Source organism: Apis florea, unplaced genomic scaffold (genome assembly GCF_048593485.1).
Source record: "Apis florea isolate Af1SG1 unplaced genomic scaffold, ASM4859348v1 contig_3696_pilon, whole genome shotgun sequence".
Lineage (NCBI taxonomy): Eukaryota > Metazoa > Arthropoda > Insecta > Hymenoptera > Apidae > Apis > Apis florea.
Window position 1 is genome coordinate 988,775 of NW_028256809.1, and position 106,861 is coordinate 1,095,635.

A 106,861-nucleotide genomic window follows, 5' to 3' on the forward strand; every position below is an offset into this window, starting at 1 on the left:
GATAAGATTTATCGAAATAAAAATAAAAAATGAATTTAAAATTTCGTTTCTTTAATTAATTTTGTTTGCGAGTAAACAAAATGTAAATTGTAATATGTTATAGTTCTCTGTCTATTGAAAATAATTTATAAGATTTTCAATTATTTCCTATTATATCTTTTCACGAATAGAATTTTTCAAATTTGCAAATTTTCTTGAAATGAATTATTATATAAATAGCAGCATATATAGAACCATTATATTATATTGTATATGTATCATTATATTATAATATATTTCATTTTATATTTGCTCCATCTATTTTTGATACGTATGTCATAGTAAGTATAAACAATATACTGCAACAAAAAATTTCTCTTTTAAAAATATTGTAAATATATTAATATACTTGCTTCTTGATGAAGCGATAAATTTTAAAGTAGAAATTTTAAATTATATATTTTTACATAATCTAAAAACTTGATGAATGAATTCTAAAAATCACAATTTTAATTTTAGTAATGTATAAGATCTAAAATATATATTGATACTTACTCACATGTATACAAATTTTAGTTTTCTTTTGAACTATTCAAAATTTCTAATACAAATCTTGTAAAACTTAATAAGGCTTTCAAGAATTCTAAAATAAAGAGTTTACAATAATAAACTAATTTATTTTTTTTAATCAAAAATTAATGAATGAATATTTATACTTATGATTCTTCTAATTTCATAACAAAATATTTTCTAATAATGTTTTTGTATAAATTTATTTGTATATATTAAAAATTATTATTATATATATAATATGTATTATATATATATATATAACAATTTATTATATATATATAAATAACCATTGAATAATTTCAAATTCAATTTTGTTATATTAGTATAAGATATTAAAAAAAGTAATTAATCGATTAATTGATTTCGGATTTGCATGTTCTGAAATACCAAGAAATAGAAATAACAAATTTCCTATATGGTTGTTTACAACAAATCTTTTTAATATTTCAAAAAAATATAATTTTAGAAATATAATGACAAAATTTTTGTCATTCATCATTCATGATCAAATAGCAGTAAATATTCAATTATATACTTCATAAATATTGTAAACGAATTACTATATCTTACAATATTATATTGATACGAGATTATTATTGTGTGTAATATAATTCTATAGTACATATTTTGAACTCAGATATTCTATGTGTACATACATGTATGTCATTGAATTGTAAATATTAGAAATATAAACAATGATGACTATACTAAAATATAAATATATCTTATCTAAATTTCTTAACACATTTCTTAATAAATCATGTGGAAAATATTTTGTTGTTTTGAGTATGATTAGAAAATTGCTACGTCAGATATATTTATAGAGAAATATTTTTTAAAATAAACTCTTTAATTAGGATAATTTTTCAAAAAGTATCAGCATCTCAAACAAGCAATTTTTAAAAATGGATTTAATGACTTCAATTGTTTTTAAAAGTTAGAGAAATTAATTTATTAAATTATGTGTAAAAGAAAAATAAAAAAATTTATTAGTCGGAATTACGAAGATTATTATAATAAAAATAATAAATTTCAACTTTTTTATCTGAGTTTTTTATAAAAATATATTTTATAAATTTATATCAATTATATATATATGCAAAATTTCAGTGAAACGTTAATATTACTATTAACTGTAAACGATTAAAAATAATAAAAACTGCAATTTTTTTATAATTTTCGGTATAAAATCTAAATATTTTTACATCTTTCGATATTTGTCGCTTATTTTTGCATGAACAAAGTGATATACTATATTATATAAATTATATAACTAACTATAAATTTTTCTAAATTTTTATTATAGATCTAGATAAAAAAATTATAAAAAATAACTTTTATTATTCTTAATGATTTTAACAAATTGCAAATTCTTTACACTTCATGTGATGAACTGATTCTTCTAATTTCTTCTAATTCAATTCAATTTCTCAATAATTCAATTTAAATCTAATTTCAAATAAGATTTTAAAATTATAAATTATAAAATATATGTATTAATATTTTTTGAAATTATTATATATTTTTTAAATTTATTGAAATTGACATTTAATTCATTGACTTAAACATAATGATATATTGTAATTAGAGAAAGAATTATTTATATCTTTTATCACGGTTACGTGATAAAGTGTGCTTGCTATCAATGTATATATATATATATATATATATGCTTTCTCACATTATCGTAATATTTAAAAATTTAATTTTAATGATAACAAACTTTTAACTTCTTATCACAACTATTTAATACATAAACTTCGTTTGAAGATTAATACAATGCAGTATACGTATTTGATTTAAACGAGACATGTCTCTGAATAGAAAACAATATCTTTAACTTGTTTTTCAACGGATAGAATTTTTACGGTAATTATAAAATGAAAAAGTTTTGCATTTGTAATTTAAAAATTTTTTAAAATTATAAAAAATAATGCAAACTATATTCTATTTCTTAAAAAAGTTATATTTAATCATATAAAATATTATTTTAAATTCTTATATATATATTATAATAGTAATTTGAATGATATAAAATAAAATATAAAATAAAATTGTTATTATAAAATTATAAAATTAATTTAACTAATTTTTAATTAAACATTATTTATAATTTTTGATAGGTATCAAATTAATTCTTTATATTATATGATATATAAAAAAAAAATGTATATTAGTTTGGAAATTCTTTGTGGAATAATAGTAGCACTTATTATGTTCTACTATTATTTAACAATTAATAACAATTTTTGGAAAAATCGTGAAATATCTGGACCTCAACCTGTGATCGGTTTTGGCAATATGTTGAAAGTAATTTTAGGAAAGGAATCAATTTCACAATTTCTCACAAGAATATACAATGAATATAAAAACGAGCCCATGATTGGAATATTTTCAAAAAATAATCCTGCTTTAGTTATTAAAAATCCTGATCTTATAAAAACTGTTTTAATTAAAGATTTTCACAAATTCGCAAATCGAGGATTATTTCCAATTAATTCAGTAAGTATAAACATAATAATTGGATTCATGATTTTAAGATAACAATAAATAAATAAAATAATATTGTTTGTTTAATTTCATATCATATTTGACAAATAGATAAAATGTTTTGTTCTAATTTTTTATCTTAGTTTAAATAAATACTTTTTTAAACTCATTATTTATTTATTATTATGATTCATTTGATTTTTTACTTTTATAAATTTATTTTATATTTCTTTAAATAAATTCTTTATATAATTCTTTATATAATTTTTACAAATTCTATAATGTAAATGAATGAATATTCATTATCCAATATATTTTTAGTTTTAACTACGTTTCAAGTATTAAAGTAAATGAAAATGAATTAAAATATGAAATACATAATAGACGATAAAAAAATTATATGCTTCGAATAAATAACATTAATAATAATTATTTAATATATGCAATAATTATAGAGAGAACCATTGTCCCAGAATCTTTTCTCTATTGAGGCAGAAAGATGGCGGCCATTAAGAATAAATTTTACACCAATATTTACCACCAGCAAACTTAGAGGAATTTGTTCTTTAATCCTCGAATGTTCTGAACAACTCGAAAAATACATGGATACTTTAATAAGAAAAGGAGAACCTCTCGATGTTCGAGAAATTACTGCCAGATTTACCACTGATGTTATTGGAAGTTGTGCCTTTGGAATAGAAATGAATTCGTTATCGGAAAAGGAGAGTGAATTTCGTCGTCTTGGAAAAGGAGTTTTTACTCCAACTTTCCGAAGAATAGTGAAAACTAGGATAAGAAATTTGACGCCATGGTTATACAATTTCTTTCTTCGTATATTACCATGGGATGAAATCACGAAAAAGATTGTGAAATTAACGAGTGAAACAATAGAATATAGAGAGAAGAACAATATCGTTAGATCTGATTTTATCAATGTACTTTTAGATCTCAAAAGACATCCTGAAAAGATTGCTGAGATTGGTTAGTATAGTTTAATTGCACGAACAATTGGTACTAACATTGAAATTTAAAATTTACAATATTTCTTTTTTCTCACTTGCTTGTTAAAGAATTTGTTGCATACTAAAAATTTTTTCACATTGTTCAATTTTAATCCGATTTTCATAATCTAATTCAAAATGAATGTCGGCGATTGGTATAATATTCATTTTCTCGGTTATTATCGTATTATGTGTAACATAGTAAAAAAAAAAAATAATAATAATAATAAATAAATTATCGCATAATATAAAACGAAAATCAAAGATATGAAAAAATTTTTACAAATTATTCTTTTGATTCCATGTATAAAAAAAGAAAATGAAGTTATTTTAATTTTTTTTTCGAGTAAACAATTATCAATATTTTATTCAAATCTTTAAATTGTTAAAAACTAATGACATATGTTAATCTTTTCAACACAATATCTCGTATTTCTTATAAATCAAGTGATTATTACAAAATTTCTATTTTTGATGATTATTAAGATGCAAGAAAGAATTATATTGTGTAAATGTTTTTTTCTTTTTTGTCACAATTATAATAACATATATGCTAGTAATATTTTACAATAAGTCATTTTTATTCTAACGATATTTTATAAACAAACAAATAAAATACGTTTGTATTGAATAATAATATTATATATCGTTTCATTTATAAATGATATGGCATAAAACACATCTTACATAGAACAATATTACAGATGTATATCATTGATGTAACATAACCTGATGATGTAACAAACTTTTTTTTTTTAGAATTAACAGACGATTTATTAAGTGCACAAACTTTTGTTTTCTTTGGGGCTGGCTTTGAGACTTCTTCGACGAGCATTAGCAATGCTCTTTACGAGTTAGCTTTGAATCATGATATTCAGCATAAGTTGCGAGAAGAAATTAAAGAATTTGAAAAGAAAAATGATGGAAAATGGACATATGAAAGCATAAAAGAAATGCAATACTTAGAAAAAATTTTTCAAGGTAAGTATTATATTGTAATACCTAATATATTTCAGTTTCTAATTCTTAAATGAAAGTTTGAATTTTTAAATTATTAAATTTAATATGCAGAATTATTGAAAGTTTCATTTACATTTCAGTTTTATTAATGTTTCATTCAGTTTCATTCATTCTTCATATAATGATCTATTTTGATTACTAATTTTCTTTTTTGCATAATTGTTGAAAGTTTCACTTTCATTTCATTATCTTTATTTAATGATTTATTTTGATGCTAATTTTAATTTTGATCCTATTTACAGAAACTTTAAGAAAATATCCAGTTGTGCCATTTTTGAACAGAGAGCTAATAGATGATTATACCTTTGAAAATAGTAAAATAACAATTCCCAAAGGTTTAAAAATTTGGATACCCGTTTATGGCATTCATCACGATCCAAATATTTACCCAAATCCAGAAAAGTTTGATCCTGAAAGATTTTCAGAGGATAAAATAAAAGAAAGACATCCTATGCATTATTTACCATTTGGACATGGACCAAGAAATTGCATTGGTATGTATGTAATAAAAATTTGAAATAGATAATTGAAAAATAATATGAAATGAATAATGAAATTAATAATAATACAATTAGAATTTTGTATTTTTAATGTTAATAATTTGTTAAGAATTAATGTTAAGAATTTTGTTCCAGGTGCACGATTTGGAACATACCAAACAAAGATTGGATTAGTAAAAATTATTCGTAAGTATAAAGTCGATATTTGCGATAAAACATTAATTCCTTATAAATTTCATAAATTTGCAAATTTTTTGATGCCTTTAACGGGTATATATTTGATGATAACTGAGTTGGAAAATTAACATTTTTTTTTTAATTTAGATTTTATTATTTAATGTATTAATGTTTAATATAAAATGTATTATTTATTGTATTATTGTTTATTGTATTAATTTATATTAGTAATAACAAAAAATATATATTTAATGATAGTAATAATATATTTAATAATAATAAAAATAAAGCAGATATTATATAAAGTTACATACATTATATATAGTATGTATTAATAGTATATATTATAGTATTAATATATATTTATAATATTAGTATTAAGTAATGTATTTAGATTTATGATTTATTAACAATTTATTGTTAAAAATATTATATATTTTTATTTCTTTTTTCTAAAAATTTTCTTTTTTTATTGTTTTTTTCAAAACTTGTAAAATCTATGTAAAATCTATTATTACTTCATAAGAATATACACTATAATGATGGAATTGTATATAATTTAATATGTCAATTACAAATTATTTCATTATTATTGATAAAATATAATGTAACATAAAACATAAACATAATTTCTGTATGTATAATTCAAAAAATGTTCAATAAACGATTTAATTATAAGGCAATAAATAAATGTTTATAAAATTATTAAACTATTTTCATCTTTATTATCGAATATTAAAAAAATATACATTTCCGATTAACATAAAATTTAAAGAAAGGAAAGAGAAAAATCTAAATATAGAATTTCAGATTTTTTTTTTTTTTACAGTACAGTACATTGAATTCTATCTATAGAAAAGTAATAAATACAATTATTTTTGAAATAGTTACAATCGTCAAATATGATTGTTGTAATAATTTATTTAACATAATGTGATACATCGAAATTCTCACAAGTTTCATATATTATTAAATTATTTGAATATTTTTTGCACATATATTATTTACAATTATTACAATATTGCTTTGGATAAGTTATATTTTATTTTTTTATCCATTTTTAATATATATTTATGATAATATCTTTTTTCTATTATTTTTTAATTTTTTCACTATTATTTATTATGTAATATAATTTATTATATTTATATTGCTTTTGCAATCTGTTAGGTTTGAACTTCTATTATCTAATTTGCTTTTGAATTTATTGAATCATTCTTCTAAGAAAATCCTTCATTTATTCATTCACTATTCTAATTTTGATTTATTATTATAAATAATTATAAATTATTATAAATAATCAATTTTTTCGTTGTATTTTATAAGATACAATATTCTTTTTTATTTACTTTTTATCAATATATATATATATATATATATGATTTTTTGCCGATTTTTTCAGGAATTTGATTGAATTGAAATTGAAAGTGAAAATAAATAATTTTTTGAAAAACTTTTTGAAATGAAATTAATTTTTGGAATGAATTTTCTAAACAAGAAAATTCGAGAATCCCTTCTTTTTCAAGTCTTTGTAAAGTTAAAATCAATATTTTTCTATCTCTATATGACAATATGATAATCCTGCATAGCAAGCAAGTTTACATTAAAATTCAATTTTTTATGATCATTGAAATTAAAACAAATGAAAAAAAATTATTTAAAATAATAATTATTATTGGCAATTATATAAAAATCTATTTTAATCAATTCAATATCATTATCCATAATTTAATAATTAAAATATAATTTTAATATAATTTAAAATAAAATGATCACATTGGAGAAATATATTCCTTGATCAAATGAAGTTAACGATTTTATTTGAAAACACTATGCATATTAGAGCTATTATTATTGTATTACATTATTGATTATTTGATTCATAGTATGTCTATATAAACAGCATTCAATTTATTAGTTATCTTTATAGAGAAAATTCAATTATATTATAATTGAAATTTTTTTATTATTTTGTTAATAAATATTACTAAATATTGGCGTCAATTAAAAAATAAATTTTGTAGAAATTGAAAATTAATACATACAAATTGATTACAAAACTATAGAAAATTTCTGTAGCATTTAAGTTAGCTTTTTAAATATTTTTAATTTAAAAATAATTTAGAAATAAATGGAATTACACAATATTAGTATTATTAATTTTTTATTACAATATACATATATAATATATTTGTAATTCTTAATTTGGCATAAATATAGCAAGTTTTATGTTAGTTTTCTTACTTCATGCTGTTTTTATTCCTCGAAATCTTTTATTAGCTATTTTATTCAGTACACACTGTTTATTTGCAGTCCAAATGATATCTTGTTTTACTTTGCCATGAGGTGATGCACTATTAACATAAAAAATAAAATCAGACAAAATATTTTAGTAATAATAAAATATACAATAATAGTAATATACATTAATTATAAAAAAGAGAAAAATTTGCATATATCATAAATATGAAGTAAGAGAATAATCATTATAATGCATTTTGAACTTAGAAATGTTTAATAAAAAAATTAAATATACATCTTTCTAATATAATCTTTGACAGCCACAATGTGAAACATTATGACCAACGCGATAGGAGATCATCGGTTATTATTGAAATTAAATATATTGTTCTCTCGAGATTATTGTATTCTAATAACGAATAAACGAAATATCATTGTATAAATAATCTTAAATTAATATTAATTAATGTGTTCAAAAACATTTCAAGAAAGAAGAAAATACGAATTTGGTGAAGTCAAAAAAAAGCAGATAATTCGGATAATTAATATTTTATTCAGGATTATTGACGTAATTTTTCTTTGAAATGAAACATGAATATTGAGGTGTTTTATCTGAAGAAGATCAAGTATATTTATAAATCTCTTTTTCAGATAAAAGTATTCAATAAAATACAACGAATTTTGAAGACAAGATGTTCGATTTTTTTTTAGAGAAAAATAATAATGTTACGATAACCATAGTATGAAACATCATGATTAACATAAATCGATAGAAAATGACAAAATTGGTTATTATTGATATTCAAAATATCAAATATATCGATGAGTTGTTTTTCGAATGGAATAAAAGTAAATGATGTTATTCTCTGCTCTTCACAAGAACATTATATTATTAATAACTATGACAATAATTGTATTTGTTTGAAAGCAAAAAAAAAAAAAAATTGATGAATTTTAATAATACATATCTTATATTTTTTTTTCACTGTATAGTAACAACTGTAATATATAATGCATTTGATGTCATTTTCATTTTTATATTATAACGTATGTTCTTCAGAAAACGGTTTTCTAATATCTATTATGAATCATTTTTAAAGACATAAGAAATATAATATTGCAATGTAGCAAATACTTGAAATACAAAAGATATGTAGAAAAATTTGATATGTTTACATTTTATAGTAATTTTATACAAACTTTGATATATTTTATTGATCAAATAAAATCGATTTATTATTTCGAAATTATTTTAACACTGAAGGATAGTACAAACATAAGGGATATGGTGAATATAATGTGACAGAAAAAATTTAACAAAATATTTTGACAATATAAAAATTTACAAAATTCCAAATATTTATCGAGAAAAAAAATTCGTATATCAGCATCTAGTGATTTGAGTAATTTAAATAATTGTATAGACAGCATTTTATTGGAAAAACAAAAAAAATTGTAAAAAAAATACGGTTTTATGCTAAAACGTAGTTAACTTTGACAAATTAAAAAAATTATGATCTATAATTCATAAATATACATAATGTTGATAAATAAGCCGCAAAAAAATTTATGCATAATTTCTACAAATAATAAAAAATAATGAAATTAATAATGATATTGATCGATGGATAAAATAATTTATTTTAAAAAATGAATGAATAAAGAAAGAAAGAAATTTTTAAATAAAAATAAAATAAATGAAAAAAGAAAAAACATGAATGAATAAAGAAAAAAATCATTATAGAAAATATATTAATACAATTTTGTAAATATTAAATAAATTTAATGGTCATAAATTATTAGAAAAATAAATGGATGGAAATTTTAAAATAATATTTTTAACACTTTTTTTTTATAGATATAATTCTGATATAAATGGATCAGATATATATTGAAAATGCATTAACAAAAAAAAAATTGTACAAAAATAACTTGTAAAATTTTTGTTTTTATTTTTAAACTTGAAGAATGAACATTATTATATTATTTGAATATTATTCTGATTTTGATCAAAATATTTTGAAAATATTAATGAAAGAAAATCTTTGCTCGTTAATGCATAAGTTAGAAAAATTATTACATCTGATTATATATAAATAGAGAAAGGAAAAATTAGTTTATGAGTTTAAATATTTATTGATTAAAAACACGACTGATCATAATAACTAGTCATTTCATTCGTCAAAAATATGAGTTATTTTTAAAAAATATTATTGTAAAATGAAAAATAGATATGAAAATGAAGACATGTCCATATAGGATAATGTTAGTAGATTTATCAAAATCAACAACTATAACTAGATTCAAAATCTTAACAATAGAAAAATTCGCAGGAAAAAAGTATATGAGTTTACCCATCTAACTTCAATATGTCTTCTATGGTTGACAAGGAGCGCGTATTTATGCATCTAGCGATGATTCTTTGTTTAGTCTAGCTAAGAGCACGTGGTAAGAAGAATTCTTTTCGGAAAGTATTAAGGTGAGAATATATTTGATAAAAGGAGATATAATTTTGTTATTTCTATATTTAAAAATATATTTGTTCAAAAATTGAATCGTTTATTTTCCATCAAGAAATCCATCAGAAGAAAATGTTATTTATTTGATAAAATTATAAAAAAAATTATCTATTATGAAATATTAAAACGGAATGAAATTATTCAGAGCTGTGAAAAGCAAGAGAAATATTATCTCAGTTTTTTCAATCAAAAGAAATGATGTGTGATAATCATACAAAATCATATGTTGCAGTGCAGATAATTATAAAAATCACACAAAAAGAATTTTATAACTGAAATAATCAGATTTGCATTATTTCCTATATTTTCTGGATCTAGTATCATTTGATTATTATTTATTTCGATCGTTATAGAATAATTACAGAAAATTTTAGAATACATTACAGAAAAAAGAATTTAATAATGTTGAAGTTAAAACTTTCATATAAAACTTTTTTCAATCAAAAAAAAAAAAAAAAAAAAAAAAAAAATGAAAACTTTTATTAAAAACACAATTACTTTTAAAATAGAATGCTGTTATAAATAGCAATGAAAAATATATATGTTTATATAATCGATTGATTACAATTTTATATTTTGTTAGGAAATAAAAAAAAATGTTGGTTTTAATTGAATTTATTTATGTTACAACTCAATACATGCATTATTTATATAAAATGTACAAACAATAAAAACTATTTTTAAAATATGTAATAATAATTATTGAAAATTTCAAAATATTATTTTTCTAATAAAACTAATAATAAAATTTCTTAGTTATTTTTAATTTTTGATTTATCCTTATACTTAATATTTTAATACAATATGCATAGGTATTTAAGTAATGAATCACTTTAAAATCAATATTTTCAAAATGACAACTATATTGATATTGTTGAAGATCCTGCTATATCATTGATAGTGTGTTATCTAGTTATGAGAATATGTGGGAAAGCCAGCAAAAAACGTATGGAAAAAAGTATGTTAAAAATGTGAGAATTCAAAAAATTTTCCAATAAAACGAAAGTCAGCAATTTCAATTTGTTTTAATTTACTTTATTTTATTTTATTTTTGTTTCTTTTCATTCATCTTTAATAGTTATATCAGTTATATAATCCAATAAAATACGTATTCTATACACATAACCTGTAACAGATACAATACATATATCAGTCTTATAGTTTTAAATAATGGTTAAAGAATCTGAATGTTAAAGAATTAATTGAAAGTAAAAGAAGTAGCATTAAAATGAATCGGAAAAATTTTAGAAATTTAGAAAATTTGTTGTTAGAGATTGTTTTATTCTATTGTTGATTGAAAGATGGCAGTGTTGAGCATGAAATCTCAATTGTGATCGATGTTTTTTTGTTTGAATCTTTCTACGAAATATGAAGTATAATATAAAAAAATCACATCACTCGTGTCTCGATATTATATCTTGAATATAATTATATTAAAATATTAAAATTAAAATATAAAAATTATATTAAAAAATAATTAGAATTAAAATAAAATATTTTCATGAATCTTAGTTCACCATGTATAAAACCAAAATACAATTGAAACGAGAATTCATCTAACTGTAAATTATATGCAAAATAGATATATAATAAAGTTAATTAAAATTAAATTTTAAACAATAGAGTTAATATGAATAAAGCATCTTAAAAAAAAAATACTCTTCATATAATAATGAAAATGGTTTATCATAAATAGTGCTTAATTGCACATAAGTGCAATTATAAGATCAAATTTTAATTTCTTAATTTATATTATATTGTTTATTTGCATAATACTTTTTTTACATTTTTTTATTATACATGATCAAGATAATTAATTTTCAAGTTTTTTTAAAAAGATGATTTTAAAAAGATAAAAGTTGAAAATTAAGTTTTGAAAATTTAAATAATTTAATATTTAATATTAATATTTAATTAAATATTTAAAAAAATAAAATTGAAGAAAACAAATGTAATGATAAAAGGAATAAATCAGGAAGAGAGAAGGAATGAAATAGAAGAAATTAAAAAAAAAAAAAAAAAGAAACAAAAGTAGATATAATAAAAATGAGAAAAATTAAAGGGAAAATAAAAGGGATATAAGTATAGTAATAATATTTTACAAACGTTGACGATTATATTGAAAATTTAATAATTGTTTTTGGAATATAAAACAGAATATGGCTTTATCTATTATTTTATAAAGACTATATTGTAAAATATGACAATAAAGCAAATAAAAATGTGTTGCATAGAAATAAAAATAAATATTAGATGGCACAAATAGAACGAAAAATAGAGGAAATGGTAAAAGATAACTGGAAAGAAGAGATTTAATAAATAAATAAAAATAAAGAACAGAAGTAAAATAAAAACATGTGAAAAATATTTAAAATATTTGAAATATATTTAAATAAAGGTAAAATATATGAAAATTATATTTAGAAAAATTTGAATTGATAGTTTAACAGAGATGATGAATCTAGAACAATATACATATATATATAAGAGAGGAAAATTATAAGAGAGAAACGAAGAGAAAGATTATAACAGCAATGAGAAAGAAAAAACAGAGTAATGCAAATAAAATGAAAAGAAGATACAATGTAAGTAATACATAACCAAAGAAGGAAAGAAGAAAGGGAGCAGAGAGAGAGAGAGAGAGAGAGAGAGAGAGAGAGAGAGAGAGAGAGAGAGAGAGAGATTCAATATGAAAAAAAGTAAGAATGAGTAAAGATTAATATTGTTATGAGCTGTAATAATCATAGTATGCAATATCATAGTCAATAAAATAAACCGCAGCATAGAAAATATCGGCATCAATTGTTATTGATATCCAAAATATGAAATGAATTTAAATCGTATTCTGGACACAAAATAAGCAAAACAAACATATTACACTTTATTCCTTACAAAAACATTATATTGTTTAATAAAGTTTACTTACTAATATGTGAAAGTATATAAAATATACTTTCTTTTCTATATAGAATATAGAAAATTATAAATTACTTAATTAATTATTGTAAGTATTATAAAAATTGTAAATAAAAACATTATAGAAAAAGTACCAGTTTGATACAACGATATGATCAAACAATATGAAAAGCAGGTATCAAGTATCGAAAATGTCTTCTCAGTTTCTGGAGAAAAACTACGTAATTATTAATCGACGAAGTTTTCTATTAAAAATACAAACTTTCAAGAGTGAATCAGATTTCTTGTTGATATAAATGAAGATTGCTTCTTATATACTAATTTTCTTGAATAATTATTTTTAAAAAAGAAAAAAAAAACATTTCAAGAAAGAAGAAAAAAAAAGAGGACAAAGAAAAAGGAAAAATTTCTAATCATTTACAGGAACTTTATAAGTATTATACAAAACAATTGAACGATAAAAGATTGAATTGAAATTACGAGTTCCAAGATGTATTCGCAAAGAAATCAAAACATGTTAGAAAATTTGAAATCAATATCATATAAAATTAACACTAGAAAACATAATTTTATTAAACAAATACTGCACAATGATCGAATATTAATTGGACAAAATTATTTTATTAAGCTTATATTTAGAAAATTTAATTTTTAAAGAATAATATTGCTTTTTATAATAGTATTTATTATTTCATTAAAAATATATATAATAAAAATATGATTAAATATATAAAAAATATACAAATATATAAATATATAGAAAAATAAAAGATATAATTTAAAATAAAATAAAAAAAAATTAATAAATATTTAATAAATGTCTTGCTTTTTCCGATATTTGACCAATTGAAAGTATGAAAAATTAAACAATTTTTGCATGATAAAATAATTTATGTAAATTTACTGTCATGTTATTATTATGAACATAAATTTAAATATAAATTTCTTGTAAATTGTATAAATTTTTCTATATTAATATTATGGCCAGATAACAAAGCAATAAAATTCCTAAATTCCTTATTAATGTCAATTACCGTAATATTAAAGTTTCTTTTTGGAAATTTGAAAAATTATTTCCGTCATTACTTGAACCAAAAACTGATTCTGGCTTATCGACATTTAACTCCATTTTTTTTAAAATTGTTTTTGTATAATATATTTTCTTCGTTTTAAATCTGCTTTTTCTTTATCATTTTTTTATATTTTTTAATATTTATAAAGAAATTAATATGTAGTATAAGCAATCAAATTTTTTAATCCTTAAATGTAGTGTTGATAAACCAAAAGATAATGTTCAATATTTATATTTTTTTGTGTTAATTTATATATTATATAATATTATAATATATTATTATAATTCATTATTGATAAATTTTAGACTTTCTTCGAAAATAACATTTCATTATTGAATTTATTGTTGTAAGTATATTGCAAACTTTGTTAAGAAGAATTTATAATTTATTATGATTTCCTCATCATCAATAAATAATTTCATGGGTTTTATATTATCGATTTAATTTTATATTTTACTTTTCGATTTTAATAAGATCATTAGTTTCTTTGTAAAATATAAATTTTATAGATCGACAGAGTCGATCTAATGGAACATGCAGCTGGATTGTACCAATTTATATTAGATTTATTGTATTTATTTTATTGGTACGAAAGAAAAATTCATTATCATTTTCAATAGATTTAAATTTTTGTTTATATATACTATTATAATAATATAATAGTTAATATATGCAATATAATATATTGCTCTGAACTTCTATTACAACCCATTTGCAAATGAATTTTAATTCATTTTGATCTATAAATATATTATTATTTGAACTTATTATCTAATGATCTATCGTTGTTTACAAAGTAAGTTCTGCATTTGACTCAGTTATTTTAATAACATTATAAGAAGCAAGCATATTTAGCTTTTAATAAAATTATAATGTGATTAGTATTCTAAAGAAAGAGATGTTAAGAAAAAAAAGTATTAACAACAGAAAGTATTAACAAAAGAAATTATAGTTATGTGATGTTCTCAATCCTATTCTGTCCGATATTAAATTATCCGATAAGATTAGTGATTATTTAACAAAATAACAATAAAAACACTGAAAATTATAAAATGAAAAAAACACTATAAAAAGATATAGTGCATAGTGACCGCTCAAAGATTGAAAGGAATAAAAAAATTGTCGAAATTAAAAATATTATTTCTCTAAAATACAATAAATAAATAATAATAGAAATGCATATATTATGATATAAAATAGTTTAAAATAATCCATAAATAGGTTAAAGACTATATTAAAAAATCTGCTAAATGATGAACTGAGTTCAGTTGTATATGTCATGAATAGCCGTAAAAATTAAGATCAATTAAGAAAATTAAGATATAAAATTAAGATTTTAATATAATTTTGCAAAATTTTGCAAATCAAATATGGCAGTAAAAAAAGTTTTTACTTTTCATATATTCATTCTTGCTATATGGAATAATGTGAAACATAATTGTTTGTCATTTGTCAATATCATTGACAAATCATTATATTATAGAAATTTCTAATATATAAAGTAATTATTTAACTTACATTTATTAAAGTAATTACTTAAATTGACAAAAAAAATAAAAAACTTATTGATAATTTATAATGATTTAAATTAAATTAAATATTTTGAGATGTTATATCCATTATAAAATTAAAATTTAAATGCTTCTTAATAAATTTCAGAATATTTCTCAATTATTAAAATGCAATCGATCAGTTATCGATTAGTTGTCTGTCTATATATATATATTTATTTTACTTAATTTGTAAATATTTAAAAAGAAAATATTAAAAATTTTAATTTACAAGAGTTTTAATGTATAGTTACTATAGATTACATTAAAACAATTTTTTTTATGTATAATATTTTTTATTCATTTGAAAATGAATTTTGTCTAGTTAATATATGTTAGTATACTTGAATCATTGTGTAGCGACGATTAATTGTGAAGAAATAGATGAATTATTATTGAAAAAAATATTTAACATGAATAATAACAAAGTGATAGAAAAATCGAACAGTCTCTGAGTTTTTTATGGTATAGAAGATTTTGGATGATTGAATGAAATTATTAAAAAGGATTCTTACTCATTGTCAAGAAAAAACTCTTGCCTTATCTAGTTTCAGTTGGTTTTCACAGTAATTATTGACAAATCTTAATGAAAAAAATAAAAAGAAAATTGGTTTCTGTGTGAGAATTGGATTATGGCAGTTTAAAATAATTTTGAACTTTGCAATGTTTCTGTCACCTTTAATGGACCTCGTTTTGGCAGATCTCATTTGAAAAATTTGCTTATATTGAGATATGATAATCTTTGAAAAAATATTTGAAAAAAAAAAAATAATAAACTTAAAGAAAATATTCTTCTGTCAAATGAATTTATTCACGAGTCTAAAGAAATACAAATTTTTTTTTTAATATTGTCATAGAAATTGAAATGAAGATAAACCTGGATAAAATTAAAGCTATTCAAAAATAATTAATTCCAAAAAATATCTCTGAACTTTTTGAAAATTTTTCTGGGATTTTGTATTTATTATAGAAAATTTGTCAAGAATTTTTCATTTATTGTAAAATTTTTTCATCATTTAATTAAAAATAAAAGACAATACAATTAGTGCAATGAATGTCAAAAAACAACACTTAAAGCTAAATTTAAAAATAAAATTGCAATCTTCTGTACCGCGTCTTCACAAGAAGAGGAATCAAATTTACTTTATAAGGATATGTCAATTTTTGCAATTGGATTAATATTATTGAAAAACAGGAAATCGTCGATTATTTCTTGAAAACAGTTAAAACAGAAAAACAGAAATTAATTATGTCATTCGTAAATAATTGCTAATAGCGGTGGATAGAACATTTTCATTGCTATTTTTACAGACAGAAATTCCTACTGAGGACAGATTACGTAGCATTATAATAGTTAATATCCTTCATCGATAGATTAAACAGTTTGATTGATAAAAATATAACTTCAAAATTCAGCATCGAAAAGAAAAAATATATGTTAATGCTGTATCAAGAAGACTTTAATCGAAATAAATTGTAAAAACGTCAAAAAGAAAAAAAAATGTATTTTTTTTGTCTTGCGAATGATTTTGAATGAAACTTCGAATTTATAAGATTAAAAAATAATTCAATAAAAAAAAATTGGATTCATCTTTAAAGAGATAAATAAGAAACCAAAACTAAAATTTTTGTTTGTCATAAAATATTAATGTAAAACTTTCTCAAAATACAAAAAGGATTATTAAATGGGAATCGAAAAATGACGAAAAATTGGTTGTTACATCTCAAAAAAAGATTCTAAAAATATTAAAAAGGTGCTACGATTTGCTAGCAGCTATTTTGAAATAAACAATACACTGTCGAAATATGTCAGCAATTTTATTGGGTTTCTTATAAAATATAAAAGATTGATATTAATCTCGATATTATAATATCAATAACAAAAAAGGGATTTTATAAAAAGAGAGTTAGAATTTTAAAAATTTATAATGTTAGGACATACCAAATCGATGCTAAATCAACAAAGAAATTATAATCGTTAAAATTCTTCTTAAACACGTAATAAGTCATCATAGCCTTTAGAAAAATTCATTTCGATCAAAGACGAAATTTCGAAATTAGAATTTTTTTTTAAATTAATGAGATTGCTTAGAGTCAAAAAAACGAAAACGATCTATTACATCATGAAATAGATTAATAAACAATTGATCAAAATATTGTTCCTATATGTTTATTGCAGAAAACTATAATTAGGATAAATGAGTTCTTCAAAGTATATAGTCACACAAATGTCACTAACGATGATTAAAAGTTGCCCATCCAATTGTGGAGAAGATTATTTTTATTATTTTTTATTATTAAGAAAAAAGGATATGGAACATGCATATGAAAGAAATAAAGATTAGAAAAGATTTATCAATTCGTATCAAAAAGAAAATAGAAAATTTTTAACAAAAATGAAAACATGATATGATAGTGTACATCAATGAATTTAATGCATAAAACAAAATCTAAAATTCTACACATAAATCGATTGAAAATATAAAGACCACAAATCAAATATAAAGAAATAAAAGATTCTCGTCCAATAAAAGGGCAATCAAATTTCATTGCAAAACCGTGATATAAATTAAAATAAATTCTCGACTACGGAGGAAATAATTTCGATGAGGAATTTTTTCAAAGATATTCTCTTGAATCGATATTTGCAATAAGATATATACATATATATTGATCTATAATATTATACATGTATATTCGTAATTATATATTGGCAATGAATTATAAAATTTCTGAATATCTACCTAAGAAATTTAAATGAAACTGGATAATACCGTCATATTCTGAAAATAATTATTGAAGCAGAAATTAAAAAAGTTCAACAAATTAATTAGAATTTAGTACATATTAGTACTATATTATATCATTCTGTTAACAACGCATTTTATTTTTAAAGACCATTTTGATGGACTAATCGAAATATTAGAGTTTGCAAATCCATCTATTCATTGAAGATTTTTTTTTAAAAGCTTTACAACATTTTATAAAAAATATAAAAAATTAACATTTAATAAATTTGAAATATAGATATTTGATATTACTTGATAATCATTAAACACATATTACAATACACATTGGCTATTTATAAAGGAGAATAATATTACGATTACATTTTTGTTTTTGTTTTTCCATTGCTCTTTTTAAAAAAAATATAGAGAGATGAATGATTGATGATATGTAATCTAAAAAAATCACAATTTATAACGTATCTTAATTTGCATTATAGCATTACCTTATAGCATTATCCTCTGAATAGAAATATATATATATATATCAAAGTTTTTGAGAAAATAAAAAGAAACTTTTTTTTTTTTATAAAAAAAAAAAAAGAAAATAGTTATTGCTAAACCACCAATATGAATTTAAACAAAACTGCAATAAATTTAACAACTGAAACTGAATCACAACTCTCAAAATTCTTTCCAATAAATAAAAATGTAAATCTAATTAGAAACTAGAAAACTAGAAAAGAATAGATTGCTTGAAAATATAATAAAATTTATTTAAAAAAAACAAAAATTAATAAAATTACTAAGAAAAAAAATTTGGCAGATAAAAGAGAAGATAGAAGATCAAAGAAAATTTTTGAAAAAAATATTGCTTATGAAACATATAAATAAAAATAAAATTTATTTGAATAAGAAAAAACGAATAAATTAAAGAAATATAAAAATAATAAAGTCTTTTTAAAATTTGATAAAGAAATAAATAAGTATAGACCTATGTGATAATAGAAAGTGAATTTTCAACAAGTAATAAGCTAATAAAAAATGTTAGAAGATGGTTAGAAGAAGGTTAAAAGATTGACAGAATATAATGTTTAAAGAGGATGAAGATAATAGCATAGTAAAGAATAGTAGAGAAAAATTTAAAAGAAGAAGTAACGAAGAAGTGATCGAAAAGATTAAGAAAGACATCAAAAAGAAAGCGAGGATAGATTAGTGAGAAAGAGTGGAAAAAGATAGACAAGAAAAAGAAAAAATAAGGAAAGGGAAAGATAAGAATATTTCTCAAAGAAAGTGAAATCTTACATTAATATAGTTAAATATATAATTATAATTTGTTAAAGTTAAAAAAAAGTAAAAAAAAAAAGTAAAAAGAATGTATGATTAAAATAATAATTGCAATAAAGCAATTCGATGTAAAATAATATAAAACTAGTATTGAAAAATTTTAATATTATAATTTTGTCAACATTAGAAATACCTATTTCTATGAAAAAACAAATTAAGAGAGTTAATAAAGTTTTTTTTCATAAACAAAAAATAAAAACTAATACTAGTATAAAAATAAAAAACTATATCACCATTAAAATATGGAAACAAAACGCAGCTATCTTAATGAATAACATATATTTTATATTATATATTATATAAAATCATATAACTCGAATACAAAAACTTCCATATAATAAATTTATGTCATCTTAAAAAATAGCAAATTCGCTCAAAAAACCTAATAGAAAGTGACATCCAATTCGACTCGATAATATAATAAATCGATAATAATTAAAAATTTAAATATAAAAATATAGAACCAGGAGAAAAATGAGATTTTTGAAATAAGAAATTGAAAAAAATGAAAAAAAAAAATGGAAAATTTGACATCAGAATAAAGAGGCAATACACTTATTCGCTTTATTTGCGAGATTTATAAACATTCTATTCGGAGAAATTTTTTATATAAAAAAACTTTTTTTGTTCTTACCGCGCGCAGATATCTATTAAGCCTAAACAAAGGATGATATCTGAGAACATTGTTTTTGAGAATTTAGCTGACATTTATAATTTCTAACATACTTCAGATCAGTTGAACCGATTCTAACGGTGACATATTCCAAATACGATTGATTCAAAGACAAACAATATTGTTTTAGTTCGAGGAATCTATAAGAGAGATGTATTTATATCTGTTTATCATGAGATCTTTGTATACAGATCACCACTCAAGCAAGAAATTTCCTCGAATTTGGGGGATTATTGGTTATTGGCGTGCCCCACCGGGAAACTATGACTCTCTCAATTGAACTAGGAAAGGATTTTTCTGAAAGCTTCATTTACGAGTTTTATTAGTTTTATTCTAACATCATATCATGTTCTTCGACAAGATTATATTGCGACATTGTGACAGACCTTGCTCTCTAGTAGACACAATGTGCTTCGCACATGTAACTACTTAACATTGCATTAACATTAACTTGCTATGACATCTGTCGAAGAATATTCGACAAGCATCCAACTATTAGCTTACATCCATCAAAACCAATACAATACTATTATTGCAAGCGCGAACAATATCAAAGAAATTGAGAAACTCCAAACGTTATATCAAAGGAAAAAATTAAAAATAAAAAAAGAATTTTTGTATACTATATATGCTCTAAAACTGCTATGTTGACGTCTCAATATAAGAAAGAATAATGATTGTCTTTCGAAGAAAACATCAAAAGGAATTTAAAAACTGAATATACAAAAAAAGAAAAAAATACTTTTTTGTGCAATATTTCAGATTTGGAGCACTTTGAGTTATTAAAATCCGAGATAATTATTGCAATAATGGGATTACTTAAATAAAACTATATTAATCAAGTTATTTTTTATCTGTTTCGAATAGAAAAAGAATTATTTAACATAATAATGCGAAATCCTATGAATCAAGAACCATTCAACAAAAAATCAAAGATTTAGAATAAGAAGCTCTTGTTTATTTCATAAATATTGTATCGTTATTACTTGCTTAGATTGCTTCAGTGCTTCTTAAGGAAAACAAAGAGAAAGTAAAAAAGCTAATTGAAATATAGTAAAAAATTATTGAAAATGACGGCAATTATATCATCGATTAGATAAACTGATTTTTTTTATTATTTTAATGCATTAATAATAAAATTATAATAAAAATGAAAAAATTTTGCGATATCCATAATAATAATGAGTAAATAAAGTAAAAATGTGCAGTGTAAAAGTATTAACTTATTTACGTCGAAAAATCTTTTGTTTAAAAGATATTATTATTTAAAGTTCAAAAACTTTACGATATGAAAAGCAAGAAATATGTGAAGCGATATTACTTATGCTATACTTTTTTTATCTCTTATGGTATTTATAATTTCAAATTACAATATTTTATAAATTAAAGATATAAATAATTTATTTTTTGAAGTAAATAACGAATTAACCAATACAATAAAAATTATATAGCTCTTAAAAATAAGCTTAAAAAATTAAAAATTAATTTTTACATGTTTCTATAAAAAGATTATTAATATTGCATAATACACTTATTATATTAAATTTTTATTTAAAAAATTTTTCGTATGATTTATATTTTTCAAGTACAATTCTTTAAAAAAATATCAAATAATCTAAAAAATTATTATAAATATAAAATGAAGAAACTTATAATCGTAATAATAAGATAGAAAAACTAAATTGTAAGATGAGAAAAATGTTATAAATAATAATTGCATACGAAAAATCAAAAACGATATAGATTATTAAGTATATCAAAAGCAAAAGAAAAAATTTAAAATTAAGTTTTAATCTTAGATAAAACGAAAATTCAATTTTCGTGATCAAAGAAAAATTTATCATTTATAATACATGCCAGGCAAAATTCAGGTATGAAAACATATCTAAATATGTAATCTATATTTTTCGAATCTTCTTCTCAGAAGAATTCAAATCAAAAAATGAATAATTATTACGAATATGTAAAAGAACAAATGTGTATAGCACATAAAATGCATTTTTTAAAATTAGAAGAACTTTTTTCTGTGCGAATTTTTAAGCCTCATAATATTAATTCCAATCTTATAATTTTTTTGAAAAGGAAAATGTTTTTATAACAATTTATTTTTTTCAAAAAAAGCAAAAGAAACTAGAATATATTATGGATTTAAGATAGAATAATTCTAAGATTTTAGTGTTCTTTCTTTTAAATAAAATTGCTATAAGATTTTTTTTTATTTATTAGATTTATCGATGTCCATCAAATTACCTAACATCCATCATGTTACGTAATAAAATATTAGAAACAAGGTCGAGGATTGATTTATGAAGTGATCAAAATAACTCGAATTTCATTTTCTTAATATTCTCAATAAAAACCCATTTTATTAATTTTAATATTACATGAATCTTTTGTCATTTATGATATTATGATCTATATAATTTTTAAAGATTATATATTATCCATTAAGTTTTCTAGCATACTTAAAAAGTATATTATTTTTGTTGCAATGCTTTCCAAAAATTTTTTTTTTTTATACTACTCAAAAGAATTTTCGTTCAACATTGTCCATAGATTATTAATTGAATTGAATTTATTGATTAAGGTGAATAATAAATTTTCTCTATATCAAATTTTTATTCGTTATTTTCATTAAAAATTTGGTTGCTAGTTTCGAAACGTTATCCTATTTAAAGAATCCTAGTTAAAGATCCCAAGTACATTGTTTTTGCCGACTGTAATAAATTATTGTAATAATTATTAGTCGTCAATTTTTATTAATTTCTCAACATTATTTTTCAATAAGCAAAACTTTATATTATTGAATCACTGTTATACCAATGGTTGTTATGTTTTTTAAAACAGTGTAACGGTTTATTCTTTTCTCTTTTTTTCGTATTCAATGCTGCAAATTTCGTCCCATCTAATCATATAATCCTTTCCGAAAATTATGAAGTTTTATTGATATATTATTTAACAAAACGCAGATATTTTTTTTATTCTTTATATCAACAAAAAGATTTCTTTTAAATCATTTTTTTTCCGATTTCTATTGAAATTTAAATTCTTTTCACAATTCAAACTAAGAAATCTTTTTCTATTTCCCGAACCATTATTTCTAAACTATCATCTCTTATACAATATTTTTCTGGATTTACCAAATTTATTTAAATTATTTATCGTTCTTTTATATTTATCACAAATATTTTCTATTCCTATTCTTTCTTTTTCTATCTCTTCTGAAATTTCGTTACCATTCCATAAATTTCTGAAAATTTTTTAAATGTTTTTTAAACTTTCTATTATTTTTATTCATCTATATAATTCAAGATAATTAATAATAATTTTAAAAATGAAAGGTAACTTACATATAATAAAAATGCAAAATAAAGGATTTCCTCTAACAAGATATAATCTATTATTGTTAAATATTATATAAATATTAATTTATAATTTGGAAACAATATTATGAAATAATAATAATATTGTTTCCAAATTCACTCAATAATATCATTAAGCATATATTCAATAGATAGGAAGAGAAAAGGAAAATAAATTAGGATTTTGTTAATTGATTGATTTCAGTCATAAAAATACAAAAATTAAAAAAAAATTCACTTACATGTCCCTAAAAAAAAATCAAAACGAAATTTAAAAATATTTTGACTTATTAAATATCACTTTCAGAGAAAGAGATTTATTTATTAACAAATCATCAAATATATTTAATAATTAGACGAATTTCTAACTAAAATCGAGAACTTTAGTTTGATAAAAAAAGTTTTTTTTTTTAAAGCAGTTTGCATGCTTACTTCAGCTGAAAATAAAAAAACAATTCGCATAATATAATACTGAGAGTACTCAAAAACAAGAAATCTGAATATGAAAGTGAGTTGCCTCTTAACTCTTTTTTTTCAATTATATCTCAAAAATCTGTTTATATTAATTCAAATATATATTCATAAAATTATATAATATATTTATAGTTATAAGATCATTTTTTAAATTTGCTATGCTAGTAATTTAAATCATTGATAGATCACATTAATACATCACATTGTTTTATCGAAATATTCAAAATTGTTGAGACGGGTGTTATTCTATTGTATCTACTATATTAGCCATTATTTGCAATCGTTAGAGCTATATTTAAATCAAATTGTACTTTTATGTCGCTGATAACTTTAGCAAATTTGTATGAAAGAAAGATTATATCAATTCAGTTCAATGGACTAATATTAATCAATTTTCATGAAAGAAAGATTGCACAAATTCAATTTATATTCTGTTCTGAAAATCAGCTATTCTCAAAATAACTGTTTCAGATTTTTATTTCAATTCAACAACTAGAATACGCATTCAATTATATTCAATTATAAATTAAAGCGAAAAATATATCAGAGTATAATGACATAAATAATGGATAATAGAAATATACAGAAAAATTTGAAAATCAAAAATTGATGCTACAACATTTATATCTATATAAATAAATCGCTGCATATCCATTGGCGAAAAACTGATAAAATAACTGATCTTGCACGAAATTTATTCTCTAATAAATTAGTATTTCGAATAATTATTACTCACATGATAGTGCGACAAATTCGAGATAAAAGTTTATTACCCCCTCTATCATTAAAAATGACTTATTTCCTTTGTCACGTAAGATAAAATAGCACTTGGCTTTGGTAAAAGTTTAATTATTGAAAGTACTTTTGTTTAATTTAGCAATGATAGTGAGAATAATATCATATCATATTATTCTCAAATTTGTCGAAGAAGAATTTTTAATGATAGAGGGGATAGCAATTTTTTCGGCAATTTTTACTTATCTTTTTTTAAAAAATTGTTTGCATTATTTCAATGGAATGACTACATTAATCGACGAAATTTTTGCATTAAATATCAATTATAACATGTATTTTGGAAAGTATTATTAATTAACATAAAAGTAATTAATAATTATTAATTATAATTATAATTATAATATAATTATTAATTATCAACATTTTTAATAGACTGTTAAATATCGTGAATCCATATGATTGAATGATTTGATCAAGAATAACTTAGCATTAATATATGGAGAATTATTATAGCAGTAAAATATTGAAATTAATTTTATTTTTTTGCTCATAGTGATAAAAAAAATACAATATATTTATGAATTTTTAGGCTCACGACTTCTAAGAAAATTATATGAAATTATATCATTCAATTATACTATATCATTCAATTATTTTATGTATAATGGTATATTATTTCACTATTTTCGATTAAAATGATAATTTTTAAACGAAATATTTGAAGATCTGTTCCTTATGTGTAATTTACTTCTTATTCATCAGATTTAATACCATTGTATTTTTTTGAGATAAAAAATTGTTTATAATTCAGGATTAATAATTTACATTCCTCGAACAATTAAAAAAACGAATTGAATACACTTTGGATTCATCGATTTTGTGAAATCGATTATCAAAGTTGGTAAAATGTGAATATTTAATGTAATATAATTAGTTATCAAATTTCTATACTTATTCGCCATACTTCATCAATGAATCAATAGCAGTGAAACATATTCTATATTTCTGACCAAAATATTGTTATAATACTGTTAAGCATGACAACTATAATATAGAATATCATGGTCAATATGAATCAAAAGCAGGAAATGATAATATCGGTTATTAAAATTATATCTTTGTTAAAATTAAAAATCGATTTAATAATCTGATATCGATCACATTGGTTTGCTTTTTGCTTTCTAGAAGATATTATATTTTATGATAAATTAATTATCATTATATAAATAATCATAAATTAATAAGAATATTAAATTATAATTGTGAAAATATGTAAATAAAGATTATTATTGAAAAACGAATATTAGACGAACAATAATATTAAAAAGTTTATTAAAAAATATATTTAAGTCCAATAATGAGTTAATTATGATAATTATCCTGTATATGCTCACATTTTAATGATAAATATTAAATAAAATGTTTTTTAATTATTGATTAGGATATGATAGTGATATTGCTTGATGATTAGCTTATTAACCAAATTTACTTCTTTTGGAGAGAGTATAAAAAATGAAATATATCGTTAAGTAATGGTCAAAACATAGTACAGCACATTATTACAGAAACTACAGAAACATTGAGGAAAGTTTATAAACTGAATTAATTGCATTTAATTGATTTTAATTGAAAATAAGAAGAAGAAGAAAATTTGTTTTGATATTTTAATTTTAAATCCTATTTTATATAATATTTTTTCATATAGAATAATGCGAATTTGAGAATACATGATGTATTCTTCATGAATAGTTATTTTCACTGTATCAAGTGCCGTTTATTTTTACCTATTGTCCGTTATTATCTACTCAATTTAAAGCCTTAAAATCATTAGAACTTTTGCTAATATGAAGAAAGAATACTTTATTTTTATATTTTAATAAAGGAATAATTAATCACAATAATAATAGAAAGTTAAACGAGTTCCAAATCTAGCTCTATCTGAAGATATAAAAATAGCACATAGCAGAATAGCATTTTTGGGACAATATCTCCATCAAGAAAATACATTTCTTAGCATTTCGAAATTTAAAAAAACTGTTGATGATAATTTTAATATTCATTCGATTTGAGCATGAACTAGAATCTTCAAAATTTAAACTACTATTTACTATTTTTTTATTCATACATCTTAGAATTTTTGGAACGAATAAAATATCGATTATTTAAAATAACATTCGAAAGAGCAATTGAAATTATTGAATCGAATTTTGTATTTTTTTTTATAATATTTATATTCATAAATCAACTGCATTTACATCACATGAATTACAAATAATTGTTTTACAAAGAATTCTAATATAAAACTTATGATTATAATATGAAACTCACAAAAATTGAAATTTGAGATATATGATCACATATATCTCTAGCAGAAGTAATCAATCACAACAATTAATTATTTTAAATGTTTTGAAAATAATTCAAGAAATATATAGCAAAAATTGGTGAAGAAAGTGAAAAAATGGATTTTTGTTTATATGATAGTATCTTGCCGAAAAGGAAATAAAGTACAAATTTTAAATAAAAATCCACAGTGCTTGCTTGTGATTGTTTCATAAGGACACATTCAATAGCATTACTGGGCTGTTAGAAAGTATTCACGTAGAATTTAATTTAGTTATTTGGAAAATTATCGCTATTGTTATCTTTGAAAAATAAAATTTTTTAAAATTTTAAAATATTTGGAATACACATAACACATCAGACGACAAATCAATAAATAGAGTAAACAAAGAGGTTAAAAAAAAAAAAGAAAATACATCATTTATAGATTATCTTTTATTTCTGCTATTTAAACTACATTTTAATGATATTTGAAACACAATAGCCAAATTGGAAAAAGCAAAATAATTGCATGACACTTTGGTCCAATAACTATATTGAAATTACGAGTCAGGAAAACAATCCGATTTCCATTTTCTATAATCAGAGACTTAGTAAATAAACGAAAAAAAAAAAATTATTATAGACTATAATAAAATGATGGATAATATTGATCTGAATGATCAACTGCAAAGTTGAAAAAATTATACGATTAATAATATATAATATTATCGATAATTTCATAAATAAATTAGTAATGAAAAATCAATTTGTGGTCAATCTTGTTATATTGGTGTCAAAAGAATATCATGAAAACTCTTCTTTTATGAGAATATCCACAAACATGAGATTATTTAGCCTATATCGACTATTTATTATCTGAAATTATTGAGATAATGGAGTAATATTTTTTCTTTTCGATAAAAATATTATAAAAAGATATAATTACGAGCGTTGACACAAAGTAGAACATCATGCAATTGATACAAAAAATATTGATTTAATGAAATCTCATACCGGAACGAATATATTGTTCTCTGTTTTTATCAAAAATATTATATTGTTTAATAAATTAAGTAACATAAAATAATCATTAATTGATAAATTATTATTATATATTATTATATATTACGTTATATATTATTAAATTAATAAATATTCTATATACGTATCATAAATTAATTAAATACATCGTAATTGTAAAAAGTAATAGATATAAAAGGTATAAATAAAAATATATTATAGAAAAATGACCAACAAATAGATGTAACATTTAATATCAGAAATTACCAATATTGACAGTCACAGTGTGCAATATCATATATGTTTTGATGGAACAATCTCCACTTTGAATTTGTTTATATCGAGGCAGTTTACATCGTCGAGAAATATAAACTATATAAATCTTCGAGATTTAAAAATAATGATATAATCCATGATGGAATTTGTTAATTGTGATTACCCTTTTTGAACTAAAGAGCATAGAGAAGCTGGCAATTTAATACGAATGAAAATTCTATAATTCACAATTTAAATAAAACAATTCTTTAACTGGAAGACTTAATCAAAAAATTTTCAGTAATAAAAAACTTAAACTCTTTGATTATTATATCATTATAATAATCATATATAATATGGGCACGATATATTTAACGCGTACAGAAAGAAAATCAAGAATGATGATTTCAGTACTAATATCAATAATTATTGATATTGTGAAGTGTTCTGGATATCGAATCTGCCATCTTTCATTAATTCGTTCTAAACAGAATTAATTGAACCTTGCCAATAAATTAGCATGATATAATGGATAATTTGATTGAATTGCTCAATCAAAAGACAAATGGATGGCCTTTTTTGCTCACGTTGTCATGATGAACTGAAATCAAAAAAAGGAAGGTTGAACGAAGAAGTGATTCCAGCAATGCAACGAATAATGAAAATTATTCAAAAAATTATTCGTGATATTCGAAGAGAATACTTTATTCTCTGAAATAATATTAACGATTTCGAAAATAGATAATAATAAAATAGTAATAAAGGAATAAAAAGGAATTTTTTATTGGATATGCCTTATAACATTTGTAAACATGACAAATCGTATAATTTTTATTGATATAAGCTAACATTTAGGAAAAGGACATAATATTTAGATATCTTGCAAAGGATATAATATTAAATCTAATTAAAGTTAGATAAATCTATTATTAACTAAAGAAAAATTAATAAATAATCGGAATTATATGAAAATTTATAAAAAGAATAAGAATAAGAAAATAATGGTTTTGAAATCAACTTTAAAAATAAAAATAAACAATAATTAACGGCAAAGAAATAATAGCGATAATAGATTGTGCTAGAAGTATACAAGAAGTATATAAACTGTAAAGAATTAAGGAGTTTCATGATAGCATAATAATAAACAACAATTTTTGTACATGGTAGGTACATAGTAGTAATTAAGATACACAGATCCAGCTGCAATAAAGAAAATATAAAGAAAATATATTAAAGAATTTATAAAATTCTTAAAAAGAAGAATTATAATTGAAAGGAAATATGCGAAGTATTCAAAGGAAGGAAAACATTCGAATAAAAAAAAAATATTTGAGATTGTATACACAATCGAGTCTATTATGCATTTTTTAGATGAGAATGACTAATAAAGATAAAAGATATAACAAAAATATAACTCATTAATCAAATGATAAGATAATTCTATTTTTCAGAAAAATGATAAATATAACTATATATAAGATCCAAAGAAATATAAATAAGACAATATACTTTCAGTAAAATATAAACACAAGCATTTTTTTTATTCATCTTTGCAGAATAAGTCATAAACTTTGAATAATAAATTATAATAAATTATAATAACTTAATAATAAATTATTAATTATATAGTATTAAACATATATTTTTACAAGAAAGCGAATTATTTTAAATTAAATTAAACTCTATCATAATGTCATAAATCCTCGTGATAAAAGATATAATACAAAAAATAAGCAATTACGTTAATAATTAACTTGCTTGCCTTTTTTAATCTATTTGCTCTATTATATATTATTTAATAATCTAATATATATATAATAATTGTATATTGTCTTTTTTGTTTTTTTTTTATACTTTAATATATTATTTTATATTTTAATAATACTTTTAATAAAATAAAAATTATTATAAAAATGTATTTTATAAAAATTTCAATTTAATAAACCGTGATTCAACAAATATCACAATTCTTATTAATAATGAAAATGATTATTTATAATTTTATAAATCGTTATATATCGTTATTTATAATTTTATAATTAAATTGAAAATTGACAAAATTATTATTAAAGAATATATATATATATGTTATTGATATTATTCAAAAAATAATTTTCACACTTTCGATTTATATTCTAAAAAGATACTGTATTTAATATAAAAAATAAGTATAAAAAAGTGTATCGGAATATGATTCTATAATTCTGGATTGATAAAGCAGAGTAAATAAAAATGCAAAAATAACTTTCAAGGTAAAATTTGTTTTATTGCATATAAAATACTCATCGTAGACAAAAATATCATCATAGACAAAAAAAATTCCACAAAAGTTATGGATCGGAATTTAATTTTTGGAAAAAGAAAAAATTTTATTATAATTCAATTCAATTCAAATTTTTCTCGAACAATACGTGTTCAGATACTGAACAGATGCTGTTCAAACATTGAACAGATGATAGGATGATGCTGCTAGGACAATGCTGTTTTGAGAGAATAATTTGAACGACTTTTATATTTAGAAACAATTCGGTGTGGCTGAAGTATCAATGTGGTTCTGGGACGTCCTGAAGACAATATTTTCTTAACCTGTTAACCGAGCGGGACGTCTAAATACGTCAAACGTAAACAATAGCGTGTACGGGTAGGACATATGAATACGTCCCATCATCCTACATGAGCTGATTAAAACAGCAGACTTTGTGAGTGGCGTAGCCTTTCAGACTAATTCTGGAATTTTTTTTAGATTGGTGATGTCGCTCAATAAAGGCGATTCTTATTGTCGTTTGTAATGAATCACGAAATGAACATTGAGGAGGTTTTAGAGGGTACCAGCGTTTTGGAAGAACCGTCCGAATTCTTAGAACTTTCAGAACATTAAAACCATCCGAACTTTCAGAACCTTTAAAAGTCTTAAAACCTTTGAATCTTTTGAACCTTTAGAATCCTCTAATTTACTAAGAATCTTCTGAACTCAAAACTCTATTTATTAAACTTAAACATATTTATTAACATATAGATTTTGCTTTTGATCATTTTACAATTGAACAATGAACTTTGTAATTAGTTTTATTATTATGTATCATAGATTCAGAAACGAGTTAGAGCTACGTTACGTATTATGCCGTTACGTATTACCTTTAGAGATTTACTTCGATCAAGAATGTAATTTCGAATTAAGAATTTTTTAGGAATTAATGAAGTTGAAATCAGAAAGATGAGAACGACTCCACTCTCAATCAGATCGACTAGTAGAACGTTTAATTAGAATTTTACTTAAATATTTAGCGATATTTAAAAAAAAATAGAACGAATCTCATTATTTCTCTTAGCTTATCGTGCCCTATGGCATGAGTCGACATAAATGTCACCAATATGATTTTGTATAGTCAGAAGATTATGTCTGGGCATACAATTATGAAGTTGAATTCCTCTCACTATAGAAGAAATAAAGAAATGAAAAAGATCCATCGATGAAACGATTGGAAATTTTTCAATTGCAATGAAAAGATAGAAAATTTCTTCGGCAAAAATAAAAAAAGTGGTATGATAATCATGTGTACGCCAAATTTAATCCAGAAGAAAAAATATATGATTATATCAATCATGAACAAAAGGAAAATGGTCCAATTACAATTATCATGTTACAGTCGGATTGGGAAGATTATAATAAACAAGATTATAAACAAGATAAATGATATAATTCGTCACATCCGACGTTCGCCAAAATCGGAATATAAAGTTGTTCATATAAACCGATTGACGAAATTTAAAATTGAAATGAGATGAGATGAGATGAGAAAAAAATTGAAACACTTTTTGTTCAAGAAAAAGATACAGAATGCTAGAGTTATATTATATTGAATCATATTATAACTATATTATATTATATTATATCATATTAAATTTTTTATTATAGTTTCTTCTCGACCGTGAAGGAAATAATTTCAATATGAAAGTCTTTTGCAGGTGTACCTTCTTAAACCCGAGGAAAAGTTACATTTTCGCAACAAGATCTAATAGCCGATTAAAAAACGATGGGTGCTATTCCATAATAAAGAGATGTGAACTCGATTCATTTTAAGAGGAAATAATAAAATTCCTTTGATATAAAAGGAAGGATCCTTCTGGTGGATCGGAGATGCATCTTGGAAAAAAAATTTAATTGCTGAGATTTGAAAAAAAGAAGAACTGAAGGCAGAAAATTTAGGAGAACGAGAATACGGATTTGGTAAACCTAAGGAAAGAATTTGTATTTGTATATTAACACTTTCCTCAGCATTTTGGTCATTCTTGAGACGAAGGACGAATATCAAAATATTCGCTATTTGAAGAAAGATATGTTTATAAATATACTCTTTTTCAGATAGAAATATCTAGTAATATAGTAGGGGATAGAACGAAGTTATCACGGATGAAATGTCTTTTTTTTAGAAAGAGATAACAATGACAATCGCAATATGAAAGGTTATGAATTACACATGAAATAATGGCAACATTGGTTGTCATTGATATCCAAAATACCGATTTAATGAAACCGTTTTCCAAACACAGATATATCTAAAAACGGATATATTGCTCTTTTCTTATTGCAAGAACATTATATTGTTTAATAAATTAATTAGTTTTATGTAGATAGTTATAAATTGATTAATTATTGTGACTGTTGTGAAAATTGTAAATAAAAATATTATAAAAGAACAAATTTTAACTGGATGTAATAATATTTAATATTAAATACTACTAGTTTTCATTTTATTTATAATTTGCTTTTATTCTATACCATGTATATATTGTACATTATATATTAGATAAATGAATGATATATATATATATATATATATATATATATATATATATATATATAATATATATACAGGATGTTTATAAAAATGTAGAACACCTTTGGCAGATGGATTCTAGACGATAAAAAAGTTCATACACATATATTCAATAAAGCTTAATTAATGAATCATAAGCATTTTAAATTTTTTTTTAGCAAGATAATGAAAGAGTAAGAACACTCAGCAATGTTGCTTGCATTCTGTTGATGAAATCAAATATACTGACATTGTTTTTACATACAATTGATTATTATTCAAATTTCAATATAAGATAATATTCAATATACATATAAATATCGTGTAATGTAACTATGCAACATTTTTATCACTTAAAAAAAATTTTAAATATGCAAATTGAAATCTATGTAATTAGTTTAATTTAACAAAAACTTACCTCAGATAAATTACAGCAAATTCCACAATATTTGGAATTATATGATAATTATACAATATTTCATTTAAAATCATAGATTAATCCTCGTATTTCGTTTATGGAAATCCATAGAAGCAAATCAAAACACTTTTATAAGAATTAGAAAAATGAATGTGTTTTTATATGCACAATTGCTTTTTTAATTATTTTCACATGTACAAGAGAATCCAAAATACTAATGACACTTGAATCAATTTAAATTTCAGATTATTAAATTACCCAATCAAATCATTGACAAATACTTATCTTTATTTCACTTGCACTAAATATTTTTCATTTTGCAGAGAGGAATAATAGTCAATCTGGATATCACTTATTAATAATATGAATCAATATTACATATCCATTACATATCCACAAAAAATGCATACATATCGTTTTTTTTATGTATGCTTGAATGAATATTACAAATTTATTAATTTTTACACTTTTATCTCTAATATATGAACGTTACGAACGAACTGAGTCCAGAATAAAACGCTATCTTAGCAACGAATGATTATTGATTTAGGTTTTCATATTTTTATACTTAAAAAACACAAACATAACATTCAATTTCGAATATTACTATCTCATTTTTTCTTTCTATCAAGTCTCTTTTTCTAACGCCCAGCATTCAATTATAACAACGCTATTTCAATAACATATTGTCGCGTCGCGGAATCAGTTCAGAATTTAATATAATACAGAATAATATAATAATTTAAAATAATACATATTTGAATATTTGTTTAAAATAAAATTTTAATTAAATAAATTTTAAAAAATTAAATTGTCTAATATAAATAATAATCGAAATAATTTTATTCGAAGAAATTAATGTGAATAGTGAATAAAAAAATCTAATTTGCAATGGTAATGTGAAGAAGAAATCTTTAGTAATCTCATATTGTAATAAAAAATATTGAATTTAAATGAAATAAAGATAAAGTTAAGATAAGTTTTTCAATTGATACTTCAATTGGTCTATGAATTTCAAATTGATTTAAATATCGTTAGTGATTTTCTTGTACATCTAAAGAATGTTATGTATAAAAAATACATTCAATGTTTCTAATCTGAAATCTTATGGGAGTATGTTTTACTATGCTCCTGGATTTCGATAAGTAGATAGATTGAATGTCATACAACAATTCAACTATGGATTTAAATAATATGTTTGTACCATAAAATAATTTATCTATAGATTTATATAAAGTGGTGCATATGTTAATATTGGGGAATTTATCTCGAAAAGTTATTTGAAATAAATTTTTGTTAAATAAAGAATTAAAAAATACGTACATTATATTACATTACATTGAAATTCATTTGAAATAATCAATTGTATATAAAAAAGTATTAGTATATTTTATTTTCATCGAAGCACCGCTACGCAAGCGACATTGCAATACGATACTGCCGCACATCCAGCTGAACATTATCGCTCTTTGGCTCTATCTAATATAAACTTAAAATGCTTAATTAACTTTCTTAATTAAGCCTTATCGAACATATATGTATATGAACTTTTTTTTATCATTTTGATATCTAGAATCCTCCCTCCAAGTGTCGCACATTTTTATAAACATCCTGTATACATATATATATATATATATATATATATATATATATATATCATATCCTTTTTTTTTCTCTTTTCTTTTTCTTCCTCATTATTTAAACAACATCAAATTTGCATTTCTAAAAATTGTTATATATTTAAACATATTTTGATATACATATTAACTCAACTGATAGATTTAAATTAATCGTAACAAATAATAATAAAATTGAAAGTGATAGAATGATGTTTCAGCAGTTTCAGCAAAATTTTATTATATTTTTATATTATTTGCAAGCTTGAGCATTATTATGTTCGAAATTTTGCAATATTGCATAAAAATATTTATTGAAAAGCTGTATATCATATATGATATGATATATTTATTAGTAATGATTCTAATTTATATGGTAACTAATAAATATTGTTATATTTACTGCTATATTATACTTTCAAAATAATGGATCTTTACTAATTTTATATTTTAAGTAGAAAATTTTCTAACATATTCCAAATTATTAATTTAGAATGATTTCACTTATAATGACTGTCCAATATACGAAATGAAATATTTTCTGATTGTTGATCGAAATTATGGTGCGAGAATTTGTTAGCCAGTCCAATCGTCAGATCTAATGCCATTTGATTTTTTCTTATAGAACATAAAAAAAAAAAAATAAAGAAAAATAATATAGATACTTAAAAAATAAAATTTATAACGAAACCTCTATTATATCAAGAAACACGAAGAAAAAAATATTATTATATTAGTATTATCCGATATTCTTAATTCTATAATTATGATCGAATATAACAAAGTTATAATTCATGTATCGTATACAAAAATATTTGAAAATGAGAAAGATTATATGTAAAATAATAAAAAATTTTAGTAAAAATAATCAATTTCTTAATTTCCTTCAAACTATATTTATATTATATTATATTATATTATTATATTATTATATTAATTTAATTTCAGTCATTTCAAGGTCACTAAATTTATATATTTGAAATCTATTTATCATAATGATATAATGATAAAAATATGGATTAAATTAAATTTTGTAAAGTTAAAATTAAGTAAAATTAAAATAGTGTATTATTACTTTTATATAATATATTTTATAGCATTCTTGAAATAAATTATAATCGAGAAATAATAATGTTTATAAAAATGTGAGACATCTTTGAAGGATGGATTCTAGATATCAAAACGATAAAAAAAGTTTATATATACATATGTTCGATAAGGCTTAATTAAGGAGTTATAATATTTTATTTTAAGTTTAGATAGAGCGAGACAGCGAAACGCTCAACTGGCTGTCTCCTTACCGAAATTTATAGGAGCAAATCAAAACTCATTCCCATAAGATTTCAGATTAGAAAGATTGAATATATTTTTTATACATAAACTTGCTTATCCTCATATGTAAGAAAGTCACTAATGATACTTGATGAATCAATTTGAAATTCGTAGACGAATTGTAGCATCAATTGAAATTTTTCTTTGTTTCTATTTCACTTAAATTCAATATTTATATTTTAATATGATACTAATGCCACTATCTTATATCTACTAAAAAAATCATACAAACATTGCATTTTTCTTTTTCACATTATTATTGCATATTAGATTTTTTTTATTACTTTCAAAGTTTTTGAATTTTGTAAGTATGATAATGATATTAATTCAAGTAAAGACGAGTTTTATTTTTCGTTATTGAATGATGAAATTACTTTTATTCATAAATATGCACAAATGCTTTTTTAATTATTTTCACATGTACAAGAAAATCCAAAATACTAATGATACTTGAATCAATTTGAATTTCAGATTATTTAATCAGTAATTTGTAAGTGATTTCATTTAAATTCAATATTTATATTTTAATATAATACTAATGCCGCTATATTATATCCACTAAAAAAATCATACAAGCATTACATTTTTCTTTTTCACATTACTATTGCATATTGGATTTTTTTTTATTCATTATTCGTATTAATTTTTTTGAACAAAATTATTTCGATTATTATTTATTATTGTACAATTTAATTTTATATGAGAATTATTTAATTAAAATTTTATTTTACACAAATATTCAAATATGTATTATATCATAAAATTCTGACTTCGCGACGCGACAATATTACTGAAATAATGTTACTAACAATTAAAAAAAGAGATTTGATAGAAAGAAAAAATGAAATAATAATATTCGAAATCAAATATTATGTTCGTGTTTTTTAAGTATAAGAATAGCTAGGTTAACAATCTTTCCAAATAGCTAAGTGTTGCTTTGTTCTGAACCCAATTCTTTCGTAACATTCATGTATATTAGAAATAAAAGTAGAAATAAAAGAAAATTACTAAATTTGAAATATTCATTCACATAAAAAAATCAATTGCAATATATATGCATTTTTTATGGATATATGATATTAATGTATAATATTGATTCATATTATTAATAAATGATATCCAGATCGATTATTATTTCTCTCTGCGTAAGAATAAGAATAAGAAAAATATTCAGTCCAAGTGAAATAAAGATAATTATTTGCCAGTGATTTGATTGAATAATTTACTAATCTGAAATTCAAATTGCTTCAAGTATCATTGCGAATTTTCTTATACACGTGAAAATAATTAAAAAAGCAATTGTGTATATTAAAATCGTGAACGATTTTGGATATTGCACAAATGTGATACAATTCCTAAACTGATAGTACTGATGGCTTGAAAGACCAGCTACTGTAGGAATTGTAATATAATCGTTTATATTATGAACTCTGAGTGAATAGTGGTACTTTAACTCTGCGGCTAACGATGTTCTAATTGTATTTTGATGTAAACTGTATCTTCGCTGAAATCTATCTCTTTTGTCTTCTATTTCTATTCTAACTCAAGACTGGTCGGGAGCCTTAGTTTTTCCAGTCTTTGCTTTTCGAAAATGCGTACTGAGAGGGGGTTGGAGGAATCAATCGTCGTATTGGAGGTCAATTTCGAAAGATAGTTGCATCGCAGCGTATGGGAATCAGGACCTTCGTGCTCGTTTCCACGATTCCATCGCATGGCGTGCAAGTGTGACTTATAAAGTGGCCATTGCTTGATATCTTTGTTTAAATTAACCCTTTGCGCTCCAACAGTGACTCTCAGGCACCATTCGATGTAATGTGATAACTTCAGAGATGACTCTCCGGCATCACTTGGATTGATGCAGCAATTCGAACGGCGACAAGATTTATTTATGTTTGATTTTTTTGAATAGATTCCTAAGCTCTTTAAATATAATATAAAATATAGAATAATATACTATCAAATGGTTAGATTTTTTTACCTAATTAGATCGTGATTACGGATCGAACTATATACCCGAGTTTGACAATCGTGGCGATAGAAGTATTATTTTCAAAGTTTTTGAGTTTTGTAAGCACGGAATTCTGTAATGAAATTAGTTCAAGTGGAGATGAGTTTGATTTTTCGTTATTAAATAACGAAATGATTTCTATTCATTAAAAAATTGACGATAGAGAAAAGGAAAATAATGATAAAAATTGAGATGCAGTAAGAGAAGGTGAAAAATAAGAATAATAGACAGTGAATGTGAGAACAAGTTATTGGGATATTAATTCAAGTTTGAGTTTTTCGTTATTAGGTAATGAAATTATTTCTATTCATTAAGAAATTGACAAGAGAAAGAAGTAAAATAGTGATAAAAATAGAAATATAATATGAAAAATAAGAATAATAGACAATAAATGAGAGTATGTTATTGGGATTATAAAGTTTATAATTGTAAAGTTTGATATTTTATTGTGATATTTGCCTTTACAAACCGAGGATGCTTCTCAATAATTTTATTATTAAAATATTATTAAAATATATAACATAGATTTTTAATATTCAATAAATTATCTTTCTTTATATGTAAAGATAGATAAAATATTAAAATATAAAAGTTTTTTTGTGTGTGAAATCATTTTAATTTTAGCTAAGAAATTCATCAAACGGGTACGGAAAATCGTCTGGAGTTGTTGGTTCGCCCGAGCGAAAAAGATCTCGAAAGCGTTATGAAAACTATGCCTGCTCATAAATTATTGTTAGACTATTAGAGGTACTCGAACTGTTGAAAATAAAGGCCAGACCCAACCGCTTCACAAGTCCTAATACTTAACAGTGCATATAAAAACACATTCACCTTTCTAATTCGAAATCTTATAGAAGTGTGTTTGATTTATTTCTATGAATTTCGATAAGTATGGCAAGTTGAATGAAATACAACGATTTATCTATGATTTTAAATGAAATATTGTACAATCATCACATATCTCAAAAATTGTGGAATTTGCTATAATTTGTCTGTTAAATAATCAATTACATAAATTTCAATTTGCATAATTAAAATTTTTTTTAAATGATACAAAAATGTTGCATAGTTACATTACACAATATTTATGTACATTGTATATTATTTTATATTGAAATTCATTCGAAATACTCAATTATATATAAAAAATATCAATATATTTACTTTCATCGAGGAATTCCACTACGCAAACGACATTATGGTATTGCAGGGGACTCAATTGAGCGTTCTCGCTGTTTCGCCGTCTCACTCTAACAAATTTAAAATGCTTATAATTCCTTAATTAATTAAGCCTTATCGAACATATCTATATACATGAATTTTTTTTATCTAGAATCTTTGATATCTAGAATTCATCCTCTAAAGATGTTCCATATTTTTATAAACATCCTGTATAATATAATGATAAATATAAATTTTTTTTATTTGTATATAAAATTAATGATTTTAATGATTTCTCTTTTAATAGTTTTTAACGAATAGTATCCAAAATCATTAATTTTAAATTTAGCAATCTATTGATTCAAATTATTCATATTTGAAATAAATTGATAGAAACCAGCATGATGTCCTTTCCAAATAAAATCATTATTTTTAGAGATATTAGAAATAGAGCAGTATATTAAATGTAAAAAAATCATTTGTGGAAAATATATAAAAAAATTAAATATGTATATGTTAACATGTATTTATTTTATATTTTGTAATAAAGATAGACTCAAGAATATATATTTCCTAGTAATAAAATTTTGATCATCGAAAGTAATTCTTAATATATGATAATACAAATATCACATTCAGAAAATTTTGATGTTGTCGAATTTGCCTTCTCTTTATTTATTTTTTATAGAGCATCTGCTTTTCAAAAGATTGTGCATTAAAGCAAAATTTCTTTTACCATTTGTAAAAAATTTTTGCTAGAAAGTTTTTGGTCTTCAATACCAAAGAAATGAAATTACACGTTATAAATCGAGTAAACTTTTTGAACTTAATCTATTTTCTTTTTTCGACATTGAACGTGTATAAGATTTTCTATTAAAATCGATTGATTAAATGAATCAAATACTAATATGTAAAAAATACATTGTTATTATATTATATACAATATTACATAACTAATTAGTTATATAATGTCTTTATAAATAAGTTAAAGTATATAGTATATAGTTAAGTTTTAAATTAAATAAGTCAGTTTTTTGAAGAAAATGTGAAATTTCGTTTCAATTTAAGAAGTATTCATAGAAATAGATATTAACATTTTTTTTATTTAACAAAGCCATAGAAATCTCTAATTCTTTTATATCAAACATAAGTTTAAAAACTAAAAAAAACTAAAAAAAAAAAAAAAAAAAACCATTTCTGATTTAGAATTAACGATATCTATATAATATATAGAAAAGAAAATTGATAATGCGAAAGATTGAAGAAGATCACGAAGATAATAAAAAGATATTATTAGTATTTAAATATTTAAGTAATTTAAAATTAAATATAGATGAATTATATTTTATTAATAATATTAATAATAAATATTAATTATATTTTGTTGATAATCAATAGAATAGAATGCTATGCCAGCACATGAAATGATAAGATTAATATCGAAAATATAAATTCAATAACAATCGTTTTCAGAACACACAACCAAACGGATTCTGTTTTCTGTATAATTAAATATTAAATATAATTATTAAATTATGAAATATTCCTTATTTATAATAAACAATTGCAAAATAAAATAAATTATAGAGAACCAGTTTTTATATTTATAACATTTTTTATATTTTTCAATATTCTATTCGATTAAGTTATGAAATTATTCCAAATAATTATTTGAATTTAAAAATTCAAGATATGTATTATATCACAAAAACGCAAATATTTTTTTTATCTCATTTAAAAAATATATTTTTCTTTTTTTCATGAATCATTGAAGTGAACTAAATCAAATAAAAATTTTTCGAATATCTATTCCGTATATTTCCGAAAAACTGACATCTATTTTTCTGAATTAATTATTTAATCACATGATAGTTCATAATCTATTAATATATATAATTCATCTATCTGACATTTCTTGATTTCTTCTTATAAAAAATATTGTAGCATAAGTTATATAAACAATCATCAATAATAACAGAGAATATGAAAAAATTAATGTTATTAATGCTAATAATCAATATTATATAAAAAAATTATATAATTAAATTTTAATTTAAATTTTAAAAAGTAAAAATAATAAAAATATAATATGATTGTCTTTTAATGACTTTGATGATTAGTTTTATAATGATTATTTGAACGACTTGAGCATTAATAAATATAAAAATATAGAAAACAAATGATATAAAATTAATTAAAACAAAATTAAAATTGAAATATCTTTTAAATTAATAATTTTTCGTCATACGTCATTATGCGTTAATATTTTTTAAAGAGAATATCAAGCTGCATCAGTTAATATAATATAAAAAAATATATATATAATTTTAAAAAATGGAGATATCTTTAAACTCTCCGAAACCATTCGATCTGTAAAAAAAAATTTTTATTGCTTTATTTATATTGAATAACTTTTGCTAATAAATTTTTTTTATATTTTTAAAAACAATGGATTCAGATTTCATTTTTAAAGACAATATTCAAATGCTAAATTTGATTGGATCAAGTTGTATAATAATAATATTTTTATTAATTTCAGAAGAATGACGCCTGTTGTATAAAAAATTAAGCTAATTGGGTAAGCTCATTTAAACTTATCATTCTTTCAAATTTGTCAAAAAAAAATTGCGTTGATATGATAAACAATAAATAAAAAGAAAGACAACTTTATTTTTACATTTCAGGTAGATAAAGAATATTGTATGGAACAAATTTTGTGCAGATTGAATAAAAAATAAGTAATTAAGAATAACATTATTAATCATAATGATATGTAAAATTTCAGATCAGATAGTTTTTCTTTGTCTTTTATAAAAAAATTTTTTCTCAATAATTTTCTCAATATAGAATCATATTGTGAAACAATATTAAAAATGGATATTAAATTGAACTACCAAACTGGCACGTGTAAAATGTTTTTGATCAATTTGTTTTACAATAAAAATAACATTAATATTTAACATTATAACAATTTTTTTATATAATATATCATATTTGATATCATACGATTATCTTTTTTTTTTACAATAATTATATTGTACCAATGAAAGATGGATTAAATCAACTACGTGATATACTCATATAAAAATTTCTGTCATTCTTCTTTCAATTCTTGAAATGATTTTTTTTCTTCGAATTCCTACGTTTTTTAATTTGTTCCTCTTCATTGATATTTCCTCTTCATAGATGTGTTCAACTGAATTCAAGTCTAACGAAGACTAATCTTTTATTTTATTTGACGATGATCATATTTTTATTAATTTTGATATATCATTTGTGATCGTTGTCATATTAGAATCTTCAATTTCATAGCAATTTGGTAGGAAATAAGTTATTGAAATGTTCCTGCACATAATACTATTTATCGTTTTCCTAATTTTTAAATAGATTCTCTTAAAAAAAACTTTTCAGACTAAATTTATTATATTTTGTCAGTGTGTGTTAATGCCTAATATTGTTTTTGATATCAATTGAAAGTTAAACATAATATTCTTCATTGTTCTCAAAAAAATTAATTTTAGATTCATCAAAAAAAAGAAAAAAAAAAAAAAAGAAAAAAATATTTTCAATTTTCAGCAACTCACTTTTTAGCGAATAAAATTTGCTAAAAATTATTTTATTTGGTTAAAACATTTAGCATCATATATTTCTCTTATTATTATAAAACATACTAATATTAACAATTATTAACTGACATTAATATTAGCAATGTTTTCTTGTTGTAATGCATTGACACAGTATAACTATCTTCTTTAATTGATCTTGTATATAATTGATCTATGCATTAAGATTTATTCAATCTTCTTGTTATCTTTTTAAGACAATCCACTTCATCTTCTATGCTTTTTTACATGGTATTTTTCGATTATTTTTGACTATCGCAAGAGTCAAACATGTTTGAACATGTTTTTTTGATGTTTGTATAAAAGTGCTGTTATTTTAACGGTTGCCTCCTTTTGAATTTCTTCTTCTGGATGTTTTTTTAGTTTTAATCGAAACTTTTCGATTATTGGAAGGATTATAATTTAAAAAATTAAATTTGGCACTTATAGAATTATATTTTATGCACATATTGTTAGATTGCTTGTCAATGTTTGCAATCTTGCTCTTTTGAATCCGTGTAATGTTAAGCTTCTTAATAATTTGCGATCTTCAAACAAGAGTTGGAAATTTATCTTGCAAAATTTGAAGCATACGAATTTTAAATGATAAGCTTTTAAATCCTCTTCATCTATAACATATATGATTGAAGAAATATATGTTATTGTTAAAAAAGACAGAAGAAAAATCAGAATTATTTTGATTTCATCTGGATAAGGCTGAAGACTCCTAGATATATTGTTGAAAAAACGATTTCAAAATAGTGAAATCTTGAAATGGAGTTTTCTTCTGAAAACTTTTTCTTGAATAGTAGATATCGATCATTAAAAATTATTTATTTTTAAGTCGAAAGTAGTTAAATAAATTAAATAGTTTTAGTTGTTTTGGAAATTTTCACATTCCATGTTTCACATTGATCTTTCCCATGATGAGAATTACCATTTATTCAATAATTTTTGAATCTTTCAATAATTTCACTGTTCATAATCTTCTTATTCTTATGTTCTAAAATATCTATTATCTATTTTTTCATATATATTAAAAAATAATTATTTATATTATTAACAACTCAATAACTTTTTAAACTTTATAGAAAACTTATATATTTTTTTTTAATCCATAATATGATCAATGTTGTCTGAATTCTGAGTTTCGTAATAGAGCATTTAGATATTTTAACATGAACATCTTTTTAAGTTTTATTTTGTGCTTAATTCATTCGTGTATTGTATGAATTGTCTCATTGTATTTATATATTACAGAACTTTTCATAAAAAGTTACGTATCTGTATATCTAGTAAACTGGATATTGTGTACACATCTATATTGTTTCGTTTTAAAATTTGCTTAACTAATGCTCGGATTTATTATAAAGTTTTCAACGGTAATGTTTCTTTTCTTGAAATCAATTTTAAATATGTTTTGGATAGTATTGAGATATCATTTCTATATCAGAACATTTTATACTTAGTTTTGACATTTGAACAGAAATCATTTATATGAATATCTAACTTCATTATGTCAATAATTAATAGATAAATCTCTTGATGATCTTTTGAAACAATTTGTGATTTGTTTCTCTTGAAATTTAACTAATTGTTTATAATAATAATTATTATTTTATATTCTTAATTCGATTTTTTCTTGTAAATTAATTTTTATTAACTTTTTACCACGATTTTGTAAATTTCAAGAGATAATATCGTTATATATTTATTGTTTCGAAATAAAACTTTACTTTGTCGTCTTCACGTTAAATAAATATAATTAGTTTCATTCGAATGTAAATATTTTAGATTTTTTACAAATATATAATCAAAAATGTTTGAAAATTTACACGTAGTAGTTCAGTATATCAATTTTTCAAATAAATACATATAATAAATATATATACTTTTTCTATATTATTGTTTCATACAATATGATTTTATATGGAATATTAATATAAGTTGAAGTTATAATACTTTTGAAGGAAAAATTAAAAGATAAATTAAAATTTTTGCACAAAACTATGTTCATTTCTAATGTTGTCTTTTTTTATAATTTGTTTATAATATCATATTAATTAAAAATAATTTTTATTAATATATACATGCAAAAATATATAAAAAACTAATTAACCGTATATATCAAATTATACTTTCAATTAATAACAAACAATTAATAACAAAATTAAGATCTTTTTATATACCAATTATATCGTTATTATTATTTTTTTTATTTTCGTTTATTGTTATAATTCAACACAATAACATAAATATAATATTTTTTACTAAAAAAAATTCATTTACTTAAAATTTTAATAAAATTTATTATTTATTATGTCTTTATACTTTATTTCATTCATTTCATTTATATCATTATTTTTAAATATTTTTTTTATTGAATTTCTTAAAAATCTGGATGATGTAATTATATCGTACTGTACGTTCCAAAAAAAAAAATTTTATTTTCAATAGTAATTACTGATAATTAAAATTAAATTTTTGTCATCAATGTAACCGAAGTAGAATTCATCCTTATGCAATTACCAATAATTAAAAAAATTTTTATCATTTAATAAATTATTCATAATCAAAATCATTTAATTAAAGATTTAATAATACATAATTTTAAAAATTTATCTTATAAAAATTAAAATGTCTATTTTAATTTTAATCTAATTTAGTTATAATTTAGTAAAATAAAAATAAGCGCAAACTAATACTAATAATAACATGAAACTCAATATTTGAATAATCTTTGGAAATTTTGAATCAAGTAATGTAAGATTTTAAAGTTAATTATGATAATTACGTTATGATTACTATTTGGCAATAACATTTACAAATATTATCTCAATATATTTAAAAATCTTCATGATCAATTTTTAAATTCAAGAATTTATGTATTTTGATATTTTATTTTTCTTCTATTTTTAATAGACTATTTTAATTAAACAATTTATTAAACTCACGAACGATTTTAAATACTTAAAATTGTTTAAAGTACTGCTCGAAATTGAAACTATTTAAATGTTACTTATAAATTATTTATTAAAAATTAAATATTCATATTTAATATTAATTAAATTAATTATTTATTTATTTATTTGCTTATATTGAAATTGATAGTGAGCTTTCAATGAAGTCTGATTGATTTATGATTTACATGAAAAAATGCCTAAAATTGTTTAAAAAACAATTCAAGATTGAGATTTAAAGTTTATTTACAAGAGAGCCTGTTTACGTTGATAATAGTGAAATTTCAATGAAAACTAACCTTATTTTTGAAAACTACATCTACTATTTTGGACTCTAATTCTCCTTCCAGTTAATTATCTTCAGTGAAAGTGGCAAATGTGGTTTATAAAGCGATAATTGTGCGAGTTTTTCGAAAAATATAAGAAAAGCTCATAAATAACTGTTTAATAAATTGCGAAACTAGAAAAGAATTTTGAAAAAAATTAAAAAAAAAAAAATTATTAAATGAATTGAAATTACGAACTATTATAACTGCTACATAAATCAATCCTATTTTCTTGTTGTTTTTTGATTTAGTTTATTTATATTTGCTTATAAAGTTTATTAATTTAAGATGTGATAGAACATTACAATTTCAATTTGAAAGACATATGAATAATATATTATAATTTTACAAGATTCTATTATAAAATAATATTCATAATTAAAGATTTGATATCAAGATTTGAAATATCACAAAATATCAACACAATATATTATCAACAATTTCAAAAATTACACGAAAAACTCATGAAATTGATCAAAATTGAGAAAAAAGAACAAAATAAATCTCAATCTTATTATCCAAATATTAATTATCGAAAAATTTTAATTGAATTTGAATAGGAAATATTATTACATTTTGCATATTAACCAGACTTAGTGAGATTTTCATTTATTCTAATTTATGCAACATAAATTTTCTGATATGTGATATTTTGAAATGAAAAAATTCAAGACTTCATCAATGATTTCTAAATCGCAGTAATACTATCATCTCCTCATAAAAGCACATTTTTTATTATTTAGTCTTCATTTTGTATTATTTTAGAATATCAAGGATGTATTATTTTAGAATGTTTGTATTATTGTAAAATATCAAAATATACATACATATATAATATTATTTATTGCTCTTAAAGAATAAAAAATTAAATTTCATCAATTCAAAGAATAAAGATTTTTTCAATTTAATATTCATCTTTTACCAGAAAAGTGATAGAAAATGGAAAAAATATTTTGAATAAAAAATTTATATTATGTAAATTAAAAAATTTCCTATAAAAATGATAAAAACTTTTACATAATACTATATAATTATTTTTCAAATATATTAATATACTTTTTGATAAAAATTTTTTTTATAAATTTGTTTTGAAGAAAAATTTTAAATTAAATTCATTAACTTCATAGATATATTATTAACACGATCTAATGTGTGGAAGTTCAGACGTGATGCTGATCATTTAAAGAAATGAAATTCTATTTCAAATATATATATTGGAAAACTATAATAAAGAAGACAAATAAGATCAATAATCTCTAGATTGCAAGGAAAAAAATGATCGAAGAGATGATGAAAGCGAAATGCAAAATTTCATTAATTTGATTTGTTAGATTGTATTAATTATAGGTGGCTAAAGTAAACAAAATTTTTAATGTCAAAAAAAACTAGAATGATAAAAAGTTATACACTGAAGAGTATTTAAAAGATTGATGAAGTGATAAAAAAAAGCGAAAAAAACATTCTTTTATGGCTTTTTGATATCATGTGTCTTCTAGATATAAAGATGTAAAAAAATTGATGAAATTGGTAAATAAAAAATGAACATATTGTTAACCTATAATTTGCTAATTCTTGTTAAGAACTGTGAAGAAACGATTCGAAATATTTTTCACCTTCGTAAGAGGCGAGGCAAAAAATGCTGTATGAAGGAATTTAAGAAGAGAATAATTAGAAGATATTTATAAAGAAACAATTAGGAAGAAAATTTATATAATTAATAAAATAGAAAATATTTATATTTATCTATTTTGAAACAATCATTTCTAAACATTCTATTTGAAATATTTCCTAAACTAATGATTTTTCGACATAAAGTTTACAATATAATTTTGTATAATTTTGTATGTTGAAAAATAATAAATTGTTTTAATTAAGTTGTTTTAAAAAAACAAAAATATAAAATATAAAAAAACATATAACTTTCATGCCTTTGTTTACTTATATTAAACACATCTATTTGTTTACTTACATTATAAGCAAAAATTATTCAAAATTTCATTGAAGTCTTATATGAACTATTTTTTTATACAATATAAAAATGCAATTCAAAAAGTAGCATTCAATCGTTTATTGTATGACGATTAGCATTAAGTAAATTTAACATTTATTAAATATTATTAAAATAAGATGATATTATTTTTCTCTTTTATTATTATACATTTTTTAGAATGGAACTCATTTATTTATTTTCAAAATTATTTAAATATTAAACTTTTTTTAATATCGATTATATATTACAAAAAATAAATTAATTTAAAAAAAAAAAAAGAAAAAAATTCGATTTTCATAGAATTTTTCATGATCATCGCCAAATGCACGTCTCGAAATCATTTAAATTCTATTCATTTTTTTTAATTTCTAACATTAAAAGAGATAATTTAGATATTCGATTCAAAATTAGTATTTTATATATATCAAGCAAATTTAAAAAAATGCAATTATTTAAATACAGTATTCAAGTTTTGAGTGCAATAATTTCAAGTTTATAAATATAAATGTTGCTTTGCAATATTATTAATCAATTAGAATAACACATTACGCATATTAATTGTGCAAAAAATTGAAAATAATATGATGAATTATTTTAGTAATATTGTTTTATCATTTTGCAAAAAAATATAGATCCTTATCTGATAAGAAGATAACAATGACGATTGTGAATAACAAATAATAAAAAGCGAAATGAAATGCAAATAATATTTTATTGTATTATATATTCCACGTTGTAAAATATTATTAATAAATATTATTAATAAAGAGTTTTATTATAAACAAATATGTAAAATATATAAAGAAAGAATTTTTTTTTCTCTGGCAAGAGAAACTCTGCCAAAATTCTTATTATTTTTATATTATATATTATATTATATTTATATAATTATAATATATAATATATATAAATAATATTATTTATATAATTATATGATTTCCTATTATTTCCTTCTTAGTTTTATATGGTTGATAAATACTTATTCTAAAAAACCATTATTCCTAGAATAAAAAGTGATACAAATGTATTTTAATTATTAGAGGTTTAATCGAGGCCTTTAACTTTCATTTTCCTTTTTTTTTTTTTCATTTTTCTTTTGTTTTCATTTTTAAAGATATAACATATCTTTAATACAAGATTAATTTTATAACTTCGTTATATCGCTTTTAACAATTATATTCACGAAAGAGAATGAAAATGAAAATATTAGATCTATGTTATAAAAATTGAACAAAATTTTCAGAATCGTAAAATAAATGAAAAATTTGGAGAAAAAGATTTCAATTAAGTTCAAAATCGATATAAATTATATAATTATAATTATATATATAATTTTATAATTTTATAGTTACTTTATAGTTTGGAGGAGAATTTATTATATCACTATCATTCGCAATGTGTACAAGAATTAACAGAACAAGATTTTCCATGTTCATTTGCATTTTATAATGATATAACGAAGATGTCGATAAAATAGAGAATCCAATATATGAATTGATATATTATTTTTTGATGAATCAATGTTTACAAAAAAAGAGACATTCGATTCTCATAATATATATAATAGACTCAAAAAAATCGGTATTAGTAATTGTGTAATCCATAAAAAAATTTCCAATATAGCATAAATATTTGGTTATTATAGATAATTAAATATTTAGAATTCTTGCTAAAACGTAGTTTATGGCATGATAGATATGATATATTTTATTATATTTATATTATAATATTATCTTTGATAATTAAAACATAATAATTAAAAAAAAATCATATAATAATTGTAAACAATTGATATTTAATAAATAACTTATTCAATTTATTATATAAAAACACCACGAATAAAAATGTCATGAGAAATTGTGAAAAAAAGAAAATATAAAAATCTTATAGAATATAAGAAATAAACAGCGAAAAGAAGTGAGACAAAAAAATTAGGAAAGAAAAAAAAAGTATATTTATTAAAAAAAAAAAAAAAATTTACTAATAAATGTTGCAAAATGGAGTTTAATAACATTAATATTGCAAAACTATACCAATATAATTGGAATAATTGGAATTAACATTGATAAAAATATTTCGTATACTGCAAGTTATTTTCTGTTTATATCTTATCAGATACAGTAAATCATTGTAACTGGTATATGCTAGTACGTAAATTATTGTATGATTAATGTATGACAAAAAAATAATATGTTATATATAATAATAACATATATCTTCGCATGGATAATTGCCCAAAGAAACTCAAAAAATAAACATGAGAACTTCAAAAAATTTAAGATCATAAATATTCGAAAAATTTTCAGATTTGTTATAAATGAAAACATTTTATAAATTATTGTTAATTCACATATATTAAATTTTAAATTAATCTTATTCAATATTATTTTTAAACTATTAAATCTTGAAATTGTATGAAATTATAGAGTTATTATTAAAATAATAATGATAGAATTTATTTGAGCGTATTATTTAGAAAATTAAATGATATATTTAATTAACTTATTTTTAATTATTTTTAATTATTTATAGAATAAAGTTTTTCAATTTAAATATAATCTCGGTAATTTTTAACGATTCGAAATTATACAAAAATGTCACTAAAATCTTCAATTTGATATATAATCTATTCTGTATTTATCGTATATATATCGATATATATACGATATCGTTATAATAATTCATAGAATTTTAAATAAAATTTCGTTCAAACGTTTAAATTTGACAAAAAACAAAAAAATATTGAAAAATGCAAATCCTAATTTTCTGACAAGATACTATATAAAACTATAATACTATACAATTTACTATACTATTTACATATTATTTAATTGTTAAATATTTAATTTGATGACATATTATACACTCATATCTAGCAATATCTAAATCCACAATAGCTTATTAAACAGTTGTAATATTTATCATCACCGCTAGATGGTCATAAACATAACTGAATCTCTGCATGAGAATTATAATGATTAATTCATTGTTGAGACATAGTATAGATTGTGCCGCTAGATGATTCCAAACTTTATTGTGATTCTCATAAACATTATCACTGTTGTAGAATATAAGTTTAAACCGAAATCCAGACATATAGTTTCATTTTTAACACTATTTTTTTTGTAACAAAAAAATAGACTAACATCGATTGTTTCGAATTTTCGTTATAGAGTATACCGGTTTTGAGATATATCATCTATTATATTTTTCTCCTTAGCAACGATATATTAAAGACAAGTCTTACATTCTTCGATTCCGATCTGAATTCTAAATGTTGAATATCGTTATCGATTATGAATACAAATATAAAATAATCGCAACAAGATCTAGTTCTATAAATCATAATAGTTTGTAAGAATTGTATATAATAAGCAAATTATATTGCTACAAACATTGGCGATAGTATAAAACACGATTAATGCGAACCATAATAGTAACAAATCAATTGTCGAAAATATTTAACAAGAACCAATTTTCCAAAACAGACGTACTAATTTCCACTCTTTATAATTATTATTATAAAATATTGTAGATAATTGTAAAATAAAATAAAGCTATCAAAAGATAATTTTGATGCTCAACAATATAATAAAAATATATCATTGGTCATATTATTATTATTTAAATTACTTCTTATTTCTAAACTTAATTAAATGCAATATCTATGGAATAAAAAAAGAAAACTTACTTTTTTTTATTTTTGGAAAAAAAAAAGAAAAATTATTTTTCATAATTGATTTCTTATTTTTCAGATAATTAAATAATTTTGTACAGAATATATATAATTTTTACACTATTAGGTATATAAATGTGTTGATTTTTACAATTTGCTTTATTGCATATCAAATCTAAGATTTTTCTCACATATTTGTCTATTAATCAATTTTTTTTTATAGTTTTTTCTATAATAAAAGTATATTTTTTCTCACATCCTTTTTTTTTGTAAAGTGTTCGAAATCAAAGAAGAAAAATGGATGTAAAACGATATGAATATTAAATTATTTGACTAGAGAAAAGAATGAAACAAAAACAAGCTATAAGGAGATGAATTTAAAGAAATTTGAAAATCATAAATTTAAAAAAATTTTTATTAAGTAGAAAATGGTTTCTTACATGAAAGATTAAAATGCCATATTTATGCTATTAAGTAAAATTAAATTTTTCAAATTAGTATACGATTTGACTAAATATTTAAAATTACGTTTAAAATTTAACAAAATAAAATTATACTTTTATTGTGGTACGTCATCAAAATAAGATTTTAATAAATACCAAATAAACCATTTCTTAAATAAATATTTAGAACTGTTCGTACAATAAAATTTTTTCAGCAGAATTGAGACGAAATTGATATTTCTATAGTTCAAAATTATCTCAGAAATGAAGAAAAAACAATGAATATAATTATAAAAAAAGGACAAATTACTTTACTCACATATGATAGATATATTTTTATTTTCTTTTTTCTATATTATTATATTTTCTATATATTTATATTTCTATTTTCTAATAAAATTCACATAAATGCAACTTTAGAAAAAATAGCTATTATAAATTATATTCACAATTTAATAATTTTAATCTTTTTTAAAATTATTTTTTGAAACCTAATTAAAAAAAAATTAATCCTTCTTATATTTAATGCAAATCATACAGATCTTGAAATTATCCTATTTGCAAAAGAGCATCATATGCACATATTAAATCCAAGATGAAATATTAGGATCGAGTTATAATGAGACTTTTATATAACTATGCAGAAATATCATTCTTTAAAATTTTCTGATTTTGTTACTGCTATCTCTTTCTATAGATAAATGAGCTTGGTACAATATATTTTTCAATACGAAATTGTGGTAAATCGTATTATATTTCCAAATTCGGATTTTATTTCACCTTTTGTAATTGTAATTTATATTTACACCATCCGATATCTTGATTTAAAAATTTTTTTTAAATTTTTAAAACTGATCATAATCATTTAATTCACATTAAAATAAATCTCTATGTTAATATTCTTTAATAAGCATATTTTCTGATTTTATGAAAATTATTAAAAACATCATGTAAATAATATTTCAAAAACAAAAATAACAAAAAAAAAAATGATGAATTCAATGATGATTTCAAATTCTTCAACAGTTTGAAGTTTTAATCAGTATAATTTATAAAAAAGCTAACAAAAAAGAAAAACTGTCGATGAAAAAAAAAAACAAAAACAAATTAAGAAATTAAAGAAATATGAAAAAAATCAAGCAAGAAAAAAGGGCAGAGATAAATGATAAAAGAGAAAACTCATTAAGAAGGAAATTAAATAAATTGTTTATTTGTTAAATACATAATTTGCAAAGAATCAATGATGATTGAATGTATATAAAGATTAGAAATACAAATGTACAGATCAAAAAGATCATTTTACTTGTTATTTACAGACATGTCTAAATAAAATTCTATTTTTAAATTGTTTTTATTAATATTATTAATAATTTAGATTTTAAATCAACTAAGCAGATGATTAGTATTGAACAATAATTTTTCATTTGTAATAATTTATAAAATTTTTTTGTCTCTAAGAATTATTAATGATAAAATTTAACAAAAAAAATGATTACTTTTTTTAAATTTAATCTTTACCAAGACTAGTCCAAGAAGAATTAATCTATATTATATTATTTTATAGAAGCTAGTAAAAATAATAGTTTATAAAAGTTAGTAATAATAATAATAAAAAATAAAAACAAGAACAATTACATAGTTATCCGCAATATATAAAAAATATAGTTAATTTTTATAATTTGAGAGAATATTTCCAACAAGCTTGTGATTTATTTCAAATTTTGATGAATTCCATTCAGAAATGGAATACTTCATATTATTTTAATATGAATGAAAAAGTATTATAAGATTATTCTCGCAGGAGTAAATTTGATAAAAAACATGAATAATATTTTTATGAAAGATTGTATTTTCATTTGTGTGTACATTATTATATATTTCTATTATATTCAATTTCATAAATAGATAGAAATTAAATAAAAATTCTTTTTCATATAATATACTTTTTCAGTTTTTCCTAAATATGCTGAACGAAACATTCTTAGGAAAGTTTTATTCCGTTTTTTATATGAATTGTGAATTTAATATATTTAATTTTAATTATATATTAAAATTTTATATAAAATATTTTATAATAAATATTGTAATAGTTATATTTCATCATAACCGATTATATTGTTATGAGCTACAATGTGAAACATCATGACTAATGAATCATGTTGTGATAGGAGATATCATATTGTTATAGGAGATAACAATATTAGTTGTCATCGAAATTAAAAATTTTGATTTAATGAAATCTGATATCGATCGTGAAATAGAGTGAACGTGTTACTCTCTGTTTTTCTCGAGAATATTATATTGTATAATAAATTAAATATTATTGTGTAAATAATTATAATGTTAAATTGTAACTGTAAATTAATTATTGTAAATAATATTTATGTAACAATATTTTATATATCGTTTATCATAGAAGAAACAGTGTTAGAAACTAAACTTGTCGAATCAATGAAAATGCAAGAAAATTATTTAATAATTTATTTTTTTGGCAGTAATTTTCTTAAATGAACAAATTTTTCTAGATTTAATATAATATTAAACAAAAAACAAATTATATTATTCATAAATATAATCATCTGCATATTTGACGATACAGGGAACATATGATTCAAGAACTTAGATCGTTTCATGACAATTTTTCGTCAAATTTTTCAACTATTCAAGAAAAAGAAAATGAAGCTAATGATATTTAAAAAATATTGAAAAATTAGATCATAGAATGAAATATAAAAAAAAAATAATTCCACTTGTTTCATTAGATATTGTGCATACTATAAAAATTTTTGAAATATTCAAATATTTTGCAATTCTAAAATAAATAAAAAATAACATATCAAAAATCTTATTGCAAATTGACTTCAGCAATGCTACCAATACAAGTTCAGAAAGATTTTTTTATCTCTGAATATATAATTATTAGAATTAATATATTATATATATATATATATATATATTATAGTACATTATATTAAATCATTAATAAAATCATATTGGCCATGATATCAGTTCTTGGTTACATTATAACTTAATATATTTTAGATTTATTAGTTTCTAAAAAAAAGTGATTATATTATATTAATTATAGAAGACAATTATATTTATTTTGCAATACATAATTTGCAATTATGAAAAAATATAATCTTTCTTATTGTTATATATTACATATAAAGTGTAGTACATATTATATATATTATATGTAAAAATATAATAATATATGTAATACATATGATATATATTTTGCAACATTATGTAGGAATTTTTTCAAATTTAAAAAATCAATATAAAGATGAAAATGAAAACAATGTACATAAAGTAGGAAAAATCTTATTATTTTATATTAAAGATTGTATGTAAAAAATATTTTTTTATATGAATAAATAAATAAATAGATAAATAAATATGCAAAATAGCAAAAAATTTTAATAATAAAACTATGCGCTCGATAAAGAACAAGTAATCTGTCAGCGAAGAATTACTAGAATTATACATATAGAAACAGAAATAGAAAAAAGAAAAATTTGGTAGATTTACAAAATATACAAAAATTGTAATTGATGATACAAAAACTGATGATAGATTAAAAAGTTAAGAGAATTGTTGAAAAAAATAGATTAACTTACTTAATGTAGAAATATTTTCTAAAAAAATTTGCATAAATGCAATTTTAAAAAAGAAATGTATCCACATTTGTAATTAATAGCTAGTTTCGCAAGAGTGATGCTGAGTGATATCACTAATGATAATAATATTGTTAGTCATAATTGATAATCATAGTATGGAATATCAGGATCAATGTATATCGCGATACAAAAAATGACAATATTGAAAATTTTAAAATTTTCATTAACAAAATCGCTTTCCGGATACAGAACAGAACAGAATAGAATACTCGTGTAATTTCTCCTCTTTCGAAGCAAATATTACATCGCTTTATAAATAACGAGGTAAAGTATAAATAATTACAAATAAATTAAGTACCAAAAAATTGTAAATAAATAAATACAATCGAATGTTTTATGTAGATTTCAAAACAGCTTAGGTTAAGGATCTGCAAGAAATTCATTGAGTGTAAAGAAAAGCAATCAGCTATTTCTATTTCTATTGCCAAAAGCAAAAACGAAGGAAACATATAGAGATATCATAAGCTATAGATCTAAAAATAGCTCAAGTTAAGCACCTGTAAAAAATTCGTTAAGAGAAAAGCAACTAGCCATTTCCATCTCCATTGCCAAAAGCAAAAATAAAGCAAACTTCAAATGTTTACAAGCATTCATACGAATAGTAAACAGACAATCGACAAGATCTCTGTCAAGATCCTTTTCGTTTCCACGGTAGCGTACCGCTGATAGACCTAACAAAGAGCTATATTCGCCATCAAAGTTAACAATAAATCATGTACCGCCTTACATAGATATATCAAAACACAAAAAATGGAACCAAAATCAGCTCTTTGTTTAGGTTTAGGACAAACGCATACTTGTTATCATTCATGGCTTATGTACAAGATATCTGCTGGGCATAGAATTTCCCAGACTTTGGCCTATATTGCAAATCAAATACTGCTGGTGATGTTATTGATCACCGACATGCTCCACTTAGAATTAAGATACTCCCAATTAGCCAGGAAGAGAGACCTGATACCACTATCGCATAAACCTTCGAACAGACAAGTTGTAGTCACACGAAAGAAGAGTAGAGAGCGCGTTCCGACTATCGGACACGCTACTTAGAAATTTTTACATGGAAGATACAACTCTCCAATAAGATGTCGCCCAGCGATTAACTAAATCACAGTCCACATTGTCTACATTACTCTGATTAGGGTGATAACATTGGTCCTTCGAGCCGGATACATGAACGAGCACTTTCGGAAAACAATGATCCTCGGCGGATTCAACAACGACGAGGAAACCAGGTGCTGAGGACATTCGAGCTCACGGACGTCGGACTCCTACATACAGCCAGGTTCCAACAAAGATTGAGCAGGTGATATCCGTCTTCAATCCTATCTACGTCTAAGTGAGTCGAGAATTTGTCAATTCTCAATTTGAGTAAGGCATGCCACAGCCATCCGAAGAACGCAGGTTAATTGAAGAACGCGGTCAGCTCAAGTCAAGCCTAACAAGGTTTAGGATCTTCTACGATACGCATGGACGATTCGGCTGACTCCCTTGAGGAACGGCTTATCGAGAAGTTCGAGATCTTGCATCGAATCGAAATCCTCGTATCGAGCATGATGGATGAAGAAGCACGCCACGAAAATTTTGAGACAACATACTTCGATCTAGTCGGTGAGGTCCGTGGTCACTTGCGTCGCGCACAGTCAACGTCACTTCCCGCGGACAAATCCGCGAGCATGTCAATATCGGCACCCGAGACAATGGTTTCCCCGGTTACCTCTGATGCCCTTGCTCAGTTTCAGCAGCAAACTCGGTGAGTGAATCTTCTTTCGCGACTTTATTGATGATTTTAATCGCAATGACTTTCTCACTAACATCGAGAAGTTTCAGTACCTCAAGTTTGCCCTGAAAAATAAAACATCTCGGGCCCTGACATCGTTGGAGATGTTACTCTGGATGCTGCGGCTGCTTCGAGATCCAGCAAACTATCGAATCAAGGATCACGTTCGCCTTGGTGACCGCGGAGAATCCGTTGTGTTCTTCAAATCACACATTCGCACGGTGCAAGCACAGGACACGGAGCCAAAGCGTGCAGCAGCGGCTTGTGCAGATAATGTAAGAAGAAACATCATACTCTAATTCACGTGGCGAAGAAGCCCAACTAGACGCAGAGAACTAGGGAGACAGTGAGAGAGACGTCCGCGAGTGTCGTCGCAAACTTCCGCCTACTATAACGATGATACCGAACAGGTCATGCTTTCTACCGCCATTGTCCATTTTCTGGACAACAGGAGTAGAAAGCATGAATGTCGAGCTCTATTGGACCAAGGCTCACAAGTGAAATCATTAAGATTTCGCTCGCGAATCACCTCAACCCAGTCTACCATTTCGAACGGTCATTTTAGCTATCGGAGCTACTGACGCGAGCGACCCAATACATGGCACAGTCCGCGTCGAACTAACCTCAAGATTCCGTACCTCTCTGATATATCTAATCATGGATAGGACTACCTCTAGCATATCCAATTTCTGACTCTCAGAATCTGCGATTCGTATTCCATCTCATATCATATTTAGCAGATTTTTGCGCTCCGTGTGATGTATATCTCATAATTAGTAATGGCCAATTATGAAATATCATGTGCGTGGAGCATTATAAATTGGGAAAGGGTTTATCCGTCCTTATAAAGTCGTAATTGGACTGGCTATTCAGTGGACGAATAAAGACGAATCAATCCACAGAGTCGCAAGTCTGCAACCAGTTACCAACGAGCAGCTGAATCAACAGTTATTCCAATTTTGGGAGTTGGAATGTATCTTGCAGAGAGGTAGCTCCTTATCCATGCGAGAATCAGTTCTTGAGGACGGTGAGACTCAAATGGATGCTATATTGTCAATATTTCTTTCACCGAAGACGAGTTGGGCGACTTGCGCGGGATGGCGGAAAAACAACGCGGCTTAGAACGGAAACTCGCGAATTTGCCGGTATTACACACCTAATACGTACAGTTTATGAGGGAATATATGATTTTATGCCATATGATTAAGATATTTGCGGATAATCAACGCGAAGCCTCAACTTTTATCTACCGCTTCATGCTGTCGTCAAGGCGCGAGTAGTCCCAACCACCAAAGTGCGAGTAGTCTTCGATGGTTCTGCGAAATCCTCGACAGACGTTTCCCTCAATGATGTGCAGCAAGTTGGGCTGACAGTTCAAAAGGATCTTTTATATATTTTAATCCGCTTTCGCGTTGTCTTAAACGCGGATATTGAAAAAATGTTTCGATAAATATTAGTCATTTCACATCAATGGCCATTGCAACACATATTATGGAGGCAAACATCTTGAAAACCTATAAACATACGAACTAAACACAATGACTTATGGTACCGCGTCAACTCATCTAGCCACGCGTGTTTTGCGGCGGGTAGGATTGGATAATAGCACGAACTATCCAGCGGCGAGTCAAGCGATACTACGCGATTTTTACATGGATGATCTCTTAACGGGCGCGAACACCGTGCAATTGTGATCAAAAAGGAAATAGATTTATTTCTGCAACTATTGGATTTAAATTTATGGAAATGGGCCTTCAACGAATCCTTAATTGTCAGGAGTGCGACGAGCGAGTCCATAATTGTGGGCTCCTGAAAGGATCCTCGTACGTTCGGTTTACGCTGGGAATCAGCGTTAGATCATCTAATTATCGAGTTAAATGACCCACTAGCCACCCGAATTACGAAGTGAACCATTCTTTCAGAAATCACGAGAATATTCGATTCTCTTGGGTTGGTGGGTCCCGTAGCTCTTTCTGCGAAACTACCCCAGACATTCTGACAACTAGTGACGTGGAACGAATCAGTGTCCAAAAGTATTTACTGAATTAAGGGAGTATCTAGCCGATTTCAAATCCTTGAAACACATGTCATCCCTCGGTGCGCGTTGGGCAACGACTTGAGCAACCGTGGAACTACATGGATTCTGCGATGTTTCCGAGAAAGCCTACGGCGCGTGCACATACTTATGAATTTTCGACGTTTCGGGAATCGTAGTTCGTTTGCTTTGTGCAAAATCACACGTTGCTCCCCTCAAAACGATTAGCTTGCCACGCCTCGAGTTGTGTGAGGCCTTACTATTGTCGGAATTGATGTGGAAAGTACGTACATCCTTTCACATTAGATTCGAGAATGAGACATACTGAACTGACTCCACCATCATCCTCACGTAGATTAGAGGTCATCCAAACCGTTGAAAAACGTTCATCGCTAATGGCGTAACGCAAATATAAGCCAATTCTCGAAATAATTAGCGTCATGTTTCGTCCGGGGAAAATTCTGCGGATCTCTTATCGTAAGGGATGCAGCCATCCACCTTACAAGACGCACACCTTTGGTGAGATGATCTCTACTGGCGAGATCAAAATAAATGGCTCCGCACACAGCCAGTACGGAGGAACTACCCAAAGGACTCAGTTTGTAACAACGGAACAAGATCTGGAGTTCGAGATCTTCCACAGGCACTCGAATTACGCGCGTTTAAGAATTATCGCTTATTGTCCGAGATTCTGTCGCGCTGTTCATGCACGACTTTATAGGCGAAAACCTGCGCAATCTGTAGCAACTTCGAACCAATTCGAGTCACTCTCTCACTAGAGCCGAGATTGATCTTACGGAAAGTGCCATTCTGAGATGATTCCAAGCACACACATTCAGGGAAATCATGAACTTGAGTTTAAATAGGAAATTGGCGCAATCTAGCGTATTGAGATGTCTGAATTCTTTCTTCGACGAACAGAGACTCCTCAGGATGGACGGAAGGCTCGGTCGAGCGGCCTTGCCGTATAGTCATCGACATCCTATTATATTACCAAAGGGAGAGTTCATCAGTAAGTTCATTTTGTATTGTGAGCACAAGCGGCTGCTGCATACTGGAGTCTGTCTTATCATCTATCTGAAGGCGATATTGGCCATTTCGCAGCTAAGAACACGATACGGAGCATGTTGTGCAAATCCATATGGTGCAATCGGGCGGAAACAAGGACACGAACTACCTGATGGGTCAATTACTAACATACGAATTCAACTATCTTTTTTCAATATGGGTATGGATTATACAGTTTCTCATCAGGAGCAGGCCCGAAGTAAGATCACAAGGAAGGCCTATTTGTGTGCCTGGCCACAAAGGCGATCCATTTGAAGGTAACCAGGGACTTCACCACGGAATCGTCCTTGAATTGTCTGAGTAGATTTCTCGCACGTTGGGACCGATGTCCGGAGATCTGCTTAGACAATAGGACCAACTTTGTGGACGCGTGGAATGAACTGAATAGAATTCGCGAATTCTTCAAAGAGAACGAAAAATCTATCTGTCCTCACGTGATCGCGCAAGGTTTTGAGTGGCAATTTATACCACCACACGCACTACATTTCGATGAATTGTGGGAAAGTGCTATTAAATCGGTCAAGAAATACTTTCTGCGTATGATCGAAGAGACGCGCCTCATGTATGAGGAATTATGCATCGTGCTAGCTTGAAGAGGCTTTGCCTAAACTCTCAGCCACTGTATCCCATTTCTTCCGATCTCAAGGATCTTGATCCTCTGACGCCTGGACACTTCCTCATTGGAAGTCCAATAACCGACCTAATCTATCCTGTAACTGACGTCAAGGTTGCCTGTCTCGGTTTCAGATACCAGATAGATGAAGATATCAGCATGACTATTTGCACCAATTCCAAGTGAAAAGACCCGAAATTTGATATCACTGATGTCAAAATGAGTCGCCTGACTCAGTTTCAGCTGTTCAAAGCGATCCGCCAGCAATTTTAGAAGAGATGCGCGATTATCTGCACCAACTCCAACAATGATCCAAATGGAAAGACTTAGTACTGAAGACCTTTGGAATGGGCATGATGATCGTGCTGAAGGAGGAGAATCTGCCACCGCTGAGATGGAGATTGGGCTGCATAGTGGGGATGTACCTAGAACCAAATGGCGTGACACGGGTTGTGTCAATACGAAGCACTAACATTCCAGACCAAGATTTGCATTCTGTCTATATAAGACCCAGCGCCACCTCGACAAAACAAGGAGTTCGCCTTCAGCAGCAATAAAGGAGTTTTTAGATTTAGAATTAGAACAATTAGAAAATATCGTATAAGCATATCAATAAACATACATTATCAAATAAATATATTTTGGCAACTATGGAAATCTAAGATCAACGATTTATTTAGATTTTTGCATATCATTAAAATTATAAAAAGAATCAATTAACAAATCAAATTCAAAGCATTACAAAGCAATTTTAAAATAATTGTCTATGCAAAGAAGCATCGAACATGATAGGCAAATGTATATTAAATATCTTCGCGTGTTTAACACATCGATAAATATAGCAAGAATCAACAAGAAGAGAAATGAGAAAACATTCATCGCATAATATTTTCTTTCTTCCAATTTTTGAAACTGTTAGTATAGTCGAGACTGCATACAAGACATATCTATATCTTAATTGTTTGCAATTATATCATATTATTTTTATCGTCAATCGAATTGATCCTATAATCAATTTCAACCTCACAATTGATAGATACTTCATCGTACACGCACTGTATCGTGAACAAAAGAGCAATTCATAACAACAGCAAATGAATATTAGATATGACAGTAAATAAATTCATCATTGATAACTTGACAATAAAATTACCGACTATCGACAAAAGAAATAAATTAGTCTCACTCATTCATCAAGTCGTTCCAAGCGATTTGACATACCACAGATCACTGGATCGATATGATGAGCAAATCAATCAAATATTATATTATACTGAAAATATCAAGATTGTGAATCTGTAGTTCCACCGACCGACAAATGTAAACATGTTCGACATATGATTAACTATAATTAAGATTCGTGTAACTTTCATTATAGAGAATCGTTCATATGCAAGAGCAGAAAATTTTTTCAATCGATAATAAAATATCATGAAATTAAAAAGAATTGAATATTACCTCCGATTCAAAAAAAATCACTATCAAAAGAGTAATCAGTTTATGTGATACCGAAGAATACAAGATTTTTGTTGCCAAATAACAAGAGAATATTTCATGACATATAAAATACAATTAAAATGCTCACAAGCATTTATTTCTATTTACAAAAAAATATCCATAATATCAATTTGATTTTACGTCATACTTATTTGTAAAACCATAATGCAGGTGGCAATAAAATAAATAATTAATTCAGATGCGATAAAGATTAGTGATTAAATAGTTTATAAATGTATTAAATATTCTTGAATAATCATTAGTTATAAACAACGTAAGGAATCTTTAATCTGGGATACATATCTTGGATCTTTTTATATATCTTTTATAATCGATTGGACTACTGTTTACATCTTATCGATATGATCACCAAAGTGTTCACCGCAGCTTTAAAATACTTCATCGTGCGAAGAAGAATCGTAATTTGAAAGACAGACATTTTTTAGATGAAAGACGAGATAAATTAAATTGTATTAAATGTTGCAAAAACAAGAGATATATTAACGTTCGTGTAAGAAAATCATGGAAATATCGTGAAATTTCAAATCATTCTTTTTTCTTTTTTTTTCTTTTTCTTCTATGAGAAACAATCGATAAATCATTAAAGAAGTCATGGGAGAAGAAAAAAAATTTATTCATATCGAAAGAGTTCGATATATTCATGATAAAAATCGAAACTATACTGTTCATTATCATCCAATGATTCTTCGATGTTAACTTTTATTCATTTCCTAATTAACATTTCTTTAATAAGCATGTTTGAGACAGATTTCAATGATATTCATCTGCAATCAGTAATCAAACTGGCAATATGTCAAAATAAATAAAAATTACGGAAAAATTACCTCTGTCATAAAAAATAAATCCATCAATGAATATTATTTTTGTATCTCATGCCTCTTGTATATTATGCCTCTTACTAGCTATGTCTGTACCACATTATGCAAAAGACAATATATTAACTTCCTGCATAACTGAATATATTCGGCTGTAAACCATTATTCTTCCCATAATGATACATCAAATGATACATCAAATGATCATACATCAAATTAGGAGAAATTCTACTCTCGGGCTTAATTCAATTAGCGGATTAAGAAAAATCGACTTCAATAGTTAAAAAGTTATAATTTTTAATATAAATATTTTCAGAAGAAAAAGAATGTAGAAACTTATACATTTGATAATCTAAAGTTTCGTAGAGGAAATGCTTTAGGAAATAAAAAATAATCTAAATATCAGTATAATAAGAAAATAATAACTTAAAAAAAGGAAATTAATTATGTTTTCATATAATAAATTTTAAAAGAAAACGAATTATATATTTTTCATAACGAGTTCAAGAACTAATATTAACAGATTAGTCATGAACATTATCATTTTATAAAGAAATTTTAAATTGATTAATAAATAAAGTTTCGTATTTGTATATTTTAGAAAGTTAGATATAAGATAATATTAATTTAAATTTTCTTAAGTTAATTTTAATAATAAGTATCTGAAAGATATATTATCGAACAATTATGCTTGTTCACTTTGGAAAAGAAGAAATATTGCAAATGACAAAAAATATTTATAATGTGATGAATGATAATGGTAAATCTAGAATGATACGAAGATGATTTATCAAGTTTAGTAATAGAAATCTGTTGAGATTGATAATGATCTCAATATTGATCTAAATTAATCCATTTAAAAATTTCAAAATCGTTAAAAATGAGACAATAACAAATTTTGTATAAAAATTAGTTCTGTCGCATGCAAATAGATAGAGCAATTATTGTATATATAACAATTTTAAGATCGCTAAATGTAAAATTGTAATTGGTCATTGCTCTTTTGTTTTGGAAATGAAATACTTGATACGGAATTATGGAAAACTAGATTGTAAAGAGATATAAGCAAAATTATTATATGATATAATTTTACAAATCTACAAAAAATAAAAAACGACCTCATAACAACATCGATTCAGATTTGAAATACGCAAATAAATATTAATATAAATTGCTTGCATTTTACAAATTAACACAGAGAGAACAATAGATAAGAAAATGAAAGAATAAAGATACAAAAACAAAAAATATTCTAATTTGTCTTCTTGCAAAGACATCAAGCTTGAAAAGGAATTTTATAATCCATGTAACTAATAATTGTGCATTACAACTAATATGCATTATTTAAACCGGATCTGCTATCTATAAAATAGAAAGCGCGAAAAAATACTACAAATTTTTCATACAATCAGAAAAATCATGAGAATCACCATCAATTGAAATTAATTAATTGAAACACAGTCTTTATTTAAAGCCAACAATTCATCAACTTATGTGTTATCAGCCGACCTGTGTAATTTCAATAAATGAAATTATTCGAAAATAAATTTAGTGAATTTATATATAATTAAGATAATCGAAAGTTGCATTACTTACACATATGTCTTTATCTGAAAAAAGGGACCTTGATTTTCTAACGCCTGGACACTTCCTCTGGAGGTCCACTAACCGACATAACCACTATCCTAACGTCATCGACGTCATAATCAGTCGCCCAACTCGTTTTCAACTGCTATAAGCGATTCATCAGTAACTCTGGAAGAGATGATAGCATGACTATCTGCACCAACTCTAACACTGATTCAATCGAAGGATTCGGTACCGGAGATCTTTGGAGTGGATACGATTGTCGTGCTGAAGGAGGAGAACCTACTATCGCTGAAATGGAGGTTGAACCACATCGTGGGAATGCATCTAGGACCAGATGGCGTGATATGAGTAGTGTCAATACGAACCAGCACTGGCACTCTTACCAGACCAGTGACCAAGGTCTGTATTCTTCTACCTGAAAGAAGACTCGGCGCCATCTCGTGAGCACCACGAATAGCTGATTCCGCGGATTCGTCCCCAGTAACAGTGGAGGAATTGAACACAAGTTGTTCAAGGAAGGCGGTATATTCGCGAACGTTCTCGCGAACAGTAAACAGATCATTTCTGTTCGTCTCTGTCAAAGTCCTTTCCGTTCCCACGACAGCGGGCCGTTAATAGACTTAAACAAAAAGCTATATATATTTACTGTCAAAGTTAACGGTAAATCATGTATCGACTTAGGCTTGTTGACATATCAAAACACATGGAAAAACGAAACCAGGATCAGCTCTTTATCTATTAAGATGAAAAAGTGCTTATCATCCGTGGCTTGTATATAAGACATTTGCCGGGTTTGAAATTTCCCCGACTTTGGCCGATATTGCGAATCAGGTGCTGTCAGCAATATTATTGATTACCAACATTCCCCACTTAGAATTAACACATTCCCAATTAGCCAGGAAGAGAGTCGATCTGAGACACTTTCTTCCTGACTAATGACTACTACCGCACAAATAGGCAAGTCGCATGAGAAAAGAGTAGAGATAGAAGTTTGGTGTTCCCAAACGTGGATTCATAATTGGCAATGGTCAGTTGTGCGACATCATGTCCATGGGACGGATCAGGCTGGGGAAAGGACTTCCAAGCCTCCTAAAAACGCAACTAGGATGAATATTCGGCGGACGATTGTCCAACGTCCCACGTACGGAATCGACGATATGCAGCGCCATTACGAACGAACAGCTGAGTTGTCACAATTTTGGGATTTGGAGGGTGTGCCGACGGGGGAGGTGACGCCTCATTCTTGCGAGAATCGGTTCCTGGAAACAGTGGGAAGGGAGGACGGTATGTAGTTAACATTCCCTTTACGAGGAACGTGCACGAACTGGGAGATTCGCGAGCGATGACGGAGAGAAGATTTCGCGCTCTGGAGCGGAGACTCGCGAATGCGCCTGAACTGCGCGACCGATATGTTTATGAAAGACTATGTAGCCTTGGGTCATATGGCCAAGGTCGACATAACCGTTCAATTACCTGCTACTTAGAAATTTTTACATGGGAGACGCATCATCCAGCGATTAACTAGTTCACAATCTATATCGAATACGTTAGAGCGATTAGGGCGATAACAACAAAAAGTAATTGAATCATCGATAATAATATTACTATAGAGACAATTCAGCGAACTACTTCGACATCAGCAATAGAGTTAAATGTTGTAGATCTAAAAGTAACTCAAATTAAAAATCTGCAAAAAATTCATTGAGCGTAAAAAAAAAAGCAATCAACTATTTCTGTTTCGATTGCCAAAAGTAAAAGTGAAGGAAACTTCATAAGCTGCAGATCTAAAAATAGTTCACCTATAAAAAATTCGTTAAGCGTAGAGAAGAGCAACCAGCCATTTTCATCTTCATTGCCAAAAGCAAAAGTGAAGAAATTACGAATAATAATAATAATACTATTACAACCATTGACAGCCATAATGTGGAACATTATAGCCAACATGAACTGTGGCACAAAAAATGATATCATTCATATCTAAAATGTCGATTTAATCATTTTCTGGATATGAAAAGCAAAATAGACGTGTAATAAAATAGCTTTCTGTGTCTTGCAAGAACATTATATTATATAGTTAAATTAGTTAAATTAATCAATATGTTAAATATATTGTGTTAAATAGTCATAAATTATTTAATTATTATTATATATAATTAATACTATTATAATAAATACTATTATGAAAATTGAATAAAAATAAATGAAAATATATTATGGAAGAACAAATACCAGGATGTAATAATATTACAATATTAATAGTAGTTACATGAAACACTTCGACAGTAACTAATGTTATAAATATAAATATAATAAACAGTTCTGAAATCTGTAAAAAGGAACAGTAACATTGAAGAAAAAATTGGAACATCCCTGGAGGAGTCACCGACCATCTTCAACTTCATTGTCAATACAAATAGAGGAAAAGATTTCACAAGAACAAAAGGAATCTTCACAATTATTAAGACGCATCAACTCTGTATATACAAATATAATATATAAGATCATAGAATTATTTAAAAGAAAATCTCTTTGATTACTAAACTCTTTTCTAGATAAAAAAATTCAAGGCAAAATCAAATATCAAAAACAAAAAAAAAAAAACCTAGTATTAAGGTGCCAATAAGAAGTTAACCACATCAGTGTATATCTGTATTCCTTCATGTAATCATGGAACATCAAGCGATTATCAGACAAAGTATTGATCGTGGACTAAAAAAGTAAAATTTTAAGACAAGAAAAGAAAATAGCACAAGGATCTAACTCATCAAATAAATATTTTTCAAAACGACCAGAAAAACAGATGAAAAAAAAAAAAGAAAAAACCAATTTGTTGACATTTCCAATAAGGCAATAAGGCATTCTTTTACCTGAAAGAAGATTCGGCGCCATCTCGTGAGCACCACGAATAACTGATTCCGCAGACTCGTCTTCAGCAACAGTGAAGGAATTGAACGCAAGTTGTTCAAGGAAGGCGGTATATTCGCGAGCGTTCTCGCGGACTATAAACAGAGGATCGTTCGAGAAGGTCGCGGCCAAAGTCTTTTCCGTTTCCACGGCAGCGGCATCATGATAGACCTAAACGAAAATTGTAACCACTAACAAAGTCACTGATAGAGCAAAAACACCATAGCTCTTTGTTTAGGCATTAGAACGTTCGCTGCATGCCATCCAAGTTTGTGTACAAGATGCTTGCCAGCCCGACTTTAGCTCGTATTGCAAATCAAGAGATGTCGGTGATGTTATTAATCATTCTTCACTCATAATTAGGACACTCTTAATTAACCAGGAAGAAAGTCGACTTGAGCTACTTTCTTCCTGGCTAATCTTCACTACAGCACAAACTTTTGAGCAAGTCAATTTGTAATCGAGTGAAATCGTGCTCCGAACGTAGGACACGATACTTGTACTTGTACGTGTGAGACAGACCTCTCTAATAATCTATTGCCCGATGCCTAACGCGACGAACCGGCTATGGCTAGAAATTTTCAACAAAATAATGAAATGTATAAATTCAATACAGACATAGAAGTATGAGAGATAACATCGCAGAATTTATTAAGGAAAAATTCTCTGAGATGCACAGAGAAATCTTTCGCAAAGAAAAAAAAAGCACAGCAACAATGATGTCATTAGCGCTTATCGAAAAAGGAAAAACAAAGAAACATCCCATGGTAAAGTTATCAATAAAACGAAAAACACATATATCTATAAATAAATACTCACAAACAGCTAAGGAACGAAAAACAAAAGAGGATATTAAATCTAAGTGCATGGCCAACGGCTAAAAAGAAAATACACATATTTCACACTTAGATGCAGACATACCGAGTAATTATTATGATTTTATTGTTAATTACACCTATTATACGATAAGCAAACAGATGGCGCGCAAAAAATTGTAAATGTAACAAAACGGATATAAATTGAACTTAATTAAGATCGAATTTCATGTATGCACCGGAAAATTCAGTTTCAGAACATCATGTGGCTGTTAAGAAAAAACGTTGTTAACAGGAAATGATTGCATAATAAGAGAAAATGCGCGTAAGTCGCGTTTTTCTTACTTGCATCCTTATGTTGATAACACCATTGCAAAAGAATCTAGTTAATTATGCTCACATTTCGAAAAGGTGACAATTGGCGTGCAAAAAATTGTAATTGTAATAAAACGAATATAAAGTGAAAACATGATTACATTTGAATTTCTTGGACCGAATAAATCAATTTCAGAACATCTTGCAGTCATTTAGGAAAAAAAAATTGGTTGATACAAAACAACTGACTACTGGTCAGCAAGAGAAAATGCGTTCAAGTCGCTCCTTTTTCATATTGATGCTCATGCTGACAATCTCATTGTAAAATATAATTAATTATGCCTATTTTAGGATGAATTGACAATTGGCATACAAAAAATTGACACTTTGTGATCGAATTTCACGTGTGGACCGGATGAATCAGTTTCAGAACGTCATGTGGCCATTAAGGGAAAAAAAGTGGTTGATACGAAACGATTGGCTAGTGGTCAGAAAGAGAAAGTGTGCTCAAGTCGTTTCTTTTTAACATTGATGCTCATGCTGACAATCTCATTGTAAAATATAATTAATTATGCCTATTTTAGGATGAAGTGACAATTGGCAAACAAAAAATTGACACTTTGTGATCGAATTCCACGTGTGGACCGGATGAATCAGTTTCAGAACGTCATGTGGCCGTTCAGGAAAAAATATGGTTGATACAAAATGACTGGCTAGGAGAAAATGCGCTGAAGTCCTTCATTTCTTAAATGCTTATGTCGATAAACTCACTGTAAAAGAATATAGTTAATTATGCCTATTGGCATACAAAAAATTGTAATTGTAACAAAACGGATATAAAATGAACACTTTGTGATCGAATTTCACGTGTGGACCGGATAATTCAGATTCAGAACATTCTGTGGCCGTTAAGGAAAAAAAAGGTGGTTAATACGAAACGATTGGCTAGTGGTCAGAAAGAGAAAGTGTGCTCAAGTCGTTTCTTTTTAACATTTATGCTCATGCTGACAATCTCATTGTAAAATATAATTAATTATGCCTACTTTACGATGAGTTGACAATTGGCATACAAAAAATTGACAATTTGTGATCGAATTCCACGTGTGGACCGGATAATTCAGATTCAGAACATTCTGTGGCCGTTAAGGAAAAAAAAGGTGGTTGATATGAAACGATTGGCTAGTGGTCAGAAAGAGAAAGTGTGCTCAAGTCGTTTCTTTTTAACATAGATGCTCATGCTGACAATCTCATTGTAAACTATAATTAATTATGCCTATTTTAGGATGAATTGACAATTGGCATATAAAAAATTGACACATTGTGATCGAATTTCACGTGTGGACCGGATGAATCAGTTTCAGAACATCATGTGGCCGTTCAGGAAAAAAGATGGTTGATACAAAATGATTGGCTAAGAAAAAATACGCTCCAGTCGTTCCTTTCTTAAATACTTATATCGATAAACTCATTGTAAAAGAATATAGTTAATTATGCCTATTGGCATACAAAAAATTGTAATTGTATCAAAACGGATATAAAATGAACACTTTGTGATCGAATTTCACGTGTGGACCGGATAATTCAGATTCAGAACATTCTGTGGCCGTTAAGGAAAAAAAAGGTGGTTAATACGAAACGATTGGCTAGTGGTCAGAAAGAGAAAGTGTGCTCAAGTCGTTTCTTTTTAACATTGATGCTCATGCTGACAATCTCATTGTAAAATATAATTAATTATGCCTATTTTAGGATGAATTGACAATTGTCATACAAAAAATTGACAATTTGTGATCGAATTCCACGTGTGGACCGGATAATTCAGATTCAGAACATTCTGTGGCCGTTAAGGAAAAAAAAGGTGGTTGATATGAAACGATTGGCTAGTGGTCAGAAAGAGAAAGTGTGCTCAAGTCGTTTCTTTTTAACATTGATGCTCATGCTGACAATCTCATTGTAAAATATAATTAATTATGCCTATTTTATGATGAATTGACAATTGGCATACAAAAAATTGACACTTTGTGATCGAATTTCACGTGTGGACCGGATGAATCAGTTTCAGAACATCATGTGGCCGTTCAGGAAAAAAGATGGTTGATACAAAATGATTGGCTAAGAAAAAATACGCTCAAGTCGTTCCTTTCTTAAATACTTATATCGATAAACCCATTGTAAAAGAATATAGTTAATTATGCCTATTGGCATACAAAAAATTGTAATTGTAACAAAACGGATATAAAATGAACACTTTGTTATCGAATTTCACGTGTGGACAGGATAATTCAGATTCTGAACATTCTGAGGCCGTTAAGGAAAAAATAGGTGGTTGATACGAAACGATTGGCTAGTGGTCAGAAAGTCGAAGTGTGCTCAATTCGTTTCTTTTTAACATTGATGCTCATGCTGACAATCTCATTGGAAAAGAATATAGTTAATTATGCCTATTTCAGGATAAGTTGACAATTGACGTACAAAAAATTGTAATTGTAACAAAACGGATATAAAGTGACTACATTGTGATAGAATTTCACGTGTGGACCGGATGAATCAGTTTCAGAACGTCATGTGGCCGTTCAGGAAAAAAGATGGTTGATACAAAATGATTGGCTAAGAAAAAATGCGCCCTTGTCGTTCTTTTCTTAAATGCTTATGTCGATAAAGTCATTGTAAAAGAATATAGTTAATTATGCCTATTGGCATACAAAAAATTGTAATTGTAACAAAACGGATATAAAATAGACACTTTGTGATCGAATTTCACGTGTGGACCGGATAATTCAGATTCACAACATTCTGTGGCCGTTGAGGAAAAAAAAGGTGGTTAATACGAAACGATTGGCTAGTGGTCAGAAAGAGAAAGTGTGCTCAAGTCGTTTCTTTTTAACATTGATGACCATGCTAACAATCTCATTGTAAAATATAATTAATTAGGCCTATTTTAGGATGAATTGACAATTGGCATAGAAAAAATTGACAATTTTTGATCGAATTCCACGTGTGGACCGGATAATTCAGATTCAGAACATTCTGTGGTCGTTAAGGAAAAAAAAGGTGGTTGATAAGAAACGATTAGCTAGGGGTTAGAAAGACAAAGTGTGCTGAAGTCGTTTCTTTTTAACATTGATGCTCATGCTGACAATCTCATTGGAAAAGAATATTGTTAATTATGCCTATTTCAGGATGAGTTGACAATTGGCGTACAAAAAATTGTAATTGTAACAAAACGGATATAAAGTGAATACTTTGTGATCGAATTTCACGTGTGGATCGGATGATTCAGATTCAGAACGTTCTGTGGCCATTAAGGGAAAAAAAGTGGTTGATACGAAACGATTGGCTAGTGGTCAGAAAGAGAAAGTGTGCTCAAGTCGTTTCTTTTTAACATTGATGCTCATGCTGACAATCTCATTGGAAAAGAATATAGTTAATTATGCCTATTTCAGGATAAGTTGACAATTGGCGTACAAAAAATTGTAATTGTAACAAAATGGATATAAAGTTTATACTTTGTGATCGAATTTCACGTGTGGACCGGATGATTCAGATTCAAAACGTTCTGTGGCCATTAAGGAAAAAATGGTAATTGATACGAAACGATTGGCTAGTGGTCAGTAAAAGAAAGTGTGCTCAAGTCGTTTCTTTTTTAACATTGATGCTCATGCTGACAATCTCATTGTAAAAGATAATTAATTATGCCTATTTTATGATAAGTTGACAATTGGCATACAAAAAATTGACACTTTGTGATCGAATTCCACGTGTGGACCGGATAATTCAGATTCAGAACATTCTGTGGTCGTTAAGGAAAAAAAAGGTGGTTGATAAGAAACGATTAGCTAGGGGTCAGAAAGACAAAGTGTGCTCAAGTCGTTTCTTTTTAACATTGATGCTCATGCTGACAATCTCATTGGAAAAGAATATTGTTAATTATGCCTATTTCAGGATGAGTTGACAATTGGCGTACAAAAAATTGTAATTGTAACAAAACGGATATAAAGTGAATACTTTGTGATCGAATTTCACGTGTGGATCGGATGATTCAGATTCAGAACGTTCTGTGGCCATTAAGGGAAAAAAAGTGGTTGATACGAAACGATTGGCTAGTGGTCAGAAAGAGAAAGTGTGCTCAAGTCGTTTCTTTTTAACATTGATGCTCATGCTGACAATCTCATTGTAAAATATAATTAATTATGCCTATTTTATGATGAATTGACAATTGGCATACAAAAAATTGACAATTTGTGATCGAATTCCACGTGTGGAGCGGATAATTAAGATTCAGAACATTCTGTGGCCGTTAAGGAAAAAAAGTGGTTGATACGAAACGATTGGCTAGTGGTCAGAAAGAGAAAGTGTGCTCAAGTCGTTTCTTTTTAACATTGATGCTCATGCTGACAATCTCATTGGAAAAGAATATAGTTAATTATGCCTATTTCAGGATAAGTTGACAATTGGCGTACAAAAAATTGTAATTGTAACAAAACGGATATAAAGTGAATACTTTGTGATCGAATTTCACGTGTGGACCGGATGATTCAGATTCAAAACGTTCTGTGGCCATTAAGGAAAAAATGGTAATTGATACGAAACGATTGGCTAGTGGTCAGTAAAAGAAAGTGTGCTCAAGTCGTTTCTTTTTTAACATTGATGCTCATGCTGACAATCTCATTGTAAAAGATAATTAATTATGCCTATTTTATGATAAGTTGACAATTGGCATACAAAAAATTGACACTTTGTGATCGAATTCCACGTGTGGACCGGATGAATCAGTTTCAGAACGTCATGTGGCCGTTCAGGAAAAAAGATGGTTGATACAAAATGATTGGCTAAGAGAAAATGCGCTCAAGTCATTCTTTTCTTAAATGCTTATGTCGATAAACTCTCTGTAAAAGAATATAGTTAATTATGCCTGTTGGCATACTAAAAATTGTAACTGTAACAAAACGGATATGAAATGAACACTTTGTGATCGAATTTCACGTGTGGACAGGATAATTCAGATTCAGAACTTTCTGTGGCCGTTAAGGAAAAAAAAGGTGATTAATACGAAACGATTGGCTAGTGGTCAGAAAGAGAAAGTGTGCTCAAATCGTTTCTTTTTAACATTGATGCTCATGCTGACAATCTCACTGGAAAAGAATATAGTTAATTATGCCTATTTCAGGATGAGTTGACAATTGGCGTACAAAAAATTGTAACTGTAACAAAACGGATATAAAATGGACACTTTGTGATCGAATTTCACGTGTGGACCGGATGATTCAGATTCAGAACGTTCTGTGGCCATTAAGGGAAAAAAAGTGGTTGATACGAAACGATTGGCTAGTGGTCAGTAAGAGAAAGTGTGCTCAAGTCGTTTCTTTTTTAACATTGATGCTCATGCTGACAATCTCATTGTAAAATATAATTAATAATGCCTATTCTATGATGAGTTGACAATTGGCATACAAAAAATTGACAATTTGTGATCGAATTCCACGTGTGGACCGGATGAATCAGTTTCAGAACGTCATGTGGCCGTTCAGGAAAAAAGATGGTTGATACAAAATGATTGGCTAAGAGAAAATGTGTTCATGTCATTCATTTCTTAAATGCTTATATCGATAAACTCACTGTAAAAGAATATAATTAATTATGCCTATTGGCATACTAAAAATTGTAATTATAACAAAACAGATATGAAATGAACACTTTGTGATCGAATTTCACGTGTGGACAGGATAATTCAGATTCAGAACATTCTGTGGCCGCTAAGGAAAAAAAAGGTGGTTAATAGGAAACGATTGGCTAGTGGTCAGAAAGAGAAATTGTGCTCAAGTAGTTTCTTTTTAACATTGATGCTCATGCTGACAATCTCATTGGAAAAGAATATAGTTAATTATGCCTATTTCAGGATGAGTTGACAATTGGCGTACAAAAAATTGTAATTGTAACAAAACGGATATAAAATGGACACTTGGTGATCGAATTTCACGTGTGGACCGGATGATTCAGTTTCAGAACGTTCTGTGGCCATTAAGGGAAAAAGAGTGGTTAATACGAAACGATTGGCTAGTGGTTAGTAAGAGAATGTGTGCTCTAGTCGTTTCTTTTTAACATTGATGCTCATGCTGACAATCTCATTGTAAAATATAATTAATTATGCCTATTTCAGGATGAATTGACAATTGGCATACAAAAAATTGACACCTTGTGATCGAATTTCACGTGTGGACCGGATGAATCAGTTTCAGAACGTCATGTGGCCGTTCAGGAAAAAATATGGTTGATACAAAATGATTGGCTAGGAGAAGATGCGCTCAAGTCCTTCTTTTCATAAATGCTTATGTCGATAAACTCATTGTAAAAGAATATAGTTAATTATGCCTATTGGCGTACAAAAAATTGTAATTGTAACAAAACGGATATAAAATGAATACATTGTGATCGAATTTCACGTGTGGACAGGATAATTCAGATTCAGAACATTCTGTGGCCGTTAAGGAAAAAAAAGGTGGTTGATACGAAACGATTGGCTAGTGGTCAAAAAATTGGAAGTGTGCTCAAGTCGATTCTTTCTAACATTGATGCTCATGCTGACAATCTCATTGGAAAAGAATATAGTTAATTATGCCTATTTCAGGATGAGTTGACAATTGGCGTACAAAAAATTATAATTGTAACAAAACGGATATAAAGTGAATACTTTGTGATCGAATTTCACGTGTGGACCGGATGAATCAGTTTCAGAACGTCATGTGGCCGGTAAGGAAAAAAAAGGTGGTTAATACGAAACGATTGGCTAGTGGTCAGAAAGAGAAAGAGTGCTCAAGTCGTTTCTTTTTAACATTGATGATCATGCTGACAATCTCATTGTAAAATATAATTAATTATGCCTATTTTATGATGAGTTGACAATTGGCATACAAAAAATTGACAATTTGTGATCGAATTCCACGTGTGGACCGGATGAATCAGTTTCAGAACGTCATGTGGCCGTTCAGGAAAAAAGATGGTTGATACAGAATGATTGGCTAAGAGAAAATGTGTTCAAGTCATTCTTTTCTTAAATACTTATGTCGATAAACTCACTGTAAAAGAATATAGTTAATTATGCCTATTGGCATACTAAAAATTGTAATTGTAACAAAACGGATGTGAAATGAACACTTTGTGATCGAATTTCACGTGTGGACCGGATAATTCAGATTCAGAACATTCTGTGGCCGTTAAGGAAAAAAAAGGTGGTTAATAAGAAACGATTGGCTAGTGGTCAGAAAGAGAAAGTGTGCTGAAGTAGTTTCTTTTTAACATTGATGCTCATGCTGACAATCTCATTGGAAAAGAATATAGTTAATTATGCCTATTTCAGGATGAATTGACAATTGGCATACAAGAAATTGACACTTTGTGATCGAATTCCACGTGTGGACCGGATGAATCAGTTTCAGAACGTCATGTGGCCGTTCAGGAAAAAAGATGGTTGATACAAAATGATTGGCTAAGAGAAAATGCGTTCAAGTCATTCTTTTCTTAAATGCTTATGTCGATAAACTCTCTGTAAAAGAATATAGTTAATTATGCCTATTGGCATACTAAAAATTGTAACTGTAACAAAACGGATATGAAATGAACACTTTGTGATCGAATTTCACGTGTGGACAGGATAATTCAGATTCAGAACTTTCTGTGGCCGTTAAGGAAAAAAAAGGTGATTAATACGAAACGATTGGCTAGTGGTCAGAAAGAGAAAGTGTGCTCAAATCGTTTCTTTTTAACATTGATGCTCATGCTGACAATCTCATTGGAAAAGAATATAGTTAATTATGCCTATTTCAGGATGAGTTGACAATTGGCGTACAAAAAATTGTAATTGTAACAAAACGGATATAAAATGGACACTTTGTGATCGAATTTCACGTGTGGACCGGATGATTCAGAACGTTCTGTGGCCAATAAGGGAAAAAAAGTGGTTGATACGAAACGATTAGCTAGTGGTCACTAAGAGAATGTGTTCTCAAGTCGTTTCTTTTAAACATTGATGCTCATGCTGATAATCTCATTGTAAAATATAATTAATTATGCCTATTTTAGGATAAGTTGACAATTGGCATACAAAAAATTGACACTTTGTGATCGAATTTCACGTGTGGACCGGATAATTCAGATACAGAACGTTCTATGGCCATTAAGGGAAAAAAAGTGGTTGATACGAAACGATTGGCTAGTGGTCAGAAAGAGAAAATGTGCTCAAGTCGTTTCTTTTTAACATTGATTCTCATGCTGACAATCTCATTGTAAAATATAATTAATTATGCCTATTTTAGGATGAAGTGACAATTGGCAAACAAAAAATTGACACTTTGTGATCGAATTCCACGTGTGGACCGGATGAATCAGTTTCAGAACGTCATGTGGCCGTTCAGGAAAAAAGATGGTTGATACAAAACGATTGGCTAGGAGAAAATGCGCTGAAGTCCTTCTTTTCTTAAATGCTTATGTCGATAAACTCACTGTAAAAGAATATAGTTAATTATGCCTATTGGAATATAAAAAATTGTAATTGTAACAAAACGGATATAAAATGGACACTTTGTGATCGAATTTCACGTGTGGACCGGATGATTCAGATTCAGAACGTTCTGTGGCCATTAAAGGCAAAAAAGCGGTTGATACGAAACGATTGGCTAGTGGTTAGTAAGAGAAAGTATGCTCAAGTCGTTTTTTTTTAACACTTATGTTCATTTTGACAATCTCATTGTAAATTATAATTAATTATGCCTATTTTATGATGAGTTGACAATTGGCATACAAAAAATTGACAATTTGTGATCGAATTCCACGTGTGGACCGGATGAATCAGTTTCAGAACGTCATGTGGCCGTTCAGGAAAAAAGATGGTTGATACAGAATGATTGGCTAAGAGAAAATGTGTTCAAGTCATTCTTTTCTTAAATACTTATGTCGATAAACTCACTGTAAAAGAATATAGTTAATTATGCCTATTGGCATACTAAAAATTGTAATTGTAACAAAACGGATATGAAATGAACACTTTGTGATCGAATTTCACGTGTGGACCGGATAATTCAGATTCAGAACATTCTGTGGCCGTTAAGGAAAAAAAAGGTGGTTAATAAGAAACGATTGGCTAGTGGTCAGAAAGAGAAAGTGTGCTCAAGTAGTTTCTTTTTAACATTGATGCTCATGCTGACAATCTCATTTTAAAATATAATTAATTATGCCTATTTTATGATGAGTTGACAATTGGCATACAAGAAATTGACACTTTGTGATCGAATTCCACGTGTGGACCGGATGAATCAGTTTCAGAACGTCATGTGGCCGTTCAGGAAAAAAGATGGTTGATACAAAATGATTGGCTAAGAGAAAATGCGTTCAAGTCATTCTTTTCTTAAATGCTTATGTCGATAAACTCTCTGTAAAAGAATATAATTAATTATGCCTATTGGCATACTAAAAATTGTAACTGTAACAAAACGGATATGAAATGAACACTTTGTGATCGAATTTCACGTGTGGACAGGATAATTCAGATTCAGAACTTTCTGTGTCCGTTAAGGAAAAAAAAGGTGATTAATACGAAACGATTGGCTAGTGGTCAGAAAGAGAAAGAGTGCTCAAGTCGTTTCTTTTTAACATTGATGCTCATGCTGACAATCTCATTGTAAAATATAATTAATTATGCCTATTTTATGATGAGTTGACAATTGGCATACAAAAAATTGACAATTTGTGATCGAATTCCACGTGTGGACCGGATAATTAAGATTCAGAACATTCTGTGGCGGTTAAGGAAAAAAAAGGTGGTTGATATGAAACAATTGGCTAGTTGTCAGAAAGAGAAAGTGTGCGCAAGTCGTTTCTTTTAAACATTGATGCTCATGCTGACAATCTCATTGTAAAATATAATTAATTATGCCTATTTTAGGATAAGTTGTCAATTGGCATACAAAAAATTGACACTTTGTGATCGAATTTCACGTGTGGACCGGATAATTCAGATTCAGAACATTCTGTGGCCGTTAAGGAAAAAAAAGGTGGTTAATACGAAACGATTGTCTAGTGATCAGAAAGAGAAGGTGTGCTCAATTCGTTTCTTTTTAACATTGATGCTCATGCTGACAATCTCATTGGAAAAGAATATAGTTAATTATGCCTATTTCAGGATGAATTGACAATTGGCATACAAAAAATTGACACTTTGTGATCGAATTTCACGTGTGGACCGGATGAATCAGTTTCAGAACGTCATGTGGCCGTTCAGGAAAAAATATGGTTGATACAAAATGATTGGCTAGGAGAAGATGCACTCACGTCTTTCTTTTCTTAAATGCTTATGTCGATAAACTCATTGTAAAAGAATATAGTTAATTATGCCTATTGGCATACAAAAAATTGTAATTGTAACAAAACGGATATAAAATGGACACTTTGTGATCGAATTTCACGTGTGGACCGGATGATTCAGAACGTTCTGTGGCCAATAAGGGAAAAAAAGTGGTTGATACGAAACGATTAGCTAGTGGTCACTAAGAGAATGTGTTCTTAAGTCGTTTCTTTTAAACATTGATGCTCATGCTGATAATCTCATTGTAAAATATAATTAATTATGCCTATTTTAGGATAAGTTGACAATTGGCATACAAAAAATTGACACTTTGTGATCGAATTTCACGTGTGGACCGGATAATTCAGATACAGAACGTTCTATGGCCATTAAGGGAAAAAAAGTGGTTGATACGAAACGATTGGCTAGTGGTCAGAAAGAGAAAATGTGCTCAAGTCGTTTCTTTTTAACATTGATTCTCATGCTGACAATCTCATTGTAAAATATAATTAATTATGCCTATTTTAGGATGAAGTGACAATTGGCAAACAAAAAATTGACACTTTGTGATCGAATTCCACGTGTGGACCGGATGAATCAGTTTCAGAACGTCATGTGGCCGTTCAGGAAAAGAGATGGTTGATACAAAACGATTGGCTAGGAGAAAATGCGCTGAAGTCCTTCTTTTCTTAAATGCTTATGTCGATAAACTCACTGTAAAAGAATATAGTTAATTATGCCTATTGGCATATAAAAAATTGTAATTGTAACAAAACGGATATAAAATGGACACTTTGTGATCGAATTTCACGTGTGGACCGGATGATTCAGATTCAGAACGTTCTGTGGCCATTAAAGGCAAAAAAGCGGTTGATACGAAACGATTGGCTAGTGGTTAGTAAGAGAAAGTATGCTCAAGTCGTTTTTTTTAACACTTATGTTCATTTTGACAATCTCATTGTAAATTATAATTAATTATGCCTATTTTAGGATGAGTTGACAATTGGCATACAAAAAATTGTAATTGTAAGAAAATGGATATAAAGTGAACACTTTGTGATCGAATTTCACGTGTGGACCGGATGAATCAGTTTCAGTACGTCATGTGGCCATTCAGGAAAAAAGATGGTTGATACAAAATGATTGGCTAAGAGAAAATGCCTTCAAGTCGTTCTTTTCTTAAATGCTTATGTTGATAAACTCACTGTAAAAGAATATAATTAATTATGCCTATTGGCATACAAAAAATTGTAATTGTAACAAAACGGATATAAAATGAACACTTTGTGATCGAATTTCACGTGTGGACCGGATAATTCAGATTCAGAACATTCTATGGCCGTTAAGGTAAAAAAAGGTGGTTGATACAAAACGATTGGCTAGTGGTCAGAAAGAGAAAGTGTGCTCAAGTCGTTTCTTTTTAACATTGATGCTCATGCTGACAATCTCATTGTAAAATATAATTAATTATGCCTATTTTAGAATGAGTTGACAATTGGCATACAAAAAATTGTAATTGTAAGAAAATGGATATAAAGTGAACACTTTGTGATCGAATTTCACGTGTGGACCGGATGATTCAGTTTCAGAACGTTCTGTGACCGTTAAGGAAAAAAAGATGGTTGATACGAAACGATTGGTCAGTAAGAGAAAATGTGCTCAAGGCGTTCCTTTTTAACATTGATGCTCATGTCGATAAACTTATTATAAAGGAATATAGTTAATTGTGGCTATTTCTGGATGAGTTGACAATTGGCGTACAAAAAATTGTAATTGTAACAAAACGGATATAAAATTAACACTTGTGTGATCGAATTTCACGTCTGGACCGGATGATTCAGTTTCAGAACATCATTTGGTGTTTAGAAAAAAAGATGGTTGATACAAAATGATTGGCTAGTAAGAGAAAATGCGCTCAAGTCGTTTTTTTCTCACTTAAATGCTCATGTCGATAATCTCATTGTAAAAGAATATAGCTAATTATGTCTATTGGCGTACAAAAAATTGTAATTGTATCAACGGATATAATGTGAACACTTTTTTGTGATCGAATTTCACGTGTGGACCGGATAATTCAATTTCAGAACATCATGTGACCGTTCACGAAAAAAAGATGGTTGATACAGAATGATTGGCTAAAAAATTGTAATTGTAACAAAATATATATAAACTGAATTCTTTTTGTGATCGAATTTCACGTGTGGACCGGATAATTCAGATTCAGAATGTTCTGTGGCATGTTATGGATAAACATTGTTGACAGGTAATGATTGGCTGGTAAGAGAAAATGCGCTCAATTTGCGCTTTTCACTTCGATGCTCATGTCGATAATATCATTGCAAAAGAATATAGTTAATTATACCTTTTTTCTTTTAAGTTAACAATTGGCCTGTAAAGAATTGCAATTGTTACTAGACGGATATAAATTGAACACGTAGTTATAATCATTATAGTTATTAGAATTTCACGTATGGATGATTCAGTTTCAGAACATGATGTGACCGTTAAAATCAGATCTCGTTTAAAGAATAATGTAGAAATCCGATCTTTTGTTTTGAGATTAAACATTATGTTAATTATATGCTCCATAATTTCTGGTAGAAAAGTGAGACAGTAGTGGATGTTCTGAATCTCATCTAAAAAAATCGATGTTTTTAATAATTTCTCGTTACAATGTTAAATTAGTACTGCAGCAATGACAGAGATAGAGTAGAGATTTGATTCCGATTTTAATACAGGAATTATTGATAATAAAATGATATATTATGATATAGATGGTATTATATAGAAATTCAATTTCTATATAAAAGTATGTGAGGTAAGATCAAAGATTTTATTAGGAGAAAATTCTCCGAAATCTATATAGAGCTCTTTTTTGATGAAATGAGAAACTACCTTTTTTTGTGATATTAAGACATCAAAGACCATAAATATATAGATAATACTTATCAAAGAAAAAAAAAAATTCGATGGTTACCAATAAAGTAATAACCACACTTGCATCTATATGTATGAATATTCTTTGAAAATAATTAGGTATATAAACGCTGAACAATCATGAACATCAATCTGATCAATATCTGAGAAAAAGTAATGAGTCAAAAAAGTAAAGAAAGCAGAGATAGCAAGAAAAAATAATAACATAGATGTTCAAATCATCATACAAGTCTTCCTGGATTAATTATGTAGCGGGGACATGTGTTTGGACTAGATAATTCAATTTCAGAACACAAAGTCATTATAATTGGTTGCCATGTTCAGAAGGGGATATAAAAATCGAAAAAATTCAATCATCCATTTTGAAAGACTGAGCATCATATGAATAAGAGTAATTGCAGCCAGAAAGATATTAGGGCGATTACGGGCGATTAAGGGCGAAACGCTTATTTATACTAAATCTACACTAAAATCGACGCTTTGTAAATTATAGATTATTTCTGTTTCTGCAAAGATAAAAAATGAAAATAAGCTTGAGACAACAAAAGCAACAGGAAAAGATTGTAACTATGTTATAGCAGAGCAATGGATTGATTATCTGTATGTCTCAATTTTCTACATCAATCTGAACAATGCTAGATTTAGAATATGTTTATTGACATAATGAGTTTAATTGTATCACCGTAGCGCAGCTTCTATTATATAAAATCTTCAATCATTCTTAGTTGCAGAAGTCAAAATTCGAAAATAGCTAGCAAAAAAAAAAAAAAAGAAAGAAACTCATTAAGGAGGAAATTAGATTTCGATGAATTTTTTAACGAAGATTATATTAGACTATAATACATTAAATATATAAAGAATGAGCTTAAATAAAATGCAATACATAAAGATCAAGAAAATATCGATCAGTTTATTTGTGACATTTATAAATATGTCTAAATTTTTTTAATTAAAAAACTTTTATACCATTTATAATTTAAATAATTAAATAATTTAAATAATTACCATTTATATTTAAATAATAAATTTGATTTATTAATATTAATTATATTAAATCAACTAAATAGATACTGGACGACAATTTTTCTCTATAATGTGTATTTAATCAATGATCCAATATTATTGATCTAATATGGTTCTCAAAATTTATTAACTAATTCTTAGATATTGAACTAATATTGGAGTTATTATAGCATGCTTTAGAGTAGTCACTGGACATGAAGTATTTATCATTTTCTTTTAAGTTATCACATTTTGTTTAGACATGATGTTTGACTGAAAATAAATTTTTTATTTAAATTTTATCGAACCAATCATGAATCATTTGTCCAATTCAAATCAATATAACAATAATGCAAATGAAGAGTATGACAAAAGAGAAGAGAAGAACAAGTTAATGAACTATTTTTTATTGCGCCAACAACATTAAATGTGGAAATGATTGTTCAATATAACGCCAAGAAGTTAAAACATTCAGTCAAATAAGACTTAGCAGACCAGTTCTGTTTATCACCAGCAATGATAGGATTCTGATGTATCAGTGTCTTTAATAATATTTCTTGACATTAAAACAAAGAAAAATACTCTTGTAATAAAATGCCAATTGCTAGTAGCTAGAAGAAAGAAAAACAGCACCGACATTTTCCCCACTCATAATTGGAACACTCCCAATTAGCCAGGAAGAGAGTCCACCTGAGCGACTTTCTTCCTGGCTAATGCTCACTACCGATTAGGCCTTCGGGCAGTTCACACTATCTCGACCATTCTCGGGCAATCAACTCTCATTGTAAACCGTGCTCCGATCGTCACAGAACTCGAGTTTGAGATAGTAATCTCAACAAAAGTCATCGTCCGGTAGAGTAGGCCGCATACGACCAATCTCAACACCGCGACGAAACCAACTTCGATAAGAGCAAAAGATAGCTATATTTCATGATAAGCCAATCAAGAGCCAATCTGTCTTTTTATTGAGGAAAAAATTCGAGAAAAATTCCATCAAAAATAAACTAAGGATCTCAATATTTGAGATTATTAAGAAATCTATAAGTTCAAATTAAAAACCTGTAGGAATAATATTAAACTGGAGCATTTTCGAGGAGTCACCGACCATCTTCACCTTCATTGTTAGAAATGACTAAAAGAATATTTCACAAACAAGAGAAATAAGAGAAATCCAATATATAAATTCATATCTATAAACAAATATAAAAGATAAGATTGGAAAATTCATTAAAAAAAAAGCTCATCGAGATCTATTCAGAGCTCTTCTCCGGAGAAATCAGAACAGATTATCATCTCTTAAATTAATGTCAAGGCAAGTGCTTATTAAAGGAAAATCCGGTGATAAAGTTATCAATAAAGCGATAAACACACCAATATCTATATATGAATATTTTTCGAAGACAACCATAAAACGATTATCATTAGACAAAGCATCGATCGATACCTAAAATAAAATAATAGGCCAAGATATAGAAAACAGAGGTAGCCAAAAAAAAAAATGATGGCACAGATGCTCAAGTTATCACGCAAGTCTCTCTGGATTAATTATTTAGCGATGATATGTGTTTGAACTAGATGATTTTTTTCACGCAATTTCACGTAAAGTGACTATAATTAATTACTATGCTCGAAAGGAGATATAAAAACCAAAGAAATTCTTTGAGAGACAGAACATCATGGATAAAACATCCTGTAATCGCAGCCAGAAAGATACTAACAATAAGACGCTTATGAATGCTGGATCTCGGTTAAAATTTAAAGTTTGAAAAATCGCTCGTTGCAATTAAATTATGAGCTTTTAGTTAGACTATGTCCTATGATATGTGATCAAAGAGATAAAGTACTACAGTACAGATATGCTACAGTAGAAGCGATTGAACGTTTCGCTACTATAATGATCGATATAGAGAGGCCAATAGGAAATAGAAATTTTGTTTTTCGTCCATTGCAAAGATAAAAAGAGAAAATGAGGTCGAGATAATATGGAAGGTTGACAGAGAAGGGCAATACCAGAGTGAAGGTCATGGATTAATTATTCATTTATATTTTAATCCTTCAAATTATATCTGGCAGATTTAGAATATATTTATTCAATGTTTGGCACAATGTAAAGTCTAATTGGTTATTGTACTGGTGCTTCTATCATATAGAATTCTTACTGGCACAAATGAAAAGTATTATAAATGTTTGATTGATTTTTAAAAAAATTATTCGTAAAAAAAAGAAAAAGATTTATATTTGAAGTTATAAAGTATTTATATGCTTATAACTATGCATAAAATTCTTTTCCATAGTATTCATATAATTAGGATTACGAGACAAAAATAGTATGCTATCTCTTCCATCATTAAAAGTGATTTAATTCCTTTCCGGATTTTCACAAAAGAAAATGTGACATCATATTATCATATTATATCAAACACAAAATATTAGACAAAATATTGGCACATCACGTAATAAGACCCGCCAAATATCACATCGCATCAATTTGCATCAAAGATAAATTTTTTTTCGTGAGATAAATGAAACATATTTGTTTTATAATACACATAATAAACGAAAAGCTAATAATTTCAAAATTATAAATAGTTTTTTTATTTTGATTGAAACGAATAACTTTTTCGTTTCAAGAGTTATTTTACCGTATGAAAAGAACGAATTATTTATCTTTTTATTCTGTACAGATATCAGTATACAATAATACAGTATATATAATAAGATCAGTGTTAACAAATAAAACTTAAAGAAAAGGTAGTGAGAGAAAAGTGAGTCGATTAATAATGATTTATGACTTAATGATAGTTATTATTTAACAATCGTTAAATGTAATATAGGTAGCATAAATAACATAAAATTATTTGCTAAAATTAATGCTAAATGTGATTGTGAAGACGATAAAAAACTCCTCGTTGAGGAATTTCTACTAATAAAAGAAAATACAAGTTAATCTGTGTCTAACTTGACAGATTTAATATAAAACATCACGTTATGAAAGAAATTTAATTATTTATCTTATTGTTAATGGATTAAGCAACAGAAAATTTTAGTAGAAAATTTTCTTGATGTAGTAAAAATGATATTATATTATTCCAAAAGAATAACAGAAATGTATTATATTTATATTATAAAGATGCCAATGACTATATTATAATAGCACAATTTTATATGGAAAGACAATCAAATTATATATTTCACATATTATTTAAGAAACTTTAAAGTTTAAAACTTTAACTTGTACAATGTTTTTTTAGAAGACAATATTAAAATTCAGGAAAAACTATTACTAGTTCTACTATTATTACGCTTCTTAGACTAAATAAAAAAATCGAGAAATAAGAAGAAAAAAAATTTCGATATTGAAATGAAATTTAATTAACATACTGCATTGCTGTCTTCATGAGCATTATATCTGCATCATCCTCAACAAGTGTTATCAAACTATCTAGCAAGAGCAAAATTTTCGGATGGATTCTCATATAAAGTGCATTAAAACTCCTATTTATTGTATATATTTTATTTAATGAAGTACTATTTACTAAAATTAGCATATAAATTTTCATAGTGACATATATGAATAAAAAAAAATATTCAATTAATGAAGCAAATTTTTAATATCAGTTTTGTTTGAATGGACATAATGATCAACTTTTAGATCTGTTATTTTAAATTATGTCACAACTTATTTTAATTTTTTAACTTATGTAAATAGCCACTCTCACTGCTCTAAATATAAAAAATAGATAATATTAAAATTAAAGAAAAATACAATTTTTAATTAAATTAACCTAATTAACATTGTCTATTTAAGTTATTTTCAAATAATTTAATTCGATGAAGAATATGTTCAAAATATAAAAATATTCATCATTTATATAAAAAATAAAAAGTTATTACTTATAATTTGTTATTATTTCTGTTATTATTTCTTTTTAACAAATTATATTTTATATTATTTTTTCAAGATCAATCTCATTTGATCTCTAATGAATAAATGATCTAATCCGAACATGTAGCCATTGCAATATCTATATTTTTCATTAAAAATGAAAATAATAAATATCTAATTTAATTTATCGCAATATTAGAACTCATGCATTCTAAATTGAATAGTGCTTTTTTTTATCTAAAATAACAAAAATACAATGCTTCGATTATTTTTATTAAAAATCGAACTCTCTTAAATTCCTAAATTTATCCTATATAATGATAAAATTAACTTCCTCTATTGTATATATTGTAATTTCAATTTCACAGAGATTATTTTATATTTTATTTTCATATTGCTATTTATATATTATTCAAATCATAAATCCAAAGAATTCTTAAATATGATGATATTTGTTCATTCGTTATATCATAATATATATAAACAATTGATATTATCGCATATTATCATATATGTTGTGTATAAACATATAAAAATTGACAAAATTAAATATAATAATATCGAAAATTTTTTGCGAATAACTCGAAAACTAAAATCAACCGCGAATTATATGTAAGAAAAAAGTTTAAAACTATTTTCTTTACAACATATTTCAGCTTTATTAAAATCGGTAAAGAGACTAATCGACAGATTCATTATAAACTGATATATTATAGATATATTATATAATTTAATTCAATTAGAGGAAGTTTAAATATAATTTAAATATAGAATATAAAAAGTATTGGATCATGACAGATTTTTTTTTCAAGAATAAAATGAAATTATAATTTATGAATAAAAAAAGAGTGCGGAAGGCATTTTTTATTTTTGTATTGCATTGCAATGTATTATTTCACCATTTTTAAACATTTTTCAAAATTTGTATCAAAGTGATGATTTTTTTTTAAATATATAATATATAATTTATAACATATTATTTTTGTTCAATTTATTTTAATTTCATATCATAAAATATGCTTTTGAAATGTTATATATTAAAAATTTTCAACACGTTTGACAATAAATTCTGAAATGAAAGTGTTAATTTATATTTGTATTTTGATTTTACAATGTAAAATTGTATTTTTTGCATTATACTTTAATTATTTTTTAATAATTAATTTAAAATAAAAAAATTAAATTGGAATTATTTTGCTAATGGAGAAAACTTTCAATAAATTACTAAAAATATTCTATTAACGAAAGAAATTTTGAAAACAATTTAGCTACAAATTTAATTTTTCTCGTTTTCTACCGAAAAATATCTTCAGAAATTTATTTTAAATTCAAAAATATAATTTTTGATTTCAATGATAAATAAATGTACCATTGAAATTTAATATATATCAATTTAATTTAATTTATATCAAGTCATAATATTTTGAAATATGAGCAAATAAGTACATACAAAAAAACACATTTAATTAACATTATTCTCAAATATATATATGATGAAACTTCAGTCAGTTTTTGAAAATATCTTGTATCAAAAATTATCATTCTACAGTTTTAATTTATTTTTGCTTAAAAAAGCATTATCCTCTTTCGACTTATGCCGCATTTTTTGATACTTAATTTATAAAAATTAAATATCAAAGTATCATATTTTTCAATTTAATTATATGTAATGATTTATTCTAATTTCATTGCTATTTTTTCTAGTTAATTTAGTTATTTATGATTTATGTATTAAAATTATCTTATCATCTGTTAATAAGAAACATTACTTTTTTATTTGTAATTTTCTTTTTATTTTCTAAATCGTATTTAATTTAATTTAGAAATTAAGTAGAATTTGTCAATTCTTCATCAAATTGAATTATAATATTAATTAAACTAAATTATCTATTTATAAAATTCTATTTTATATATGTGCAATAATTATGTTATATTCAATTTATTTAAATCAATTACATCAAATTAATATTAACCAATAATATTCATTATTTAAATGAAGAAATTGACAATAAAATATGAAACATATTATAAAAATTAACATTTTAGTATTTTAATATAAAAAATTTTAATGAAAAAAATTTTTGATTTTAATTATTTTTTTTTAATGCTTTGAATGCTATGAATGTACAATATTATAATTCTTTTATAAAATTTATATAAAATAAGAAAAAATAAAAATAATAATTATAAATATGTTATATTAAATGTTATATACTTACATATCGATTGTTATAAATGATAGTTACCAATATTTATCAGGAATAGATATATTTGTAAGAATCATGTTCATACAATATTTCTATAATGTTTATCTTTGTCATCCTGTAAAAATAACATGAAAAAAATTTTATAACAAGTTTATAGTAACAATTTATCGATAATAATTTAATAAAAATCATTATTATCAATTAAATATATTTTATTTTAATCAAATATAATATATATATATATATATTATATGAAAAATATTTCGATAAAATACATATTTCAAATATTATTTTTTATTCTTTTGTTTCTGCTTTCTATTCCTTTAATTCTCATAAGATAAGATTATTGAATTATTGAATTATTTTGCATCAAATTATATATCTTTGATTATTTTCTATTCTTTTTATATTAGTTACAATTCTTTTATTTAGTAGTTAAATACTCAATTTAGTTCTTTTATCTTAATTATCTTAATTAATATGAATGTGTATATTATCTTTTTAAAAAAAATTAACGAATTTAATAAAATGAAGAAATCTAAAATATTCATAATAAAATTTTCATTTCCTCTCAAATGAAAAAAAGGATACAGATAAAATATGGAATTCAATTAATTTTAATTTGTTTTCTTTTTAAATAATAACATAAATATAATTTGAAATATAATTCATAATACTCTAATATTAATAATGTCAAAATAATATATTAAAAGAAAGTTATAAAAAACAATATGAATATCGATTGTATAACAATATGAATAACAATATTCATTACTAATAAATTTATAACATGTTAAATTGTTTAAAAAATATATATAAAATGTAATATTTAATTTTATATATTAAAAAAAAATTACTATTTTAATTATTTTAATTAAGCTTGTTAAATCATATATTTTTCAATATTTTCAAATTTTGTTATTATTTAATTTATTATTATGTAAAAAATTATGCATTAAATAAATAAAACTTTTCTAATAACTATTAGCTAATAAAAAGCTAATTAAATTAGCTAATTAAAAACTAATAATTAATCTAATTAATTTGTAATAAACAAATATCTAATATATATAACATAATTAGATTTCTTTTTTCAAAAAATTTACTTTAGATTTAGAATCAAGACAAATATTTTTTTAAAATCAAGAATATGAACATAAAAAACCAATATAACGTTTATTATCTATATTTGCAACTAAGCATCATTGTGAATCACTACATTCATTTAAATATTATATCAAAAATATTACATTTAAAAGTGCATTAACAATGCAATTATAAATGTTTTAAATATCAATTAGAAACCCTCAAATCTTTTATGTATTTTTATAAATTATAATAATTTATATAAAACGTTATTAAAAATAACATTAATTATAATTATTAATAAATAAAAAAAATTCGTATATATTATTACCAATAAAAATTCACTAAAATTTTGCCCTATTTTTATCATATTTTTATTCTTTATTATAAAACATATTTATATTTGTTTAATATAATATATATATAATAAATAGAAAATAAATTAAAATAATTAAATATAATGTAATTTTTTATTTAAATTATTACCTTTTGTATGATGGCAAATTTTGCGTGCACTACAATAATATTTAATAACTTATAATAATAAACATTTTTTTAATATTTTAATTTATAATTTTACAGTAAAACTTTCATAACATCATACAATTATGTTTGAGGAAATACGAATCAGTACATATCAGTATCGGTCATTATAAATGAAAATCATCACTAAGCAACTACATTAATGACTATAAGATAAAAAAATAACGCACATATATACGTATGTAAATAAAAATAAGAATATACAAATGCGACAAATAGATAATATAAAGTTAATAAAATTAGAATCTTTAAATATTATAATATAAATCAAATTTAATCGGACAAGTTTATCATTTCTTTTTGATTCAAATTTTGAAGATAACCTCATTTTATGTATGAGAAAGATTTTTGACTTAAAAAGTAAAACAAAATTTTTTAAAAAATAGAATTATTTTAGAATCATTTCCAACGCTAATAACAACGTAGAATAAGATTAATATTTATTTCTAATACTTTTTTTTTATTAGTACTTTATAACTTTTTTTTATTAATTAATAGTATATATTTTATGTACTTATAACTTGTACTTATAACTATTACTTAACTCTTACTATTTTTACTAAATTAAACTGCATACGATAAAGATATTATATAATTAAGTTAATAAAAATAAATATTGAGTTAAAAAAGAATTATTATAATAAAAATTCGTAAATATAGCAAAAATTATTATTCTGTTTATTCTATTTATTCTATTTATTTATCTCTAAACCAAAAACAATAAAAGATTTTTACATTTTTTAAAATTCAGTATATAAGAATATATAAAAAATCATTTCCTTCTCAATAATAAAAATTTATTGATTTATTTTCAAATGATTTTTCAATGATATCATTTTGATATCATTTTCCACATAAACGAATAATTTATGGGAAAAAATATTAATTGACTTTAAAATATTAATTGACTTTTCACTATATTATTAAGGAAGAAATATTTTATATAATACGTAAAATTTTGATAAAATATATCAAGAAACGTTAAAAATCTGAACATACTATCATTTTGTCCATTTTGTATATTTAAATTCGAAATAAAAATAAATAAATAAATAAATAAATTTGAATTAAATGCGAAATATAACGTAGAAATAAAGAGGTCGACGGTAAATGTAAATAAACCAAGCGAAGAACAAGTTAACATATTTATGTTTATAATAAATGTGCTATAAATATATGTAAATAAATATGCTATATGAATGTATAAAAGGGCAGAATTCAATGTAATAACAACAATTTTTTTTTGCAAACTAATCTTGAAAACTAAGAGAATTTAACAGCATAGTTATATTCCATGCTAGATATATGTATAGTACAAAAAATGTAAATTTAATAAAAAAATTTGAAATTGAGTTTCACAATTTTTGCAAAATAAATATTATAATCTATTCTCCTTGATAATTTCCATTTTCTATTTTTCTCACTTTTCAATACAATTAATTGAAGAAATTAGAATATAATATTCTTTATTTATTAAAATATTCTTTATTATAAATAAATTATAAGAAATTAAATATTTTTTTTATTTAATTATTCTTTTCTTTTCTTTAATAAAATTTTCTTATTTTTATTATATTATTCTATTTATTATAAAAGTAGAGTAATAATCTATTATTCACCTAGAAATATTATATTTTAGATATTATATTTTTTAATATTATATTTTAGTTATAATGCTAATAAAATAACGAAATTTTTAAATAATTAGAAAAAATGTACTTTTAACTTCATAATTTATATTTCAAAGTTCACATTTTTAAATTATTCAAGATTTTTATTTAATTAAAAAAATCATTTAAAATATGTACATAATAGAATCTATAATATTAATAAAAGATTAATATTTTACAAAAAATATACACATTCACGAAAAATTTTAAGCAGAAAATTCAAAAATAATCATAACTGAATTTAATTTAATAAATTCCTTAAAAAATTTAATTTTTTTTTAATTTATGTCAAATTTTAATTCACTAAGTATAATAATTATTTATAAATTTTCATTTAAAAAATGGAAAAAAAAATTAAAAATTAGAAATTACGAGATTAACAAAAAGAAAGATTATAAAAAAGAATTATACAATGCTTTGATATATCACATAACATATTATTTTATATTACTTTACATTAAAAAATATAAAATAAATAAAAAAATAAAAATAATAATAATAGAATTAAATTGTAGAATAATAATAAAATAATTTGAATATAAGAAAATTATATTCTATTGTAAGCTAAGAATAATATGAAATATTTTAATGTTTATAGAATTTATATATAAAAAAAATGAGTATTCTTTATACTTTATATACATAAAGATAAAAATTCAAAATATTATTGATAAAAAAAAAAAAGTAAGAATTAGTCAGAAAAAGATCATAAATGCAAATCTTTATTAAAATAATTAAAAATTTAAATCTTATTTAAATGGAAATATATAAAGTTCATAATATAAAGTTCATAGAAGTTCATAATACTCAAATTTTTTGTATTTCAATATAAATTCAATATAATAATATAAAATTTCTTTAATAACATTAAATAAACATTAATAAAACAATAAAGAATAATAATATATAGAAAAAATAATAAAAATTATTTACAAAAAAAACAACAGATATTATACTATATAATATTAATATAAATTTAAAGAAATCAAGTCAAATAAAAATAAGTAAGATAATCTAAGAAATATTAATTATGATAAAATTATTTTATATAGTATTATATTAACTAAATGATTTTTGTATTTAATACAAACAATTGTTATAATTTATTTTTTATTCTAATAAATCATATTTTTATTATATTTTATAATTTCAGCAAATATCATTCTTTTTTAAAATAAATAATAAACTTTTTTAAATATTTTCTAATTTTTCATATTTTTATTAATTCTCAGAGAAAGTGAATAGATAATAAAAATAGTACTAGTTGATAAAATGTAATTGAAATCATATAAGTATTACATTTAAATTTTATTTGTTTATGCATAGATTATTTAATTGACAATAAAATTAATATTATGAAATTAAATTAATTTAAAGCGATATATAATAATAAATTAAATTTAAGAAAAAAATTAGTTAATTATGAATAGGCAAAAATAAGTGCATATTACAAATAATTTTCAAATTATTGGCATATTTTTTCTACAAATTTAGTTTATATATTATAAAAATGTATAATATTTAAAAATGCTTGTAATTTCTGTAATTTTTGTAAACTTCATTAATTATTTTCATTATCTGTTCACTTAATTTTATCTTTGAAATATTGTTTAAATCATTTTCTATTATATTAAATATGTTACTTAACTATAAAATACTTTTATGTTTCATTTTAATGAAAGAAATTCAATACATGATAACATTAATATGATTATTTACAAAAAATGTAAAAAAAATTATATATTTTATTTTAATATTCTTAAATATTATCTTATATTCTTAAATATCTTATAATATTTTGATAAATATTAACTTATATATTACATATATTTTATATCATTTTTCTTCCAAAAAAATAATAAAAATTTATATATATTTTCTAAATGATATTTGAATTATTCTATTAAATTAGTATTGTAATAGTATAAAATTTTGCTAGATTGAATTCTACATAACTTCATTATTCTACTATAAAAAATATTTATTTGATTGACATAAAGTTAATATAAATTAATGACATTCTTAATATTCTTTATTAATTTGTTGTCTTTTAAAAAGAAAAAGTTTCAAAAGATTTTTTTTATATAATCAATAAAAGTTTAGAAAATAAATATGTAAAACTAAAGTTATTTTTGTAATAAATTTTTTATTTATTTTTTTTATTTTTATAAAAATTATACAAAATTTTAAACTTAATTTTTAAATATATAAAATTTTAATACTTATTGAAAATAAAATTTAGCTTGTGATAAAATTAATTTTAAAGTTAATCAATAATAAATATAATAATAAATACAATAGTAAATAATTTATTTTAATTTTCATTTAAAAAAATTATTATTAAAAATTTATTTTTAACTAAATAAATTGAATTATTAAAAATAATTTATTATATGATTTCTATGATAAAATATTTATTTATATATACATATATACATAATATTTTATTCTATAAAGAATATAGAAAAAATATAAATGAAATCTGTAATGCCATTTGTTATAAATATATTAAAGTTATATATAACTTTTATATTAATAATATGAATAAAATTTATAAAAATTATAGAAAAGATATTATTAAAAGTTACATATAAAATTAATTTTATAAAAATATATGAAGAAAATATTTAATTCAATAAATCAGTAAATTATTAATAATAGTAATTGTTTTCAGTGATATACATATACATATATGTATATTTTTTCAATGATTATAATATAATATAATATTGTAATAATATAATGTAATTAAAATTATTTGACTTACCATTTATATATGAATAATTAGATTATACTGCTTCATTGATTTTTAGTAGTTACTCCGATTTTCATATATATATTTATTGCATTTACTTTAATATATTTGTTCCATCTACTCTTTATTATAAAAGATTAAATTAGATAAAAATAAAATCAAACGTGCATTTTCTGTAGATGTTACTCTATCACGTGAAGAACTAATAATGCCAGGGACGGCATAGAGGCAAGGGGAATACCTCCCTCCATTACTCATCGACACACAATGCTATATAACCTTACCTTTTAGCCAATATATTTACTTATTTTTATAAATGTATTAAATTTTTCAAAATCAGCCAATCAAATCCATTTATCTTGCGAATATCAATTTACCGGTTTTATGATCAAATGATTTAAATACATCGTTATTTTTCCATATTACAGATATTTCGAAGTATTCTTCTTGTAAGTAGATTACTAGTCTACTAAATCATCAATATCATTCCAAAAATGTTTTGCATTTATTGATATTTGTTTAATACTAAGATTTGCATTTATCAGCACACTGAAATCATTAACGATATTTTTTTTCATCAATATTTATTTCGCCAATATCAAGTTATATCATTATTTTATTTACGGTAAGTTTTTCTTATCATATTTTTAAAAAAAAAAAGGAGATGCTAAAATATAGAACAGAAAATATTAAAATATTATTAAACCACATTTTTTTATACAAGTTTTATTATATCATTAATTTAATAATTTATTTCTATTTTTAAATTATTCTATTTTTTAATTCTAAGTATATAAAAATAAAATAAATTATTTCATTAACTATAATACATGTATAATTCTATATGCTATATTTATATTATTTTATATATATATATATATATATTCATATATTTTTGAGAGATAAAATAGTTTAAAATAAAGAATCGCATTTCTTTTACAACTTTCTCCACTAATATATTCACATTTATTGATTGAATCACTATAAAATCATGTAATAAATTTTGATTAATTATGAAATAATATGGATTTATATATAAATATATTTATATTTATATAGATTTATTTATTATATAATCTATATACATATATATATAAAACAGATTAAATATCTCTAACACAATTGAATCTATCATCTGCTTTCAGTATTGTTTATATTTATTAAACTAGAATATTGATTATTTTTAACAAAATTGAAGAAAATCTTGTATATTTTTCTTTCTATTGTCAAAAAAGTCAAGATTATAATGTTTTGTACATAATTAGGTAAGTTTCAAATAAATTTAATCAAAATTCAACAGAATTTTATCACATAATAGTAATGAAAAAGTTTAATTAAGTTAGATTATGATTCTATATTAAATAATTGCATTTATAATTGAAATTATTTCTTATATTTTTTCTATTTAAGTAATCATTTATTGTTATTTTAAAAATAAAACAAATTATTTGTATTTTTAACTTGGAAATTTTTAATTTTGATAATACTTGTTTTGTAACAAAAGCATTTCCTATTTTTTTATGAACTTTCATTTATAAATCAGTTTGAATTCTATCAGTTTTATTTTGAAATATTATGTAAATTATAATGATATTATATCTTTTTTAAAAAACTATTGAAATCTTGAGATTTCTTTTAGTTTATTTATTATTTGGTTATAATATTTTATAATCGTTTTTTATAATTATTTTATAATTATTTTATAATCTTTACTTACTAAAGTTCATTGTTATTCCATTTGAGCTTTCGAAAACAGATATTTGATATGTATGATTATGTATTATGAAAAACATTTTTATTAATAGTATTTAATATATAAATATAATATATAAATAATTTAATATATATTAATATATATAGTATATATATAATATATAAATAATTTAATATATAAATAATTATATAAAATATATAAATTTTTTAAATATAAATCATTTATTATTATTAATATCATATACAAAAAATGAACATAAACAAATGTTTTATGCAATGTAGGTTACTTTAAATAATTTTTTTAATATTTCTTATTTTGTAATAAGAAACAAAAATATAAATTTTATACAATATTTTTATTAATAATAGTTTTACTTGATTTATATATATATATAATGAATGATTGTTAAATAAGTTTTTATTTTCATTTTTTATTTTTCTTTTAGTTTTAGAATTTAGAGTTTTATTATGAAAATCATAGGTTACTCATTTTTACTATTCTATTTTATATTTCTATCATATTTATTTTTGACTAGTTTTTTCTATTCATATTCCATTTTGAACTTTGTTTCTAAACTTTTTATATCTTCTTTTTATGTTTGTCAAGTTTTCTTTTTTATCTATTATGTTCTTTTATTTTTTTTCCATATTTGTTAATCTTCTTCTTTATCCATCATTTCTTTAAACATTTCAATATTTTTAAATAGTAGATAATTTTAAATAGTAGATAATCATATAATGTAATATTAAAACATGTAAAAATATAAAAAAAGCAAATTAAATTTATAATGCTACTATTTATATTATTCACCATAAAAATTTGCCTTACAATATGATTCTAATTATGACTCAATATGACTCTATTATTTTTTTTAATGTGAGAAAGAAATTAGTCCTTAGAAACTATTTTCATATGAAGATTGAATGTTTATTGTATAGTAATAATTAAATTTTAAGAAAATTATTTAATTTAAATTTTAAAATTTCATCATTCATTCAAAATTTCATTTTTCTCTATAATTCAGTTTTTCAAACTTTATAATCTAATTACCAAAAGTAAAAAATAATAAATATAATCAGAGGAGATAAATAAATATAAATATTATACAATTATAATCAATTATTTAATTTCTATTTTTATGAATCTTAAATTTTCTAGTAACTTCTTACATTTATAACAAAAGTAATGTTCTTATATAATGAAAAAATGCAACATTTATTTTATTCGTATATTTTAACAAAGAATTCAGAAAAAAATTAAAATTAATTACTTATATTTAACAAAAAATATAAAAATATATTTATTTTAATGAGACAAAATTGAATCTATAGAAAGTTAGCAAAAAATAAATTTCAAAATAAAAAATAAATTATATCATATTATTGTTTAATTTTTAATTTAACTAACTTAACTTCATTTCATTATACTTCATGTACAAACAATATGAATTTAATGTTGGAACATCATAAATTAATTCTATTCAATTAAATCTATCATAATAAATAATGATAAGAATTGCTCGCTTTTTATTTTTAAGATATTTTTATCAATAGTGCAAGGCAATAAAACTTTGTAAAAGTATATGTTAATTATGATAGTCTGGAACAATGTTATATTTAATGACATGATTATGTTAAGTTTTTTTAACTTTAATAGTAAAATAATTATATGCTAATAAAAAAATACAGAATATAATAAAAATAAAATAAGATCAATGTTTAAAAATATTGAATGATTTATTATGTTAATGAGATTATATAATAGTAAAAATAAAATTCATTAAATAGTAATTGATGAATAAAATTAAGTATCTTAATATTTTTTGAAAAATAATTTGAAATTTTCAGTCTAAAAATTATAAATGTTACTTAATTTTTATTTCTAGTATAATCTATTTATAGTATAATCTATTTATTCCAAACATTTTATTTATTTAATATAGAAATAGCTATTAACAATGTTCTTAAAGTTATTAAAAATATTGCCATAATCTCCGGTAAATCTAATCGTAATCTGATTGAACATTTATGGCGGGAATTAAAAATTAAATTAAAAAAATATAATATATCAGATTAACAAAACAACAAAAAACTTAATACGATCTATATCATGATTCCAAGCAATAATAGATGCTAAAGATTATGTAACGAGATATTAAATGAAATATTTAATTATATTAAAAGTCTTTTATTACTTAGTTTTGAGCTATCAAAATAAATATAAATATGTTTTTATTTTTTGTTAAATATAAGTAAATAGTTAATTTTATTTAAAATTAATAATTTTTTTTATAAATTATTTGTTAGGAATAAAAATGTATTTTTTCAATATGTGTATTTGTATTCCTTTTCCTGTCTATTTTTATTATTAATATCAGTATATGCTAAATTTTGTGAACAACTGTATCTAAAAAAATCTATCTCTTTCCATTAGTTTTATATATTTTAATAAAAAATACAGATTTAGATGTTTTGTTTTTAAAATGCATTAGTTTTTTTTTCTTTAAATGATATAAAAATTAATTTCATTTAATATTATTCAAATAATTTAATAATTTCTTTATAATTTTTTAATATTTCTATAATCATTAATGCAATATTTTTATAAAGTAACATACTTTGTCAATTTTTTTCTCTTGAGAATAATAATTTTGGGTAATCTCCTCTTGAGAATTTAAAAAATATTATTATAATATCAATTTTGTATTTATATTGCTATTTAAGCTAATATAAAATTTTGTTTTAAATTTTCGCATCTATTCTCGGTTATGTAAATATTATAACTCGTAATTTTCGTAAATCTTGCTTGTATTTCAAATTGTAAATCGTAAATCATAGTCCATAATTTGTAATAATTATTCATAATAACAATATAATAATTGTAAGTCATACTTATATTTCATCCGTTATCATATACATTTCTTTGTTGTTTTCATTGATTTTAGAACGAATATTCTAAATTTTTTTTCCAACGTTCGTTTCAACCATCCTCTAACGGTCGCATAATATTCTACAGGTGCTAACGTTTCTTCGGTTACATTGCAAATAAACATATACATATATACACATTATAATGGATTCAAGAAAGTTCACGAATATCTTTTTTAGTAAACTTATTAGGTTCATTTCTTATATACATATATATAAATCTAACCGTGAAGTTTCCGGAACGTTAACATTTGCTTTCTATAATAAAATATTTTTCTTTAAGATTTGTAATAATTTTGAAAAAATATGCTAATAATATTATATCTTTTAATAAATAGAATATATTGGATTAGTTTTTTGTACAGCTGTAATTATGAAAATCAACAATAGTTTTTGACAAAGTTTTTATTGATATTTATTACAAAAATGTTAATATAATACAAAACTGATTTTACGAAAATTAATATTATAAAAATTTTATTAAAAATGATTATTTAATTTATATTTTGGTTTTATTTTTAATTTCCTATGTACAAATAAATAATATTTTAATATTTTCATTCAGTTTTGCTTATTTTAAATAAAATACTTTAAAATTAAAATTAATATAAAAATGAATAATATATTTTAAAAATATATTATTCGAAAAATAAAAACAAAAATAAAATTTTAAAGACCACCTGTACAGGATGTATTTAAGATGTTACAAAAATGTTAAAATAATTCAATTAAAATAATTTTAAAAATAACTTTTTTTGCAAATATTTTTGCTTTAACTTTATTATCGAGTTATTAACGAAAAAATATTGATTAATAATATGTATATATCAATAATAATATGTAGACTTATTTAGTATTATTTGATAGTATTGATAATCTTTGAAACGAAATAAATAATTTTCTTAAAATTAGATGAAATAATTTTAATTTTTTTGAGAATTTAATGATATTAGTTTTATAATATTAACACTATATAAAAACAGTTTTGAAGAAGTTGCAATTAAATAGAATCATGAAAAAAATAATAATGTGCTTTTATACTTATATATAATATTTTATAAATATTAATTTGCTTTTACTACTTTCTTATCTAAATTTGTAATAAAAATTAAAAATATATACTTAGATTTACATCAATTATATATCTACTGAAAAATTCATTAATTAATATCATTATAATATTAATCTACGAATAATTATATATAATATGAATATAATACCTATGAATAAATAATATAATAATTTACCATAATAATTAAAAATAAAAATTGTAATTTTTCAGAATTTTTGTAATAAATCTAACAATTTTTATATTTTTCGATATCTATTTCTATATCAATTGATTTTAATGAAATTTTCAGAATATATATAACTGTAAATTTACGAAATATATATAAAGGTAAATTTACGAAATATATATTTTAAATTTTCATTACAAATAAAAGAATGATAAAAAATGATGTTTATTATTTTTTTCATGATTCTAATTTGTAATTTTTTTCAAAAATTTTTTATATATTATATAGTAAATTAATCCTTTTAATTTCTCAAAATTTTTCAAAAAATTCAAATCATTCAATTTAATTTTAAAAACATTATTCGACTTTAATTGGTATTTTTTGTTCGTTATTGTACATTTGACAAAATTATATTGAATTATATATATTTATACATATTTCTCGAATTATTTCTAAAAAAAAAAAAACTTCTGTTTATAGTGTTGAACTTTAACTTTAAATATATCTTTGAAATATATCTTCAACTCTTATAATTATGTGAATTCTAAGAATTTTTCAAAATTTTTAATAATTTAGATATGCTCTTCTATTATATTTTCAATATGTTATTTTTGGAGAATCGAGTTCATATAATATATAGTATATATACTATAGAAAGGATGGATATCAAATTCGTCTATTTTATAAAAAAAATATTTTATAAAAAAATGAATACTGGCTGAGTTCTATAAGTATTAAGAAAAAATTTATCATTTCTAAATTAATTCATTTTCAATTAATCCATTAATTTAATCTAATTTTTTTTATTAAATAAAAATTTTTAATTAGACATATGATTTAATATAATACTTTTGACATGACTTACATTATTATAATACCATATATCTATCAATTTCAGATGCATAATATCTGTGTCTGTGATGGCAATTAATTATTATTTTGTTTCTCTTGATTATTAGTTTTTTCTTCTTCTCTGATTTATCGAGATTTTTTTCTATTTTCTAAAGTTTCGTAACCGAAAAATCTCCTTTTTGCTCTGAAAAATCATTTTTTCGTTCATAATCATTTCTCGATTTTATAAATAAATAATTACTGATTCCAGTATCCATAGAAATCTATGAAAAATCTCTCTTCTTTTGAAACAATCAAGTAACTCCGTAGTCATTCGAATACAATATTGGAAAAATTTCGCTATATTTCCTAGAGTTTCGCAATAATACAGCTTATTATCACATTTATTCTCCAGTTTCGCCATTCGTCCCGCAAAATATTCAACTTAATTGTACGAAGTTTGGACCGTGAACGTTAATTTATCGCAGATTCCTATGGTTTGTTTGTGAAGATACGATGTGTAACATTTTAAAACGTTTTAAAATGTTATTTTAAAATAAATTTTCTAACCCATTCGCATAAAATTCATCTTTGCCTCATTAGATCATGAATTTGGTTATTCAGGACGACAAGTTATATACGAAACAGATTCTTTCGTCATGCTTTAATTTAAATATTGCTAACGAAAAAGATATTCAATATCATAGCAAATATTTCATTAGTGATTTATGTAGATTTCTTCGTTTTTAAATTTGAATCAGTTTTTCATTTTGAAAACTCTATCTTTGCAAGTTCAAAGTTTCATTATCTTTTTTCGTTTATCTATCGTTTAAAGCCAATAAATATTTGTTTATCACTTTTTTTTTCCATATAGATCATATAAAATATGCCTTTTGCACAAACATATGTATTTAAATTCTTCGATGAATAAAAGTTATCCGATTTAAATTATGACTATGTTATGTTAAATTATTCTCTGATAGAATTGATATTTTTATCGACTTTTTACCACTTGTTCTGTCTGGAGTCAGATAATTCTTTGGCGCCAAGGATACAAAGCGAATCGAATCAACAAATATTTCTTTCGTCAGTAATTAATGATAATGTCGTATTGACTTTCGCGTTGCTGTGATATCGACTTATTTATGGCAGCCGATTGTTATATTAATTTTGCACGATGATGCATTTTTTTCTTTTAATAATACCGACCGATCAAATCTCTTTTAATCAAAGAATAATTCAATATTGACGGATTTCCAAATAATGGAATGATTTGTTATTGTAGATATCTTATCTTCGATGCTGTTTGATCATTTATTAGTGAAAAATTGCATATTTTCAAATGTTCCCTGAGAGACTTGTTGATGTTTTTTTATCTTTGATAGTTTCTGCAACATTTCGCAAATATTATACGATTTTAAAGTAATTAATTTATATATAACCATCCAAAATGATTATTTGTAATTGCTTTTTTTGAAATCAAATGATTATTGATAATTGAATTAAACCTATCTATTTATTTAAGAATCAAATATTTATGATAATGCTTATTATTGAAACATAACGGTAATTGAAATAAATAATAATTGAAACATACAAAATCTTAATGTTGATAATAAACTAAGTTTAATAATATTTTTAATATTTAATATAAATAGCAATCATTCTGTGTCATAATATTTTCTAACTTTGAACATAATATCTGTTGAACAAATTTCAATTTATAAGTAAAAATTGCTTTCGATTGCATCATATTCTATTTACAAAATTAAATGAAGTAAAAATTAAACATATTTGATGAAATATAATTCAAAAAGTATCAGAAATATAAAAATGTATTTTGACATAATTTACGCAGATAGATAGATAGAGCTGAAGCAAATTATAAATTAAAAAAGAACTTTTTATTTCATAAAAAATGAAATTAAATTAGAAAATTTTTTATTTAATAAAAATTTAAAATTAATATTTTTTATATTTTTTTAAATAAAACTATTCTTTTTTCTCAATTGATGTACTTTTTGTATTTCTTTTAGAAAAAATATTAGGCGTTTCAAATCGAATATGAATTAATTTATAAATTAAAAATTTTGTCCAAAGATCTCTCATAAATATTCTTATCCATGTAACATACAAAAATGATATGAGATTTATATGAGATTTTATAATAATAAAAGAAAAAATGTTTATTATATAAATTTAAAAGTAGTGGAATATAAGAATAGATTGAGAAGTATAGAAGATTTTAAGTATTTCCAGATATGCAGAAAAATGAAATATATATGCAGCATTTGATATGCTATTTAATATAGAATGAGTATAAAAATTATTTATACAATCATTAATTTAAATAAAAATTTTGTTTATTATCAAAAAATTATTCCATACATATTCTAAGAAGTCTCTAAAATAAATTTCATTTAAAAAATTATTTATCTATCTATATTTTTTATATTAACAAAAAAAATAAATAAAATATAGATTATAATAATATAATTATAAATAAGATTAGTAGAAAATATACGTGTAATAAATAATCGTATTTGAATTGTAAAATTATATATAAAATAACAACATAATCCATATTAATATCAATATATCTATATTGGTTATAATATATGTTTTAAATGTATAATATGTTTTAAATTTAAATATAAATTCAATAACTGTAAAATGGAACGAAAAAAACACCATTCAAAAAAAAAAGATAAATTATTATTATATATTAAATATTAAATATATATAATAAATATAAAATTCTGAATGAAATATCTAAAATTTTAAATACACGATTCAAATAATTATTAATAAAAAAATTCAAAAACAATAATCCAAGAAATAGACAAAAATAATAAATGAGTAGCCACTATGTATAATATATATATATAATAATTCGAAAAATATAATAAATAATTCGAAAAATCAAATAAAATTCAAAAATAATTTTGCAATAAATCAAAGTTGAAGTTAAAAATAATGTAAATGTATATAATAATATAGTATAGTGCATAATAATTTTTTATGAGAAATGAAAATAGCTTTTAAGAAATATTTAATAAATGGAATGAAGTTAACAAAAAAAAACCGATTACAATTTGCACAAGAGTACAACAATGTTTTTATAAAATATCACGTTTGTATGAGAAAAATGATAGTGTAGCAGAGAAAAATAAAAATTATATGAGAAGAAAAATTTGCAACTGAATATAAAGCATAGAATTGCTACAATTTGAAGATATATGAATGTGAATGTATTAACTTTTTAAGTTAGTGCAAACAAAATGGAATTAAGCA

General features: G+C 24.1%; 1 protein-coding gene and 1 long non-coding RNA gene across 2 annotated transcripts; one reads left to right on the forward strand and one right to left on the reverse strand.

Moving 5' to 3' along the window:
- The first annotated feature begins 2,325 nt into the window (after positions 1-2,325).
- On the forward strand, positions 2,326-6,431 carry LOC100868853 (putative cytochrome P450 6a14). Its single transcript, XM_003698301.4, has 6 exons — positions 2,326-2,421; positions 2,676-3,054; positions 3,498-4,023; positions 4,803-5,024; positions 5,306-5,557; positions 5,699-6,431. Exons 2-6 carry the CDS (start codon positions 2,701-2,703, stop codon positions 5,866-5,868), a joined length of 1,524 nt encoding a protein of 507 aa, XP_003698349.1. The 5' UTR covers positions 2,326-2,421; positions 2,676-2,700; the 3' UTR covers positions 5,869-6,431.
- Positions 6,432-7,887: 1,456 nt separating this feature from the next.
- Positions 7,888-92,584, reverse strand: LOC147656528 (uncharacterized). The gene is made up of 3 exons (XR_015294262.1): positions 92,376-92,584; positions 90,816-90,918; positions 7,888-8,094 (listed from the first exon to the last, which is right to left on the reverse strand). It is a non-coding gene; the product is annotated as an uncharacterized LOC147656528 (long non-coding RNA).
- Positions 92,585-106,861: the final 14,277 nt, after the last annotated feature.

What these genes read in the sequence shown, in the direction of transcription:
- LOC100868853 (XM_003698301.4), top strand. Translation starts at nt 2,701, where the DNA reads ATGATATATAAAAAAAAAATGTATATTAGTTTGGAAATTCTTTGTGGA. An exon ending in TGAAAAGATTGCTGAGATTG is followed by an intron (nt 4,024 to 4,802) that starts GTTAGTATAGTT and finishes TTTTTTTTTTAG; the next exon opens with AATTAACAGACGATTTATTA. An exon ending in CTTAGAAAAAATTTTTCAAG is followed by an intron (nt 5,025 to 5,305) that starts GTAAGTATTATA and finishes TCCTATTTACAG; the next exon opens with AAACTTTAAGAAAATATCCA.